At 46.3% G+C, this 144,179-nt stretch overlaps 1 protein-coding gene across 3 annotated transcripts; it reads right to left on the bottom strand.

The window, feature by feature from the left end:
* Positions 1 to 62,148: 62,148 nt before the first annotated feature.
* LOC143817495 (uncharacterized) lies at positions 62,149 to 124,798 on the bottom strand. 3 transcript variants are annotated; one of them, XM_077298999.1, is made up of 5 exons: positions 123,793 to 123,919; positions 103,675 to 103,773; positions 63,399 to 63,462; positions 63,254 to 63,322; positions 62,149 to 63,043 (listed from the first exon to the last, which is right to left on the bottom strand). In XM_077298999.1, exons 2-5 carry the CDS (start codon positions 103,710 to 103,712, stop codon positions 62,819 to 62,821), a joined length of 396 nt encoding a protein of 131 aa, XP_077155114.1. In that variant the 5' UTR covers positions 103,713 to 103,773; positions 123,793 to 123,919; the 3' UTR covers positions 62,149 to 62,818. The 3 variants fall into 3 exon arrangements, 2 of the variants coding, with proteins under 2 accessions (XP_077155114.1, XP_077155178.1); XR_013224177.1 differs by lacking the exon at positions 103,675 to 103,773 and having other exon boundaries at positions 63,250 to 63,322; positions 123,793 to 124,798; XM_077299063.1 differs by lacking the exon at positions 103,675 to 103,773 and having other exon boundaries at positions 123,793 to 124,798.
* Positions 124,799 to 144,179: the final 19,381 nt, after the last annotated feature.

Genomic DNA, 144,179 nt, shown 5'->3' with positions numbered 1-144,179 from the left:
ACCCAGAAGTTAAATGGGGCAGACCCATCTGTTAGTATGAGGAGACAAGTGGACATGTACTGTTCCACTATGTTGTTGAAATGCTGCTTCCTCCTAATACAAACCGTATCAGATGGTGGTTCTGGATATTGTGGAGTGCTGAGGAAGGTTTTCCTCATTTTGGCCATTGTAACTCTCCCTTTCGAAGTGGTACCGGTGCCCCAGTTGTGTTTGCGATGCCTTTCTCCTTCTCGTCTGTCTTGTTCTTCTTCTGAGCCCCTGTTGTATGGTGTGAATGCTCAGTAGTGTGTCTAAAAGCATGCGCTTGTATTCCGGCATTTTTCGATCCCGTTCCAATGGCAGAAGTAAGGATGGTTCCTTGTCCTTGTTGCATGGATCCAGCATGGTGGCCACTCAGTAACCAGCACTGGTAACAATCTGGGCAACTCGGTGTTCATTCCGCAGGTACAGCAGCACGTATTCGCTCATGTGTGCCAGGCTGCCTAGAGGCAAAGACAAGGAAGGTGTACAATCTGTGTCCCCTGTAAACCCCCAGCCACGCTCTAGTGATTCCTGTGAGATGCTTTGAGTGCCACCCTGCTGTGAAGACCATTCCTCCTCCTCCTCATCCTCCAAAACTGTCCCCTGGCTGGATTGTCATGTCCAGATGGCTGTTGGTACAGTAACCCACCCTTCGAGTCGTGTGTGAAAGGTCACTGTTCCTCCTCCTCTGCCTCCTGTGCCACCACTCCATCCATCATCACCTAAAGCATTTTTTCAAGCAGGCATAGAAGTGATATAGTAATGCTGATGATGGCGTCATCAGCTTTAACCATGTTGGTGGCGTACTCGAAGCAGTGCAAGATGACATACACGTCCCGCATGGAAGACAACTCATTGTATGTGAAGTGGTGTTGCTCCACAGAGTGACTCACTATTGCCTGCTGCTGTTCACACAGTCGTCTTTTCAGCATTTGGAAGGTCGAGTTCCACCTTGTGGGTAAGTTGCATATGAGGCAGGGAGCGGGAAAGCAGAAGTGACGCTGCAGCGCAGACAAGTGAGCAGCAGCAGGGTGAAAAAGCGTACACCCATTATTGCACAACACTAGGCAGGGCTTGAGGTTCACTGGTACCAACCACTCATCGGTCTGTTGTTTTATCGCCAGTCAAAAGCTGCTGTGTCCATGGGAGGGTGCAGTCAAATCCTCTCTTTGTGGTGAGCCAGGTGGCCTATTGCTTAGGAGTGAGAAGGAGAGACCAAGACCGCAGCAGAAAAGGGAGCAGGAGGAACCTCAGATCTTTCCTGGTTTTACAGGTCTGTACCACACTGAAGCTCGTGCTTTGAATTCAGATGTTCCTCATGCAGGTGGTGCTCAGTTTCAGAACATTTATGCCTTGCTTCAGGCTCTGCTGGCAGAGCATGAAAACCACTCATTTCTTGTGAGAGAAAGTGCAGAGCAGATTACTACACAGGCTGTTATGGCAGTCTACTCCAGGCTGTTAGGGCATGCTACACACACACAGAGGCTTTATGGCATAGTACTCCCACAGATATGGTTGTAGAGTACACACACAGCCCTTTTGGCAGAGCACTCCCACAGAGACGCCTGCAGAGTACACACAGGCCTTTCGGCATAGTCCCCCCTAGAGACACGTGCAGAGTACAAAGAGGCTTTTTAGCACAGTAATCACACGCAGATGGGTGCAGCATACACACGCAGGTTTTTTTGTCACAGTACTCCCACATAGACACTTGCAGAGTACACACAGTCTTTCTAGAGTACACTCACGCTTTTTGGCATGGTATTCCCACAAATTACATGAGACACAATACATGTCCCTCTCTCTAGTCTTTATAAGTTGGGAGGAGAAATCTTGTATGAAAGCACCTACACGTATGACCGCTTCTGACCTTGCCAAATAATTGTTTTGTGGCTTCTTTTGGATGTAGAGGGGACCAAAAGTGTATTTTTCCATTGGAACCCCATGACTTACTCTCTTTGTTGTCCAGCTGACCAAAAAAATAATGGAAAGAAATAATTGAAAATAATTTGCAGAAGGAAGATAAGAGACCCATACGAGTGAGAATACATTGCTCAGGGACAGCATTGAGTTAGCATTTTCTGTACATAGATCTATATGTTGAATTGACAGCAGCCACATAATGACTTGTTATGACCACAGATCCATCTATGTAATTTTCAAGTCAGCCATTAAATGTCAATACAACTCAGACAAAATGCATTGCCTGGCCAGCTTTGTTAGGAAATCCCATATGGTTGATGTCTGGGACATGCTACAGATTAAACCTCTTTAAGATTAAGTTGCAAGGAACAGAGGTTACAGAAAGTGCAGATTTGTTAATGGTCTGGACGGTAACCCTATCAGCAGCATATTGTTTCTAAGAAAGATTTTTCTTGACCTTTACTTAAGATATTCTAAAATTACAGTTCATTTCAGCTGTATTTGCTCTGTAAGGGAGATCTGTCAGATCTTTCCCACTGATGACGGTATCAGCAGCCACAAAAGCCGCCTGTTCTGTAAAGTGATCATCCTAATGGGTTGCGGAGGTTACGGTGAATTCATGAAGTTGTTTTCGTTCTGTCAATGTAATCTATATATATTGAAAGACAAAGCTGTCAAATGTAGTAGAGCTGAGATTGTTGCCCATCCCCATTCGTTGTGGTATCTTAACCCCTTATTGACCAAGTCAATTTTGACCCTAATGACCAGGCCAAATTTTTTAAATCTGACTAGTTTCACTTTATGTGAAAACGACAAAAAGAGGGGAAAAAAAATCCTCCAATATTCAAGAAAAACCAAAAACAGGCAGACATGCTTATCTGTCTAACTGGGCCTCAATACAAATGCCCTAACAGGGTACAGCGGACCCAAGTAAAATGGAAACGCACAGGTGCAATAATACTAAATGGGACAGCCAGCCTTCAATTAGGGATTGGCCGTGTGGCACACAAGTGCAAAAAAAATGTAACCTGTATGTGGCAATGTTCACACAAGGAATACAGAGCATCTGGTTCTCAGCCTATTAATGACGCCCTATGGCGGGCTGCCCAGTGCTAACTATAATGCATCCTGTGTGAACAGAGGCCACAGTTTACAGAACCATTTGGGCCCAACTGCACCCCGAAAAAAATATAAAATGCACAAAAACATATCAATATATGTAAGATATCGGTTGATATTCTGGCCATAATACGTAAGCTGGCAACCCCCGTTAAGGGTCCTTACATTTGCTAGTCCTACTCTAACATAAAAACCACAAAAAGAGAAAAAGAAATCCTCCAATATTCAAGAAAAAAAAAAACAGGCAGAGATGCTTACCTGTCTAACTGGGCCTCAATACAAATGCACTAACAGGGTGCAGCGGACCCAAGTCTTTATTTGGTAATAACTCTGGAATGCTTAAACAGATCCCACTCACTCTTATTTCTAATGACATATTGTACTTCATAATAGTGGTAACATACAGTATGTTCGATATTATTTGCGTTCATTTGTGAACTAGATGGTGGCCCAATTCTAACGCATCGGGTATTCTAGAATATGTACGTAGTTTATTTATGAAGATTTCAGAATAATGCAATGAATACACAGGATTCGGCCGGCCGGGCGCGAGCAATTAGCGAAGCGTGGTTCAAATCCCGTGGCAATTCACAGCCAGACTGCACCTGTTGCTGATTGTTCGTGGCCAGCCACGTAGTATATAGCACAGCTACGTAGTATATAGCACAGCCACGTAGTATATAGCCCAGCCCATGTAGTATATAGCACAGACCACGCAGTATATAACACAGCCCGCGCAGTATATTACACAGCCCACGTAGTATAGAGCACAGTCCACATAGTATATAGCACAGACCATGCAGTATATAACACAGGCCACGTAGTACATAGCACAGCCACATAGTATATAGCACAGCCACGTAGTATATAGCACAGCCCATGTAGTATATTGCACAGCTACGTAGTATATTGCAGAGCCACGTAGTATATAGCACAGGCCACGCAATATATAACACAGGCCACATAGTATATAGCACCGCCCACATAGTATATAGCACAGCCCACGCAGTATATAACACAGCCCATGCAGTATATAAAACTGTCCATGTAGTATATAACACAGCCATGTAGTATATTGCACAGTCACGTAGGATATAGCACAGCCCACGTAGTATATAACACAGCCCATGCAGCATATAACACAGCCCACGCAGTATATAACACAGGCCATGTAGTATATAACACAGCCCACGTAGTATATAGCGATGTGGGCACCATATCCCTTTTAAAAACATAATTAAATAATTAAAATAAAAAAGTTATATACTCACTCTCTGTCGGCACCCGGATCCATCCCAGGCCTTTAGCGATGCTCGTCACGACGCTCCGTTCCCAGTAATGCCTTGCGGCAATAACCCGTGATCATGTAGCGGTCACGCGAGACCGCTACGTCATCACGGGTCGTTGCCGCAATGCATTCTTGGGACCAGAGCATCGCGAGGAGCAGGAAAGGCTGGCGCAGGCGACGGAAGGTGAGAATATAATGTTTTTTTTGTTTTTTTTATTATTTTTAACATTATATGTTTTCACTATTGATGCTGCATAGGCAGCATCAATAGTAAAACGTTGGTCACACTTACAGGGTTAATGGCACCATTAACGGACTAGGTGACACCGCGTTATGCCACGGTGTAACGCAGTCCATTGAACGGACTTCTGAAACGCTATGTGGGCGCTGAGTGGAGGGCAGTATAGACAGAGCACTAACTGGACAGGAGTATGGAGTGGGCACTGACTGGAGGGGAGTAGGGAAGGGCAAATTCGGATTTCCGTGACAGAGAAACAGACAGACAGACAAACAGAGGGAAGTGGACCTTGGACGATGATATAGATAGATTGGAAATTTGGTGTAAATTTCAAAAGTTTCGCAATTTTCACACTTTGAATTCTTATGCCCTTAAATCTGAGAGTTATGTTACACAAAATAGTTAATAAATAACATTTCCCACATGTCTACTTTACATCTACATCATTTTTTAAACATTTTGTTGTTGTTGTTAGGAAGTTAGAAGAGTTAAAAGCTGATCAGCAATTTCTCATTTTTCCATCAAAATTTGCAAAACCATTTTTTTAGGAACCATGTCACATTTGAAGTGACATGGAGGGGTCTACACATGCGGTCAAAATTGTTCATACCTCTCGTTTAATAACAGAAAAACCCACAATGATCACAGAAATAACTTGAAACTGACAAAAGTAATAATAAATAAAAGATCTATGAAAATGAACAAATGAAAGTCAGACACTGCTTTTCAACCATGCTTCCACAGAATATAAAAAAAAAATAAAACCCATGAAATAGGCCTGGACAGATATGATGGTACCCTTAACTTAATATTTTGTTGCACAACCTTTTGGGGCAATCACTGCAATCAAACAATTCTTGTAACTGTCATTGAGACTTCTGCACCTCTTGTCAGTTATATTAGCCCACTCCTCAAGAGCAAACTGCCCCAGTTGTCTCGTATTTGAAGGTTGCCTTTTCCAGACGGCATGTTTAAGCTCTTTCCAAAGATGCTTAACCCCTTAACGACCGCCGATACGCCTTTTAACGGCGGCCGCTAAGGGTACTTAAACCACAGCGCCGTTAATTAACGGCGCTGTGGAAAAAGTGAATAGCGCCCCCCAGAGTCGGATTTTCTCTGGGGTCTCGGTTGCCGAGGGTAGCCGAGACCCCAGAGAACATGATTCGGGGGGTTTTTACCGACCCCCGAGTTGCGATCGCCGGTAATTAACCGTTTACCGGCGGTCGCAACAAAAAAAAAAAAAACGCGATTTGCCGTTTAATTTCTCTGTCCTCCGATGTGATCGCACATCGGAGGACAGAGAAATGTGGTCCCCGATGGCCCCCAATAGCCCCCCAATACTTACCTACCTCCCCCGGTGCTCCTCGTGTCTCCCCATGGGCGCCGCCATCTTTTTTCCGGGAAAAAATGGCGGGCGCACACGCAGTGCGCCCGCCGCCCGGCACCCGGATGTTCTTTGGGGTCTCGGCTGCCGGGGGTAGCCGAGACCCCAAAGAACATGATCGGGGTCGATTTGCACCGACCCCTGCTTTGCGATCGCCGGTAATTAACAGTTTACCGGCGACCGCAAAAAAAAAAAAAAAAAAAAAAGCGATCAGTTATTTCTCTGTCCTCTGATGTGATCGCACATCAGAGGACAGAGAAATAGGGGGATTCGGGGACCCTAACATACTCACCCGGGGTCCCTGGGTCCTCTTCTGTCTTCTCCTGCCAGCCGGCTTTTTCATCATGGCGGGCGCATGCGCAGTGCGCCCGCCATCTGCTGCCATCTGCCGGCCGGCAGGAGAAGACAAGTTGGGGCTAAAATTAGGGTTAGGGTTAGGGTTAGGGTTAGAGTTAGGGTTAGGGTTAGGGTTAGGGTTGGGGCTAAATTTAGGGTTAGGGCTAGGGTTAGGGTTAGGCTACTTTCACACTAGCGTTTTTTGGCTTCCGTCGCAATGCGTCGTTGGAGAAAAAACGCATCCTGCAAAAGTGCTTGCAGGATGCGTTTTTTCTCCATTGGCTTGCATTAGCGACGCATTGCGACGGATTGCCACATGTCGCATCCGTCGTGCGACGGATGCGTCGTGCTTCGGCGCACCGTCGACACAAAAAAAACTACATGTAACTTTTTTGTGCAACGTGTCCCACATATTTCAGTGCCACGTGCCACGTATTTAAGTGACACGTGCCACGTATCAAAGTGCCACGTGCCACATATTTCAGTGCCACGTATCAAAGTGCCACGTGCCACGTATCAAAGTGCCATGTGCCACGTATCAAAGTGCCACGTGCCACGTATCAAAGTGCCACGTGCCACATATTTCAGTGCCACGTATCAAAGTGCCACGTGCCACGTATCAAAGTGCCACGTGCCACATCTTTCAGTGCCACGTGCCACGTATTTAAGTGACACGTGCCACGTATCAAAGTGCCACGTGCCACATATTTCAGTGCCACGTATCAAAGTGCCACGTGCCACGTGCCACGTATCAAAGTGCCACGTGCCACGTATCAAAGTGCCACGTGCCACGTATTTCAGTGCCACATATTTAAGTGACACGTATCACGTATAAGTGCCACGTGTCACGTATTTAATTGCCACATATTTAAGTGCCACGTATCAAGATTTTCCATGGAGAACAGACACATCCAGAGATATGTCTGCTCTCCACGGCTGCAGCAACACACTGACAGGAGCCATAGTTCCTGTCGGTGTGTCACTGCGCATGCGCGAGCGAGTTTACCGGCGGTCATTGACCCCGGCACTCTCGCTTAACGGCAGTGCTGCGTGGGAAAGTTCAACGCAGCTGTACTGCTGTTAACCGAGACGCCGGAGTCATTGAACTCCGGAACAGTACGCGATACACTGCTAGGAGCTTCGCTCCTGGCAGTGTATCGCCGGAGAGCAGCCGATCGGCGTGGGACACTCGTTTTATGGATTCTGCGGACAGGGAGTATGAATTTGGTTTATTATTTTTGGATTTTTTCCTGGAGGATCGAGGGCTTCGCCTACAAGTGTGCTGTTGGTGAGTATATACTCTGTGTTATATGTTGTATGTACTGTGTGTCATGTATGTGTATTGTGTGTAGGTGTTTTGTGTAACTTTACAATTGTGCTAAGTCGCCGGACACAGGGACAACTCTCCCATCCTAATACCGGATGGGAGTAGTAGTCCCATACGGCGACTTAGCACAATGGTGGCACTAGCGTCGCATGGGGACACACACACGCACACACACGCACACACACGCACACACACACACACAGAAGGACTCCATGCTGCTTCACTGGGGGGCGGGGGCTTCCCTCTTCCTGTCCGACGTCACGTCCGGTCCTGGGTGTCAACCCCTCCGTACAAAGACGCCGACACCCAGGACAAAGGCGCTGTGTGTGGAAGGTAATATGGGGCCCTAGGGGGATACGCAGACACGCCGCTGCGTAAAGAATTGACATGTCAATTCTTTTTACGCCGGCGTGTTTGCAGACAAAAGCGCCGCGTTTTTTTGCGGTGTGTCTGAACGGCAAAGTGAATTTCTCATTCACTTTGCCGGCAGACGAAAATGACATTGCGCATTTTTGAAAAGCGCCCGCAAAATAGCGCTCAAAAATGCGCTATGTCTGAAAGTAGCCTAAGGCTTCTTTCACACTTGCGTCGGTACGGGGCGGTCGCAATGCGTCGGCCCGATGTACCGACGCACGTTGTGAAAATTGTGCACAACGTGGGCAGCGGATGCAGTTTTTCAACGCATCCGCTGCCCAGTCTATGTCCTGGGGAGGAGGGGGCAGAGTTACGGCCACGCATCCGCGGAAATGGCGGACGCGACGTACAAAAAAAAGGTTACATTGAACTTTTTTTGTGACGACGGGGGCTAAAGTTATGGTTAGGGTTGGGGCTAAAGTTAGGGTTGGGGCTAAAGTTAGGGTTAGAGTTGGGATTAGGGTTAGGGTTTGGATTAGGGTTGGGATTAGTGTTACGTTTGGGATTAGGGTTGGGATTAGGGTTAGGATTAGGGTTAGGGGTGTGTTGGATTTAGGGTTTTGATTAGGGTTATGGTTAGGGTTGAGATTAGGGCTGTTTTGGGGTTAGGGTTGTGATTATCATTAGGGTTGTGATTAGGATTATGGATCGGGTTGAGATTAGGGTTAGGGCTGTGTTGGGGTTAGGGTTGGAGTTAGAATTGGGGGGTTTCCACTGTTTAGGTACATCAGGGGGTCTCCAAACACGACAGCCAATTTTGCGCTAAAAAAGTCAAATGGTACTCCCTCCCTTCTGAGCTCTGCCGTGCGCCCAAACAGTGGTTTACCCCCACATATGGGGCATCAGCGTACTCGGGATAAATTGGACAACAACTTTTGGGGTCCAATTTCTCCTGTTACCCTTGTGAAAATAAAAACTTGGGGGCTAAAAATCTTTTTTGTTGGAAAAAAATATATTTTTTTATTTTCACTACTCTGCATTATAAATTTCTGTGAAGCACTTGAGCTTTCAAAGTTCTCACCACATATCTAGATAAGTTCCTTAGGGGGTCTAGTTTCCAAAATTTGGTCACTTGTGGGGGTTTCTACTGTTTAGGTACATTAGGGGTCTGCAAACGCAACATAACGCCCGCAGACAATTCTATCAAAGTCTGCATTGCAAAATGGCGCTCCTTCCCTTCCGAGCTCTGCCGTGCGCCCAAACAGTGGTTTACCCCCACATATGGGGTACCAGCATACTCAGGACAAATTGGACAACAACTTTTGGGGTCCAATTTCTCTTGTTACCCTTGTGAAAATAAAAATTTGGGGGCTAAAAAAATCTTTTTTGTGGGAAAAAAAATATTTTTTATTTTCACTACTCTGCATTATAAACTTCTGTGAAGCACTTGGGCATTCAAAGTTCTCACCACATATCTAGATAAGTTCCTTGGGGGGTCTATTTTCCAAAATGGGGTCACTTGTTGGGGGTTTCTACTGTTTAGGTACATTAGGGGTCTGCAAAGGCAACATAACGCCCGCAGACAATTCTATCAAAGTCTGCATTCCAAAATGGCACTCCTTCCCTTCCGAGCTCTGCCATGCGCCCAAACAGTGGTTTACCCCCACATATGGGGTACCAGCATACTCAGGACAAATTGGACAACAACTTTTGGGGTCCAATTTCTCTTGTTACCCTTGTGAAAATAAAAACTTGGGGGCTAAAAAATCTTTATTGTTAAAAAATATATATTTTTTATTTTCACGACTCTGCATTATAAACTTCTGTGATGCACTTGGGCATTCAAAGTTCTCACTACACATCTAGATAAGTTCCATGGGGGGTCTAGTTTCCAAAATGGGGTCACTTTTGGGGGGTTTCTGCTGTTTAGGCACATCAGGGGCTCTCCAAACGCGACATGGCGTCCGATCTCAATTCCAGTCAATTTTGCATTGAAAAGTCAAATGGCGCTCCTTTGCTTCCGAGCTCAGCCATGCGCCCAAACAGTGGTTTACCCCCACATATGGGGTGTCGGCGTACTCAAGACAAATTGTACAACAGCTTCTGGGGTCCATTTTCTCCTGTTACCCTTGGTAAAATAAAAATTTGGAGGCAAAAAGATCATTTTTGTAGAAAAAATGCGATTTTTTTATTTTCACGGCTCTACGTTATAAACTTCTGTGAAGCACCTGGGGGTTTAAAGTGCTCACCACACATCTAGATAAGTTCCTTAAGGGGTCTAGTTTCCAAAATGGTGTCATATGTGGGGGGTCTCTACTGTTTAGGCACATCAGCGGCTCTCCAAACGTGACATGGCGTCCGATCTCAATTCCAGCCAATTCTACATTGAAAAAGTAAAACGACACTCCTTCTCTTCCAAGCTCTGCGGTGCGCCCAAACAGTGGTTTACCCCCATATATGGGGTATCGACGTACTCAGGAGAAATTGCACAACAACTTTTGTGGTCTAATTTCTCCTGTTACCCTTGTGAAAATAAAAATTTGGGGGCAAAAAGATCATTTTTGTAGAAAAAATGAGATTTTTTATTTTCACGGCTCTACGTTATAAACTTCTGTGAAGCACTTGGGGGTTCAAAGTGCTCACCACACATCTAGATAAGTTCCTTGGGGGGTCTAGTTTCCAAAATGGTATCACTTGTGGGGGGTTTCCACTGTTTAGGCACATCAGGGACTCTCCAAACGCGACATGGCATCCGATCTCAATTCCAGCCAATTCTGCATTGAAAAAGTCAAACGGTGCTCCTTCACTTCCAAGCTCTGCGGTGCGCCCAAACAGTGGTTTACCTCCACATATGGGGTATCGACGTACTCAGGAGAAATTGCACAACAACTTTTGTGGTCTAATTTCTCCTGTTACCCTTGTGAAAATAAAAATTTGGGGGCAAAAAGATCATTTTTGTAGAAAAAATGAGATTTTTTATTTTCACGGCTCTACGTTATAAACTTCTGTGAAGCACTTGGGGGTTCAAAGTGCTCACCACACATCTAGATAAGTTCCTTGGGGGGTCTAGTTTCCAAAATGGTGTCACTTGTGGGGGGTTTCCACTGTTTAGGCACATCAGGGACTCTCCAAACGCGACATGGCATCCGATCTCAATTCCAGCCAATTCTGCATTGAAAAAGTCAAACGGTGCTCCTTCACTTCCAAGCTCTGCGGTGCGCCCAAACAGTGGTTTACCTCCACATATGGGGTATCGACGTACTCAGGAGAAATTGCACAACAACTTTTGTGGTCTAATTTCTCCTGTTACCCTTGTGAAAATAAGAATTTGTGGGCGAAAAAATCATTTTTGTGAAAACAAATGCGATTTTTTATTTTCACGGCTCTACGTTATAAACTTCTGTGAAGCACTTGGGGGTTCAAAGTGCTCACCACACATCTAGATAAGTTCCTTGGGGGGTCTAGTTTCCAAAATGGTGTCACTTGTGGGGGGTTTCCACTGTTTAGGCACATTAGGGGCTCTCCAAACGCGACATGGCGTCCGATCTCAATTCCAGCCAATTCTGCATTGAAACAGTCAAACGGTGCTCCTTCACTTCCAAGCTCTGCGGTGCGCCCAAACAGTGGTTTACCTCCACATATGGGGTATCGGCGTACTCAGGAAAAATTGCACAACAAAATTTGTGGTTAAATTTCTGTTTTTACACTTGTGAAAATTAAAAAAAATGGTTCTGAAGTAAAATGTTTGCAAAAAAAAGTAAAATGTTAATTTTTTTCTTCCACATTGTTTTAGTTCCTGTGAAGTACGTAAAGGGTTAATAAACTTCTTGAATGTGGTTTTGAGCAGCTTGAGGGGTGCAGTTTTTAGAATGGTGTCACACTTGGTTATTTTCTATCATATAGACCCCTCAAAATCACTTCAAAGGTGATGTGGTCCCTAAAAAAAACATGGTGTTGTAAAAATGAGAAATTGCTGGTCAACTTTTAACCCTTATAACTCCCTAACAAAAAAAAAAATTGTTTCCAAAATTGTGCTGATGTAAAGTAGACATGTGAGAAATGTTATTTATTAACTATTTTTTGTGACATATCTCTCTGATTTAAGGGCATAAAAATACAAAGTTTGAAAATTGCAAAATTTTAAAAATTTTCGCCATATTTCCATTTTTTTCATAAATAATCGCAAGTAATATCGAAGAAATGTTACCACTAACTTGAAGTACAACATGTCACGAAAAAACTATCTCAGAATCAGCGGGATCCGATAAAGCGTTCCAGAGTTATAACCTCATAAAGTGACACTGGTCAGAATTGTAAAAATTGGCTCGGTCATTAAATACCAAATTGGCTCTGTCACTAAGGGGTTAATAGGATTTAGATAAGGCTCATAGAAGGCCACTTCAGAAAAGTCCAATGTTTTCCTCTTAGTCATTCTTGGGTGTATTAAGCTGTGTGTTTTACCCAATACTAGTGTTGAGCGATACCGTCCGATACTTGAAAGTATCGGTATCGGAAAGTATCGGCCGATACCGGCAAAGTATCGGATCTAATCCGATACCGATACCCGATACCAATACAAGTCAATGGGACTCAAGTATCGGACGGTATTCCTGATGGTTCCCAGGGTCTGAAGGAGAGGAAACTCTCCTTCAGGCCCTGGGATCTATATTAATGTGTAAAATAAAGAATTAAAATAAAAAATATTGCTATACTCACCTCTCCGACGCAGCCTGGACCTCACCGAGGGAACCGGCAGCGTTCTTTGCTTAAAATGCGCGCTTTTACTTCCTTCCGTGACGTCACGGCTTGTGATTGGTCGCGTGCCGCCCATGTGGCCGCGACGCGACCAATCACAGCAAGCCGTGATGTAATTTTCAGGTCCTCAATGCCTAATTCTAGGCATTCAGGAATTTAAAATTACGTTCCGGCTTGTGATTGGTCGCGTCGCGGTCACATGGGCGACGCGACCAATCACAAGCCGTGACGTCACGGGAGGCAGGAGACGCGCGCATTTTTAAAATTACGTCACGGCTTGTGATTGGTTGCGTGCCGCCCATGTGACCGCGACGCGACCAATCACAGCAAGCCGTGACGTAATTTCAGGTCCTGATGCCTATTTCTGCATTGAGGACCTGAAAAAGCGCGCATTTTAAGCAAAGAACGCTGCCGGTTCCCTCGGTGAGGTCCAGGCTGCGTCGGAGAGGTGAGTATAGCAATATTTTTTATTTTAATTCTTAATTTTACATATTAATGTTGTTTCGATATTGATACCCGATACCACAAAAGTATCGGATCTCGGTATCGGAATTCCGATACCCGCAAGTATCGGCCGATACCCGATACTTGCGGTATCGGAATGCTCAACACTACCCAATACCCAAAAGTGGCATCTTTCTAAAAACTGCACCCCTCAAAGTACTTTTAAGGGATACGCGGAGGCCTGTTTAATGCCCTGCACTCCTTGCATACGTCCCTGGTATATTTCATATGTCATGTAATGTTTATATATTGTGTATTGCATTGTACTTATGTTTATGTGTTGCAAAGATATACGGATAGTGTAGGACTTAGACCAGTAGGGAGAGCAAAGTAGGACAGAATAGGGATTAGTTAGACCAATAGGATTTTGTCTTGTCTAGGAGGGGCTAGGAAAAGAATAGTTGTGGAGCTTCCTGGAGTTAGAGAGTGTGAGCCGGGAGTAGGGACAGGACAGTGCTGTCCAGGGGAATGTTCAAGCACAAGAGCCCAGCGGTCCAGGGCCTAAGAGCTGACAGTCGCATGGTAGCAGAGGAATATCAGGGCAGCATAAAGATGGTAGCAGCTAACTTCGTGGGAACAACCCTTAGACCTCTGAGACCTACGGTCTAGTAAGGAATGGATAAGCCATTCTTCAACTTCATCTTTGGAGAGGGAAGTGGATGGGGAACTCCTGAAGCGGGTTAGTCTGACCAGTCAGGAAGCTGTGGCACTTGTGGATAATCCTGTGGATATTCCTGGAGGAGTGAGGAACAGTACAGGGAATGGAATGGTAATATTCTGCAAATAATCTTGTGCTGTTTCTGTGACTAAACTGGACGAGCTGAGTAAAATTATTGTGTTGAAGATGACACTGGACTCTGACTGTCATTTTGTGGTGTTGAAAGAAAAGGAACCCTGGCAGTGTCGAATGGACCCTGACTTACAAGTGAGTGGACTGCAATGTGTTAATGTGATGGAGGGCCAGGGTGTGCCAGTGCTGCCACCCTCAGCCACAACTACTCCCCGGCCTCCGTTTCACTTGGTGAAGTAGACAGGATCCGGGTACCTCGCATTCAGAAGGCGAAGGTACCCTTACTATGGTGCAGAGACTGAGGACAGCTCTAGCTCCGCCCCTTGTGGGTGTCCTAACTTGAAAATGGCGTGAAACTCCATATGGCAGAGATAGTGGCCCGGGTCTGCGGTGCATCCCCTGGTGAGCCGTGACGACAAAAGAAAAGGAAGCCTCGCCCCTTGCAGCAGATTCCCCAGGGATATGCAGACTCCAATGCTGAATGGGTGGAGCAGCCGGAGGCAGCTCCACTCTGGAATGGGTGTGGTCTGGAAGAGAACCTTGTGTGCAGCTGCATGGTGCCATTGAGAGGCACGGCACCTGCACCGATGGCCCACTCCTGCACCCATTGTTGCGGCCGTGTTGTCTGCATAGAGTGGAAGTGGCAGCAGGTGGAGGAAAGGACCCGGCCCGGAAGGCTATGGGGAGCATCTGATGTCGGGGATGAATGGCTCAACATGTTCCCACTCTAAGCTGGAGAGCAGTACTGGCAATTGCTGGACCCGGAATGTCATCACATACATGAGGAGGTCGGTGATCTGGAAGAAGCTGCCCCAGAGTAACCTGACCTGGAAGAGCCATAGCCTAAGGGTGCGGTAGCTGTGTCGGTGGAGTCTGAAGGTCACGAAGCGATCGCAGCCGGGATGCCGGAACAGCGGGAGCGGGACAATGAGCAGGCGGTGAGTGGAACTCGGTCCCACTCCCCAGAGCACAGGCCCATCTTCATAGACATTCTATTCCTGGGTCCATCAGACCGATACCAGGAAGGAGAGGGTCCCTTCCCATCCCCCCGAGCAGGCAGCATGGATAGCGGGGGTAATCGAAGGAATGAAGGAGAGAGAGAGGGAGATCTGGGCAGTGCTGTGCTGACCAGGAGAGGGTGCAATGGCCGGATGGCAGACCATCAGGGTGTTGGTGCACACTAACTCGTCTCATGGGTATGGCTTTGTCCACAAGGTCTACACCGATGACAAGGTGCATGTGAAAACCAGCTCCGTCAGCAGTCCCTGAGGGAAGGAGATCGGGTCACCTTCTTCAAAGAGGATGGACTCCTGGGGTATTTTGTCATGGCAGTCCCCCTGTCACTCCCGGAGGACTACGGAGAACGGCATGAGGGCCAGGAATGGGTGCAGTCATCCTCACATTCCCTGCCTAGTGCATGGGCACGGAGCCTGATGTGGGACAGAGCGGCACAAGACATGTGCCACCGTTACAGTGACTGATGAGGAGTACTTGAGAAAAGAGAGTTGTGCTTGTTGCACCCGCTGAAAAAAATGGAGAATGGGACTGTTCCGCTTCCTGTGGGCAGAGGAGCCCTGTAGCACCAGAGCCTGGTGCAGAGTTGAGGAACGGTGTGGCTGGCCCGGCCACGGGTGAATGTTGATGAGGAACATTGTTTTTCTTTTCCCCTCCCCAAGTTCTGTTGCGCCTCCCATACTGGATTGCATTGTCCCGACCCTGAGGGTTTACGTGCCCTTGGATTAAAAACGGACGATACCTGGCTGCTGCAAGGGACTGTGTTTTAATTTGCTATGTGTAACCTGAACTTTATCCCTAGGGAAAGAGCAGCACATGTGCATTAGAGGGCCATACTCCATGCAAAGGAGGGAGGGGGAAGAACTCAAACAGGAGGACCTGATGAACGAGCCGGGTCAACATAATGTTAACTATATCTGCTAGGACTGTGGTGAGTCCTAATGTGAACTGTGCACGTGCTCTGGTCATGGAGGACTGTAACCCAGTGCCTGCCCAAAGCACATTGCTGGCCAAAAGGTCAGAGGTGTACAGTTTTTAAAAAAAAGAAGAGATAAAAACAGACTCTTTTATATAGCAAAGTGACTTTTATTACAGTTAAGATAAGTTTTCAAGAAAAGAAATGCATGTCTTGTATTAAAGTGGTGTTGTTCCAGCACTGGTCGAGGACGACCATATTTTAAGAGTGAGGAGTGTAAGGGGTGTGGGGGGGTGAGTTTAATGCCCTGCACTCCTTGCATATGTCCCTGGTATATTTCATATGTCATGTAATGTTTACATATTGTGTATTGCATTGTGCTTATGTTCATGTGCTGTAAAGATATTGTGAAGTCCGAGTAAGACGGACAGAGAGTGGACCCTCTGGGTCACGGTACTGACGCACCCAGGGGAGAGTGAACCTGGGGAGCAACCCATATACAGGGATTGTTGGGAGCAGGCCAGAGGGGGTCAAGTACCGCAACAGCTGATGCCAAGAGGGGCGGCTCTTAGGAAAGGCAGGGCGGCAGAAGACAAACGGAAAAGAGGGAAGGAAGCAGAGAACAGGAGGCAGGGCTAGACAATGGAAGGAGACAATGGGTAAATAAGGAAATAAGCCTGCGAGGGCAGACCAGACAGGTACGGCAAGGAGACCGAACCAGAAGGGTCCTGTACAGAGCACAAAGTGCACAATAATAATCAGGCGCCTCCATTATGGAGGAGACGCCTGATATAGCCAAAGGAAGCACCGGATTGGAGGACACGGGGGCGAGGAAGACGCGGAAGGGGTTAAGAGGAAGAAGGAGCGCGCGCCCGCGTCCTAAGGCGCATGTGCGGGGCAGGCACAGGACGGAGGAAGGAGGAAGCGCGGACACCACGCCGGAATCTGTGGGCGATTACAGCGAGAGGAGCCGGCAGGAGCAGGGACCGCAGAGACAGGGAAGGCGGGTATGACAGATATAGGGATAGTGTAGGACTTAGACCAGTAGGGAGAGCACAGTAGAATAGAAAAGAATAGGGATTAGTTAGACCAATAGGATTTTGTCTGATTAGGAGGGGCTAGGAAAAGAGTAGTTGGGGAGCTTCCTGGAGTTAGAGAGTGTGAGCTGGGACAGGACAGTCGTGTCCAGGGGAACGTTCAAGCAGAAGAGCCCAGGGCTCCAGGGCATAAGAGATGACAGTCTCATGGTAGCAGAAGAATATCAGGGCAGTATAAAGATGGTAGCAGATAACTTATTGGAAACAACCCTTAACGTCCGAGACCTATGGCCCAGTAATGGAAGAGCCATTCTTCGACTTCACCTTTGGAGAGGGAAGCGGGCGGGGAACTCCTGAAGCGGGTTAGTCTGACCAGTCAGGAAGTTGCGGATCAGGTGGATATTCCTGGAGGAGTGAGGGACAGTACAGGGAATGGAATGGTGATATTCTGCAAAGAATCTTGTGCTGTTTCTGTGACTAAACTGGACGAGCTGAGTAAAATTGTTGTGTTGAAGATGATGCAGCACCCCAGAGTCCTGGTTGTTGCAGTACTGTGGCTCCGCCACTATGGGGAGCTATGGTACGTCTGATTGCACTAAGGAGTTTCTCTGACCAGGTACACTGACACCACACTTCACACTCCGGCCACCAGGGGGGGTGGTCCTATCTAGTAGGCCACTCCTCACAACTCTGGTAAAACTGGGGGTTGGACAGGAAGACAGGGAGAAGTAGCTGGGAAGAGCTAGTGAGATGACCTGTCAGGGATGGGATCCTGGCAGACTCCTCAGAACAGAACTAACCAGTGCACAACGGGAATACAGTAAAGAAGTATTGGGACCAGAAGGAGTCGTGCTGTTAGACCGAGGCAACATCCTTCTGAGGCGCAAACAGTCGGTGGCCGGAACGCCGAGCAAGTAAGAGACTTTAAGTACACTGCAAACCACGGCCGGACAGCTAATTATAGGTTGGCTGTCTCACTTAACACCTAAGCAGACAACGGAGGCAGTTGTGGGAGAGGGGCGACTCTAGGGTCCCGGAAGAACTCCAGGCCTACCCCGTCATACGGGTGCGTCCTACCATATCATCTGGGGGACGGAGAGAACGAACATCAGAGACAGACAGAAACAGTTGTGAGGACTATCCCGGGAGCTCAGCAGGGAAGAACTACAACACCCAGCGCTAGCAGGTAGACACTGATTCCCACCTGTAAAGAGAACTCCTGATGTGCATTTGGACCGGCCGGTCTCTGACAACCCAGTTAACAGCGCTCTGGACTGAGGTCTCCAAAACCTTCAGTAAAGAGGTAAAGAGACTGCAACCTGGTGTCTTCGTTATTTACCGCGACTTGCACCATCATCATCACTTATTGCACCGGACGTCCCCCACTGACAGACAGGGCCACGGACCGGGTCTAGCCACCGTGACAACCCCAGGACTGAGACCCAGAGGCCCGGCTCCGGGTACCCCTCGGCCCTGCGGCGGTGTGGGGGCGCTCTAACTTGGCGTCACGAACAGGATTTACTTAAGCCTGAAGAATCAGGTCATGTGTGCCTTGGAACTGTGATTTATTGTGCTTGGACTGTACTTTATTGAAAAGACTGTGTGCTGTGCCATTTACCGCCAAAATTCGCCATTGCCGCGCACGGAGGGAGGAGCCCTAGCTACGTGGGCGGAACCAGCCAAAAGAAGCGCGGAACGGAAAGCGCGGTAAGGCGCCAATCCCGGAAGAGGAACCCCGACCTCCAACAGGTTAGTGGGAGGAAGGGACAGCCATGTCTGAATCGGGAGGAGAGGAGGTGGCGGTTGCAGCCGCGGACGTAGGGGCAGCTCCGGTCCACGCAGCAGGCGAAGCCGCGGCCCTAATACCACCACCGGTTGCCGCAGAACCCGCTGTTCCCCTCAGCCAGCCGGACACTGCCGCTAACACAAAAGCCATAATGCCCTTTTCTATGCCGTACCTGCCCGGAGCGGCCTGGCTCCCACGATACTCTGGGGAGTCGCATACATTCACTGACTTTAAGGAAGGGCTCTGCAGCCTGCTCGAGTTCTATCCCCTGACAGAGCCCCAGAAGGTTCATATGCTAGTTCCGGCGCCGTGGCCACTCGGACATGCGCCGCTACATTGCCTCTTGATTTACATCAGGTGCGGTGACCCTATATAAAAATCACCCAGTGACACACGCTGGACAGCCCCCCGAAGAAGCCTACGCGAAACGCGCGTAGGGGCTGGCGGTTCCACAGGTTCATACCACGTCTAACATGGGTGAGGTCCGGTTTCTTACTAACTGTTAACCCCTTATTTCAAATGTATTGTGGGTGGGATCTGTAAGTTGGTATTGCCACTTACGCATTGTGTTTACCCGGACTCTCAAGGCGTACATTTTAGGTACGACCTGTGGATTTTGTCTACCTGTTTCCTTTATTCACAATATTATCATGTTTTGATTTTGTATGTACATTTTACTATTAGCATTTCCTATATGTATGGGTGTTAAATAAATATGTTAATTTTTTGTACCTTTAAAGACAACTCTATGACTCCTTTTTTCGGATTATATATATACCTAGCCCGGACGGTGCAGTCCCTACAGGAGGCCCCCAAGAAAAAGATCCAGCTAGCCTCCGGACCAGAGGATGTTCCCTGGATGCGACAGAAGAGGACCCCACCGACCAGAGGCCGGGACAGCGATCGTTTCCATCAGGACGGACGACCCATCTGCCGCTGATGTCACCAGGTGGGCCATCTTGCAAGGTACTGTCCTTTAAACGAGCAACCCCTGGGGCAAAGGGCCAACCCCCAGGAGTAGGACGGTCAGGCCCGCAGCATTGGAGAACCAAGTATATTGGAGGACGACCAGTTCTCCCTGTAGTGATTGATGGAATCCCCTTGAATGCTTTGCTGGACACCGGTTCTCAGGTGACGACTATACCTTACGTGCTCTACAAACGGTATTGGGAGGACGCTGATATTACTCGTGGCCCTGACGATGATTTCACCATAATCGCCAGTAATGGTCAGCCGTTGCCACAAGTGGGGTATAAGGAGGTCACCAGTGGCGTAACTACAAAGTTATGGGCCCCGGTGCGAACTTCCAAATGGGGCCCCCCCCCTACCCCCCCCTACCCCCCCACCTTCCCCCGCCCCCGCAACCCCCCCACCTTCCCCCGCCCCGCTTCCCCTAGATACGCCTCGGACTGTTGCAGGAATCTCCTGCACTGCAACATGGTGTTGGGTGCCAGCACAGCCCGCACAGTGGTATATCCAGCACAGCCCGCACAGTGGTATATCCAGCACAGACCGCACAGTGGTATATCCAGCACAGACCGCACAGTGGTATATCCAGCACAGACCGCACAGTGGTATATCCAGCACAGACCGCACAGTGGTATATCCAGCACAGCCCTCACAGTGGTATATCCAGCACAGACCGCACAGTGGTATATACAGCACAGCCCGCACAGGGGTATATACAGCACAGCCCGCACAGTGGTATATCCAGCAGAGCCCGCACAGTGGTATATAGAGCACAGCCCGCACAGTGTTATATACAGCAGAGCCCGCACAGTGGTATATACAGCAGAGCCCGCACAGGGATATATACAGCAGAGCCCGCACAGGGATATATACAGCACAGCCCCCACAGGGGTATATACAGCAGAGCCCGCACAGGGATATATACAGCACAGCCCCACAGGGGTATATACAGCACAGCCCGCACAGGGGTATATAGAGCACAGCCCACATCTCATCTCATCCCCCCCGATAATGGCCCCACAGTCCGGTTAAAAAGAAAAAAAAAAAAAAAACTCTCCTCACCCTTCCTTTTGCCCGCGCTGCTCCTGGCGGCTGCAGTCTGCCCAGGACACTGCAGGTGCGCGATGATATGACGTCATCGCGCACCCGCAGTGTACTGTCAGAGGCAGAGCGGGGAATGATGGGAGAGGAAGCGTCAGGTGACGCTCTCTCCTCCCATCATTGCATTGAACTATACCGGTGTCATAGACGCCGGTATAGTTAAATGCGGCGGCGGCGGCGGCACTGGGGGGGTTCCGGGGGAGGAACAGTGCAGCGGCCCACTACTGGCATCGGCTCTTCTGGCATTTGCCAGAAGTGCCCGATGGCCAGCCTGGCCCTGCTCAGACCTGCCGGCCCGGGGCCCCTGACCTGCGGGGCCCGGTCGCAATGGCGACCGCTGCGACCGCGGTAGTTACGCCCCTGGAGGTCACCATCAAAGTGGGGCGGGTGGAATTGAAAGCCCAAGGGATTGTGATTGTTGATATTGATCGTCGAGAATGTAATCCCATGATGACTCTTGGTACTAATGTTATAGAAAATTGTCTTGCAGAAGTGATTGTTTTGTTGCAACAGGTGGCAGAAACCGCTGGCCACAGTGAGCAACGTGCCCTGCAGAAGGAAATCAGAGCTCTGATGCAGAGACAGCAGGTAGAGCTGACTGGTGGTGAGATTGGTCGTGTCACTGTGAGTGATTCAAACCCCATCGCGATACCCCCCAAGAGTGAAATGTTAATATGGTGTCGAGCAGCCATAGGCCTCAGGGGTAAGGACTACCAGGCCTTGGTAGAACCCGTATATTCAGACAATAGGCCTACTGTTCTGACAGCCCGGGGGGTGGTCGACGTCCGTCAGGGGAGAGTGCCCGTACGTGTCCTCAATTGTGGGGAGGAAGAGGTTCACCTCACCAAGTATACCACGCTCGCCAAATTGTTCACTGTCAATAATAACGTGATACAGACACCTGAACCCTTGGTCCCGTCAAACTTGGCGGAGAACAAAGGTTCTGCAGAGCCCTCGAAGGACTGGTGTCGGGAATTGCATGTGGGCACTGACTCTACCCCATCCCATCAAAAACAGGGGGCCTACAGGGTGGTACACGAGTACGAGCAGATATTCAGCAAACACCCCTCAGATTTTGGGCAGGTGAAAGGGATCCAACATCACATCCCCACGGGAGATCACCGACCCATAAAAGAGAGATATCGCCCTGTACCCCCAGCTCATTACCAGTGTGCCAAGGACATGTTGCGGGAAATGAAGGAGGCTGGGGTGGTGAGAGACAGCTGTAGCCCCTGGGCAGCTCCGTTAGTCCTTGTTAAAAAGAAAGATGGTACAATGAGGATGTGTGTTGATTACAGGCAGTTGAATCGCATTACACATAAGGACGCATACCCACTGCCTAGGATAGAGGAGTCTCTGGCTGCCTTAAAATCTGCTAACTACTTCTCTACCTTAGATCTCACCAGTGGGTACTGGCAAGTTCCTGTAGCGGAGGCGGACAAAGAGAAGACGGCCTTCACGACGCCAATGGGTCTCTGTGAGTTCAACTACATGCCCTTCGGATTGTGCAATGCTCCCGGAACATTCCAGAGGATGATGGAGTGCTGCCTGGGACACCTGAACTTTGAAACCGTGCTGCTATATTTGGATGATGTCATTGTCTTCTCTAAGACCTACGAAGACCACCTGAAGCACCTGGCCGAGGTGTTTGAAGCCCTATCCAACTTTGGCTTAAAGGTGAAACCGTCCAAGTGTCATCTGCTGAAACCTAAAGTGCAGTACCTGGGCCATGTGGTGAGCGCTGAAGGAGTGGCCCCAGACCCCGACAAGGTCACAGTGATTAAGGACTGGCCAAAGCCCAGTGACCTCCACGAAGTCCGGCAGTTCCTCGGGCTGGTAGGCTATTACCGGAGGTTCATTAAGGACTTCACCAAGAAGGCCGCACCCTTGCAAAACCTGTTGGTGGGCCAACCAAAGAAGACCAAGGGGAGGAACACCCCCTTTGATTGGAATGAAGAGCTGGAGGACTCCTTCACCTGTTTGAAGTCGGCACTGACGGGAGAAGAGGTACTGGCTTACCCCGAATACGACCAACCGTTTGTGCTGTACACAGATGCCAGTAATGTGGGACTAGGAGCCGTGCTGTCTCAAGTCCAGAAAGGCAAGGAAAGAGTGATCGCTTACGCCAGCAGGAAACTCCGTCCCACGGAAAGGAACCCTGACAACTACAGTTCCTTCAAACTGGAATTCCTTGCCCTTGTCTGGGCAGTGACAGAGAGGTTTAAGCACTACCTGGCCTCCGCGAAATTCACCGTCTTTACGGACAACAATCCGCTAACGCATCTGGGTACTGCCAAACTCGGGGCTTTGGAACAGCGGTGGATGGCCCGGCTGTACAACTATGATTTCACCATCAAATATCGGGCAGGACACCAGAATGCCAATGCCGATGCTCTGTCCCGAATGCCCAATTTACCAGAAGTGGGAGAAGACCCGGAGGCACTTGAAGAGGTGGAGCTGCCTGCATTCCATCACCCCAAAGCCACCCAAAACTCTCATCAGGTGAAGAATAGGCACAAGAACCAACCGGATGCCACGCTCAATCCCCTGCCCCACCACGGATGGGCAGAGACCCAGGATAGTGACCCCGCAGTCCGTCAGGTGAAGGAGCTCTTGACGCAGGCTGGGTTGCACCCTGGCCCAGATGATCCACAAGAAACCCAACAGCTGTGGAAGGGGAGAAGCAAACTGTTTATCCATGATGGCAAGTTGTGCAGGAGGAGCATCGACCCACGTACTCATGAATTGGTGTGGCAGATAGTGGTGCCAAGGCGAGATGCGCCCATGGTTCTGGGAGCCTACCATGATGGAGCCGGACACTTCGGATGGAGGAAGCTAGAGAAGCTGCTCCGAGGGAGGTTCTATTGGATTGGCATGAAGAGAACCATTGAGAAGTGGTGTCGGGAGTGTGGTCCATGTAGTCTGCGCAGGAAGGACCGTGACAGTCAACGGGCTCCCCTGCGGCCTATCATCACCAAACGGCCGCTCGAATTGGTCGCGCTGGATCATGTGAAGCTGACACCTAGCCGGTCGGGCTATATCTACGCCCTTACCATCGTGGACCACTACTCCAGGTTTTTGGTGGTTGTGCCTGTCAAGGATCTAACGGCTAGGACTGCCGCCAGGGCCTTCCAGCAGCACTTTTGTAGGCCCCATGGCTACCCAGAGAAAGTACTGACCGATCAGGGGCCTGCATTCGAAGCGGAAGTGTTCCAAGAATTCTGCCAGCTGTACGGGTGTAAGAAGATCAGAACCACCCCGTACCACCCTCAAACCAACGGGATGTGCGAGAAGATGAACCAGGTAGTAATCGACTTATTGAAGACCTTGCCTGTGGAGGAACGGAACCTGTGGCCGACAAAATTGCCTGACCTGGTGGATATGTACAACCACATCCCAGTAAGTTCCACCAACTGTACTCCAGCGTACCTGATGTGAGGAAGGTCTAGTCGGTTACCCGTTGATCTGGACATGGGGGTCCTAGTACCCGAAGATACCTCGCCGGAGGCAGATTGGGATACAGAAAGGCAGCGAAGATACCGCGAAGTACAGGAGTGTGTAGAGAGAAGTCTCGCCCAGGCTAGGCAGAAACAAGAAAGGGACTACAATCAACACACTCCTGCGATTCCCCTGTCACCTGGTGAGCAAGTGCTTAAACGAAAAAGGAGGTTACACAAGCTCGATGACCAATGGGAAGCGGAACCGTATACCATCTTGCCATCCGACTTCGACAACACTAAGGTCTGTCTCATCAGCAAGGACAGAGGGGAGACCTCGACAGCGGTATCCAGGGATCACCTTAAGGTCTGCCCCGATAAGTTGAAAGAGAGGGGCACGGCCCCAGAAATCTCCCCGCCGGTGGAAAAGGAGAAAATGTTCCATACTGTCCTTGGTGACTTTCCCCAGTCCTGGACTCAGATAAACCAAGCCGTTGTGGTACCTGTCGTAATGTTTCAACAGCCGGACCCGCCAGAAACAATGGTGGTACCAGATCATCTGGCTCCACTACCTCAACAAGCCTTACCTGATGAAGCCCTGCCAATCGTTGAACCGGCAGGTCCTCCCTCTGCTATCAGTGAATCTGCTGTACCCACTGTTGATAACCGCAGCTCTGAGAGCCCCAACCTGCCAGTGCTACCCAGACTCACTAGAAGTGTAGTTAGAAGGCAGCGCACTACACCAGCGGTAGCAAGCATAGCGGGCCCTGTTAGGCCAATAGCAACCCCTGCGCTGCGAAGGTCCACACGCAGCACTCAAAACCAAACTCCCCTCCGCTACAAAACTTGGAGGTATTAATAAGGGCTGCTATTTAATTGTAAATGGTTGTATATATATCTTTTTGTTACAGGTTTTTAAATGGACACTAGAGTAATGGACGGTGAATTGCTCAAAAACTTTCATAAGGGGGACCCCTTTGTTTACCCGGGGTCCCCGCTGTTTCAACCACTGAACTGAGAGTCATAAACTGTGCATGACCTAACTTTTGCAACGTTCAAGAATCCTCACCTCCCATAAAGGGAAGCTTTGTTATGTTCAATTGTTATGCTATTTCAAAAATTTGTGTGTCTTCTGTTAACATGTATTATTGTTCTTGTTTTCCCAGTCCCGGAGTACTGGATTTAACCGGGGGGGAGTGCAGCACCCCAGAGTCCTGGTTGTTGCAGTACTGTGGCTCCGCCACTATGGGGAGCTATGGTACGTCTGATTGCACTAAGGAGTTTCTCTGACCAGGTACACTGACACCACACTTCACACTCCGGCCACCAGGGGGGGTGGTCCTATCTAGTAGGCCACTCCTCACAACTCTGGTAAAACTGGGGGTTGGACAGGAAGACAGGGAGAAGTAGCTGGGAAGAGCTAGTGAGAGGACCTGTCAGGGATGGGATCCTGGCAGACTCCTCAGAACAGAACTAACCAGTGCACAACGGGAATACAGTAAAGAAGTATTGGGACCAGAAGGAGTCGTGCTGTTAGACCGAGGCAACATCCTTCTGAGGCGCAAACAGTCGGTGGCCGGAACGCCGAGCAAGTAAGAGACTTTAAGTACACTGCAAACCACGGCCGGACAGCTAATTATAGGTTGGCTGTCTCACTTAACACCTAAGCAGACAACGGAGGCAGTTGTGGGAGAGGGGCGACTCTAGGGTCCCAGAAGAACTCCAGGCCTACCCCGTCATACGGGTGCGTCCTACCATATCATCTGGGGGACGGAGAGAACGAACATCAGAGACAGACAGAAACAGTTGTGAGGACTATCCCGGGAGCTCAGCAGGGAAGAACTACAACACCCAGCGACAGCAGGTAGACACTGATTCCCACCTGTAAAGAGAACTCCTGATGTGCCTTTGGACCGGCCGGTCTCTGACAACCCAGTTAACAGCGCTCTGGACTGAGGTCTCCAAAACCTTCAGTAAAGAGGTAAAGAGACTGCAACCTGGTGTCTTCGTTATTTACCGCGACTTGCACCATCATCATCACTTATTGCACCGGACGTCCCCCACTGACAGACAGGGCCACGGACCGGGTCTAGCCACCATGACAACCCCAGGACTGAGACCCAGAGGCCCGGCTCCGGGTACCCCTCGGCCCTGCGGCGGTGTGGGGGCGCTCTAATGACACTGGACTCTGACTGCAATTGTGTGGTGTTGAAAGAAAAGGATCCCCGGCAGTGTGGAATGGACCCTGACTTACAAGTGAGTGGACCGCAATATGTTAGGCCCCTTTCACACATCAGTTTTTTGCAGTCAGCTACAATCCGTCAGATTGTGAAAAACTGATGCGACGGATTCATTTTTTTGACGTATCCGACAAGTGGATCTGGCTATTTGGATCGGAGCATGCTCAATTAAAAAAAACAGAATCCGTCGCCGGATTCTGTCATTTGATGGATCTGGCACCATAGGCTTCCATTCTAGCAAACGACAGACAGCGACGGATCCGTCACTGTCTGTTTTTTCGACGTACGTGAAAAACGTTACTTTGTCCGTTGTCTCCGGCTGCCGGACAAACAATTTTCGACGGATCCAGCAAATGACGGATGAAACGTGAGGCCATCTGTCGCAATCCGTCACTAATACAAGTCTATGAGAAAAAAATGGATCCAGCGGCATCAGTCGCCGGATCCATTTTTTTTTCAAAATTTGACAGATTGCGACTGATGGCAAAAAACTGATGTGTGAAAGGGGCCTTAATGGGATGGAGGGCCAAGGTGTGCCAGCACTGCCACGCTCAGACACAACATCTGCCCTGGCCTCCGTTTCATACGCAAAACCACATTCAAGAAGTGTATTAACCTTTCCAGTGCTTCACAAGCACTAAAGCAATGTGGAAGGAAAAAATGAACATTTATTTTTTTTCGCAAAAATCTTTTAGCTCCAAATTTTTTATTTTCACAATGGTAACAGGAGAAAATGGACCCTCAAATTTGTTTTGAAATTTTTCCTGAGTTTGACTTGTTTAATACAAAAATGGCTGGAATCGACAGCAGACGCCATGTCGCGTTTGGAAAGCCCCTAATGTACCTAAACAGTGGGACCCCCACAAGTGACCCTATTTTGGAAACTATTCTCATTAAGGAATGCATCTGGATGTGTGGTGAGCACCTTGAACCCCCAGGTAGCTCACAGAAGTTTATAACGTAGAGCTGCAAAAAAATTTTAAAAAATCACATTTTACCTACAAAAATGTATTTTTAGCCCCAATTTTCTTTATTTTCACAATAGTAACCGGATAGTATTTGTAGTGCAATGTCTCCTAAGTATCAAGATACCACATATGTGGAGGACAACTACTGTTTGGGTGCATGGCAGGGCTTGGAAAAGAAGGTGTGACATTTTGGAATGCAGACTTTGATGGAATGATCTGCGGGCGTCATGTCGAATTTGGAGAGCCTCTGATATGCCTAAACAGTGAAAAAAAAACCACAAGGTACACCATTTTGGGATCTACACCAATCAAGGATTTTATCCAGGGGTATAATGAGCATTTTGAACCTACAGGTTCTACACAGAATTTAATAATATTAGGTTGTCATATTGAAAATTTTCATTTTTTAACTAAAATGCTTTTTTTTTGTCCCAAATTAGTAATTTTCACAGGCGAAAAGGGACCACTTAATTTGTTGTACAATTGGTCCCAAACACGAATATACCCCATATGCGGTCAAAAACTTCTGCTTGGGCACATGGCAGTGCTAGGAAAGAGCGCTATTTGCCTGGGTTGGATTGTGAATGCCATGTCACATTTGAAGAGTCCTGACATGTGAAAACAGCAGAACCCCCCACAACTGACCCCATTTTGGAAACTAAACCCCTCAAAGAATTCATCTATGGGTGTAGTGAGTATTTAGAACCCATAAGTGCCTCACGGAATTTTTTAACATAGAGATTTGAAATATGACATTTTAGTGGTAAAAATGTAATTTTTGTATTTGCTGCAAATTTGTCAGGTACACAAGGGTTAATAGGTGAAATAAGACCCTACAATTTCTTGCACAATTTTTCCTAAACGTGGTGCTGTCCCATATGTTGTCAGAAATTACTTTTAGACCACACGTAATGTCTAAGAAGGAAGGAGCGCTGTTTGGCTTTGGGAACACAGATTTTACTAGAATAGTTCATGGGCGACATTTGCAGAGCCCCTAAGGTGCTAGAACAGCAAAGAAAAAATGTGATCCCCATTGTAGAAACTGTACCTCTCAATGAACTCATCTACAACTGTAGTGATCATTATGTAACAGCTAAGCCAGACTTTTTTTTCTGGAGAATTGCAAATCTGCTTGTCTAAAATCCATATATTGTGCCCCCATACAGTGTACATCTCCTATGTATTGTAGCGGCCCCATACATTGTGCCCAGCTTGTGCTTCTGGCGATATGCACCCGTAAATTAAGTGTCTTCTCTCCATTACAATAATGCCAAACATTTGGCCACTTACCATGGTTTAGGCACAGCGAGACTCAGAAGGAAGGGGTATTTGGATTTGGGAGCACAGAATTCACTGGATTTTATTTGAGGAGGTGGGAGCCATGACACTTTTCCAGAGTCTTTGTTCTACCAGTAACATGGGAACACCCTATAGTTCCAGTGACAGATGATGAGCCTGAGTGTGGGCTGGTTTTATGTGGGATAAATTATGGTTTTGGTAACATTACATTTTTGATGGCTTCCAGTATAAGGCTGGTTATTGGTTAACATTCTTGTGTTCTATGCTGAGCACTTAAGTCGGGGTCTCCGTGTAAATCCCACAACAATTCAGGTGAAACCAATAATGGATCCCCCCACCATGAGGCAGTTGGAAACATTTCATATTTCTTTTGGCATCTGTTCCAGTAATGTCAATCATTTTAGGAGTGCACAGATCTGTGGTCGCCCACACTTGTGTGCTAAAAAGATGCCTAAAATGATGGGACACATCTGGAACAAAGACCAATTGTAATTAATTCCATTTGCCTCATAAGTGAGGGGTTCCTTCCGAGGTTTTGTCTGAATCGTGGTTTGGGGGAATTTACACAGAAACCCCCGATATAAGCGCTCAGCGGAGTGTGCAGGATAAATGGAAGCCTAGCCTAATTATGATATTTTGAGAGGCAGTGTAATGCTAGTCACTACTCACGGACAGACCGTGAGGCCGAAGAGTCAGACGTTCCGGGGTCAATAAAAAGAGAGTATGTAGATAGCCAAGGGAAAAGATGAAGACGTAAGTCAGGTCACAGTCCAGGTCAATAACAAGAGATGATAGGGGATCAAAAGCCAAAGGACCAGTGACCAAGTGACATTTTTAGCATGTTTTTTATTATTTTTTAACAGCGTTCGCCAACTGGAATAAATTACATGCCACTTTTATAAAGCGGGTTGTTCCGGATACCAAATATGTGAACTATTTGTTTATTTTTGTTTTATTACAAATGGTGCGTCTTGAGTGGCAAAATGGATTTTAGTGATTTGTGTGCAATTTTGTGTTTTTTTTACTTTTAGATATATTTTAATTTAGTTGTTTTCACTTTTTTTTTACTTAATCCCACTGTAGGATATGTATAATTTTTGTTTTGTACTGTACTCTGTACTTTTACTGTACTCATGTCAGTATCTCACTGCTTATTGCTGGATCTCACAGGCCACCTTACCCTGGGGTCATCACATGACCTCAGGGTACTATGGTAACCATGGGGACCTGCTATTCTCATCGCGGGGGTCCAATGGTTACTAACAGGGTCTTGTGACCCCTTTGCAACAACTTAAATACTGCTGTCACGATTGACAGAGGTATTTCAGGGGTTTATAGACTCTGATTGGCATAAAAGCGGTCGGCGCTGATATTGCAGAGTTTCATCTGATATGTACGGCTGACCCCCGGGGGAGCCACCGCTGGGGGGCGGCTCTATTCCTTTATTCCCCATCGCAGTTTTAATGCATACAGGCTGTCATTAAGGAGTTAAAGGGAATCTGTCAGCAGGATTTCACTTTCCAAACTATTTATTTGTGCATGTAGCTCTTTCAAAGACAAATACAGCAATACTTTTACATAGCCAGTCTGTTTCTCCTGTTACTGAGAAATCAGCAGTTGATTTGATATGCAAATAAGGCTGGAGAGCTATGGTAGATCTGAAGCCTCTGTCATTCCAGCTCTATTCTCTACATATGGCTGCCACCTCCTATTTGACTGATGACTCCTTTGCCTGAAGACACACAGCATAGATCTTGTCAGTCATGCAGGAGAAGGCACTGCTGGGCAGGGAGTAAAGCTGGAATAACAGAGGCTTCAGATCTAACTTCTATCGTCAGCCTCATTTGCATACCAATTCAAATGATGATTTTTCTGTAACGGAGGAATAGATTGGCCATTTAAAGCTACTGCTGGACTTATCCAGCACTAGGACTTACCATTCAGTTTATTCACAGCAACGTCATCTGAGGGTTTACTTATCTCAGTATTCATTAGTGAATAATGCTTTTCAAAATCCTATGTTGGGGCATATTACATCCCAGGTAGGAGCCCCCCTGCTAGTGTTTCCCCTCTATTAACCAGAATGGTACTCAAAGGAAAGAGCAGCTCCCTCTTTAGTACCTTATATTATGCATACCTCCCAACTTTTGAAGATGGGAAACATGGGACGAAGTTTGCGGCAAATTTTAGGCCTCTGACCACACCCATTCATAATTAGTCACACCCATATCCACTTCCCAACCACACCCATTTAGCACTGCTGATCACACTGTTTCATATACAATAATTAAACAAAAAAATATGGCCACACAGTGCTCCATACCATATAATGGCCACACATGATGCTCCATACTGTATAATGACCACACATGATGCTCCATACTGTATAATGACCGCACATGATGCTCCATACTGTATAATGACCGCACATGATGCTCCATACTGTATAATGACCCCACATGATGCTCCATACTGTATAATGACCGCACATGATGCTCCATACTGTATAATGACCGAACATGATGCTCCATACTGTATAATGGCCACATATGATGCTCCATACTGTATAATGACCCCACATGATGCTCCATACTGTATAATGACCGCACATGATGCTCCATACTGTATATTGGCCGCACATGATGCTCCATACTGTATATTGGCCGCACATGATACTTTGTACCGCATAATGGCCACACATAGCTACTCCTACACACGCGGCTGCGCTCCGTACACTTTGCACACACGGCTCCGCTCCATACACACGCGCTCCGCTCCATACACCTCGTACACACACGGCTCCGCACCGTACACCTCGTACACACACAGCTCCGCTCCGTAAACCTCGTACACACACGGCTCCACTCCATACACCTCGTACACACACGGCTCCGCTCCATACATCTCGCACACACACGGCTCTGCTACATCCACACTGTAAACACCTCCTGGCCCCACACACAGCAGCTTACCTCATCCAGCAGCACCATCGCAAGTTGGCAACCAGCACAGCCGTCCTGCAATCCACGGAGGTCCCGGTCATGTGACCCCTGACTCCTCCCCCTGTGACCTCATCACAGGTCCTCCTCTCCTGTGAGCAGGGAGCAGCCAATATGTGGTGTGCTGTGCTCAGGCAGCTCTGTGGGTGCGGGGATGAGGCTGACCGGCTTATATTGCACGCACACCTCCCAACCACTGCGGGACAACTAATGTCCCGCCCGGGATCGCGGGGCTGACTGTCAAAATCGGGACAGTCCCGCTGGATCCGGGATGGTTGGGAGGTATGTATTATGTAGTTGCCTATTTATTGATGATCGCTAGGGATGGGCGAACCCAAATGTTAATGTTCGGGATCCATACCAAACACCTACTGTCTGTGCACGGACCCTGAACACAGACCTCTCCCTGAAGTCCGTGTTACTGTTCAGGTTCAGCAGCCCAAACATCGGGTGTTTCCCATGCTGTCATCTGTGTACTATTCTAATCATCATATGCTCAGTCTCACTGATAGCAGCTTGAGCAGGCATACGATGATGAGAGTATTCAACAGCTGGGACCTGTGCAATAAATAAATTAATTAAATTAAAAAAATGCATGGGTTCTCCTCTATTTTTGCTATCCAGCTGCAGCCCTCAGCTGTCACCATTATTTTGGCCGGTTATCAAAAATAGAGAAGTTCCTATGCATTTTTTTTATTTAAACAAATAATTTAAAAAAACAACATGGGGTCCACCACATTTTTGACACACAGTAATGCTAAAGCAGACAGCTGGGGCTGGTATGCTCAGACTGAGAAGGAGCCATGGATATTGCCCCACCCCAGCCTAAAAATAGCAGCCCACAGCCACCACAGAAAAGGCACATCTATTAAATGCACCAATTCTGATGCTTTGCCCCACTCTTCCCACTTACCCTGGTGTGTTGGCAAATGGGGTAATAATTGTAGGGTTGATGTCAGCTTTAGAATGTCAGCTGACATCAAGCCCACATGTTAGTAACACAAGTTAGTAATGGAGAGACTCCTCCATTACTAACCCCATAGTCAAATGTAATAAAAACACAGACACAGAGAAAAGTCCTTTATTTGAAATAAAAACACAGAGTCTGGCTCACAAGCTGTCATCTGTGTGACAGCGTGAGAACCACAGTGCTCTGACCGGCGGTAACGAACACAGATTACTGCGATGAAAACCAGATGTTCAGGCCCTAAATTTATTTGAATGGGGTCTGGGTTTGGGTTTGAGTTCGGGTACTGTTCTGGTACCCGAACCAAACTTTTTTTAAAATGTGCAGCCAAACTCGCCAGACCCAAACATCCACGGGTTTGCCATTACTAATGGTACCCACTGCACAATTACTCTGGAAATGTAACAACTACAGCTACATTGGTGAGCCTAATTTGACAACTTTTTAGACCTAATGAATTATCCCAATGTACAAACAATTCCAAGTTAAATTGTTTCAATAGGAGTTGAGCTGTAGTACCCAAGAATGACCACTGCATAGTGTACAGAGCTGTGCTGTTCCAGCTGTAATACTGTACATCCAGCCGCCACGGGAGCCACTTGTTGGGGGTCAATTTCTATCAGCAACATTTTTTTCAATGACAATTGCCACTGCACATTTACCTCATTGACCCCAGCTGACACGATCTCACTAACCTATGAGAGCCAAATCAGCCTGGGGGTCTACTGAAGGCTGCCATAACTGCAATGTTAGTCCTCCTAGTCTCATAGGACAGCGTCGATTTCTCTGTACACTATACTATAATATTGTTGTACTGCAGTAAATAGTGTAATAAATGATTGCGCGTTCAAGTTTCCAAGTAGGTGGACTAAAAAATAAGTGAAAATTTTAAATATATGTTTCATAGTAAAAAAGAGTTTAACCCCTTAACGACCGCCAATATGTTTTTTAATGGCGGCAGTTAAGTGTACTTAAACCACAGCGCCGTTAATCAACGGCGCTGTGGAAAAAGTGTATAGCGCCCCCCAGAGTCGGAATTTCTCTGGGGTCTCGGTTGCCGGGGGTAGCCGAGACCCCAGAGAACATGATTCGGGTCGGTTTTTACTGACCCCCAGGTTGCGATCGCCGGTAAATATCCGTTTACCGGCGGCCGCAAAAAAAACCACGCGATTTCCGATTTAATTTCTCTGTCCTCCGATATGATCGCACATCAGGGGACAGAGAAATGGGGTCTCCGATAGCCCCCCGATACTCCTCGTGGCTCCCGATGGGCACTGCCATCTTTTTCCAGGAAAAATGCGCAGTGCACCCGCCGGCCATCACCCGGAAGATCTTTGGGGTCTGTTTTGTGATCGCCGGTAAATAACCGTTTACCGGTGACCACAAAAAGAAAAAAAAAAAGCGGCGGGTCATTCTCTGTCCTCTGATGTCATCGCACATCGGAGGACAGAGAAATAGGGGGATTCGGGGACCCTGTCATACTTACCGGTGTCCCTGGGTCCTCCTGCGTCCCCTCCTGGCTGCCGGCTTCTTCCTCCAGGAATGGCGCCATGATGTGCCGGCCGGGAGAGGAAGATTCTTCCTCTTGTTTTATTTTGGTCACTGTGAGATCCTATCACAGTGATCAAAATAAAAAAATTGTAAATAACCCCCCTCTTTATCAACCCCTTAGTTAGGAAAAAATGATAAAATAAAAAAGTATTCTATTCTATTTTCTAATTAGGGTTAGGGTTAGGGCTAGGGTTAGGCTTAGGGCTAGGGTTAGGGTTAGGGCTACGGTTAGGGCTAGGGTTGGGGTTAGGGCTAGGGTTAGGGCTAGGGTTTGGGCTAGGGTTAGGGCTAGAGTTGGGGCTAAAGTTAGGGTTAGTGTTGGAGCTAAAGTTAGGGTTAGGGTTGGTGCTAAAGTTTGGGTTAGGGTTGGGGCTAAATTTAGGGTTAGGGCTAGGGTTAGTGTTGGGGCTAAAGATAGGGTTAGGGTTGGGGCTAAAGTGAGGGTTAGGGTTGGGGCTAAAGTTAGGGCTAGGGTTAGGTTGGGGCTAAATTTAGGGTTAGGGCTAAAGTTAGGGTTAGGGTTGGTGCTAAAGTTAGGGTTAGGGCTAGGGTTGGAGCTAAAGTTAGGGTTGGGGCTAAAGTTAGGGTTAGAGTTGGGATTAGGGTTAGGGTTGGGATTAGGGTTTGGATTAGAGTTAGGGTTGGTATTAGGGTTAAGGTTGTCATTAGGCTTATGTTTGGGATTAGGATTAGGTTTGGGATTAGGGTTAAGGTTAGGGTTGGGGTTAGGTTTGAGGTTAGGGTTGAGATTATGATTAGGGGTGTGTTGGGCTTAGGGATTTGAATAGAGTTAGGGTTGGGATTAGGGTTAGGCATGTTTTGGCATTAGGGTTGTGATAAAGGGTTATGGATTGGGTTGGGATTAGCATTAGGGGTGTGTTGGGGTTACTGTTGGAGTTAGAATTGGGGGTTTCCACTGTTTAGGTGCATCAGGGGGTCGCCAAACACGACAGCCAATTTTGCGTTCAAAAAGTCAATTGCTGCTCCCTCCCTTCTGAGCTCTGCCGTGTGCCCAAACAGTGGTTTACCCCCACATATGGGGTATCAGCGCACTGAGGACTGATTGGACAACAACTTTTGGGGTCCAGTTTCTCCTGTTACCCTTGCAAAAATAAAAAAAATTGGGGGCTAAAAAATCATTTTTGTGGGGAAAAAAATGATTTTTTATTTTCATGGCTCTGCGTCAAACTTCTGTGAAGCACTTGGGTTTTCAAAATGCTCACCACATATATAGATAAGGACCTTGGGGTGTCTAGTTTCCAAAATGGGGTCACTTGTGCAGGGTTTCCACTGTTTAGGTACATCAGGGTCTCTGCAAATGCAACATAATGCCCGCAGACCATTCTATCAAAGTCTGCATTCCAAAACGGTGCGCCTTCCCTTCCGAGCTCTGCCATGCGCCCCAACAGTGGTCCCCTCTCACATATGGGGTATCAGCGTACTCAGCATAAATTGCACAATACATTTTGGGGTCCAATTTCTCCTGTTACCCTTGTGAAAGTAAAAATCTGGGGTTGAAAAGATCATTTTTTGTGGAAAAAATATGATTTTTTATTTTCATTGTTCTACATTATAAACTTCTGTGAAGCAGTTGGGGGTTCATAGTGCTCACCACACATCTAGATAAGCTCTTTGGGGGTCTAGTTTCCAAAATGGGGTCACTTGTGGGGGGTTTCTACTGTTTAGGTACATCAGGAGCTCTGCAAATGCAACATGACACCCGCAGGCCATTCCATCAAAGTCTGCATTTTAAAATGTCACTACTTCCCTTCCGTGCCCCGATATGTGCCCAAACAGTGGTCCCCCCACATATGGGATATCAGCATACTCAGGACAAACTGCACAACAAATTTTGGGGTCAAATTTCTCCTGTTACCCTTGAGAAAATAACAAATTGCGAGCTAAAAAATAATTTTTGAGGGAAAAAAAAGGATTTTTTATTTTCACGGCTCTCCGTTATACATTTCTGTGAAGCACTTGGGGGTTCAAAGTGCTCACCACACATCTAGATAAGTTCCTTAAGGGGTTTAGTTTCCAAAATGGTGTCACTTGTGGGGGGTTTCAATGTTTAGGCACATCAGGGGCTCTCCAAACGCGACATGGCGTCCGATATCAATTCCAGTTCCATTTCTGCATTGAAAAAGTCGAACAGCGCTCCTCTTCCAAGCCCTGCCGTGCACCCAAACAGTAGTTTACCCCCACATATGGGTTATCAGCATATTAAGGAGAAATTGCACAACAAATTTTGTCGTTCATTTTCTCTTTTTACACTTGTTAAAATAAAAAAAATTGGTTCTGAAGTAAAATGTTTGCAAAAAAAGTTAAATGTCCATTTTTTCCTTCCACATTTTTTCAGTTGCTGTGAAGCATGCCAAAGGTTAATAAACTTCTTGAATGTGGTTTTGAGCACCGTGAGGGGTGTCGTTTTTTAGAATGGTGTCAAGTTTGGGTATTTTCTGTCGTGTACACCCCACAAAGTGACTTGTGAGATGGTCCCTAAAAAATGGTTTTCTAAATTGTGTTGTAAAAATGAGAAATCACTGGTCAACTTTTAACCCTTATAACTTCCTAACAAAAAAAAAAAAAAATTCTAAAATTGTGCTGATGTAAAGTAGACATGTGGGAAATGTTATTTTTTACTATTTTGTGTGACATATCTCTCTGATTTAAGGGCATAAAAATTCAAAGTTTGAAAATTGCAAAATTTTAAAAATTTTCGCCATATTTCCGTTTTTTTCATAAATAATCACAAGTAATATTGAAGATATGTTACCACTAACATAAAGTACAATTTGTCCCGAAAAATCAGTCTCAAAATCAGCAGCATCCGTTAAAGTGTTCCAGAGTTATAACCTCATAAAGTGACAGTGGTCAGAATTGTAAAAAAAAAATTGGCTCGGTCATTAAGTAACAAATTGGCTCTGTCACTAAGGGGTTAAAGAGAACCTGTAATTTGATTCAGGCTGCTGAAACCATAGGCAGCATGAATTAGAGCCTGTCTACATGATTTCTGCCAGATATGTTTTTTTCTGAAACATTCTGGGGTTTCAAATAAAACATAGTTTGAAAAGCCAACCGGGGACTATAGGAATAGATGAGACTAGTTTGGTGCCGCATCTCCTCCAACCACTCCAGTTGATTGACAGGTTTCTGCCCTAGCATATGAAAATTGGTTGGGCACCAAAGAAATAGACTAGACTAGTCTGGTGGCCTCACTTCCCAAAAAAATGAGACAAAGAGCAATCAAAGTGTCATAAGTAAAAAAAATGGAATCAAATCAATAAAAACATCATCTCAGGGCACAAAACACAAGTTTTCACATAGCTCCATCAACGGAAAAATAAAGTAGTAATTTTTTTCTACAAATTAAACCTTTTTTTTGCTGCTAAAATAATAAAGAAAAACTGGACAAGTTCAGTATTTCCATACTCGAACTGACCTGGAGAATCATATTACCAAGTATTTTTTAACACAGTGAAAGACATAAAAACAAAACTCCAAAAAACAAAAGAAATTGCATCTTTTTCACCATTCTGGGAATTTTTGTCCTCAATGTTCAGTACAACAAAACAAAATTTCATAAGGCTATGTCAACTAAAAATACAAAAAATATGTTAGGGCTGTTAGAACAAGGGGACAAAAAATAAGCTCAAAAATGAAAAAAAAAAGAAAAATGGTGAACATTAAAGAGCTTCAAGCTTTGGCCATGCTTATTTTTTTGGTGACACCATTTCTTGTTAGGGGTGCATTTGTAAGCATTACTACTTGATATGGGGACACTTAATGAGCATTATTTCTTTAGAAGGGGGCACTTACGAAATTATAAATTTATGAGGGGCCGAAAGTGGGGTACTATAACTTTAGGGGACTGTAATACTACATATAATATGCCTCCCATATACAGTATATAGGGCTGCCACCAAGCCCCTTTGTTACGGTACCACCCCTCAGGGTGTCTGGGATGCAGTTACTGACAGCTCGGCCATCCAACCTGGTATAGGGGTGTGCTCAAGCTGTCAGTACTGTGATTGACAGCTTGGCCATCCAATCTGGTATAGGGGTGTGCTCAAGCTGTCAGTACTGTGATTGACAGCTTGGCCATCCAATCTGGTATAGGGGTGTGCTCAAGCTGTCAGTACTGTGATTGACAGCTTGGCCATCCAATCTGGTACAGGGGCCTGCTGAGCTGTCGGTGTGCTGATTGACAGCTCAACTATCAAATCTGAGACTGTGAGGCATCAGCTGTCTCATGTGTTCATTATTCCTCTTAATGGTCATGCTTCTTAACTGAGCTCAGTATCCCAGAACACTGCCAGACGTACATTGATCTTGTGAGGTTTGTGCTGCGCTCTCTGTGCCTTGAGTTCTATATGTTTGATCTGTTGCCTGACCTTGGACTTTGTTCTGACTACCCATCTTTTTAACCCCTTCAGCTCTAATCCATTATCCTCCTGGAACTCTGACCTCAAAATGTTACCTGATTATGCTTTTGTCTCTTCATTCTGTTTATGACGTACTCTCCTGGCTTCTGACCTTGGACTCCTTGACCACTCTGATTCACGGCTTGGCCGTCTTGTGATACGTCCCACCTCCTGGCCTCATGTGTCTCATTCCTGGCCCCTTGTGTCCCATTCCTGGCACCTTGTCTCATTCCTGGCCCCATATGTACCCCCATCCTTGACCCATATATCTCCATCCTGCCCCCTTATGTTCTCCCATCCTGGCCCCATGTGTCTCTATCTTGCCCCATATGATCTCCAATCCTGGCCCCACATGTCTCCATCCTGCCCCATGTCTCCATCCTGCCCCAATAGGTGCTTCCATACTGGACCCATGTATCTGTGTCACGCTGGGTGAGGGAGCAGCTAGGTGCACAACAATGGGAAGAGGGTGGAGAAGCTCAAACACTAGGGAAGGGGTGTGTAGAGGCCCCTAGGCAGATCTGACAACACCCGACTCACCTAACATCCCTAAATAAGTTCCGCACCTGTTGCCAAGTAGGAGCCTAATCCCTTACTACCCCTTGCGATAGGCCCTGCATAGGAGGGGCAGGGTGAGCGCTAGTCAGCCCCGACTATAACTGAAGACAAACCAGGTAAACAAACAAGGGTATACACTTAGCTTAAGAAGACACACGGTAGATCACACCAACAATCCTCCAAGAGTACCCTAAGAAGAAACTAGTTGACTACTAGCACTTCCAACCTGAACAGAGGAAAATAGAGCTATCACCGGCACCTTACTGAAGAAACTAAAGGTATTTAAACATCCAGTAAGAGTGTGTCAATCAGCAGCAGAAGGTGGAGGTCACCGCTAGGTCCTAGAGGCAGAGGGATATTACTCCATAACAGAGATGCAAAGGTCAAGAAGGTGCTTGCAGAACCAAGTGCAATGACCTTCTACAGCCGGATCTGGAATGACTGTCTGTCACAACTGACACACCTGTGACAGTACTTCCCCCCCCTCCCCCATCTTCGAGTGGCCTCTGGACACTCGGGACCTGATTTCTCAGAATGATAGGCTTGGAGCGAATGAACCAGCTTAGGGGCATTCACCTCTGATGCTGAAACACACATCCTTTCTTCTGGACCATAACCCTTCCAGTGCGCCAAGTACTGCAGGGAACAACGCTGAAGACGAGAATCAGCAATCTTGGAAATCTGGAGCTCCAAATTACCATAAACAATAATTGGGGTGGCGGTGTAAGGGGCTGGACAAGGGCAGTAGTCATGGCCGAACACTCCGGTGTATCTGTGCCCTGGCCGCCCATTACATGAAAACATTGTCCATCAATTTGTGTACCTGTAATTCCATTCTCTGCACCGTCAGGGTCACCTCTGTTTCGCTGTGGGCTCCCATCAGTCGGTGTAATAAAGATTGAAACACTGTTCTGTTCAACTTTCAAATAAACAACCCCGAGGAAGCATTATAGCGAAATGCGTGTTGGGGTCTATCTTCCACGTCCTTCATTGAGGTTGGTTCACTATTGGGGCTTTTGTCTTTACCACTTTCATCATGACTATCTGCAGGTTATCTCCTGATGTGTATTTTACTATGATCTGATTTGACTTAGCCGCTTTGTTTTTGAACATAGGAATGGTTTGGCTTTTTTCTACATGATTGTTTTCATCTGGATGCCTTAATGCACTATGCACTTGCCACTTTATTTTGGAAAATGAGGCCTTTATGAACTTTCATTGCTAGCATTCTAGTAGCTGTTACCATTTGTACTCTTTTCTGTGTAGCCATCAACTTAGCTGCCTACAATGTGAATTATTAGTGCATATTTATATGCATGTGGTGCAATTATGCCTTTTTTACTTTACCAATAGTGTTGAGCATTCCGATACCGCAAGTATCGGGTATCGGCCGATATTTGCGGCATCGGAATTCCGATACCGAGATCCGATACTTTTGTTGTATCGGGAATCGGTATCGGGATCGATATAATGTGTAAAATAAAGAATTAAAATAAAAAATATTGATATACTCACCTCTCCGTCGCAGCCTGCACTTTACCGAGGGAACCGGCAGCCTTCTTTGCTTAAAATGCGCGCGTTTACTGCCTTCCGTGACCTCACGGCTTCTGATTGGTCGCGTGCCGCCCATGTGACCACGACGCGACCAATCACACAAGCCGTGACGTAATTTTCAGGTCCTGAATGCCTAATTCTAGGCATTCAGGACCTGAAAATTACGTCACGGCTTCTGATTGGTCGCGTGCCGCCCATGTGACCGCGACGCGACCAATCACACAAGCCGTGACGTAATTTTCAGGTCCTGAATGCCTAATTCTAGGCATTCAGGACCTGAAAATTATGTCACGGCTTGTGTGATTGGTCGCGTCGCGGTCACATGGGCGGCACGCGACCAATCAGAAGCCGTGACGTCACGGAAGGCAGTAAACGCGCGCATTTTAAGCAAAGAAGGCTGCCGGTTCCCTCGGTAAGGTGCAGGCTGCGTCCGAGGGTGAGTATATCAATATTTTTTATTTTAATTCTTTATTTTACACATTAATATGGATCCCAGGGCCTGAAGGAGAGTTTCCTCTCCTTCAGACCCTGGGAACCATCAGGGATACCGTCCGATACTTGAGTCCCATTGACTTGTATTGGTATCGGGTATCGGTATCGGATTAGATCCGATACTTTGCCGGTATCGGCCGATACTTTCCGATACCGATACTTTCAAGTATCGGACGGTATCGCTCAACACTATTTACCAACTGTTTTTGGAAGTGGCACTAATGGTGTTACCAAACCCTCTCTTTCCCCTTTTTTATTCTATGTATTTATTTATTCATTTTTTTATGATAAAACTAGTTTTGATGTAATTTTCAATAAAAATTCTATTTTAAATTATTGCTCTGTGATCCATTTTTTCTGTTTTTGGATCCGCTCTTCCATAAAGGCCAGATTTGTGCATTACACGACTGATTGTTGTCCTATGGACAGACTGTCCCAAATCAGCTGTAGATCTCTGCAGCTCATCCAGAGTGATCATGGGCCTCTTGGCTGCATCTCTGATCAGTCTTCTCCTTGTTTGAGATGAAAGTTTAGAGGGACGGCCGGGTCTTGGTAGATTTGCAGTGGTATGACACTCCTTACATTTCAATATGATCACTTGCACAGTGCTCCTTGGGAAGTTTAAAGTTTTGGAAATCCTTTTGTATCCAAATCCGGCTTTAAACTTCTCCACAACAGTATCACGGACCTGCCTGTTGTGTTCCTTGGTCTTCATGATGCTCTCTGTGCTTCAAACAGAACCCTGAGACTATCACAGAGCAGGTGCATTTATACGGAGACTTGATTACACACAGTTGGATTATATTTATCATCATTAGGCATTTAGGACAACATTGGATCATTCAGAGATCCAGCCACCAATGACAGTTGATTGATGGGAGTGGCAGGTGTTGCACCCCTGATCAGACATTGATGACCTATCCTAAGGATAGGTCATCCCCTTAGGACAGGGGCTGTCCTAAGTTTAGGTCATCAATGTTAAAGTAGTGGCCTCTTTAAACAATCTTATAATTTATTTCACTCAATGGATGAACAATTTGCTCGTGCATTGTGTGATTGACCGTCTATTCTGTGTAAATGCATTCAGTGGCTCTGTTGGGCTTAGATCTGAACCTCCACAAAACAGCATTCAGTGATATGCGCTGATGGGTCAGCGCGTGCTCTGTCGTGCATCATTTTTTGCAGTAGTTCAGGCAGGTGGCAAGGATGCATCTGGCTCCAAATTTTGCAGCAGGACAAGGAGCCCAAACATATAGCAAATACCATTAAAGGGACAAACCAGACTTAGAAAAAGAGTCTGTATTCACACTATTATGATTCCCGGATACAAGAAAGCAATCCCGTGACCTTATGCATGTGATTTGCATACATGGCGTCACATGCCAATTTTATGTATTCGGCTTCTCTCAATAAAAGTGAATTGATTGCATTTGTTTCTTAGTGATAAACTTGAATAAAAACGTGACCTTCCAAGGGTTTTGTATTGGCTGGAAGTGAGCGCCTCTTCAGTGAAACACACCGGGAGAAAAAACTTTAAGCAACCTGGATGACCACTGAGAAAGAAATAATTCTGCTTCTCTCAGATTGTAACACACGGATGTGTTAATCTAGGATCAGATTGTCGGCCGAGCACATTGATATCTGCAGGTTTGGCTGACCTTAGTCTAATGTGTGTGGGTACATTAACTACTATTTAATGGTAATGGGCACTTTTCGGCATCTGTCACTCGTCTGTGTTTAAACACGTACGTGTAAATTGGTTCCTGTGTCATCAGTGTACGGTCCGTGCGATATCAGTGTACGGTCTGTGCGTCTTCAGTGTAAGGTCTGTGCGTCATCAGTGTATGGTCTGTGCGTCATCAGTGTATGGTCCGTGCGTCATCAGTGTACGGTCCATATGTCATCAGTGTATGGTCCGTGCGTCATCAGTGTACGGTCCATATGTCATCAGTGTATGGTCTGTGTGTCATCAGTGTACGGTCTGTGCATCATCAGTGTACGGTCTGTGCGTCATCAGTATACAGTCTGCATCATCAGTGTATGGTCCGTGCGTCATCAGTGTACGGTCCATATGTCATCAGCGTATGTTTCGTGCGTCATCAGTGTATGGTCCGTGCGACATCAGTGTACGGTCTGTGCGTCATCAGTGTACGCTCTGTGCGTCATCAGTGTATGGTCCGTGCGTCATCAGTGTACAGTCCATATGTCATCAGTGTACGGTCCGTGCGTCATCAGTGTATGGTCCGTGCGTCATCAGTGTACGGTCCGTGTGACATCAGTGTACGGTCCGTGTGTTATCAATGTTCAGTCCGTGCGCTATCAGTTTATGGTTCATGTGTCATCAGTACACAGTCTGCGTGTCATCAGTGTACTGTCTGTGTGCCCATTTTTACCATCAGTTATAATTGGTGGTTTTCACAGATGGATAAATATATGACGACGAAGCCTCTGCAATACTTTGCAATGTTAATCAGAGGCACCGCTGCCAATGCTGCTGAACCTCAGATCGAAGGTCAGTCGCTTCCAGTGACAACCTCTGCAGCTGCTCTGCCAGCACAGAAACAGGATCAATGAACCCAGAAAAAGAAAAAAAAGAAACCCACACTAAAAAGAAAGAAAGAAGAAACACACACACACACAAACAAAGTGTCAGTTTTTTTTTCTTTTTTTCTCTATAAATGTGTATTGCTGGTGTTAATGTCATGCTGGGTGAGGGAGCAGCTAGGTGCACAACAATGGGAAGAGGGTGGGGAAGCCCAAACACTAAGGAAGGGGGGAGTGGAGGTCCTTGGGCAGATCTGACAACACCCTGACTCCCCTAATGTCCCTAAATAGGTTCTGCACCTATCGCCGGAGACTAATCCCTAACGGCCCCTAGCAATAGGCTCTGGATAGGTAGTGGGATGAGGTTAGCACTAGTTAGCCCTCACTACAACTAAAGAGACAATGGGTAAACAAACGAGGGTATACACTTAGCTTGAGAATACACAAGAGAGATCACACAAACAATCCTCCAAGTGAACTCCAAGAAGACATTAGTCGACTACTATCACTTCCAACCTGACAGAGGAAAATAGAGCTATCACCGGTGCCTTACTGAAGGTATTTAAATACCTAAAACTAAACGGTATTTAAATATCCAGCAAGGGTGTGTCAATCAGCAGCAGAAGGTGGAGGTCACCGCTAGGTCCTAGAGGGAGAGGGATATCACTCCACAACAGAGATACAAAGATCAATAAGGTCCTTGCAGAACCAAGCGCAATGACCTTCTACAGCCGGATCCATAATGACTGTCACACCTGACACACCCGTGACAGTCTCCATCCTGCCCCAATATGTTCTCCCATCCTGGCGTTATATGTCTCCATCCTGCCCCGTGTGTTGTCCCATCCTGTTCCCATATTGCGGCTTTCAGTACACTCATTTGAGGGGCAGACGTGCCAGTGCATGGCAATGACGCCATACCCTGGTAATGTGCGCACTGACGTCAGCCACCGGCCTCTGATTGGCTGGTGGCTTTTAACTATTGCTGGTGGCTTCCTGCATGGCGATAGATTATAACTGAATGTACAGTCCGGTCAATTCTCCCCCTCCCTGCTTCTGCTCACCAGGCCCCATACCCCAGGGAGGGCAGTAATGCCCTGATGGCGGCCCTGCATATACTGCATATTAACTATCTTCAGCATAAAAACTCAAAAAACACAAGGAGTCCTGGAAGTGATACTAGAGCCTTACATCCAGAGAAGATCTGTGATTAGTTCTCAAGATGTTTGGAACATACTCCTGCCAAGATCCTTCAAATATTATGTGCAAGTACAAGAGTTGATGCCATTCTGAAGGCAAATGGTTGTCGCACCACATATTGATGTGATTTAGATTTCTTTTTTGTTCATTCACTTAGCATTTTGTTAATTGATGAAAAAAATCTATTGACATTTTTCTTTTGGAAGTTTCTTACTTTACAGTATTTTTTCAACACCCGTCTAAAACTTTTGCACAGTATTATATATATAGATACAGTATATATTGGATCTCAGTATAGTCACTTGTCAGGCTGCTTAGCAATAAACAGATTCTCCATGCTGCACTAATTAGAGAGTAATGGCCGCATACAGAAATTCTCCTAGGGAAATGGCACCGATAGGGTTCAGAGTTGGGTTTAATTTAGCAGTACTGAGGGGCTACATCTGTTTCCATAGGCATTGCAGGATTATAATTGTTTTTAGCTGACAGCGGGTCACAAGAGTATTCGCTTTTTAATTACGACAGAAATTTATTTTCAACCTTGAGATCAAATTTCATTTCAATATTTTTGTGTTCTTGTTTGCCAAAAAACCCCACATTCTCGCCTCACCAAGCATTTCAATGAGACGGGGGAAATGATGTTCCGTTCACACAAATCTGTCTTTGTTTTCAGTATTGGAAATGTGTTTTTCATAAAAGCAAAATTAAACTTTATTGCGACACCTCAGGGTGCATCTGATGGAACCATTTCTGCTCCACCTTGTTCTGTACACCCGCTGTTTCTGTCACACTCATCTACGCTATGGTCTGTTGCAGTTGAAGACACACTGAGTTCTCTAAAACATTTCACGGCATAAAAAAAAATGTCATCAGTGAACCCAACTTTTATCAATTACTGTTGTCATGAAAATTTAATGATTACGTTAATATGACTGAATTAATCAAAATCTAATATGCCTTTTTCTATGATCATATCAACAATGCTAATGTGGCAAATTTACAAGAAGACTCAGGGCCAGTGTAAGGATGTGACAGACTGTGGGGTACCTGCCCCCGAAGACAGCAAGTTGTGTTATGTGAATATTGACATGCCTTTTTTTGCGTAATGTGAAATGTGTAAAGTGTAATGTAATAAGGAATACTGTAGGAGAAAGGAGCACAAATAGGGTCTTATCCGATGGATAGGAAATAGTATAAAATCAGATTGCACTCACCTGATATATCTTTACACTGGCGCATGGAAACTCATCAGAGTTGACAGCTGCTGCAGCTCCACTGGTCAAACCGGTGACCAATATATAATAAATAACTTGGCACTCAACTTGTATGTGATGATGATTAAAGGAAAATAGATATTTATTACTTGAATGGCAGTCCAGCAAAAAACGTTTCGGTCAAAATCATAAGACCTTCCTCAGTAAACTGCATTACAAACATATAACAAAACAATAATGGGTATACAAAATGACAAAGGGTAGATTAACAAAAAGATAAATCTCACAATAATGGTGTGACATGTGACAAAATAGAAGGGAGGGAAGATGGGAATAGGACAAGGTAATAATTTTAACATACCCGACTGCTTATATGAAGTAGGATATCACTGGACATAGATTGGGTCCTATACAATGGTTGTGATGGACCTTCCAGGAAAGAGAAAAGGAGGAGAGAATGTTTCCCTATAGTAATGATGGAATAAATGGTAGGCGAGTGAGGTAGTGGTAAGTTACTAACCAAGTGAGCTGGGCAAGTATGCCTAGCGTTCCACGCATCCAGTGGAGTAGAATTTGGTAAGTATATGAACTGTAAGACAAAATATGAATATATAATAGAAGCTGATGTCATAGAGTGAATAAATATCACCAGGAAAATGTGAGGATTCTTACCTAGCACAGTAATGCTGGAGTATATGCGTCCGTTATATCAGGGAATAGGACGTATTGGATATATTGGCATGGCACAGGCTATTCCTCAGTGGAGGGAGACCGAATCTCATAAATAGACAATCAGTTGTCAGTGTATTAGCATAAGACCTAAACAATACATGATATGGCGTTATATGTATTAGTTAATTGCTGTACCCGGTTGCAAAGTGAGAAAATGACTCACCCATTAGTATAGGGCTCATCTATGAGTTATCCTGGAATAGGAATGCCTATGTCTGTGGCTCCTATAATACAGTGAAGTGTAAGTTATAGTCTATACAGGCTGTGGGAGAAAACGAAAGTGAAGAGTAACTCACCAGGGTAAGGCAGGTACAGGATGCACGCCGCTAGTTGAATGTACAGGGGCCAAAAAACCATGCTAAAGTAGTGGTGGGTCGGGATCATGTTGCCGCCAAACCGGAAGTGCGTCACGTATTTGGACATACTGTGTCAATCTCTAGAGGTCCGCCTATTGCTTAGGGACCTAACCGCTAGTGCGGTCGCTTGTTCGTCACTCCTGGGGGCTTGTGGGAGATGTAGTTTAGTGAAGCACACTGACCGGAAGTGCGTCATCCTGTCAGACGCTTACTTCCTGTTTGAGAGACGCTGAAGCTATGGTCATGGTAACAGTAGTGCGGTCACATGATGTCTAAATGTGGCGATATTAGAAGGCATAAAACTGTGTTTTTATAAAATAAAGAAGGTGTGGATACAGTATATGAGTAAATAGAGCAGCGTAGTCATTGGAAATAGGGAAAAGGACAAAATGCAGTCGGGCAGGGGACAGGAGGGTAGGAGAGTCCAAGGGTGGGGAGGGATCAAGAAGTGACTTGCGTGTCGATTATCAATAAAGGCGGCTCTGTAGAGAGATAAGTCAATTAGTACAAATGGCCACAAAACATAGAATAAACAGTGGTTATAAGATAATAGCGTTACAATAGGATATATTTCTAAAGGTACCTTCACACGAAACGATATCGCTAGCGATCCGTGATGTTGCAGCGTCCTGACTAGCGATATCGTTTCGTTTGACACGCAGCAGCGATCAGGATCCTGCTGTGATGTCGCTGGTTGCTGAATAAAGTCCAGAACTTTATTTGGTCGTCCGATCGCCGTGTATCGTTGTGTTTGAAAGCAAAAGCAACGATACCAGCGATATTTTACACTGGTAACCAGGGTAAACATCGGGTTGCTAAGCGCAGGGCCGCGCTTAGTAACCCGATGTTTACCCTGGTTACCAGCGTAAAAGTAAAAAAAACAAACAGTACATGCTCACCTGCGTGTCCCCCAGCGTCTGCTTCCTGACATTACTGAGCACCGGCCCTAAAGTGAAAGTGAAAGCACAGCGGTGACGTCACCTCTGTGCTGTTAGGGCCGGAGCTCAGTCAGTGTCAGGAAGCAGACGCTGGGGGACGCGCAGGTGAGCATGTACTGTTTGTTTTTTTTACTTTTACGCTGGTAACCAGGGTAAACATCGGGTTACTAAGCGCGGCCCTGCGCTTAGCAACCCGATGTTTACCCTGGTTACCCGGGGACCTCGGCATCGTTGGTCGCTGGAGAGCGGTCTGTGTGACAGCTCCCCAGCGATCAAACAGCGACGCTGCAGCGATCGGCATCGTTGTCGCTATCGCTGCAGCGTCGCTTCGTGTGAAGGTACCTTAAGTGAAGGCTAAGGGGTCATAATCTCTATTTAGGCCCCTTGGAGTGAGGGTCTGTAACTCATGAATCCAATAGGCCTCCCTCTTTTTGAGGAGGGGGATTCTATCGCCCCCCCCGTCTGGGTACTAGGATATGTTCCAGGACTTGGAACCTTAATTGTGATATTGTGTGACCTTTGGCAATGAAATGACTTGGAAGTGGTAGTAGTAGATTCTGACACCGAATGGTGGATTTATGCTTAGAAATACGAGATTTAATTGGTTGAGTTGTTTCTCCGATGTATAATAAACCACATGGGCATTTTATAGCATAGATCACAAACGAAGAATCACATGTCGAGTAGCCTTTTATCTTATACCTTTTGCCTGAGTGGGGATGATAGAAACAGTCACCCCGGATGACATTATTGCACTGGTTACAGTTTAGGCACGGGAATGTGCCATTTTTTGGTTGGCTGAGAAAGCGTTGTATCTTGTCCTTATTGACCCCAAAGTCAGCTTTGACTAGAGAATCTCGGATGTTTGAGGGGCGTTTGAAACATGGTAGAAAATGCTCCTTAAATTTGGGGATAGACGGATGGGCAGTGCGTAGTATGTTCCAGTGTCGTCTGATGGTATGATGTAGAATGTGTACGTATGGGTGATACACATGGACGAAATGGAACCGGTGACCAAGTCATAATGTTAAGCTGGAGAAAATTCATGGATGATATCTGCGCTGGTGTTAAAAATTCGGTCATACAATTTTGAAATAGAGATGATGGTTTATTTTACCAAATGCTTTTCAAAGTTGCTAGGACTTCTTCTTCAGGAGACCTATACCTTATAGGCTGTGTGGGTACTGCAAGGCAACGACTGAGGTAACTCTGATACACTCAGCTCAGCAGTAGGGAGAGTAAAGAATATAGGCTGGTACATAGGTAGAGATAGATCGGAACATTAGGATCGATAAGGCAGTGGTGGGCCTTGTACTAACTGTACAGTACTGTAATAGGACCGGTGTAGGATACAGTTATATGTTTGGGTCCATCCCATGATGGGGGTGTCGTATCAAGTAAAAAGCGGAATCACTTCGTGATTTAGTTAGAGAGAGATAGAAAAAGTATGAGGTTCGTTTCAAGTGGACGTTTAGGCTGCAGTGAGCTGTCGGTACGTGGAGTACATATTGTTCTGGCAGCATGAGGTCGTACCAAATTTCCTGCAAAAACTCCTGTAACATCCGGGGCTTACTAGGCACTGGGAAGTGTGCCTTAATCAGTTCCTTAAAGAGGAAGCCTGACGGGGAAATGCAAGTGAGAAATGTAAAGGATCCCAGGAGTGCTGTGGTGCCAGATGGGAAATCCCTTAGGCTGACAGAAAGATCAAGCGTTGGGATAGTCCGATCTGAAAGTAAGCAAGAGTTTGAAATGTACTGTGTTGATGGAGCTGCTGTGCCCGATTCTGTGTGTTAAAGACTGATGAACTTGAACTGTAGGCCTCTGGCCTACAAGTGAGTTCAAAGCAAACTTCACAGCACAACACATATGGACACTGTTTATTTGTGGGGTGCCAGGGCGTGGAGAAGCAGCTGCAGCTTGCCTACAGCTACTGCCCTGTGCACCTTACACTAGCTCATGGTGGAAACCCTTTGGCAGCAAAGTCATGGTTGGGCATTTTCTCTCATGTTCTGCTTCCATGAGGTAAAGAAGTTTTATCCAGATCCCCATGGGCCCTCCAAGCTAAGGGCCCATTTTGATCTGAGTTTCTGGTTTGCCAAATTCAAAATTCAAAAGGTTCCTAAACACAAAAATTCTCAAGTTTGGAAGTTACCTCCTATCTGTAAAATAAGGGAGAACTTTACAATCACTTGAAGTTCGACTAATGGAGAACTGAAATATGGGGCTTTTAAGAGCCCCGTGTAAATGAAGTGATGGTCGATCATGTGCACTACCACTTAAATCATTCTTAATAGGATGGCCAAAGTTAGCTGACCACTTCACTCTGCTAGTCTTAGGGACTCCCATAAGAATGAATAGAGTGGTAGTGCACATGGTTGACCATCACTCCATTGCATTTCTCAGAATCACTTTTAATTCCACCAGTCAGCAGCCCAACAACCCGGAAGTTATCTCGGATAGGGGCAACTTCCAAACTTGAGAACACCCCTTTAACAAAATATTTGACCAGATTACATTTCTTGAAATGAGATTCAGAAAAACAAAGTTGATTTTGTTTTTTAAAAAAACAGAATCACATATAAAAATTGCTTCTCGGTACTCAGATCGAGCAGGTCGGATGCTCGGACACACTCTACTAAAGTAACGAGTATAATGGAAGTCAATGGAAAACTCAAGCATTTTTCCGGGAGACGTTAACAGGAAGGCTGGGGGGGCAGGAAAACCACTGAAATGGATGGAAACAGCGCTCAAATGGAATGGGAACATCATGGGGAAGATGCCTGGACACATCTCCGACTCACAGGTTGCTGCTGAGAAGTAAATAAATAATTAAAAAAATGACTTAGGGTCACCCTCTATTTGATAACCAGCCAAGGTAAAGTAGAAAGCTAGGGGCTGATATTCACAGGCGCCGAGTGCTGACAACAACTCATCACAGCCGCTGGCTCTCGCTGAACGCAGCGATAACCAGCAGCTCTGATGGTCGCTGTAGTTACTACCCAATGCCCCCATACAGGGGCCCCCCATACAATTAGATGCTAGGCAAATCTGTTATGATCCTAGTGGCAAGGATCGCAGGTCGGACTAGCTAAGTAACTGAACAGACTACTAGCTCTGGGGAAGTGGTAACTAGATTGACCGCAACCTGATCCTATCCGCAAACAACTATAGGCAGCCGTGGAACGTTACCTAAAAATCCTAGACGTCTCGTCACGGCCTGAGAAACTGACTATTCCTGGAGGGAAAGTAAGTCCTCACTTGCCTCAGTGGAAGACCACAAAGATATAGAATAGCCCCCCACAAATATTAACGGTGAGTTAAGGGGAAAGCACAAACGCAGAGATGAAATCAGATTTAGCAAATGAGGCCCGCTAATACTAGATAGCAGAAAATAGGAAGGAAACTGTGCGGTCAATAAAAAACCCTATTCAAAATATCCACGCAGAGATTGCTCGAGCCCCCGCACCAACTAACGGTGCGGGGAAAGCAACTCCGTACCCCAGAGCTTACCAGCAAAAAGAAATCACATGTTAGCAAGCTGGACTAGACTCATCATACACAGAAATCATATTGCAGGCAGATGAGCAAAAAATATTCAAACAGAACTTAGCTTATCCTGAAGAGGCAGAAAACGAGATAATCAGGAGTAATCAGAATAGCACTGAATACATTGACAGCCGGCAACAAGTGGAAGTGAAGCAGGGCTAAATAGGAGCCTCCCTGGTGAATAACAAGGCAGCTGATCCAGCAGACCCGCAGGATAATAAACCAAACCACCAGGGGGAGCCAAAAAACCAAAGTCACACAATACCATCTGTGACCACAAGAGGGAGCCTGAAAACGGAGTTCACAACAGTACCCCCCCCCCTTGAGGAGGGGTCACCGAACCCTCATCAAAACCCCCAGGGCGATCAGGGTGAGCCACATGGAAGGCACGAACCAAATCGGCCGCATGAACATCAGAGGCGACAACCCAGGAATTATCCTCCTGACCATAGCCTTTCCACTTAACCAAATACTGAAGCCTCCGTCTAGAAATACGAGAATCCAAGATCTTCTCCACCACGTATTCCAATTCTCCCTCAACCAGCACAGGGGCAGGAGGCTCAACCGAAGGAACCACAGGCACCACATACCTCCGCAACAACGACCGATGGAACACATTATGAATAGCAAACGATGCCGGGAGGTCCAAACGAAATGACACAGGGTTAAGGACTTCCAAAATCTTATAAGGACCGATAAACCGAGGCTTAAACTTAGGAGAGGAGACCTTCATAGGAACAAAGCGAGAAGACAACCACACCAAATCCCCAACGCGAAGTCGGGGACCCACACAGCGACGGCGGTTGGCAAAGCGCTGAGCCTTCTCTTGTGACAGCTTCAAATTGTCCACCACATGATTCCAAATCTGATGCAACCTATCCACCACAACATCCACTCCAGGACAGTCAGAAGACTCCTCCTGACCTGAGGAAAAACGAGGATGAAACCCTGAATTACAAAAAAAAGGCGAAACCAAAGTAGCAGAACTAGCCCGATTATTAAGGGCAAACTCGGCCAATGGCAAAAAAGTCACCCAGTCGTCCTGATCAGCAGAAACAAAACGTCTTAAATAGGTTTCCAAAGTCTGATTAGTGCGCTCGGTTTGGCCATTCGTCTGAGGATGGAAGGCCGACGAAAAAGACAAATTAATGCCCATCTTAGCACAAAAGGTCCGCCAAAATCTAGACACACACTGGGATCCTCTGTCGGAAACAATATTTTCAGGGATCCCGTGCAAACGAACCACATTTTGAAAAAACAGAGGAACCAACTCGGAGGAGGAAGGCAACTTAGGCAAGGGCACCAAATGGACCATTTTAGAAAAACGATCACACACCACCCAAATGACCGACATTCTCTGAGAGACAGGGAGATCTGAAATAAAATCCATGGAAATGTGCGTCCAAGGCCTCTTCGGGACAGGCAAAGGCAACAACAAGCCACTGGCACGAGAACAGCAAGGCTTAGCCCGAGCACAAATTCCACAAGACTGCACAAAGGAACGCACATCCCGCGACAAGGAAGGCCACCAGAAGGACCTAGCCACCAAATCTCTGGTACCAAAAATCCCAGGATGGCCTGCCAACACCGAAGAATGAACCTCGGAAATAACTCTGCTGGTCCATCTATCCGGGACAAACAGTCTCTCCAGTGGACAACGGTCAGGTCTATCCGCCTGAAACTCCTGCAGCACTCGTCGCAAATCTGGGGAGATGGCAGACAAAATCACCCCTTCTCTGAGGATACCAGCTGGCTCTGAATCACCAGGAGAGTCAGGCACAAAACTCCTAGAAAGAGCATCAGCCTTCACATTCTTCGAACCAGGCAGGTATGAGACCACGAAATCAAAACGAGAAAAAAACAACGACCAACGAGCCTGTCTATGATTCAGCCGCTTGGCCGACTCGAGATAAATCAAATTCTTGTGATCAGTCAAGACCACCACACGATGCTTAGCTCCCTCGAGCCAATGTCGCCACTCCTCAAATGCCCACTTCATAGCCAACAACTCCCGATTACCAACATCATAATTCCGCTCGGCAGGCGAAAACTTTCTTGAAAAGAAAGCACATGGCTTCATCACAGAGCCATCAGAGCTTCTCTGTGACAAAACAGCCCCCGCTCCAATCTCAGAAGCATCAACCTCGACCTGGAAAGGAAGGGAGACGTCTGGCTGACATAAGACCGGAGCCGAAGAAAACCGGCGCTTCAGCTCCCGAAAGGCCTCCGCAGCCGCAGGAGACCAATTAGTAACATCAGAACCCTTCTTGGTCAAATCCGTCAATGGCTTAACAACACCAGAAAAATTAGCGATGAAGCGACGGTAAAAATTAGCAAAACCCAAGAACTTCTGAAGACTCTTAACAGATGTAGGCTGAGTCCAGTCATGAATAGCCTGAACCTTGACTGGGTCCACCTCAATAGCAGAAGGAGAAAAAATGAAACCCAAAAAAGAGACCTTCTGGACTCCAAAAAGACATTTTGAGCCCTTCACAAATAAAGCATTGGCACGCAGGACCTGAAACACCATCCTGACCTGACCTAACCATGGGACTCCCAATCATCCGAAAAAAACAGAATATCATCCAGATACACAATCATGAATTTATCCAGATATTCGTGGAAGATGTCGTGCATAAAGGACTGAAAGACAGAAGGAGCGTTAGAAAGTCCAAAAGGCATCACCAAGTACTCAAAATGGCCTTCGGGCGTATTAAATGCAGTTTTCCATTCATCACCCTGCTTAATACGCACAAGGTTATACACAGCACGAAGATCTATCTTGGTGAACCAACTAGACCCCCTAATGCGAGCAAACAGATCAGATAACAATGGCAAAGGATACTGAAATTTGACTGTGATTTTGTTTAGAAGGCGATAATCAATACAAGGTCTCAAGGAACCATCCTTCTTAGCCACAAAAAAGAACCCCGCACCAAGAGGGGAGGAGGAGGGGCGAATAAGTCCTTTCTCCAAAGACTCCTTTATATAACTCCGCATAGCAGCATGCTCCGGCACTGACAAATTGAAAAGTCGTCCCTTAGGAAACTTACTACCAGGAATCAAATTTATAGCACAATCACAATCCCTATGAGGAGGTAGAGAACTGAGTTTGGGCTCATCAAATACATCCTGGTAATCTGACAAAAACACAGGGACCTCAGAAGGAGTGGATGAAGCAATTGACACCACAGGAGCGTCGCCATGAATTCCCTGACAACCCCAACTTGACACAGACATTGCTTTCCAATCCAGGACTGGATTATGAGTCTGCAACCATGGCAGGCCCAACACGACAACATCATGCAAATTATGCAATACAAGAAAGCGAATCACCTCCTGATGAACAGGAGTCATGCACATGGTCACTTGTGTCCAGTACTGAGGTTTATTCGTAGCCAATGGTGTAGCATCAATTCCCCTTAGTGGAATAGGGAATTTTAAAGGCTGCAAAACAAAACCACAGCGCCTGGCAAATGACAAATCCATCAGACTCAGGGCAGCACCTGAATCCACAAAAGCCATAACCGGGTAAGATGACAGGGAACAAATCAGGATAACAGACAAAATAAACTTAGGCTGTAAAGTACCGATGGTGACAGATTTATCAATCTTTTTTGTGCGCTTAGAGCATGCTGAGATAACATGAGCTGAGTCACCACAGTAAAAGCACAACCCATTTTGCCGTCTATAATTTTGCCGTTCACTTCTGGTCAGAATTCTATCACATTGCATAGACTCAGGTGTCTGTTCAGAAGACACCGCCAAATGGTGCGCAGGTTTGCGCTCCCGCAAACGCCGATCAATCTGAATGGCCGGAGTCATTGACTCATTCAGACCTGCAGGCGTAGGGAACCCCACCATGACATTCTTAATGGCTTCAGAAAGACCTTTTCTGAAATTTGCAGCCAGGGCACACTCATTCCATTGAGTAAGCACCGACCATTTCCGAAATTTCTGGCAGTACACCTCTGCATCATCTTGCCCCTGAGAGAGGGCCAACAACGCTTTTTCAGCCTGGTTCTCAAGATTAGGTTCCTCATAGAGCAATCCAAGGGCCAGAAAAAACGCATCCACACTGAGCAATGCAGGATCCCCTGGAGCCAATGCGAAAGCCCAATCTTGAGGATCGCCACGCAAGAAAGAAATAATAATCTTAACTTGCTGAACAGAATCCCCAGAGGAACGAGGTTTCAAAGAAAGAAACAACTTGCAATTGTTCTTAAAATTCAGGAACCTAGATCTATCTCCAGAAAACAACTCCGGAATAGGTATTCTAGGCTCTGACATAGGACTGTGCACAACAAAATCCTGAATACTTTGTACCCTTGCAGCAAGATGATCTACACTGGAGGCTAAACTCTGGATATCCATATCAGCAGCTGAACTCAGAGCCACACCAAGATTAAGAGGAGGAGAGAAGCCAGACACACAGCAGCTAGACACACGGCAGCAAAAAAAAAAAAATATATCTCCAAGCTTCTTTTCTCCTGCTTCTGCCATGCAATTAACACTTTATAGGCCGGCTGTACTGTTATGATCCTAGTGGCAAGGATCGCAAGTCGGACTAGCTAAGTAACTGAACAGACTACTAGCTCTGGGGAAGTGGTAACTAGATTGACCGCAACCTGATCCTATCCGCAAACAACTATAGGCAGCCGTGGAACGTTACCTAAAAATCCTAGACGTCTCGTCACGGCCTGAGAAACTGACTATTCCTGGAGGGAAAGTAAGTCCTCACTTGCCTCAGTGGAAGACCACAAAGATATAGAATAGCCCCCCACAAATATTAACGGTGAGTTAAGGGGAAAGCACAAATGCAGAGATGAAATCAGATTTAGCAAATGAGGCCCGCTAATACTAGATAGCAGAAAATAGGAAGGAAACTGTGCGGTCAATAAAAAACCCTATTCAAAATATCCACGCAGAGATTGCTCGAGCCCCCGCACCAACTAACGGTGCGGGGAAAGCAACTCCGTACCCCAGAGCTTACCAGCAAAAAGAAATCACATGTTAGCAAGCTGGACTAGACTCATCATACACAGAAATCATATTGCAGGCAGATGAGCAAAAAATATTCAAACAGAACTTAGCTTATCCTGAAGAGGCAGAAAACGAGATAATCAGGAGTAATCAGAATAGCACTGAATACATTAACAGCCGGCAACAAGTGGAAGTGAAGCAGGGCTAAATAGGAGCCTCCCTGGTGAATAACGAGGCAGCTGATCCAGCAGACCCACAGGATAATAAACCAAACCACCTGGGGGAGCCAAAAAACCAAAGTCACACAATACCATCTGTGACCACAAGAGGGAGCATGAAAACGGAGTTCACAACACAGATCCTCACGAAATCCTGACTTTTATCTAATCAATATTGAGACCTTTAGGTTCAATCATTTCTGCATTGGTGGTTTTCTATATTAATAATGAATACAACATTTTCATTGTGACAACAGCTGGTCCTAGGACACTGCCCTAATGTCCTAGTGGTCAGCCCAGCCCTGGGAGGATACAACATTGAGATGGATTTATGAAATGGTTGTTGTTTTCCCCATAGCAACTAATCACAGCACAGCTTTCATTTTAACAAAGCACTTTTAGAAATGCATAGCTCCCAACCGTCCCTCATTGTGCGGGACTGTCCCGCATTTGATGCTTTTCCCCGCTGTCCTGCCTGGGACACTCTGCTCCCGCAAACAACACAGGAGAATTAGCCATCACACACCCCCTTGTGTTAGGCCACGCCCCTTCCCCATGTTCCTGAGTCTTACTCTTAGGGCTTCCTGTGGCATGAAGGAGGCGCTGCCAGCGCTGGGCACGGGGTCATGATCCACAGGACACGGACATGGCGAGGAGGAGGAGGAGGAGGACGAGGAGCTCAGCTGGATGTTGTGCAGGACGAGCAGGCACACTGACCCTCATGTCCCTGGTGTGTGCGGTGCCAGGTAGGTGCCAGCAGGATAATGGGCTGGAGTGGGCATGCTCAATAGCCATGTGCTGCAGCAGGCTGCTTGTTGCTCTGCTTGTAACAAAGGAAACTAGTTCTCACCGTGCAGAGAAATGTCTCCAGATTTACTGATCTGCACCTAATGAGGCTTTGTGCTGTCGCTGCCCCTCCATCACTGCCAGGGAAGCAACACATGCTCTGGTGAGGGCACCCGCAGGTGAGCACCATGCCACACTGGCACAGGGCTCACACACCCCCTTCTCTGGAGAGAAGCACGTGCCCTGGTGATGCGCTGCCTGTTATGTGTGGGGTCAGGAGGTGTTTACAGTGTGAATGTAGCAGAGCCATGTGTGTACGGAGCGGAGCCGTGTGTGTACGAGGTGTACGGAGCGGAGCCGTGTGTGTACGAGGTGTACGGAGTGGAGCCGTGTGTGTACGAGGTGTATGGAGCGGAGCCGTGTGTGTACGAGGTGCATGGAGCGGAGCTGTGTGTGTACGAGGTGCATGGAGCGGAGCCGTGTGTGTACGAGGTGTATTGAGTGGAACCGTGTGTGTACGAGGTGTATGGAGTGGAGCCGTGTGTGTATGAGGTGTATGGAGGGGAGCCGTGTGTGTACGAGGTGTATGGAGCGGAGCCGTGTGTGTACGAGGTGTATGGAGCGGAGCCGTGTGTATACGAGGTGTATGGAGCGGGGCCGTGTGTGTACGAGGTGTATGGAGCGGAGCCGTGTGTGTACGAGGTGTATGGAGCGGAGCTGAATGTGTACGAGGTGTACGGAGCGGAGCTGAATGTGTACGAGGTGTACGGAGCGGAGCTGAATGTGTACGAGGTGTACGGAGCGGAGCTGAATGTGTACGAGGTGTACGGAGCAGAGCTGAATGTGTACGGAGCGGAGCTGAGTGTGTACGAGTTGTACGGAGCGGAGCCGTGTGTGTGAGGTGTACGGAGCAGAGCCGTGTGTATGAGGTGTACGGAGCAGAGCCATGTGTATCAGGTGTACGGAGCGGAGCCGTGTGTATGAGGTGTACGGAGCGGAGTCGTGTGTGTATGAGGTGTATGGAGCGGAGCTAAATGTGTACGAGGTGTACGGAGTGGAGCCACGTGTGTACGAGGTGTATGGAGTGGAGCGTGTGTGTACGGAGCACAGCCTCGTGTGTAGGAGTAGCTATGTGTGGCCATTATACGGTGCGAAGTATCATGTGCGGCCAATATACAGTATGGAGCATCATGTGTGGTCATTATACAGTATGGAGCATCATGTGTGGCCATTATACAGTATGGAGCATCATGTGGGGCCATTATACAGTATGGAGCATCATGTTCAGCCAATATACAGTATGGAGCATCATGTGGGGCCATTGTACAGTATGGAGCATCATGTGTGGCCATTATACAGTATGGAGCATCATGTGCAGCCAATATACAGTATGGAGCATCATGTGGGGCCATTGTACAGTATGGAGCATCATATGGGGCCATTGTACAGTATGGAGCATCATGTGGGGCCATTATACAGTATGGAGCACTGTGTGGCCATTATACAGTATGGAGCATCATGTGGGGCCATTGTACAGTGTGGAGCATCATGTGGGGCCATTGTACAGTATGGAGCATCATGTGGGGCCATTATACAGTATGGAGCACTGTGTGGCCATTGTACAGTATGGAGCATCATGTGGGGCCATTGTACAGTATGGAGCATCATATGGGGCCATTATACAGTATGGAGCACTGTGTGGCCATTATACAGTATGGAGCATCATGTGGGGCCATTGTACAGTGTGGAGCATCATGTGAGGCCATTGTACAGTATGGAGCATCATGTGGGGCCAATATACAGTATGGAGCATCATGTGTGGCCATTATACAGTATGGAGCATCATGTGTGGCCATTATACAGTATGGAGCACTGTGTGGCCATATTTTTTTGTTTATGATTATTCTTTATGAAAGTGTGATCAGCAGTGCTAAATGGGTGTGGTTGGGACGTGGATATGTGTGTGGCTAGTTATGAATGGGTGTGGTCAGAGGCGTGGCCTAAAATTTGCCGTGGCGCGCCTTGCGTGCGGCAAACTTTGCCCCTCTTCAAAAGTTGGGAGGTATGGTAATGAGAGCTGTGCTGTGACTGGTTGCTATTGGCAACACAGACAGTATATCTTTTGGCCTCACAATGATGACATTTGATTAAATGTTTTAACTTGTTCACACACCCTGACGTAACTATATGCCATAGTCAGTGTGCACGTACATGGAGTAGGCTACAACTCTTCCCACAAATAAACAAGCCCTCATAGAACTATGCCAAGGGAAAAATTAAACAGTTATGGCTTTCTGAATTTAAAAAGACATATAAAGTGCAGAAACTGAAAATTATCCTTCAAAGGGTTAAAGAACATCCTATGAAAAACTAGTACACGTATTCTCCTGAAAACTCAAGGCAATCATATTTTTTATTAAATGTCTTTCTAGTATTCTGTAATTTTTCACAGTCATAAATCAATTTTTTTACAATAGATATCTATATTTCTTCAGCCCATGACATCCGGATGTGCCAAAAAGCTGAGACTTTGATTAATTAAGGCCAACGTCTCTGAGAAAAAAAGCCATCAGCGCTTCATATTATCACTTGTCGGCCTGAATTTCGTAGGCCCGAAAAAAAGCCTCATTGAATCTCCGCGAGTCTGACCTGAGGCGCTGCTATTGTCTTTCGGATTGGGATGGCGAGGTTATTAGGAGGCAGTAAGATTACTGAGCAGTGTCAATTACAGTTAATTACATTGACTGGTCAGAATACATACAGTAGTTATATTTAATTAAGTGCTGAATAACTAGGTAGGACTCCATAGTAAATCCCACAGCGGTTTAATTAACAGGAGATAACAAGCGCTTGTGAGTTTATAGGGAGATTAGAAGATGGACGGAGCCAGCATAAATCTCGGTTAACGACTGGAAATCTGATGTCACTCACATGGGGGTTTATTAAAAGAATATTGATAATATGCACCTTACTAGATTTTCAGACTATTTTATACATGGCTGTAATGTGGACACATTTTAGAATCTGTGTTACGACTACAGTGCCCAGCACCCCTACATGTCTACTGAATCAATCTCAAATTTCCCATAAACGTCAACTTTTGGCTGAATGTTTATCCAAACCACTCCACTCCACTCCACACGTTCAGTTACGTGTAAAGAATTGAAATGCAATATGTCCATGCTTACCTGCTCTCTCCCCATTCATATTAGTTGGTTACTCTTTCCTGTAGAAATCCACAGGATCAGCTGCTATAAATATATAAAGGTCCATTTAGACAAGCGAACTTTGGCCACTAAATGACCACCAATCACCTATATATATACAGGGACAGTTTTAGGCAAAGTAGGGCTCTATGCAAAAGTTTAAATATGGCCCCAAATGCTAACAAATTGCACCACCACACAGAAACATTTTGGTTGTACTTATCTTGTTTCCCAGCCTCTTTACACTGGCTGAGGAACAATGATGGGGACAAAATGATCACTAGTAGATCAATCTGTCCACATACAGTATCATCTTAGCAGCATATCTGCAGTTTTCACCGGACGATGTGCTGATGAGAACAATGATTTTTGTTCCGGCATAACCAATCCAATCACTTGATGAATAGGCTGTATTTTGCACCACCCATAGTCCTCCATATAGTATAATACACCCCCATAGTCCTCCATATAGTATAATAGACTCCCCATAATACTCCATATAGTATAATAGACTCCTCATAGACTTCCATATAGTATAATACTCTCCATATAGTCCTCTATATAGTATAATAGACTCCCCATAGTCCTCCATATAGTATAATACACTCCCTATAGTCATCCATAGAGTATTATACACTCCCCATAGTCCTCCATAAAGTATATTGCAGTCCCCATATCTAATATATAAAGTGTATGTGTGTGTGTGTATGTGTGTGTGCATCAGCCACGCTCACTCCACATAGCCCCAACCAATCACTAAGCATCTTTAATTTCACAAGAGCTATTTAAAAGAAGTTGAGCTGTGATTGGTTGCTATCAGCAACAGTTTTCCTTGTAGACAGTTGTGGTAACTGAGGTCTATTATTCTTATCATTTCTATGGTGTTATCGTCCTTCTGTAAAGCTGGAAATAACACAATTTATTACCATGCCGACACAGATCACCCTCTGACACAAACTGAAGGGGGAGCCCAGAATCAGGAACTTTTCTTTGTCTGGCATGAAGCATCCTCATTAACTTAAAACTTCAAACACGGATTAAAAAAGGAAACACAAGACAAATTTCTCCAACCCAGGTATCATTTTAATCGGTGTAACAGCGCCATCTTGACAATGTTGGCTCTGACGGGATGATGTGGGAAATTAGGGGTAGTAGTCCAGTGGCTCTGGCTGACGGGATGATGTGGAATATTAGGGGTAGTAATCCGGTGGCTCTCACGGGATAATGTGGGATATTAGTGGCAGTAGTCCGGGGGCTCTGGCTGACGGGTTGATGTGGAATATTAGGGGTAGTAATCCGGTGGCTCTCACGGGATAATGTGGGATATTAGTGGCAGTAGTCCGGGGGCTCTGGCTGATGGGATAATGTGGGATATTAGGGGTAGTAGTCCAGTGGCTCTGGCTGACGGGATGATGTGGGATATTAGGGGTAGTAATCCAGTGGCTTTGATGGCATGATGTGGGATATTAGGGGTAGTAGTCCGGTGGCTCTGGCTGATTGGGTGATTGCGATATTAGGGGTAGTAGTCTGGTGGCTCTAGCTGATTGGGTGATTGCGATATTAGGGGTAGTAGTCCGGTGGCTCTGGCTGATTGGGTGATTGCGATATTAGGGGTAGTAGTCCGGTGGCTCTGGATGATGGAATGATTTGGATATTAGGGGAAGTAGTCCGGTGGCTCTGGCTGACGGGATGATGTGGGAAATCTGTTCATCTTTGCAGCGGAAGTAAAAACCAAAAATGTTTTTAACTAAAAGGCTCTTGAATGAGTTGAAAATAAAATACTATCAATGTTTGGGTAATCATTTAGGCAAGTTTCACATTTGCGGTTGAATTCACAGCGTATATTCCATAGTCGCCGTATCATCACGTTGTCCGAGTGCTGGGGAACCCAGGTGTCCCACAACAAGACTCGTTCATGGACCAGGGAGATGAGGATATCATTATCAATGAGGTCTTCATCCCGTTTTGGAACCTAGAAAAGAAAGAAATACATTAATGCTGGAGAGATTAAAATAAGGAAAATAAAGAAAACAACAGAGACAGAAAACAGGCAAGAATAATTAAAGTCAAGAAAAAAAAGGAGTCAAGAACAAAAAGAAATAAGCAAAGTGAAGAAATGAACAGGCAAGAATAGTACAGTCAGGATACAATAAACAGAGTACAATCAGTCAGTTATACTTACACGCCGCCTTGCCACACAAACTTGTCCATGCTGCTCCTGCTCGGCCTCTGCTGCAGTTGAAGAACTGTTCTGAAAAAGAAAAAAAATTGTCCCATGTGTAGATGTGACAGACAATACTTACCAATCTGAAAAGGTGAGTACTCACTTCACTTTCGTGTCCACCGTGTTCAGGGCCAAGATGCTCCTCGGAAGAAGACGACGACGACATTCTGATGAATGCAGCAAGAAAAAAGAGACAGAAATTATTAGTACATATAAAGAGAGAAAAAAGAAAAGACAGACATTGGCTTTTATTGTCCAAAGTGGAGATTCCTCATAGGTTCTTTCCAGTGTCAGAGCTTCGTCCAGTCTGCAGAGTTGTGGACTGCAAATGCCCACTCCCTCTTTTTATCAGTTTGTATGTGGGGGGTGGCTAATTAGTGTCTAGACACGTTTTACTGTGGAAAAACGCATGCGTTCACAAATGCAAACAAACGCGTGTGCGTTTTCATAGACTGAAATGCATTTTTTCAACGCATTCCTTCCGCAAACAACCGCATACGTTTCTAGGCGACAAATTCATGCCTCAGAAATTGCAACATGTTGCGTTTACCGCACCAAGCCGCAGACAATGAAACGACGCATACGTCATCAAATGCGGCAAAAAGTATCCAATAGCATGTACCTGCGTCCATAATGTTAACGATAAGAAAACACGAGGCATGCAGAAGTATGCGGCATAATTGCTGCGGACACAACCCCAAATGTGAAACCAGCCTTAGTTAATTTGTGTTGCAAATCTGTAGTGTTGAATATATGATGTGAAATGTCACTATGTACGAGTATGTGCAATATAAACATTAGAATTTGTTATAACTTACCACAGTTTGTTACTATGCCCAGGCAACACCGGGCTCTTCAGCTAGCAGAATTTAATTCTGACCTCATATAGTGTAACGCAGCCCCCCTCATAGAATATAATGCAGTCCCCCATAGAATATAATGCAGTTCTACAGTTTTATGGCCACCATGTGCTCACTCACTCACTGATATATACTATATTCATGGGCGTGGAGAGCAGTGAATATTCATTCCCTTTATTAGCGGCACATATTATCGCCCAGCAGCAGGAAGCCTGCAGCTGTGGCTACCGTGCCCGCTATTAAAGTGAAATGAATATTCACTGCTCTCCACTCCTATAGTCCCTCTCATATCTCGGCGCCAGCTTCTTTGCATAGCGGTGGGAGGGACTATGGGCATGTGGAGCAGTGAATATTAATTTCCCTTTAGCAGCAGGCACAGGCTTTAGCCACAGCAGCCGGCTCCCACCTCCTGTCACCCGCTGCTATGCTGCTGATGCTTTGCTGGTACCAGGTGGGCCCCCCTGACTCACGGGCCCCATAGCAGCTGCATGGAATCAGCAGAGCCCGGCCATGTATATATTATATTACATTATATGTCTGGTATCTATTTCATCTGGTATCTGCTCTATTCATTGTCTGTGGAAGTGATGGAAAGAGCTGAGCGCAGCGCTCAGCAGCTGTTCAGATAATGGAGAGAGCAGCAGAGGCTGAGCAGGCACAACTCTGCTCCATCCAGGAACCCGTTCTCTGAATCTCTGGGGGGCCCAGTAATCACAGATACACCATACATACATATACCGTACATACATACACACATACACTGTACATACATATATCGTACACACATACGTACATACACACACAGATGCACATACATATACTGTATATACATATACCATGCATACATAAATACACACACATACCTTACATACGTATACACTATATACACACAGACACACATACATATACCATCATACATACACATACCGTACATACATACACACATATACCGTACATACATACACCGTACATATACACAGATACACATACATATACCGTACGTGCATACACACATATACCGCACATACATACAGATACACCTACCGTATATATATACCCACACAGATACACATACATATATCATTAATACGATTGCATAGAAAAAACATTGTTATCATAAGCACATATTCTATTTACAAAGGACAACTTGTTGCTGAGAACTGATGATTATAATGCAGGCATAAACTATCCAATCACCTGATGAACCAGCGTTTTGCTCATTTATAGGGAAATCATCAGCATGTATATACAAGCTGATGTCGATCCTACACTCTGCTGCCCGATTAATCCACCTGTCTTCCCGTTATTCCCCAGCCTCCCCTCTCTGCCAAGCTCTTCACTGGCTTCCTATTGTCCAGAGGCTCCAGTTCAAACCCTAACTATGACATACAAAGTCATCCACAACCTGTCTCCTCCATACATCTGTGACATGGTCTCCCGTTACTTACCCACACGCAACCTTCGATCCTCTCAAGATCTCCTTCTCTACTCCCCTCTTATCTCTTCTTACCACAACTGCATGCAAGACTTCTCCCGTGCTTCTCCCATACTCTGGAACTCTCTACCCCAACACATCAGACTCTCACCTACCACGGAAACCTTCAAAAAGAACCTGAAGACCCACCTCTTCCGACAAGCCTACAACCTGCAGTGATCCTTAGTCTGCTGAACCGCCGCACAACTAGCTCTACCCACTCCTAGTGTATCCTCACCCATCCCCTGTAGACTGTGAGCCCTTGCGGACAGGGTCCTCTCTCCCTCTGTACTTGTGTGTGCCTTGTTTTGTTCATGTTTGTTGTGCTTGTCTATAATTGCCCCTTCCACGTGTAAAGCACCATGGAATAAATGGCGCTATAAAAATGAATAATAATAATAATGTTTCCGATTATCTGTGTCACACCAGCGTTTTGGACGCCTTCTCAGGGCTGCCCTTCTCACTGCATTCACCACTCTGCTTCCCCAGGATCAGACCATCTCCCTGAGCTGCCTTGTGCTTACTGCCAGCACTGCTCCTAGTGAATCTATACCAAGGTATATGGAGGCCTGGCCAGATCCTGCAGTAATTGTACCCTGCAGTATCATGCAAGGTTTACTTCCCCAGCCTATCCCTAGGCAGCAGCGGATTTATTAAGCATCTCATCCCACCACTCCTTACCCATTCATTGGTTCCCATTTTCTTGTCTCTGGTTCCTGTTGATGCATGTTTGTTGTGTCTCTCCTGCTTTCAACCTGGCCCTATACTCTGATCCTGTGCTGCCTGCTCTGACCCTGGATTGTCTTACCACATCTTTGACTTTGTCCTCCTGTACCTTGTGCCTGTGTCTCTGACACTCCGGTCAGCTGCTGCAGACCCAGGGACTGCCCTGGAGTGGTATTTGATGACTCCTTGCCATTATAAGGTTCCAGTGAAAGTTAAAAACGGCTGACCAATCCGATTCATAAACCTACACATCCCACCTATCTCTACTACCCCCTCACTATGAACTGATCTTATCCCATCAATCACAATGTTTGGACCCGACCACTTCACTTTCTCCCAAAATAAGTCATGTAGGTCATCCCCTGTGCCTGGCCTAACTAGAATGACTACCCAAAATGATGGCATTGACTTATTCACCTCTTCCCATCGATAACACATGGATTCTTGTCAATTGGGAGGGATAGCTGTTGGCTGAAGCTTTTTTGGTAATCAGATATCTAAAATGTATTAGCAGATTAACCTAGGTAAGGAAAATATCTAAAAAACAAATAATCCTACTATAAAAGAGTATTAAATCGGTATTCCCATCTCCAAGATCCTATCCCAGTGTGTAGTAGAATTAATAATAATAATAATAATAATAATAACAGCAATTATCTACAATTAGAAATTTTATTACCGTTATTCTGATTTGCTGTGTTGCTTACCCCATGTGCAGTTGCTTAGGTATCCATAGTTACGACCACTAACAGCTAACTAACTATCAATATATCAGTGGTCGTAACCATGGATACATAAGCTACTACAATGTCCTGTACATGGGGTAAGCGACATAAATATAGGCATCAAAGGAAAATATTACATACAAGGGAAATCAACGTGTAACATATAAATCCCCTTTAAAAATATAATTTTAATGATTAAATATGTTAAAAATACCACTTCCCAGTGAGAACAGAAAAACAGTGTATTAAATATTTAAGGGATACAATTATAGGTGCACCTATCCTGAAGGGTATCCCTGCACTGGCCTACTGCCCCTGCCTGACAGTGGAGGTTGGCACCCTGATAGTTTATTTGGCGCCCCCACTCCGCGCCGGCTAACCCCTGCTGGCCCTATTAAATACCTTGCCAACTAAAAGGGGAGAAAACAATGAGCAATATAAAGAGATGAAGGAAGGGCAAGCAGGCAAAAAAGAACTAAAGTGCACACTATATAAATGTTGACCAACTCCCTACTTGTGGTCCCATTAGGGACAGTGTACTAAAGGCATATATCAAAAAAATAGCTCAAAGATATTAGCACAATTGTCCCTATATATGCCCTCAGAGAATATCCTCATATGCATCAATGATGAGACCTCAGTAGGAAGAGGGACATAGATACAAAAAACTTGGTTCAGTCCAGATCAAATACAGGACTGTGCATAGCTACACTGTCACCACTATACATGAGCTAGCCAGCAGTATACAAAACGTTGTTTTTTGACTAGACAATGTAGTAGCACCACTACATACAGGATCACATACAGGTGCCAATACTCATTAGTGGCCAGTAATCAGTGTTCATGCTAATGCGATATGCTAGACCAAAAGAAATATTTAGGTGCTAACATAAACAGCCAGTGGAAGGGATATTCTCCCTAAAGGAGACACTTAGCTGTAAGTATAACGCCCCGACGCGTTTCCCCGTCATACGGTTCCTCAGGGGGCAGACATGGATGTTATGTGCAAAAAGAAAAAAAAAAAAAAAAAAAAAGAAGAGCACTTGGACCAGCACTCCTCCCATTTGGCTCAGGTGATTTTAATTAGCAGGAGACTGCAAAGTAAGGGGTCTAGCCCATTTTGGCTCTCACTGAAGAGCTGGAGGAAGGTGAGTTGAAATGCTCCCTTCATTTTGGTGCTGGTGCTGTGTGGCGGCCATTGTTGCTGTGGCTTTGTGCTGGTGGGGCGGCGCGGTCTGGAGTCTTGGGGACTCAGTCTCGCAGCATGGGTGCTGTGGGGCAACAGGCCGTCCGCCCTGCTGGTGCTTGGCCGCTGCGGCGGTGGTCGCCGCACGGCTCCGCTCCGTTAGGGCGTTAGGACCCACTACGAGGTTTGCCGTGAAGGGGCAGTGGGCTTCATACAGTCTGATCAGAATGTTAAACTGAAAACCTCATGTTCAGTATTTAAATTTTTGCCTAGCGGCTTTAGATCAACGTATGATTTTGGGATGTGCGGTTCATGCTCTTTTTTTTCTTTTTGCACATAGCATGTACTTGTCTCTTTTTTTGGACCAGCACTCCTCCCATTTGGCTCAGGTGATTTTAATTAGCAGGAGACTGCAAAGTAAGGGGTCTAGCCCATTTTGGCTCTCACTGAAGAGCTGGAGGAAGGTGAGTTGAAATGCTCCCTTCATTTTGGTGCTGGTGCTGTGTGGCGGCCATTGTTGCTGTGGCTTTGTGCTGGTGGGGCGGCGCGGTCTGGAGTCTTGGGGACTCAGTCTCGCAGCATGGGTGCTGTGGGGCAACAGGCCGTCCGCCCTGCTGGTGCTTGGCCGCTGCGGCGGTGGTCGCCGCACGGCTCCGCTCCGTTAGGGCGTTAGGACCCACTACGAGGTTTGCCGTGAAGGGGCAGTGGGCTTCATACAGTCTGATCAGAATGTTAAACTGAAAACCTCATGTTCAGTATTTAAATTTTTGCCTAGCGGCTTTAGATCAACGTATGATTTTGGGATGTGCGGTTCATGCTCTTTTTTTTCTTTTTGCACATAGCATGTACTTGTCTCTTTTTTTGGACCAGCACTCCTCCCATTTGGCTCAGGTGATTTTAATTAGCAGGAGACTGCAAAGTAAGGGGTCTAGCCCATTTTGGCTCTCACTGAAGAGCTGGAGGAAGGTGAGTTGAAATGCTCCCTTCATTTTGGTGCTGGTGCTGTGTGGCGGCCATTGTTGCTGTGGCTTTGTGCTGGTGGGGCGGCGCGGTCTGGAGTCTTGGGGACTCAGTCTCGCAGCATGGGTGCTGTGGGGCAACAGGCCGTCCGCCCTGCTGGTGCTTGGCCGCTGCGGCGGTGGTCGCCGCACGGCTCCGCTCCGTTAGGGCGTTAGGACCCACTACGAGGTTTGCCGTGAAGGGGCAGTGGGCTTCATACAGTCTGATCAGAATGTTAAACTGAAAACCTCATGTTCAGTATTTAAATTTTTGCCTAGCGGCTTTAGATCAACGTATGATTTTGGGATGTGCGGTTCATGCTCTTTTTTTTCTTTTTGCACATAGCATGTACTTGTCTCTTTTTTTGGACCAGCACTCCTCCCATTTGGCTCAGGTGATTTTAATTAGCAGGAGACTGCAAAGTAAGGGGTCTAGCCCATTTTGGCTCTCACTGAAGAGCTGGAGGAAGGTGAGTTGAAATGCTCCCTTCATTTTGGTGCTGGTGCTGTGTGGCGGCCATTGTTGCTGTGGCTTTGTGCTGGTGGGGCGGCGCGGTCTGGAGTCTTGGGGACTCAGTCTCGCAGCATGGGTGCTGTGGGGCAACAGGCCGTCCGCCCTGCTGGTGCTTGGCCGCTGCGGCGGTGGTCGCCGCACGGCTCCGCTCCGTTAGGGCGTTAGGACCCACTACGAGGTTTGCCGTGAAGGGGCAGTGGGCTTCATACAGTCTGATCAGAATGTTAAACTGAAAACCTCATGTTCAGTATTTAAATTTTTGCCTAGCGGCTTTAGATCAACGTATGATTTTGGGATGTGCGGTTCATGCTCTTTTTTTTCTTTTTGCACATAGCATGTACTTGTCTCTTTTTTTGGACCAGCACTCCTCCCATTTGGCTCAGGTGATTTTAATTAGCAGGAGACTGCAAAGTAAGGGGTCTAGCCCATTTTGGCTCTCACTGAAGAGCTGGAGGAAGGTGAGTTGAAATGCTCCCTTCATTTTGGTGCTGGTGCTGTGTGGCGGCCATTGTTGCTGTGGCTTTGTGCTGGTGGGGCGGCGCGGTCTGGAGTCTTGGGGACTCAGTCTCGCAGCATGGGTGCTGTGGGGCAACAGGCCGTCCGCCCTGCTGGTGCTTGGCCGCTGCGGCGGTGGTCGCCGCACGGCTCCGCTCCGTTAGGGCGTTAGGACCCACTACGAGGTTTGCCGTGAAGGGGCAGTGGGCTTCATACAGTCTGATCAGAATGTTAAACTGAAAACCTCATGTTCAGTATTTAAATTTTTGCCTAGCGGCTTTAGATCAACGTATGATTTTGGGATGTGCGGTTCATGCTCTTTTTTTTCTTTTTGCACATAGCATGTACTTGTCTCTTTTTTTGGACCAGCACTCCTCCCATTTGGCTCAGGTGATTTTAATTAGCAGGAGACTGCAAAGTAAGGGGTCTAGCCCATTTTGGCTCTCACTGAAGAGCTGGAGGAAGGTGAGTTGAAATGCTCCCTTCATTTTGGTGCTGGTGCTGTGTGGCGGCCATTGTTGCTGTGGCTTTGTGCTGGTGGGGCGGCGCGGTCTGGAGTCTTGGGGACTCAGTCTCGCAGCATGGGTGCTGTGGGGCAACAGGCCGTCCGCCCTGCTGGTGCTTGGCCGCTGCGGCGGTGGTCGCCGCACGGCTCCGCTCCGTTAGGGCGTTAGGACCCACTACGAGGTTTGCCGTGAAGGGGCAGTGGGCTTCATACAGTCTGATCAGAATGTTAAACTGAAAACCTCATGTTCAGTATTTAAATTTTTGCCTAGCGGCTTTAGATCAACGTATGATTTTGGGATGTGCGGTTCATGCTCTTTTTTTTCTTTTTGCACATAGCATGTACTTGTCTCTTTTTTTGGACCAGCACTCCTCCCATTTGGCTCAGGTGATTTTAATTAGCAGGAGACTGCAAAGTAAGGGGTCTAGCCCATTTTGGCTCTCACTGAAGAGCTGGAGGAAGGTGAGTTGAAATGCTCCCTTCATTTTGGTGCTGGTGCTGTGTGGCGGCCATTGTTGCTGTGGCTTTGTGCTGGTGGGGCGGCGCGGTCTGGAGTCTTGGGGACTCAGTCTCGCAGCATGGGTGCTGTGGGGCAACAGGCCGTCCGCCCTGCTGGTGCTTGGCCGCTGCGGCGGTGGTCGCCGCACGGCTCCGCTCCGTTAGGGCATTAGGACCCACTACGAGGTTTGCCGTGAAGGGGCAGTGGGCTTCATACAGTCTGATCAGAATGTTAAACTGAAAACCTCATGTTCAGTATTTAAATTTTTGCCTAGCGGCTTTAGATCAACGTATGATTTTGGGATGTGCGGTTCATGCTCTTTTTTTTCTTTTTGCACATAGCAGACATGGATGTGATGAACCAAGAATCGATAATGCAGGTGCCATGATACCGGGAACAGACCTGAGGGATGGGAGGGATAGCTGTTGGCTGAAGCTTTTTTGGTAATCAGATATCTAAAATGTATTAGCAGATTAACCTAGGTAAGGAAAATATCTAAAAAACAAATAATCCTACTATAAAAGAGTATTAAATCGGTATTCCCATCTCCAAGATCCTATCCCAGTGTGTAGTAGAATTAATAATAATAATAATAATAATAACAGCAATTATCTACAATTAGAAATTTTATTACCGTTATTCTGATTTGCTGTGTTGCTTACCCCATGTGCAGTTGCTTAGGTATCCATAGTTACGACCACTAACAGCTAACTAACTATCAATATATCAGTGGTCGTAACCATGGATACATAAGCTACTACAATGTCCTGTACATGGGGTAAGCGACATAAATACGAAGAACTATACAACATTTCTAATTGTAGGTATTTGCTAATATTTTTATTATTACACCTACTACATATTGGAATAGGATCTTGGAGATGGGAATACCCCTTTAAGATTAAAAAAAGGACTTGTCACTTGCCACTTATATGATATGTGTTTTACTTGGTCTAAATGCCGCTGTTCTCCTGAATTTCTTTTGTTCCTGTGCCTCTCCTTTATGGAGATACAGTCCTTTCCTCTCTGTATATAAATCTAGTCATTTTAGCCAACTGGGGTGGCCATCAAAAAGACTCCCATAGAAAAAAAAATGATGAACATGCCAACTTGGATAAAAAGACTAGATTTACTCACAGGGAGGAAGGCGCTTACTCACAAGGAGGAAGGCGCCATATGTCTATAATGGAGAGGCACAGGAACAAAATAAACACAACACCAGACTTAGGAGAAAAGTGGCATTTACGTAAGGTAAAAAGATGATACAGATTTTCTGCAAGTGACAGACTTAAAGGTTTTCTTTAAGGTTACTGCAACCAACAGGATCAGGTAATAATATCAGGCAATATACAGTATTCATAATATTATACTCTCACTAGATGGCGCTTAAGTGCATCATACTGCATAGGCTTGAAGAACAGTAGTTTATGATCTGGGTTGTTCAAGGAATATTTTCCTGATCAGCACTCCATGTGGTTAGGCATGGAATTGCAATAAAAACCTATTAATGCTTTTCTTGTAAAACATTACTAATATTTTAAGGGTTATTATGAAGCATGACCAATGCAAGTGTTTTCAGTAAAATATGTTGTATCTAAGCACATACATTGACTGCAAAATCTTTAGTACTGAATTACCATACGAAAAATGCTTCTATGTAAATCACCAAGGTATTTGAAAGAGCCGCAATGTACAGTTCAACACTTTCTAGCCAAGCTGTGTATTGGAAAAGGCAATTCCATCAGGACTTCAGTAGCACTTTTAAAGATTCAATTGATTTCTTTTGTAGAGCTGATAAAAGCCGAGCGGGAGGCCACAGCAGCAATTCTATGACTGTGTGAATAGACCCTAATGAACGGCAGATTGCATGGCTAATTTGAATGTCTCTTGCTGACACATTAATATGTGAAATTGTTAGTGAAATTTCATCCATGGAAACTAAACAAAATTACTGCACCATATAAAATATTTTCTACCTGCATTAAAAATATTTGTAGTGGACTTGACTGATTTGCTTTGAAAGGAAGAAGTGTGGGTGTATGGCTAGAGGCAGGGGCTGATTATAATGAGGTCAATCTGGGGGGTAGCCCAGGGCCCAGTGGTGTGGGGGGGCCCTGGGCTACCGCTCAGATTGACCACCGCCATCAGGGCATTACTGCCCTGACTGGCGTATTGGCCCGGTGGGCAGAGGGGGCCCGTGTCGGGCCCCATCTCATCTGCTCATCGGGCCCCTACCGGCGCTGTGGCAATTTAACGCTATTGACATAACAGCCGCCAGCCAATCTGAGGCTGGCAGCTGACATCAGCCGCAGCGCGCATGTCGTCGGTGTCTGATGTCATTGTCAGTCGCCGGCGAGTGCGCACTTCAGCTGTGAGGAGGGAGCTTCGCCGAAGAAGCGTGGTCAGATGAGAAGAACTCTTTTTTTTAATTTTATTGAGAGCAGCAATCCGGGGTGCCCAGGGCAGAATGCTGGAAACTGGGGGCAGAGATGCTGGACCCTGGGGGCAGAGATGCTGGACACATTGGGGGCAGAGATGCTGGACACATTGGGGGCAGAGATGCTGGACACATTGGGGGCAGAGATGCTGGATACATTGGGAGCAGACATGCTGGACACATTGGGGGCAGAGATGCTGGACACATTGGGGGCAGAGATGCTGGACACATTGGGGGTAGAGATGCTGGACACATTGGGGGACAGATATGCTGGACACATTAGGGGCAGAGATACTGGACACATTGGGAGCAGAGGTACTGGACACATTGGGGGCAGAGATGCTGGACACTTTGGGGCAGAGATGCTGGACACATTGGGGCAGAGATGCTGGACACATTGGGGGCAGAGATACTGGACACATTGGGGGCAGAGATGCTGGACACATTGGGGGCAGAGATGCTGAACACATTAGGGGCAGAGATGCTGGACACACTGGGGGCAGAGATGCTGGACACACTGGGGCAGGAATGGAGACAGATGGGGCAGGATTGGAGACATGGGCAGAATGTAGATACGGGGCATGATTGGAGACACGGGGCAGAATGAAAGACATGGGGCAGGATTGGAGACAGATCGTGCAGGATCATGGGGCAGGATGGATACGATGGAGACCAATGGGGCAGGATGGGGAGATCATATGGGGCAGGATGGATACTCATGAGGGCAGGAAGCGAGAACATATGGCTGGAGCCAGGAATAAGATACACGGGGCCCGGATGGGGGATATTATTATTACCATAGGGGCTAATTACGGGATATTATTACTGCAGTGATGTATTTATTTTATTTTTTGAGTATACTGTTTTAAATGGGATGGCGGTCCTGATACTGTGAAGAGTGACACTATGTCGCCTTTTTTTCTTCATGTGGTGTAATGTAGAAGTTGGAAAAAATTAAGTAATGTGTTCTGCAAGCGGAGCTCGAGATAACTGTGTTATTTCCTGCAGAGACGAGCCCTGGCTGGATGAAGTGATGGCGGTCTGTGCTGGATGAAAGATGAAGGACTTCACCTAGAGACGTCACTGGTGAGTTAGTGTGCTACCTATACACTGACACTATACACTGTATACTATATACAGAGGTCCTGTGTATAATGTCACCAGTGATCACTGTATAACCTGTACACAGACACTGCATACTAAGTACTGATCTCCTGTGAATACTGGCACTTATGGTGATAGTATTGTGTTTTTTTTATTACTGATCAGTATTGTAGTATTCAGTCACTATGTAGTGGTATTGCAGTGCCCCAGAGTCCTGGTCGTTGCAGTGATGTCATTCTTCCACCAGGGGGAGTGATATTACGTCTGATGGCAATAAAGGAGATCTTACTACCAGGTATCACAATCCATACACCACACTTCACACTCCAGACCACCAGGGGAGCCATGCTCCTATCTACTAGGGAACTCCTCACAGAAGGCTAAAACTGGTGGGCTGGATATAAAGTTAGTGAGAAGCTGGCTGGGCTTTGCCCACGCAACACCTGTCAGGCAGACAGGGGGAAAGGAGGAACATCGGAGCTGCAGAAAGAGGGTCCCTGACATGGGTTGGGATCCTGTCAGAGGCCTAGCAAGACAGAAAGACACGGAGCTGCGCCTGCCCCATGTGCGGCAGCATCCTAAGAAAGGACACGAAGAGAATTGTGCTGTAGAGGGTGAGAAACGAAGTCATAGCACAAGGAGATAACACCAGAAGGAGTTCTGCCCTGTAAAGGCTGCCTCCTTCTAAGGCGCGTAGCCGGTGGCCGACACAGCGAGGGAGTAAACGTCTCCAAGCCTTGCTCCAGAGACCGGCAGGACAGTCAATTCCAAGTTGGCTTCCCGACCTTAATACCTAAGAAGACACGGTGGCAACTTGTGGGGGTCGGGGCATCTCTAGGGTCCCTATAAACAAGCCTCAGGCCATCAGTCATACGGGTTTGTCCTATCCACACTGTTGTGAAATTGGATTTTGGGCTCCCCCGGTGGCCACTGGTGGAATTGAACTGGTGTGCATCATCCCCTCTGTTCGCCTGTTTCCGTCAGGATGTGGGAGTCGCTGTTTGGCCTTGCTCCTCTGTCACTTCCGTGCCGGTCAGCATTGTAATCAGAAGCCTTTCTGTGCATGTTCCTGCTGCTAGACAACTCCCAGCTAAGTTGGACTTTAGTCCTCGTTTGTTTTTGCATTTTGTTCCAGTTCACAGCTGTAGTTTCGTTTCTGTGTCTGGAAAGCTCTTGTGATCTGAAATTGCCACTCTGATGTTATGAGTTAATACTAGAGTCTTAAAGTAATTTCAGGATGGTATTTTGATAGGGTTTTCAGCTGACCATGAAAGTGCCCTTTCTGTCTTCCTGCTATCTAGTAAGCGGACCTCAATTTTGCTAAACCTATTTTCATACTACGTTTGTCATTTCATCTAAAATCACCGCCAATATATGTGGGGGCCTCTGTCTGCCTATCGGGGAAATTTCTCTAGAGGTGAGCCAGGACTATATTTTCCTCTGCCAGGATTAGTTAGTCCTCCGGCCGGCGCTGGGCGTCTAGGGATAAAAAACGTAGGCAACGCTACCCGGCTACTGTTAGTTGTGCGGCAGGTTTAGTTCATGGTCAGTTTAGTTTCCATCCTTCCAAGAGCTAGTACTTATGTTTGCTGGGCTATGTTCTCTTGCCATTGAGAACCATAACAGTTTGACCGGCCAAAAAGGGTTAAATTAATTGACAGAGAAAGGAGAGAAAAGAGAAGTCTGCTGAAGATTTTTTTTTTTTTCCCTTCCCTTCAGTTCTGAGTGTGCTTGTAATTGAATCTCTTGCAAGTCTGCCTATATTGCAGCCTTTCTCTCTCTCTCTCTCCTTCTAATCCTGGAATGGCTCTGTGTTCACCTGTTTAAAATGGATATTCAGAGTTTAGCTGCAGGTTTGAATAATCTCACCACGAAAGTTCAAAATTTACAAGATTTTGTTGTTCATGTTCCTATATCTGAACCTAGAATTCCTTTGCCTGAATTTTTCTCGGGGAATAGATCTTGCTTTCAAAATTTCAAAAATAATTGCAAGTTGTTTTTGTCCCTGAAATCTCGCTCTGCTGGAGATCCTGCTCAGCAGGTCAGGATTGTGATTTCCTTGCTCCGGGGCGACCCTCAGGATTGGGCTTTTGCATTGGCTCCAGGGGATCCTGCGTTGCTCAATGTGGATGCGTTTTTTCTGGCCTTGGGGTTGCTTTATGAGGAACCTCAGTTAGAGCTTCAGGCGGAAAAGGCCTTGATGTCCCTATCTCAGGGGCAAGACGAAGCTGAAATATACTGCCAGAAATTCCGTAAATGGGCTGTGCTTACTCAGTGGAATGAGTGCGCCCTGGCGGCGAATTTCAGAGAGGGTCTCTCTGATGCCATTAAGGATGTTATGGTGGGGTTCCCTGTGCCTGCGGGTCTGAATGAGTCCATGACAATGGCTATCCAGATCGATAGGCGTCTGCGGGAGCGCAAACCTGTGCACCATTTGGCGGTGTCTACTGAGAAGACGCCAGAGAATATGCAATGTGATAGAATTCTGTCCAGAAGTGAACGGCAGAATTTAAGACGAAAAAATGGGTTGTGCTTCTATTGCGGTGATTCAACTCATGTTATATCAGCATGCTCTAAGCGTACTAAGAAGCTTGATAAGTCTGTTTCAATTGGCACTTTACAGTCTAAGTTTATTCTATCTGTGACCCTGATTTGTTCTTTATCATCTATTACCGCGGATGCCTATGTCGACTCTGGCGCCGCTTTGAGTCTTATGGATTGGTCCTTTGCCAAACGCTGTGGGTATGATTTGGAGCCTCTTGAAACTCCTATACCCCTGAACGGGATTGACTCCACCCCATTGGCTAGTAATAAACCACAATACTGGACACAAGTAACTATGCGGATTAATCCGGATCATCAGGAGATTATTCGCTTTCTTGTGCTGTATAACCTACATGATGTGTTGGTGCTTGGATTGCCATGGCTGCAATCTCATAACCCAGTCCTTGACTGGAAAGCTATGTCTGTGTTAAGCTGGGGATGTAAGGGGACGCATGGGGACGTACCTGTGGTTTCCATTTCATCATCTATTCCCTCTGAGATTCCTGAATTCTTGACTGAATATCGTGACGTTTTTGAAGAACCTAAGCTTGGTTCATTACCTCCGCACCGGGAGTGCGATTGTGCCATAGATTTGATTCCGGGTAGTAAATACCCTAAGGGTCGTTTATTTAATCTGTCTGTGCCTGAACATGCTGCTATGCGAGAATATATAAAGGAGTCCTTGGAAAAGGGACATATTCGTCCTTCGTCATCTCCCTTAGGAGCCGGTTTTTTCTTTGTGGCTAAGAAAGATGGCTCTTTAAGACCGTGTATTGATTATCGGCTTTTGAATAAAATCACGGTTAAATATCAATATCCGTTGCCACTGCTGACTGATTTGTTTGCTCGCATAAAGGGGGCCAAGTGGTTCTCTAAGATAGATCTCCGTGGGGCGTATAATTTGGTGCGAATTAAGCAGGGGGATGAGTGGAAGACCGCATTTAATACGCCCGAGGGCCACTTTGAGTATTTGGTGATGCCTTTTGGTCTTTCAAATGCCCCTTCAGTCTTTCAGTCCTTTATGCATGACATTTTCCGTGATTATTTGGATAAATTTATGATTGTGTATCTGGATGATATTTTGATTTTTTCGGATGACTGGGACTCTCATGTCCAGCAGGTCAGGAGGGTTTTTCAGGTTTTGCGGTCTAATTCCTTGTGTGTGAAGGGTTCTAAGTGCGTTTTTGGGGTTCAAAAGATTTCCTTTTTGGGATATATTTTTTCCCCCTCTTCCATCGAGATGGATCCTGTCAAGGTTCAGGCTATTTGTGATTGGACGCAACCCTCTTCTCTTAAGAGTCTTCAGAAATTTTTGGGCTTTGCTAACTTTTATCGTCGATTTATTGCTGGTTCTTCTGATGTTGTTAAACCATTGACTGATTTGACTAAGAAGGGTGCTGATGTTGCTGATTGGTCCCCTGCTGCTGTGGAGGCCTTTCGGGAGCTTAAGCGCCGCTTTTCTTCCGCCCCTGTGTTGCGTCAGCCTGATGTTGCTCTTCCTTTTCAGGTTGAGGTCGACGCTTCTGAAATCGGAGCTGGGGCAGTTTTGTCGCAGAGAAGTTCCGATTGTTCCGTGATGAGACCTTGTGCCTTTTTCTCGCGTAAATTTTCGCCCGCCGAGCGGAATTATGATGTTGGGAATCGGGAGCTTTTGGCCATGAAGTGGGCTTTTGAGGAGTGGCGTCATTGGCTTGAGGGGGCTAGACATCAGGTGGTGGTATTGACTGACCACAAAAATCTAATTTATCTTGAGTCCGCCAGACGCCTGAATCCTAGACAGGCGCGCTGGTCGTTGTTTTTCTCTCGGTTTAATTTTGTGGTGTCCTACCTGCCGGGTTCTAAGAATGTTAAGGCGGATGCCCTTTCTAGGAGTTTTGAGCCTGACTCCCCTGGTAACTCTGAACCTACAGGTATCCTTAAGGATGGAGTGATATTGTCTGCCGTTTCTCCAGACCTGCGGCGGGCCTTGCAGGAGTTTCAGGTGGATAGACCTGATCGTTGCCCACCTGGTAGACTGTTTGTTCCTGATGATTGGACCAGTAAAGTCATTTCTGAGGTTCATTCTTCTGCGTTGACAGGTCATCCTGGAATCTTTGGTACCAGGGATTTGGTGGCAAGGTCCTTCTGGTGGCCTTCCCTGTCTCGAGATGTGCGAGGCTTTGTGCAGTCTTGTGACGTTTGTGCTCGGGCCAAGCCTTGTTGTTCTCGGGCTAGTGGATTGTTGTTGCCCTTGCCTATCCCGAAGAGGCCCTGGACGCACATCTCTATGGATTTTATTTTGGATCTTCCTGTTTCTCAGAAGATGTCTGTCATCTGGGTGGTGTGTGACCGTTTCTCTAAGATGGTCCATTTGGTTCCCCTGCCTAAGTTGCCTTCTTCTTCCGAGTTGGTTCCTCTGTTTTTTCAAAATGTGGTCCGTTTGCATGGTATTCCGGAGAATATCGTTTCTGACAGAGGAACCCAATTCGTGTCTAGATTTTGGCGAGCATTCTGTGCTAGGATGGGCATAGATTTGTCTTTCTCGTCTGCTTTCCATCCTCAGACTAATGGCCAGACCGAGCGGACGAATCAGACCTTGGAGACATATTTGAGGTGTTTTGTGTCTGCAGATCAGGATGATTGGGTTGCTTTTTTGCCTTTAGCGGAGTTTGCCCTCAATAATCGGGCCAGCTCTGCCACCTTGGTGTCTCCTTTTTTCTGTAATTCGGGGTTTCATCCTCGATTTTCTTCTGGTCAGGTGGAATCTTCGGATTGTCCTGGAGTGGATGCTGTGGTGGAGAGTGTCATGATCTCTGCAGGCAGAGATCATAGCAAGCCTATAGAAGGACAAGCTCTCGGAAGATGGAACTATACTGACCATGAACTAAGCCTGCCGCGCAACTAGAAATAGCCAGGTAGCATTTCCTATTAATCGCTAGATGCCCAGCTCTGGCCTAAGACCTAAATAGCTAGCAGAGGGAAATATAAGACCTGGCTCACCTCTAGAGAAATATTCCAAAGAAGACAGTAGCCCCCCACATATAATGACGGTGAGTTCAGATGAAACAACAAACGCAGCAGGAAAATAGTCTTAGCAAATTTGAGGTCCGCTTACTAGATAGCAGAAGACAGATAGTATACTTTCATGGCCAGCAGAAAAATACTAACAAAACACCATCCAGAGATGACCTTAAACTCTGGCATTAACTCATAACGCCAGAGTAGCAATCCCTGATCGACGAGAGCTTTCCAGACACAGTAACAAAACTTCAGCTGCGAACTGGAACAAATAGGCAAAACAAAACATGGACAAAAGTCCAACTTATCAGTAGTTGTCTAGAAGCAGGAACAAGCACTGAGAGGCATCAGATAACATTGTTGACCGGCAAGAAACCACCAGAGAAATGAGCTTAAATAGCGACACCCACTACTGATGGAATCAGGTGAAACAGGAAAGAGGATGACAAGTCCAATTCCACAAGCGGCCACCGGGGGAGCCCAGAATCCAAATTCACAACAGTACCCCCCCCTCAAGGAGGGGGCACCGAACCCTCACCAGATCCACCAGGGCGACCAGGATGAGCCCTATGGAAGGCACGAACAAGATCAGAAGCATGAACATCAGATGCATTGACCCAAGAATTATCCTCCTGGCCGTAACCCTTCCAGTTGACCAGATACTGGAGTTTCCGTCTGGAAACACGAGAGTCCAAAATTTTCTCCACAACGTACTCCAACTCACCCTCAACCAACACCGGAGCAGGAGGCTCAACAGAAGGTACAACAGGTACCTCATACCTGCGCAATAACGACCGATGAAAAACGTTATGAATGGAAAAGGACGCAGGGAGGTCCAAACGGAAAGAAACAGGATTAAGAATCTCCAATATTCTATAAGGGCCGATGAACCGAGGTTTAAACTTAGGAGAAGAGACCCTCATAGGGACAAAACGAGAAGACAGCCACACCAAATCTCCAACACAAAGCCGAGAACCAACACGACGATGACGGTTGGCAAAACGCTGAGTCTTCTCCTGTGACAACTTCAAATTGTCCATAACCTGCCCCCAGATGTGATGCAATCTCTCCACCACAGCATCCACTCCAGGACAATCCGAGGATTCCACCTGACCGGAGGAAAATCGAGGGTGAAACCCCGAATTACAGAAAAACGGGGACACCAAGGTGGAAGAACTGGCCCGATTATTGAGGGCGAACTCTGCCAATGGCAAAAAAGCAACCCAATCATCCTGGTCAGCAGAGACAAAACACCTCAGATATGTCTCAAGGGTCTGATTAGTCCGCTCGGTCTGGCCATTAGTCTGAGGGTGAAAAGCAGATGAAAAAGACAAATCTATGCCCATCCTAGCACAGAATGCCCGCCAAAATCTAGACACAAATTGGGTACCTCTGTCAGAAACAATATTCTCAGGAATACCGTGCAATCGGACAACATTCTGAAAAAACAGAGGAACCAACTCAGAAGAAGAAGGCAACTTGGGCAGAGGAACCAAATGGACCATTTTAGAGAAACGGTCACAGACCACCCAGATGACAGACATCTTCTGGGAAACAGGCAGATCTGAAATAAAATCCATCGAGATGTGTGTCCAAGGCCTCTTAGGAATAGGCAAGGGCAACAGCAGTCCGCTAGCCCGAGAACTACAAGACTTGGCCCGAGCACAAACGTCACATGACTGCACAAAGACTCGCACATCTCGTGACAGAGAAGGCCACCAGAAGGATCTTGCCACCAAATCCCTGGTACCAAAAATTCCGGGATGACCTGCCAATGCAGAAGAATGTACCTCAGAGATGACTCTGCTGGTCCAATCATCCGGAACAAACAGTCTATCAGGCGGACAACGATCCGGTCTATCCGCCTGAAACTCTTGCAAGGACCGCCGCAGATCAGGAGAAACGGCCGACAAAATTACTCCCTCCCTAAGGATACCTGTGGGTTCAGAATTACCAGGAGAGTCCGGGTCAAAACTCCTAGAAAGGGCATCTGCCTTAACATTCTTAGAACCCGGTAGGTATGACACCACAAAATTAAAGCGAGAAAAAAATAAAGACCAGCGCGCCTGTCTAGGATTCAGGCGTCTGGCAGTCTCAAGATAAATCAAATTTTTGTGGTCAGTCAATACCACCACCTGATGCCTAGCCCCCTCGAGCCAATGGCGCCACTCCTCAAACGCCCACTTCATGGCCAAAAGCTCCCGATTCCCAACATCATAATTCCGCTCTGCGGGCGAAAATTTGCGAGAAAAGAAGGCACAAGGCCTAATGACGGAGCAGTCGGAACCTTTCTGCGACAACACTGCCCCAGCACCGATCTCCGAAGCGTCAACCTCAACCTGAAAAGGCAGATTCACATCAGGCTGACGCAACACAGGGGCAGAGGCAAAACGGCGCTTAAGCTCCTGAAAGGCCTCCACAGCATGAGGGGACCAATTAGCAACATCAGCGCCTTGTCTGGTCAAATCAGTCAGTGGTTTAACGACATCCGAAAAACCAACAATAAATCGGCGGTAAAAGTTGGCAAAGCCCAAAAATCTCTGAAGACCCTTAAGAGAGGAGGGCTGAGTCCAGTCACAAATAGCTTGCACCTTGACGGGATCCATCTCAATGGAAGAGGGAGAAAAAATATACCCCAAAAAGGAAATTTTCTGGACCCCAAAAACGCACTTAGACCCCTTCACACATAAAGAATTAGACCGCAGAACCTGAAAAACTCTCCTGACCTGCTGGACATGAGAGTCCCAGTCATCAGAAAAAATCAGAATATCATCCAGATATATTATCATAAATTTATCCAGAAAATCGCGGAAAATATCATGCATAAAAGACTGGAAAACTGAAGGGGCATTAGAAAGACCAAAAGGCATGACCAAATACTCAAAGTGGCCCTCGGGCGTATTAAATGCGGTCTTCCACTCATCCCCCTGCCTGATCCGCACCAAATTATACGCCCCACGAAGATCAATTTTAGAGAACCACTTAGCACCCTCTATACGAGCAAACAAATCAGTAAGCAATGGCAATGGGTATTGATACTTAACAGTGATCTTATTCAGAAGCCGATAATCAATACATGGTCTCAAAGAGCCGTCTTTTTTTGAGACAAAGAAAAACCCAGCTCCCAAGGGAGAAGAAGATGGACGAATATGTCCCTTTTCCAAAGACTCCTTTATATATTCCCGCATAGCAGCATGTTCCGGCACAGACAAATTAAACAAACGACCCTTTGGATATTTACAACCCGGTATCAAATCTATGGCACAATCGCACTCACGGTGCGGAGGTAACGACCCAAGCTTGGGTTCGTCAAAGACGTCTTGATAATCAGAGAGGAACTCAGGGACTTCAGAGGGAATGGACGACGAAATAGAAACCAAAGGTACGTCCCCATGAATACCCTTACATCCCCAGCTCAACACAGAAATAGCTCTCCAGTCCAAGACTGGGTTGTGAGACTGCAACCATGGCAATCCCAGTACCAAATCGTCATGTAAATTATACAGCACCAGGAAACGAATAATCTCCTGGTGATCCGGATTGATACGCATGGTTACTTGTGTCCAGTATTGTGGTTTATTATTAGCCAATGGGGTGGAGTCAATCCCCTTCAGAGGAATAAGAGTCTCCAAAGGCTCTAAATCAAAACCACAACGATTGGCAAAGGACCAATCCATAAGACTCAGAGCGGCGCCAGAGTCAACATAGGCGTCCGTGGCAATGGATGACAAAGAGCAAATCAGGGTTACAGACAAAATAAACTTAGACTGAATGGTGCCAATGGAAACAGACTTATCAAGCTTCTTTGTACGCCTAGAGCATGCCGATATAACATGAGTAGAATCCCCACAATAGAAACACAATCCATTCTTCCGTCTAAAATTCTGTCGCTCGCTCCTGGACAGAATTCTATCACACTGCATACTTTCTGGCGTCTTTTCCATAGACACCGCCAGATGGTGCATCGGTTTGCGCTCCCGCAGACGCCTATCAATCTGAATAGCCATTGTCATGGACTCATTCAGACCTGCAGGCAAAGGGAACCCCACCATAACATCCTTAACGGCATCAGAGAGACCTTCTCTGAAAGTTGCCGCCAAGGCGCACTCATTCCACTGAGTAAGCACAGACCATTTACGGAATTTTTGGCAGAAAACTTCAGCTTCGTCTTGCCCCTGAGATAGTGCCATCAAAGTTTTTTCTGCCTGAAGTTCCAAATGAGGTTCCTCATAAAGCAAGCCCAAGGCCAGAAAAAACGCATCCACATCGCGTAACGCAGGATCCCCTGCTGGCAATGAGAAGGCCCAATCTTGAGGGTCACCCCTGAGCAAGGAAATCACAATCCTAACCTGCTGAGCAGGGTCTCCAGCTGAACGAGACTTCAGGGACAAATAAAGCTTACAATTATTTCGGAAATTCTGGAAGCTAGCTCTATTCCCTGTGAAGAACTCCGGCAAAGGAATTCTCGGCTCCGATACCGGAGCATGTACTACAAAATCTTGTAAATTTTGTACTTTCGTGATGAGATTATTCAAACCCGCAGTTACACTCTGGAGATCCATTATTGTCAGGTGCACACAGAGCATACAGAGATTAGGAGGAGAGAGAGAAAAAAGACTGCAGCAAGGCAGACTGGAGGAAAAAAAAAAAAAAAAAAAAAAAAAAAATTCCAGCAGACTTCTTATAACTCTCCTTTCTCAACCTGGGTCTTTAACACTTTATTGGCCGGTCAAACTGTCATGATCTCTGCAGGCAGAGATCATAGCAAGCCTATAGAAGGACAAGCTCTCGGAAGATGGAACTATACTGACCATGAACTAAGCCTGCCGCGCAACTAGAAATAGCCAGGTAGCATTTCCTATTAATCGCTAGATGCCCAGCTCTGGCCTAAGACCTAAATAGCTAGCAGAGGGAAATATAAGACCTGGCTCACCTCTAGAGAAATATTCCAAAGAAGACAGTAGCCCCCCACATATAATGACGGTGAGTTCAGATGAAACAACAAACGCAGCAGGAAAATAGTCTTAGCAAATTTGAGGTCCGCTTACTAGATAGCAGAAGACAGATAGTATACTTTCATGGCCAGCAGAAAAATACTAACAAAACACCATCCAGAGATGACCTTAAACTCTGGCATTAACTCATAACGCCAGAGTAGCAATCCCTGATCGACGAGAGCTTTCCAGACACAGTAACAAAACTTCAGCTGCGAACTGGAACAAATAGGCAAAACAAAACATGGACAAAAGTCCAACTTATCAGTAGTTGTCTAGAAGCAGGAACAAGCACTGAGAGGCATCAGATAACATTGTTGACCGGCAAGAAACCACCAGAGAAATGAGCTTAAATAGCGACACCCACTACTGATGGAATCAGGTGAAACAGGAAAGAGGATGACAAGTCCAATTCCACAAGCGGCCACCGGGGGAGCCCAGAATCCAAATTCACAACAGGAGAGGTTGCATCAGATTTGGGGGCAGGTAGTGGACAATTTGAAGTTGTCCCAGGAGAAGACTCAGCTTTTTGCCAACCGCCGGCGTCAGGTTGGTCCTCGGCTTTGTGTTGGGGACTTGGTGTGGTTGTCTTCTCGTTTTGTCCCTATGAGGGTTTCTTCTCCTAAGTTTAAGCCTCGGTTCATCGGCCCGTACAAGATATTGGAGATTCTTAACCCTGTGTCCTTCCGTTTGGACCTCCCTGCATCTTTTTCTATTCATAATGTTTTTCATCGGTCATTGTTGCGCAGGTATGAGGTACCGGTTGTGCCTTCCGTTGAGCCTCCTGCTCCGGTGTTGGTTGAGGGCGAGTTGGAGTACGTTGTGGAAAAAATCTTGGACTCCCGTGTTTCCAGACGGAAACTCCAGTATCTGGTCAAATGGAAGGGATACGGTCAGGAGGATAATTCTTGGGTGACTGCCTCTGATGTTCATGCCTCCGATCTGGTCCGTGCCTTTCATAGGGCTCATCCTGATCGCCCTGGTGGTTCTGGTGAGGGTTCGGTGCCCCCTCCTTGAGGGGGGGGTACTGTTGTGAAATTGGATTTTGGGCTCCCCCGGTGGCCACTGGTGGAATTGAACTGGTGTACATCATCCCCTCTGTTCGCCTGTTTCCGTCAGGATGTGGGAGTCGCTGTTTGGCCTTGCTCCTCTGTCACTTCCGTGCCGGTCAGCATTGTAATCAGAAGCCTTTCTGTGCATGTTCCTGCTGCTAGACAACTCCCAGCTAAGTTGGACTTTAGTCCTCGTTTGTTTTTGCATTTTGTTCCAGTTCACAGCTGTAGTTTCGTTTCTGTGTCTGGAAAGCTCTTGTGATCTGAAATTGCCACTCTGATGTTATGAGTTAATACTAGAGTCTTAAAGTAATTTCAGGATGGTATTTTGATAGGGTTTTCAGCTGACCATGAAAGTGCCCTTTCTGTCTTCCTGCTATCTAGTAAGCGGACCTCAATTTTGCTAAACCTATTTTCATACTACGTTTGTCATTTCATCTAAAATCACCGCCAATATATGTGGGGGCCTCTGTCTGCCTATCGGGGAAATTTCTCTAGAGGTGAGCCAGGACTATATTTTCCTCTGCCAGGATTAGTTAGTCCTCCGGCCGGCGCTGGGCGTCTAGGGATAAAAAACGTAGGCAACGCTACCCGGCTACTGTTAGTTGTGCGGCAGGTTTAGTTCATGGTCAGTTTAGTTTCCATCCTTCCAAGAGCTAGTACTTATGTTTGCTGGGCTATGTTCTCTTGCCATTGAGAACCATAACACCACACCATCTGGGGGACAGAGAGAGAAGTAACATCTAGAACATCTACAAGAGTTGTGAGGACCTTACCGAGAAGCTCAGCAGGGAGGTACTACAACACACAGGCGCTAGAAGGAAGGCTACTGATTTCCACCTGGATAAGGGGACTCTGGATTTGCCTTCAGACCGTCCAGACTCTGCCTACCCTGTGGTCTGTACCCTGGACTGTGGATGCTGAAGTCTTCAGTAAATGGTAAAGAGACTGCAACCTTGTGTCCTCATTATTCCCTGCGCCTTACATCGTCCACCATCACCACCTACACTTCTGGGAAGCCCTGGGGATACACTTCACCTGTGGGAAGGTATACCATCTAGCTGCCATAACATCACCTGTCATGGTTCCCAATAGCAAGGGAACGTAAGAAACATATAAATAACGAACGAGCTCTCGGGTGATGGAAACTCGAGTTGACCGTGAGCTAAATCTACCACACAACTAATAGTAGCCAGGGAGCATACCTACGGCTTCCTAAATGCCACGCGCCAGCCGGAGGACTAACTAAGCCTGGTAGAGGAAGAAACAGACCTGGCTTACCTCTAGGGAAATACCCCAAAAGATGATAGCAGCCCCCCACATGTAATAACGGTGAAATAAGAGGAAAAGACATACACAGTATGAAAGTAGATTTAGCAAAGAAAGGTCCACTTACTAGATAGCAGAAGGATACAAAAGAGGACTTCACGGTCAACTGAAAACCCTTTCAAAAAAACATCCTGAAATTACTTTAAGACTCCTGTGTCAACTCATGACACAGGAGTGGCAATTTCAGCCCGCAAGAGCTTCCAGCTACAGAGAATAACAAAAACTGCAAACTGGACAAAAGATACAAAACAAAAGGACAAAGTCCACTTAGCTGATCAGCAGACTAGTAGCAGGAACATGCAACCGAAGGCTCTGGTTACAATGATGACCGGCAAGGAAATGACTGGAGAGCAAGGCTAAATAGGAAACTCCCAAACGCTGATGGAAGCAGGTGAACAGAAGCAGCAAAGTGCAAACAAGTCACCAGTACCACCAGCAACCACCAGGGGAGCCCAAAAAGCGGATACACAACAGTACCCTCCCCTTAAGGAGGGGGCACCGAACCCTCACAAGAACCGCCAGGGCGATCTGGATGAGCCCTATGAAAGGCACGAACCAAATCCGAGGCATGAACATCAGAGGCAGTTACCCAAGAATTATCTTCCTGACCATAGCCCTTCCATTTAACCAGATATTGAAGTCTCCGTCTGGAAATACGGGAGTCCAAGATCTTTTCTACCACGTACTCCAATTCACCCTCCACCAGGACAGGAGCAGGAGGTTCAGTAGAAGGAACCACCGGTACCTCATATCTCCGCAACAGCGACCGATGGAACACATTATGGATAGCGAAAGATGCCGGGAGGTCCAAACGAAAGGAGACAGGGTTAAGAATCTCCAAAATCCTATAAGGACCGATGAACCGAGGCTTAAATTTAGGAGAAGAAACCCTCATAGGGACAAAACGGGAAGACAACCACACCAAGTCCCCAACACGAAGGTGGGGGCCAACACGACGACGGCGGTTAGCAAACTGCTGAGTCCTCTCCTGGGACAATTCCAAATTATCCACCACTTGTCCCCAAATCTGATGCAACCGATCCACTACCGCATCCACTCCAGGACAATCCGAAGATTCAACCTGACCAGATGAAAAACGCGGATGAAACCCTGAATTGCAAAAGAAAGGAGAAACCAAAGTGGCAGAACTAGCCCGATTATTAAGAGCAAACTCCGCCAACGGCAGAAAGGCAACCCAATCATCCTGATCCGCAGACACAAAACACCTCAAATAAGTCTCCAAAGTTTGATTAGTTCGTTCCGTCTGGCCATTGGTCTGAGGATGGAATGCAGACGAAAAGGACAAATCAATGCCCAACCTGGCACAGACTGCCCGCCAAAATCTAGACATGAACTCGGTACCCCTGTCAGAAACGATGTTTTCTGGAATACCATGCAGGCGAACCACATTTTGAAAAAACAGAGGGACCAACTCAGATGAGGAAGGCAACTTAGGCAATGGCACCAAATGAACCATTTTAGAAAAATGGTCACACACCACCCAGATGACAGACATCTTCTGAGAAACAGGGAGGTCCGAGATAAAGTCCATAGAGATGTGCGTCCAAGGCCTCTTCGGAATAGGCAAGGGCAACAACAACCCACTAGCCCTAGAACAAAAAGTCTTGGCCCGAGCACACACATCGCAAGACTGCACAAAAACACGCACATCTCGAGACAGGGAAGGCCACCAGAAGGATCTAGCCACCAAATCTCTGGTGCCAAAAATTCCCGGATGACCTGCCAGAGTAGAAGAATGAACTTCCGAGATGACTCTAGTGGTCCACTCGTCAGGAACAAACAGTCTACCAGACGGACAACGATCAGGTCTATCCGCCTGAAATTCTTGCAAAGCACGTCGCAAATCAGGAGAGACAGCAGACAAAACCACTCCATCCTTAAGGACACCAGCAGGTTCAGAATTCCCAGGAGAGTCAGGCTCAAAACTCCTAGAAAGAGCATCTGCCTTCACATTCCTAGAACCCGGTAAGTACGAGACCACAAAATTAAACCGGGAAAAGAACAACGACCAACGTGCCTGTCTAGGATTCAGGCGCCTGGCAGACTCCAAATAAATTAAATTCTTGTGATCAGTCAAAACTACCACCTGATGTTTGGCACCCTCAAGCCAATGACGCCACTCCTCAAATGCCCACTTCATGGCCAAAAGCTCCCGATTACCAACATCATAGTTTCGCTCGGTGGCCGAAAATTTTCGTGAAAAGAACGCACAAGGTCTCATCACTGAGCAGTCGGGACTTTTCTGCGACAAAACCGCCCCCGCTCCAATCTCGGAAGCATCGACCTCAACCTGAAAGGGAAGGGAAACATCAGGCTGGCGCAACACAGGGGCAGACAAAAAGCGGCGCTTAAGCTCCCGAAAGGCCTCCACGGCAGCAGGGGACCAATTGGCAACATCAGCACCCTTTTTAGTCAAATCCGTCAGAGGTTTAGCAACGCCAGAAAAACCAGCTATAAATCGACGATAAAAATTAGCAAAGCCCAAGAATTTCTGGAGACTCTTCAGAGAAGTAGGCTGCGTCCAGTCGTAAATAGCCCGAACCTTGACAGGGTCCATCTCAATAGAAGAAGGGGAAAAAATGTACCCCAAAAAGAAAATTTTCTGAACCCCAAAAACACACTTTGAACCCTTTACACACAAAGAATTCTCCCGCAAAACCTGAAAAACCCTCCTGACCTGCTGAACATGAGACTCCCAGTCATCAGAAAAAAATCAAAATATCATCCAAGTACACTATCATAAATTTATCCAAATATTCATGGAAAATATCATGCATTAAGGACTGAAAGACAGAAGGTGCATTAGAAAGGCCGAAAGGCATTACCAAATACTCAAAATGGCCCTCAGGCATATTAAATGTGGTTTTCCACTCATCCCCCTGCTTAATTCGCACCAAATTATACGTCTCCCGAAGATCAATCTTAGAGAACCACTTAGCCCCCCTTATGCGAGCAAACAAATCAGTCAGCAAAGGCAACGGATACTGATATTTAACTGTAATTTTATTCAGGAGTCGATAATCAATACAAGGCCTCAGAGAGCCATCCTTTTTAGAGACAAAGAAAAAACCGGCTCCTAAAGGTGATGAAGAAGGACGAATATGTCCCTTTTCCAGGGACTCCTTAATATACTCACGCATAGCAGCATGTTCAGGTACAGATAGGTTAAAAAAACGACCCTTTGGAAATTTACTGCCAGGAATCAGATCTATGGCGCAATCACAATCCTTGTGAGGAGGGAGTGAACCAATCTTAGGCTCTTCAAAAATATCACGATAATCAGACAAAGATGCCGGAATCTCAGATGGAATAGATGACGAAATGGGCACCATAGGAGTGTCCCCATGAGCCCCCCGACATCCCCAGCTTAACACAGACATAGCTTTCCAGTCAAGGACTGGGTTATGAGACTGTAACCATGGTAATCCAAGCACCAAAACATCATGTAAATTGTACAACACAAGGAAGCGAATCACCTCCTGATGGTCTGGAGTCATACGCATAGTCACTTGCGTCCAGAACTGTGGTTTATTACAAGCCAAAGGTGTAGAATCAATAACCTTCAGAGGTATAGGGACTTCCAGAGGCTCTAAATCAAACCCACAGCGCCTGGCAAAGGACCAGTCCATAAGACTCAGAGCGGCGCCAGAGTCCACATAGGCATCCACGGTAATAACTGATAATGAACAAATCAAGGTTACAGACAAAATAAATTTGGACTGTAAAGTGCCAATTGAAATAGACTTGTCAACCTTCCTAGAACGTTTAGAGCATGCCGATATAACATGAGCAGAATCACCACAATAGAAGCATAACCCATTTTTACGCCTATAATTCTGCCGCTCGCTTCTGGACATAATTCTGTCACATTGCATTTTCTCTGGCGTCTCTTCAGAAGATACCGCCAAATGGTGCACGGGTTTGCGCTCCCGCAAACGCCGATCAATCTGAATTGCCATTGTCATGGACTCATTCAGACCTGTAGGCGCAGGGAACCCGACCATAACATCTTTAACGGCATCAGAAAGGCCCTCTCTGAAATTTGCCGCTAAGGCGCACTCATTCCACTGAGTAAGCACAGACCATTTACGAAATTTTTGGCAGTATATCTCAGCTTCATCTTGCCCTTGAGATAGGGCTATCAAAGCTTTTTCAGCTTGAATCTCCAAATTAGGTTCCTCATAAAGCAACCCTAAAGCCAGGAAAAACGCATCCACATTGAGCAACGCAGGATCCCCTGGTGCCAATGAAAATGCCCAATTTTGAGGGTCACCTCGCAGCAAAGAAATTACAATCTTAACCTGCTGGACAGGATCTCCTGAGGAGTGAGGTCTGAGAGAAAGGAATAATTTACAATTATATTTGAAATTCAGAAACCGAGATCTATCTCCGGAAAACTCCTCTGGTGTAGGGATTTTAGGTTCAGAAATAGGAGTATGCATAACAAAATCTTGTAAATTTTGAACCTTCGTAGCAAGATTATTTAAACCTGCAGCCAAACTCTGAGGATCCATCTTTAAACAGGTGAGCTCAGAGCCATTCAAGGATTATAAGGAGAGAAAGGCAAAGGCAGTAATTAGAGCTGAAATACAACTGATCCAACTATGGAGCAAGCATAGGGAAAAAGAAAAAAAAAAAATTTACAGACTTCCTTTTTCTCTCCTTTCTTCTGCCAATAAGTTTAACACATGGCCGGTCATACTGTCATGGTTCCCAATGGCAAGGGAACGTAAGAAACATATAAATAACGAACGAGCTCTCGGGTGATGGAAACTCGAGTTGACCGTGAGCTAAATCTACCACACAACTAATAGTAGCCAGGGAGCATACCTACGGCTTCCTAAATGCCACGCGCCAGCCGGAGGACTAACTAAGCCTGGTAGAGGAAGAAACAGACCTGGCTTACCTCTAGGGAAATACCCCAAAAGATGATAGCAGCCCCCCACATGTAATAACGGTGAAATAAGAGGAAAATACATACACAGTATGAAAGTAGATTTAGCAAAGAGAGGTCCACTTACTAGATAGCAGAAGGATACAAAAGAGGACTTCACGGTCAACTGAAAACCCTTTCAAAAAAACATCCTGAAATTACTTTAAGACTCCTGTGTCAACTCATGACACAGGAGTGGCAATTTCAGCCCGCAAGAGCTTCCAGCTACAGAGAATAACAAAAACTGCAAACTGGACAAAAGATACAAAACAAAAGGACAAAGTCCACTTAGCTGATCAGCAGACTAGTAGCAGGAACATGCAACCGAAGGCTCTGGTTACAATGATGACCGGCAAGGAAATGACTGGAGAGCAAGGCTAAATAGGAAACTCCCAAACGCTGATGGAAGCAGGTGAACAGAAGCAGCAAAGTGCAAACAAGTCACCAGTACCACCAGCAACCACCAGGGGAGCCCAAAAAGCGGATACACAACAATCACCCCAACGGACCCCTAAGCAGCGTCGGTCACCCTGACCGAATACCACAGGTGGCGTCACGAACTTCCCCTTTAAAGACCTTTCCCAAAACCATATAATCTCTTATTCTGGACACCCCTGAGGGCAACGGACCGGGTCGGGCCACCGTAACATCCCTATCGAACTGAAGGACCCGGTACCGAGTACCCTATTGCCCTTACTCTGGGGGCGATCCAGTAATATGTGGTCTGGTCGTGTTGTTGCGGTATTTGTCCCTTGTATGTGCTATTTGGTCACTTTGTGGTGGTAATATGTGGTCTGGTCATGGTGCGGTGGTATTTGTTCTTTATATGTGATATTATTCGGTCACTGGTGGTAATATGTGGTCTGGTCATGGTGTTGTATTTGTTCCTTGTATGTGATATTATTGGTCACTTTAAAAATTGAAAAATAAATAAAAATATACTTAAATTGTATTGCATATTTTAACAAATATTTACTGGGTTACAATAGAGTAGGGACCGGCCAAAAGTGTCTACCGTGTTATGGTGGCGGCTTGAAAAATCTTTTGGCCAAAACAAAAGCTGCCAGTTATATGTGTGATCTGGTGATGGGAACTGTTAATTTGTGATAGATGAGAAGTGGAGTTTCACGCAGCAACTATTTTTCTGGAATAATCTGGTTCAGGTATATGATGACCCCGTCGCATGACCCCATCACATGACTGGGGGGCCCACAGAGACTGAACAGCCCGGGGCCCTGGGACCCTTAATCCACCCTTGGCTAGAGGTCATGTAGAAACTAAGCCACATTCAGTCCACACGCAACGTCCCATCCACATGGCCCACGTTGTTAGTGCACATGGGTGGAGACACCTTTACCTCGAAAGCCATCCTGCAAAACTCACCGGCTGCGATGTCCCAGCCGCTACGAGCGACAATCAGTGCCACCACCTTCAGAGTATCATTGCACGGTAGGCACAGGCCACATCTAGCTCCGTGGTGCCTAAAATGGAGTTGCTCCTGTGAGGCATGATGTCAAGAGAAAGGGAAGAGCCTCCTGGCTTACACCGCTGTGCTCATAACAGGAAGTTGCTGTGCACGTGTCAGGGGAAGAGAGGAGTGAGGTGAAAATGAAAGGAGTGAGGTGAAAATGAGAGGAATGAGGTGAAAATGAGAGGAGTGAGGGTAAAATGAAAGGAGTAAGGGGAAAATAGTGGAGTGAGGGGGAAATGAGAGGTGTGAGGTAAAAATGAGAGGTGTGAATTGAAAATGAAGAGGTGTGAGTGGAAAATGAGAGGAGTGAGAGGAAAATAGTGGAGTGATCGGAAAATGACAGGTATGAGGTCAAAATGACAGGAGTTAGGGGGAAAATAAGAGTGAGGGGAAAATGAGAGGTGTGAGGGTGAAAATGAGAGATGTGAGGGTGAAAATGAGAGGCGTGATGGAAAAATGAGAGATGTGAGGTGCTGCAGTATGAGGCTGTGTATAGAGAAGAGTGAGGTGCTGCAGGTGGAGGCTGTGTATAAGGCCAAATCCCCACGTTCAGTATTTGGTCAGTATTTTACCTCAGTATTTATAAGCCAAAACCACGAGTGGGAGATAAATACAGAAGCGGTGACGTGTTTCTAATATACTTTGCCTCTGATTGTTTTACTCCAAGTTTTAGCTTACAAATACTGAGGTAAAAATACTGACCAAATAACGTGTAAATGAGGTCTAAAGGAGAAAACTGTGGTGCTGCCGAAGAAGTAGGCTGTGTATACAATAAGCTTTAGTGCAATTGCTCTCTGAATCAAGTGTTTCCTATTGTATATGGAAGAGGAGTGTGAGGTACTGCCAGAGGAGGCAACTATAAAGGAGAAAAGCTGTGCTGCAGAAAAATGCTGTGTATAAAGGAGGAGCGTGAGGTGCAGGATGAGGCTATGTAAAAAGAAGGTGCAGGAGGAATAAGGCCCCTTAACTGTTGCCGTTAAAAGTTGTATCAGCAGTCATTAAGGGGTTAATATAGTGTTCAAGAAAACCTTTTGCTTCAACAAAATGGCGCCGGTTGTGTTCTGTGTACCAGTGCGGGAGCATTGCTATGTTCAACAGCTACAATTTTTTTTTCTTGTGCTTGTTCCCATACTGGTCCTCGGAACACAGTGGACTGTGCATGTGCAGATTGAGAGCATTGCTTGCCGATAGACGCTATTGCGCGTGCGCCAGCACCGTTTTGTTGAAGCAAAATTTTTCTTTATTGAAGACCACAATATTAAGTCCATTAACAAGGCTCAGGGACAGTCCTTGAAAATAGTAGGGATTGATTTGCAATCTCCATTCTTTTCTCATGGTCAACTTTACGTGGCCTGTTCAAGAGTTGGAACTGCCAAAAATCTGTTCATCTTTGCATTGGAAGGAAAAACCAAAAATGTTGTTTATCAAAAGGCTCTTGAAACAGTTGAAAATAAAATACTATCAATACTTGGGTAATCATTTAGTTAATTTGTGTTGCAAATCTGTAGTGTTGAATATATGATGTGAAATGTTTTAATGTGCAATATAATAATTATAATTTGATATAACTAACCACAGTTAGTTACTATGGCCAGGCAATGCCAGGCTCTTCAGCTAGTACTGAATGTTTTCCACCAACCCTATATATAATTCTGCTCAGCTCCTCTTGCTCTACACCATGCTGTCCACAGATTGATCTGCATTCACAAAGTGACATGTTCCCTTTGAGGGTTGAGTGAGTGAATATTACAGCTCATATGATATTAGCAATGGATCAATCAAGAAGGATAAAATAAAAACTTTTTCTTCGCACATTGATTACGGTAATGTAATGTAGTCTGTTCATGGTACCAGTGTTAAAATTTCTAATAACAAGGTGTAATTTTATGTAACCAGGGATGTGCAGAGCTGTTATTTCCTGTCCTGTGTTTGCTCAATGAAAGCTCTGTAAAAAGCCCAGTTCATCGGTACATCTGCCACCACAGCTGTCCCTGCCGCACAAGCTGCTTTCATCCAGCTAGATATGACTGCTGTTACATTTCATTATGACTTTACTACAAAGAATTCATAGCCCATTGATTTTTATTGAAGGAGACTTATAGTTTACTTCTCTCTTAGTGAAAGGACAGCTGTTTTATATGTACTTGGTAGAACATCGGGCACATTAATTATGATCCGAAGGTAATATTTTAACAAGCACCTTTCCTGAAAATGCCAAATGGTTCAATTGTGATTCTGCTAATGTGAATTTTTAGAGTGAATTGGACCAAGGAAGGCAGTGAACCAGAAAGTTTCTATTTAGTCGCCCTTTATACCATGACTTCTTGTCATATGTCAAAGTATTCCAGTTTCTAAAAAGAATGGTCGCTCAAATGACATTTCAATAGTATGGTATGATACAAGGTTGCCTAAATTGTGGCCCACCATGATGTTTTGTGTGGTCACTGACTGTGGGGGGAAATAAGTCTCCCTATAACAGCTTGGAGGTTTCCTTAAGGTGTAACATTACCATTTAGACCACTGATGAAGATATCGCACGTAGTCAGCCAACAGTTTCTTACTTTGCACTCATGAGGGGCAAGAACACTGAAACAGCTGTCTGCCGATGGAGATCTTGACTTAAGGCATGTGTTTCCAAACTTTGGATGTTTTATATTAATCAGTGAATAAATAATGACACCACCATGGTGGCTTTGAAGCTATTAAGAGAAGCCAATAAGAAGACCCTTCAAAGTTTCCAGATAAGCATGAAATATCACACAGCAGGTTCCGAAGACACTACACATAATTATTACACCTCACTCTCAGCTATGTCTCCCTTCTTCCAAATATCTACTCCTGGAAACACACAGACCCATGCACAGACCCACTCACTTGTGTCTATGTGTGTAAGTGTCCCCGGTACATGTCACCACACATACTGGACACACGTGTGAAAGAGGCCTAAAGTAGATGACACGAAAATGCTAAGGCTAATGACTGGCTGCAGTGGTCACGCATTGTTAATGGTACAACTGTATATAAAGGCTGGCAGGTAACAACGGATTTGTATATAAACTGTATATTTTATTAGATCCATAAATGACACCTGATCTGACTCACACCGTATGCACATGCTCCGTGTAACACCATGTAGGCATGACATATCCATGTAAAACTAAAATGTCCTGGATGATAGTTCCTAATAATTCACAAGATATATTGCAGGATTTATTAAGAAAACTTTACCCTTCTGCCAGCTGCAGCTTTCATGAATTTGTTCTGTGCATTCACATAGTGAATCAGAGAAGCAAACACAGACAGAAAAACAATCCCTGAGCCAATCCCTTACTGCTTTGGTATTCATTAAACTTTCATAAGCAACATGTGCAACACATATGAAAGAGGAAAGGAATCTCAGCGCCCCGGCCAAAATTCCTAGCGAGCAATCAATCAATAGGAATATTATCAATAACAAATTTAGACACTATTAAAACGTGAACTGATCGTATAGACGGCGCAGCGGAGCTTATTGAGTGGAGTCGCATGGGTGGTTGATCTTTAAATAAGGCAATCGAAGATCAGATAAAGCTATGGTCCCATGATGAGTATTTGGTGAGTTTTTAATATTGCAGATTTTCTGCCCTTATTGGGTAAGTTTCTTTTTTTTTTTTTTTACAAGTGTTTTTTCACGTTTTTGACGCTGTAGTTCTTGTCTATTTGTGGTATGTCATGCTTTAAATAAAGCTGTTTTGTTTTTGATAATTCATGTATTTGGCCTTAACAGAACCCTACTGTTACAGTTATGTGCAGATAAAATCCACTTTTCCCTACAGATTTTCTGCATCTAATTCAATGCTTTCGGGAAAGTTCAAGCATAAAATTCAGTGACTAAAAAATAGTGTTATGCACATACAACACTCACACACAGGTGAGGGGAGTAAGGAAGACTTGCTATAAAGAGAAACCGCACCTTCACCCATCTGGTCCCTGTACAGACTAATCTTCATCCGCACAACTAAAAACACCACCTCAGACCTAGCTCCCTGAAAGGCCATCAAGGGGTTTCTTGTGCCTCCTGATATACCAGAGGGGAGGCTGTAACACACTGCCAACAAGGGAAAGGAAGGTGTGCAGGTAGACACGAAGATCCAGGGTGAGAAACTTAAACCACGCTCATAAAAGGGGAGAGAGGGAATAGGGCTGCAAAGTAAGTAAAACTAAAATAACCTTCCAGAAACCTAAAGTGGTAAAAGGAAAAGGTAATGGGAAGGTGGACAAACAGACTCACAGCAAGAATATAAGTGGTGTAAGTCTAGCAGGGTAATTCCCTTAGCTAAAGGGCTGGAACTCCTTAGCACAGATCCCCTTTGAAGTATAGCCAGCAAGGAAGTGCAGTGAAGACATAATATATAAAGCCCCACCCAAAACATGATATGGGAAACCAAAACGGTTAAAAGTGGAAAACACCTGGAAAGGAGCAAACCAAGAAGGGAGAATAAAATAAGTAGTAACAATCAGCATTTGGACAGGGAAGGAAAAGAGACAGAAGAACCAATCATGAAGCAACAGTTTACCAGATCAAATCCCCAAACTGAGCCATGACACATAGCATAACAAAGAACAATACTGCATTAATCTCCAATTCTTGGCTTATGATACCTCTATTCAAGTCCTACAAAAGTCAAAAGAAAATGTGAATCATATGGGCCTTTTTATCTCACAACTCTCTCAATCTCGGCTCTGAGTCTCAAAAGGCTTCTCTTCTTCTAGCTTCTGACCAAGTGTACTGAGTTAGAATTTGTCTCATAATTAAATAGATTCACTCTAACACTTCCCCTGTCTCTAGAAGCAAGTCTTTAATAAACCCCCATATAGTTCATACCTCAACCCCAACTAGATCTACTGATAACCTCTGTTGGTTTCAACAGGAGAGGATCAATGTTACTTCTCCCTCATTCCCTCCAGGCTGGCACAATCCTACAACCACAATAGAAACTCCTGCCAGAACTAATCCCAATTCGCTCAGTCTACCTTTCCGTTAGTTCAATAAGCGGCTCCCATGATGACTTGATGTTACTCATCAGAATGGTATCATTGCTCCCTTTCAGAGGTTCTCCATAACACTTAAGGTTATTTCTACTCAAAGCCTGTCACTAACAACAATTAAGTCTTTCTCTGCGCCTCAATCCACAATCACAGGATTTAAGTCTTTTGAGGCCCCAGCATACCACGCCATGGGACCAAATGACCAGAATTTCAACAATAGCTAAAATAGGCACCACTAGATATTTACAGATGCTTTCTTCTACTGGCACCAAACTTTTAATTCCATTCATCCTTCATTACTCCAGCCAGTGTAACTATGCAGCTCACTAATGTCCCTTTGTGTATCTTTCTCCTGATGGACTAAGATCTTTCTGGGTCTATCGGGCTTCCGGGACTCTTTCTATAGCTGATGGCCAAGAAAATTGTAAACTGTGCAGTCAACCACTGCATTTCACTGCAGATCATCACAACCTTATGTTCAGGCCAACCTAAAAAGCAAAAACACCACAATAAAAAAGACATGAACATGATCTGTACACACCTCCCAACTAGAGTTGAGCGAATATGTTTGACTTCCCTCAAAGCTACAGCGGGAACCCGGCCTGCAAATCAGCTGATCGGCACCGCAGCTGCATGTGTCGTGGCTGTGTGACAGTCACATCACATGCATGGAGAGCCTGTTTGTTGGGCTCTCCATGCATGTGCTGTGATTGTCACACAGCCGCGACACATGCAGCTGCGGAGCCAAACAGCTGATCAGCCGGAACGATCCAGGAAGCCGGGTTCCCTCTGCAGCTTTTTCGGTAAGCCCTATAGCTTGCTGAATAAGAGGGAACCCGAACATACTCGCTCAACTGTACTCTCGACATCACAGGATATTCTAACCGAAAAAAAGACCTCTCATAAATGTCCCTATTGGGCAAATGTGTATAAGACTGTACCTTTTTAACATACATTTCAGGAGGTATGTGTATAATGTATAGTAGGCCCTTACAACCATGTCCAAGGTTGGTCAATTGAACCCCATACAGATTAAGCATGGTACCTTTACAAGATTTCATGGACAAGGCAAAACTGTGGTGCAAGTGTCCCTATGGCTCAGCAGACCTTCTGCATGAAAACCAGGCTTCTAGGGCTCTAGAGGAGGATATCTCAGTAAAAAGTCATCCTATGGAAGATATTACGCCTCACTGATAGGAAGTTGAAGGTATACAGAGGTACGCCATGGACCAATAGACTTCTACATGTACGAACGTAACTTGAAGCTCCTGGATCTGAGTTGCCCGCCAGGGCCGTGGGGTACCTGGTACCGGGTCCAGTACTTAAGGAATATTGATTAAAGTTTATGTTCGTAACGCCACCTGTGGTATTCGGTCAGTGGGGACCGATGCTGCTTAAAGGGGTCCACTGGGGTGATGTTAAGGCAGCTGAGATGGTATAGCTTCCCACAGGTGAAGTATGTCCCCAGGACTCCCGGTGTATGGATGAGGATGGTGACTGGTGCGGTAAGAAACAGAGGACACAGGTTTGCAGTCTTTTTACCTGGTTTACTGTAGCTTCAGGCAACCTCAGTCCAGGGCACCAGATCACAGGTGCAGGCAGGGTTCGGCCGGCTTGGAAGCAAATCCCCTCTACCAGGTGGAGATGAAAGCCTTCCTCAAAGTGCGGTGGTGTTGTAGTCCCTTACTGCCTATGGCTTCTGATAAGGTCCTCACAGTTCCTCTCTGTCCCCCATATAGGTTAGGACACAAACCCGTATGACAGGTGACTCGAGCCTTTTTACAAGGTCTCTAACATGACCCGGGCCCTATATGTCACTGTGCCTCCTGGGTGTAAAGGCAGACAGGTAACTTAAAAGCCAGCTGTCCTTCCGGTTTCTGCTATGCCCTTAGAGTCCGGCACGGCCTTGGTCTTCCGGCTACCGGAATCTGTGCTAGCCACAGACCAGAATGTATTTATAGGGGAGTTCCCCTTAATCCGGGTTCAGAGCTCCCCCTTCTGGACTGGAGTGTGAACCTGTTGTGTGTATGTGATTACCTAGTGAAAGATATCCTTCATCACTTCCAAGCATGACATCACTCTCCCCGGGAGGAAAACAATGCCACGGTGACAACCAGGACCCTGGGGCATCACAGATCCCAATGCAAAGGTTAGAATGGGGCTCATTGTTAGTATTGGTTATTTCTTGGCCATAGAGACATTGGTTCCCTCTTAGCCTTCATGGCTCGGTTGCAAATTTGCCCTTATATAAAGGTGTTATGCTGTGGTTCTGTTGCTTCTATACAAAAAAAAATATGTGCCCTAAGTGCATTTAACGCAAATGACACGAGCAATGTTTGTATCTTCATTAACACCTGAAATAAAAGATAGGAGAAATCTCACCTGGAAGGATAAAGTGATTCTATATTTGGAAAGATCCTTTGTAATTAAAAATTCAGATTATGAAGTTTAAGGACGCCCCAATCTTGACATTTTATGCCTGAGAGCTGACGACATTGTAAGTCATTCTAGTTTATATGATAATAAAATGTTATAGCGCCAGACCAAGGTCACATCCCTAACATGCAGCAAATTACATAGATTATAGGTAACACCTCCCACCGGATCCCTTAGTGCTTCACTGCTCATTATTACAGAAAAAAGACTTTACAACATCACACACTAAGCTCGTGCTTATATCTCCTGCAACAAATCTCCCCAGTGTGGCATCCTGGTTACCATATCAGGGTCTTCTGCAATTCTGCACACAAGATCCAGCTCTCTTGGCTTTTCATTTGACATTCTCTTGACATTGAGATGCAAAATTTTAGGTACAATGTATGAAAGGTTTCACTAAAGCAGCAATAATAACTGATTTCTGATGCTTTTAGGCTACTGGAGTCATCAGTTAGCCACAACAGCTCAGAACTTTAGCCAGAGTCGTAGATATAGTGATGCAGTCATAGTTGGGTCTTACTGACCATGCAACATAAGAAAGCATTCGTTTTATGAAGGGCACAAGATTGGCGGGAGAGACAAAAGGACCTACATATTCACCAATATTTCAGTTGGTAAATTATAAAGTTTAAGTCATATCCCCAGGAATGACCAATCCTCATCAGAAATACCAACTTTTGGGTTAAGGTAATGAAATGCTGCCCCTTTTTGTTCCAGGACATTTGACAGTAAGTTTTCAATCTTTAAGTTATGTTTCTGATATTAGTAGTCCAAAATATAGCCGTGATACTGTCTGGCTACTCAAGGTTTGTGATAAATGAGATATTTCATAGATTTATGTGTGTGTTGGTCCATTTACCATTTCCTGCAATTCTACAACTTATACTGCTCAATCGTTTTTTAAAATGGTGGAACATTACTGACCAACAGGAGTAGATATTAGGTCCAAAAGATGACAATACAGTGTACAGAGCTGACAACATCCAGGTTCATGTTTCACCTTTTCTACTTTAGTTGTGATGGCCCTTTATTGGGTTGTGTTCATCCATTTGGCCAATATCAGCTGTTTTTGCTTCTCATATCTACTCCTTAATTGATGACCTTGCTTTTCATGACTTATAAAAAGCAGGAGAGACTAAATAATTCTAAAGACTCTCAACTCTAATTTTTTTCCCATATTACAAGATATTGTCAAGGTTTAGAGAGAACATATCACACCACATGCCTCCCTTTCCTGGGATAAACGTTGCCGATAATTTCAAGTGATCTCTTGAAAAGAACTTCAATGATGAACCAACCATCATGGTGTGCACATAGTAAACCATGAAAAAAAAAGATGGCAACGGCTTGTGATCGTATGTTTCTAAAATACCCAACTGGCTCTCTGCCTAAATGTATTTGGTCGTCATCCAAATTAACTTCAAACGATAAGCACAAGGCACAAGAGGATTTCAAGAAGTGCTCCGGCAATTACATATAAAGAAGTATTCAGGGATTTCTGGTATATTTTTATTACTTTCCCTCCCATCTCCATCCTTCTGTACAGAATTTCTAAGGTTATAAAAGAAATCATAAAAAAGATAAAGAGAAATAACAGACCTATATTAAAGGGAAGTGCAGCACGAAATGTGTCCTCCTTTAGTTCTAACTAGTTGTGCATGTAAATATTATGGCCTCCATAAATATGATATACTGACGTTCCTGTGGAGATAGCACTAACGTGAGAGGAGAGAGAAGGAAATTATCATCATGCGAGGAGCAGAGAGGGATATTTGCTTTATAGAACACGATCGTGTTGTTTAACATATGTTAGCCCCATTTACTGCAGACTTCTAACTTTTATTACCTTCTTCTTCCTATCCATATAAACAGCCATAAAAGTAGACATCCCTGTAGAACCATAGAGGGCCTTGTTTGTCTCCGAAATCCAGCTGCTATCTACATAAACCAGCAGACAATGCATGTTCTACTAGATTATTAACACGCTTTTAATTAGTCATAGGTAATCCTTATTAAAAACTATATACAGTGGATACGAAAAGTATACAGACCTGTTTAAATTTTTCACTCTTTGTTTCATTGCAGCCATTTGGTAAATTCAAAAAAGTTCATTTTTCTCTCATTAATGTACACTCTGCACCCCATCTTCACTGAAAAAAAACAGAAATGTAGAAATTTTTGTTAATTTGTTTTAAAAAATAAAAACTGAAATATAACGTAGTCATAAGTATTCAGACCCTTTGCTCAGTATTGAGTAGAAGCACCCTTTTGAGCTAGTACACTCTCTGACTTTGAACCAGTTACAGAAGAAGAAGTAAGCAGGCTCCTTGCATCTTCTCGCCCGACCACTTGCACCAGCGACCCCATTCCGTCGCATCTCCTCCAGTCCCTTTCCCCGGCTGTCACCTCTCACCTAACAAAAATATTCAACCTTTCCCTCACTTCCGGTATTTTTCCCTCCTCATTTAAGCATGCCATCATACATCCACTACTTAAAAAGCCCTCCCTCGATCAAAATTGTGCCGCTAATTATAGACCTGTCTCTAATCTTCCCTTCATCTCTAAACTCCTGGAACGCCTGGTCCACTCCCGTCTTACCCGCTATCTCTCAGATAATTCTCTTCTCGACCCTCTTCAATCTGGTTTCCGCTCTTTACACTCTACTGAAACTGCCCTCACTAAAGTCTCTAATGACCTACTAACAGCTAAATCTAATGGTCACTATTCCATGCTAATTCTCTTGGATCTCTCCGCAGCATTCGACACTGTGGATCATCAGCTCCTCCTCACTATGCTCCGCTCCATCGGCCTCAAGGACACCGTTCTCTCTTGGTTCTCCTCCTATCTCTCTGGCCGATCCTTCACTATTTGTTTTGCTGGTTCCTCCTCCTCTCACCTTCCCCTTACTGTTGGGGTTCCTCAAGGATCAGTCCTAGGCCCCCTCCTCTTCTCTTTGTATACTGCCCCTATTGGACAAACAATCAGTAGATTTGGTTTCCAGTACCATCTCTATGCTGACGACACCCAATTATATACCTCTTCTCCTGTTATCACGCCGACCTTTTTAGAAAACACCAGTGATTGTCTTACCGCTGTCTCTAACATCATGTCCTCCCTCTATCTGAAACTGAACCTGTCAAAAACTGAACTCCTCATGTTCTCTCCCTCTACAAACCTACCTTTGCCCGACATTGCCATCTCTGTGTGCGGTTCCACCATTACTCCAAAGCAACATGCCCGCTGCCTTGGAGTCATCCTTGATTCCGAGCTTTCATTCACCCCCCACATCCGATCACTGGCTCGCTCTTCTTATCTGCATCTCAAAAACATTTCCAGAATTCGCCCTTTTCTTACTTTCGACTCTGCAAAAACTCTTACTGTCTCACTTATTCATTCTCGTCTGGACTATTGTAACTCTCTACTAATTGGCCTACCTTTTACCAGACTCTCCCCGCTCCAATCTGTCCTGAATGCTGCTGCCAGGATCATATTCCTCGCCAACCGTTACACCGATGCCTCTACCTTGTGCCAGTCATTACACTGGCTACCCATCCAATCCAGAATCCAGTACAAAACTACTACCCTCATCCACAAAGCACTCCATGGCTCAGCACCACCCTACATCTCCTCTCTGGTCTCAGTCTACCAACCTACCCGTGCCCTCCGCTCTGCTAATGACCTCAGGTTAGCATCCTCAATAATCAGAACCTCCCACTCCCGTCTCCAAGACTTTACACGTGCGGCGCCGATTCTTTGGAATGCACTACCTAGGTTAATACAATTAATCCCCAATCCCCACAGTTTTAAGCGTGCACTAAAAACTCATTTGTTCAGATTGGCCTACCGCCTCAACGCATTAACCTAATTATCCCTGTGTGGCCTATTAATAAAAAACAACAACATAATCACGTTCCTCCATCATGTTCTCATACACTTTATGCAGTTAATAGCCTCTGTGTCTGTACTGTTGCATACTTAGGCAGTTAACTGGTTCATGCAGCTTTACATGAACACCCGAGCCTTACACTATGGCTGGTCCAAATAACTAAAGCAATTGTTACCATCCGCCTCTTGTGTCTCCCCTTTTCCTCATAGATTGTAAGCTTGCAAGCAGCAGGGCCCTCATTCCTCCTGGTATCTGTTTTGAACTGTGATTTCTGTTATGCTGTAATGTCTGTTGTCTGTATAAGTCCCCTCTATAAGTTGTAAAGCGCTGCGGAATATGTTGGCGCTATATAAATAAAATTATTATTATTATTATTATTAGTACAGCCATGAGTCTTCTTGGGAATAATGCAACAAGTTTTTCACACCTGGATTGTGGATCCTCTGCCATTCTTCCTTGCAGATCCTCTCCAGTTCCGTCAGGTTGGATGGTGAACGTTGGTGGACAGCTATTTTCAGGTCTCTCCAGAGATGCTCAATTGGGTTTAGGTCAGGGTTCTGGCTGGGACAGTCAAGAATGGTCACAGAGTTGTTCTGAAGCCACTCCTTTGATATGTTAACTGTGTGCTTCGGGTCATTGTCTTGTTGGAAGGTGAACCTTTGGCCAAGTCTGAGGTCCAGAGCACTCTGGAAGAGGTTTTCATCCAGGATATCTCTGTACTTGGCCGCATTCATGTTTCCTTCAATGGCAACCAGTCATCCTGTCCCTGCAGCTGAAAAACACCCCCATAGCATGATGCTGCCACCACCATGTTTCACTGTTGGAATTGTATTGGACAGGTAATGAGCAGTGCCTGGCTTTCTCCACACATACCGCTTAGAATTATCACCAAAAAGGTCTATCTTCGTTTCATCAGACCAGATAATCTTATTTCTCATAGTCTGGGAGTACTTAATGTGTTTTTTAGCAAACACTATGTGGACTTTCATCTGTCTTGCATTGAGGAGAGGCTTCCGTCAGACCACTCTGCCATAAAGGCCTGACTGGTGGAGGGCTGCAGTGATAGTTGACATTGTAGAATGTTCTACCATCACCCTACTGCATTTCGGGAGCTCAGCCACAGTGATCTAGGGGTTCTTCTTTACCTCTCTCACCAATGCTCTTCTCCCACGATTGCTCAGTTTGGCTGGATGGCCAGGTATAGGAAGACATCTGGTGGTCTCAAACTTCTTCCATTTAAGGATAATGGAGGCGACTGTGCTTTTAGGAGCTTGAGCACTGCAGACATTTTTTAATAACCTTGGCCAGATCTGTGCCTTGCCACAATTCTGTCTCTGAGCTCCTTGGCCAGTTCCTTTGACCTCATGATTCTCATTTGGTCTGACATGCACTGTGAGCTGTGAGGTCTTATATAGACAGGTGTGTGCCTTTCAAAATCAAGTCCCATCAGTAGTGTTGAGCATTCCGATACCGCAAGTATCGGGTATCGGCCGATACTTGCGGTATCGGAATTCCGATACCGGGATTCCGATACTTGCCGCGTATCGGATACCGGAATCGGAAGTTCCAAGATTCAAAATGCAGAAATTCAGCCAATGAGAATGATTCCAAGTGTGGGCACATCCTGTTTAGCATGGAGGGCATGAAACTACTGGCAAGGCTGTGATTGGCTGCTGAAATGATGTCATGATGCAGTTTAAAAGTCGCTGGCGCCATTTTGCGATCACTCTGCTGTGAATTCAGTTAGTGACAGGACGCTGTTTGCTGACTGAGGGACAGTTTAGAGATAGCGATTTGCTTCTTTGTGCTTTCCAAAGGCTAATTTAGCAACCGCTGTGTTCACCTACTATTCACCTTGCTTTTGCCTTGTAGCGCTGTTTTCACAGCGATCTGCAAGGTCTGTGTGTGTGTGTGTGTGAGTGCAGCCCACTCTCTAGTCTGAGTGCAGCCACATAGGCCATCCATAGCTGGTTGTATTCAGTTCAGGGAGGGTGGTTCATTGCCTCATACTGTTCTTTTTTTTTTTTTTTTTCAAGTAGTGTAGTCTGCTGCTAATTTATTCAAAAAAATCCTATTAGTGTCTTTCCACCCGTCTCCAGCTAATTTGTGGAAAAACACTACATAGGATAACGTAGAGGAGGGTTTTTGGGCCTTGCAGCGCCGTTTACGGCTGTCTGCACGGTCTCCGTGTGACTGCAGCTCGCCCTGTAGTCTGTGAGCAGCCATAGCCTGGTTGTCTCCAGCTCAGGGTTGTTCACTGCGTCATACCGCCAAATCAATTTTCATTTTGTTTTAAGTAGTGCAGGCTGCTGCACATTTTTTCAAAAAATTCCTATTAGTGTCTTTCCACCCGTCTCCAGCTAATTTGTGGAAAAACACTACATAGGATAACGTAGAGGAGGGTTTTTGGGCCTTGCAGCGCCGTTTACGGCTGTCTGCATGGTCTCCGTGTGACTGCAGCTCGCCCTGTAGTCTGTGAGCAGCCATAGCCTGGTTGTCTCCAGCTCAGGGTTCTTCACTGCGTCATACCGCCAAATCAATTTTCATTTTGTTTTAAGTAGTGCAGGCTGCTGCACATTTTTTCCAAAAAATCCTATTAGTGTCTTTCCACCCGTCTCCAGCTAACTTGTGGAAAAACACTACATAGGATAACGTAGAGGAGGGTTTTTGGGCCTTGCAGCACCGTTTACGTCTGTCTGCACGGTCTCCGTGTGACTGCAGCTCTATCCGTTGTCAGTTCAGCCCCCAAAAAATAAATAAATAATAAAGTTCACCAAACACACCAGTTACACCACTTTACATTTGTGTAGGCCACATTAGCTCATATTAAAGTCTAGTCCACACTTTAGAAAATTAGTGTTTCTTATACCTGTTAGGAGGAGTTGCTCAGGAATAAGCACACAAAGCCGTTAGTACTTTTCTGCTTATCTTTATCAGTCAACCAAGATGAAGAAGGCAGTGAGTAAGGCACGTGGGCGTGGGCGCGGAGCAGGGAGGGGACGTGGGGATTCTGTGCCTGCTGCGGGCACCGGTGACTCATCAGCACCCACTTTCACCAGGCAACAGTCATTCATGCGCAGCTTTGTGTCAGAGCGCCGTACACCGCTGCTGCGTGAAGAACAAATTGAAGCCGTTGTCGGATGGATGGCAGCTAATGCATCAACTTCAATTAGTGCCACATCCTCTCAGACACAGAGCACTGGAGAGCAGCCATCTGTCTCTTCACCACCTGCCAAATTGCCCAGGCAGACAGAGAGCCCAGGACAGGAGCCGTCTCTACTTCTGTTCTCTGAATCTCTTGGCTTGGAAACAGGGGGCCAGCCAAGCAGCATTGGAGAAATGGAAGAAGAGGCAGGGTGCAGTGATGCCCAACAGCTTTTTCTCTCTTCCTCTGAAGAGGCGGGTGGGCCAGTGGCTCCGGTCACCACATCGCAGGCCGCATCAGCTGATGATGACACTCAGGTGCCACTTACTGGTGCGTGCTCTGCTGCTGAGACTACCCAGGAGGAGCAGTTGGGGGCAGAGGGTAGTGTAGATGATGAGGTCCTTGACCCATCTTGGCGTGAGGGACAGGAAAGTGGTGGGAGCAGCTCTGAGGAAGAGATTCCCCGTACGGCCCAAAGAGGGAGAGGGAGGGGGAAGACTGCGGATCCTGCAGCCTCCGCTTTGGCACCCGTTAGGAGCATGTCTCTTCCAAAAGCCAAAAAGGGCGCTCCCAAGACTTGCAGTGCCTGGTCCTTTTTTGACACAGTTGCAGATGACATTTGCTATGTCAGATGCAAGGTGTGTCATCAAAAAGTCAAAAGAGGTCGAAATGTCAGCAACCTCAATACCTCCAACATGTGGAAACATGTGCGCAACAGGCACCCGGCGGAGTTAGAAAAACACACTGAAAAGCTAGGCCAACCAACAGCGGCAGCTACCACCTCTTCAGCTCGTGTTGCCTCTTCCTCTAGCTCACACGCAGCTGGTTCGGCTTCCTCCCAGGATCGCCATGGAAGAACCTCTGGCCCTGTTGTCCAGAGACCCGCTGTAATTCCACCCGCAGCACCACTTTCCCAGTCATCCACACACTTCCAGCCCAGTCTACAGCCATCGGTAGTACAGGCATGGGAGAAAAGGCGGCCTTTCTCGTCAAACCACCCACGAGCACAGGCTCTGACTGCAGGCATTGCCAAACTTCTGTCACTGGAAATGCTGTCATTCAGGCTGGTGGAGACTGACAGCTTCCGTGACTTGATGTCATTGGCAGTCCCACAGTACAATGTGCCCAGCCGCTTTTACTTCAGCAGGCAAGCCGTCCCTGCCCTGCACAAGCATGTGGAGGGACACATAAAACACGCGCTACTGAACGCCGTCAGTAGCAAGGTCCACCTCACCACCGATGCGTGGACCAGTCAACATGGACAGGGGCGATACCTTTCCCTCACTGCCCATTGGGTTAATGTCGTTGAGCCGGGTACAGACCGTGCGAGTGGCGCAGGACGTGTCCTGCCCACTCCAAGGATTGCAGGAATCCATTCTGTACGCATTGACTCCTCCTCTTACACCAGTTCCTCAGAATCATCGCTGCAGGAGCCGTCACAGTCCACCTCCACATGGACCCGTGATGAACGTGTACCTGTTACGACCGACATGAGCACAGCCGTGGCCAAACGTCAACAGGCCGTCTTGAAATTAATTTTTTTGGGGAATCGTAGCCACACAGTGCAGGAGCTCTGGAATGCCATCAAGCAGGAGAGCGATGTGTGGTTTGTGCCAGCGAATCTCCAGCCAGGCATGGTAGTGTGTGATAATGGCCGAAATCTGGTGGCAGCTCTGGGCCTCGGCAACCTCACTCACATCCCATGTCTGGCACATGTGCTCAATTTGGTCGTGCAGAGCTTTTTGAGGGACTATCCGGATCTTGATGCACTGCTGCACAAGGTCCGCCTAGAGTGTGCTCACTTGCGGCGTTCCAGCATGGCAAAAGCGCGCATTGCGGCTCTGCAGCGCCGACACCGCCTGCCGGAACATCGCATCATATGTGACCTACCTACCAGGTGGAATTCCACGTTACATATGTTGGAGCGGTTGTGTGAGCAGCAGCAAGCTGTAATGGAGTACCAGCTGCTTCAGGCGCAAAGAAGTCGCAGTCAGCGCCGTACAGACTTCACAACCACAGAGTGGGCCACTATGAATGACGTCTGCCAGGTTTTGCGTCCCTTTGATTATTCCACGCGGATGGCGAGTGCAGATGATGCACTAGTCAGCATGACTGTCCCCCTTATCTGCCTGCTTGAAAAATCACTGCAAGCGCTAAGGCTACGTTCACACTAGCGTTGTGCGCCGCTGCGTCAGCGACGCAACGCACAACGCACGCAAAAACGCGTCAAAACGCATGCAAAAACGCTGCGTTTTGCGACGCATGCGTCGGTTTTTGCCGAAAATCGGACGCAAGAAAAATGCATCTTGTTGCGTTTTCTTGGTCCGACGCTTGCGGCAAAAAAGACGCATGTGTCGCACAACGCAACAAAAAAAAACGCATGCGTCCCCCATGTTAAGTATAGGGGCGCATGACGCATGCGTCGCCGCTGCGTCGCCGACGCAAACCCGACGCACATTAGCTTAACGCTAATGTGAACGTAGCCTAAGGGATGATGTTGTGGAAGAGGTGGAGGATGAGGATTCACCATTTCCATCATCTTCTGGACAGTCAGCGCCACGTGGTTCCTCACAAACGCGTAGGCAGGGGACAGTTTGTGAGGAGGATGAGGAGGAGTCAATGGAGGAGGAAGACATCCGTCCAGAGGAGGGAGTTACACAATTGTCCAGTACTCAGTGTGTACAGCGAGGGTGGGGTGATGACGAGCGGGCAGAGATCACGCCTCCAGCAGGGGACAGCGTTTCTTGGGCAGTTGGCAGTCTGCAGCACATGGTGGATTACATGCTGCAGTGCCTGAGAAACGACCGCCGCATCGCCCACATTCTCAACATGTCTGATTATTGGGTGTTCACCCTCCTCGATCCTCGCTACCGGGACAACGTAGAAAGCCTCATCACACCGTTGAACCGGGAGCGAAAAATGCGGGAGTACCAAGACACACTGGTCAATTCCATCATCTTCTCCATTCCAACTGAGAGAAGTGCTGCTAGTGCATTCCAAAGCAGCTCAGTGCGTCCAGGCAGTGGTGGAGGCTCTGCACAAAGAGGGAGCAGAAGCAGTGCCTCTGCCCAAGGCAAGACCAGTATGGCCCAACTGTGGCACAGTTTTCTGTGCCCCCCACAAAAGTCTACACCATCACAGATGGCTCCAGTCAGCAGGAGGCAACGGTTCCGTCAGATGGTGACAGACTACATGTCTTGCCCTCTTGCTGTACTCCCAGACGGCTCTTCCCCTTTCAAGTTTTGGGTCTCAAAGCTGGATACATGGCCAGAGATAAGCCAGTATGCATTGGAGGTGCTGTCTTGCCCTGCGGCCAGTGTATTATCGGAACGTGTCTTTAGTGCTGCAGGTGGTGTACTAACTGACCGTCGCATGCGACTATCCTCCGATAACGTTGACCGGCTTACTTTCCTGAAAATGAACAAGGCCTGGATCTCGCAGGAATTTGCCACTCCTCCTCCTGATTAAATAATTAGGTCACTGTATACGTTATCCAGGTCTCCTGTTGTGTTCATCTTTCTACCACCTGAACTTAAATTCCTGGGCTCCAACACCGCCAGTTGAGGCTCAGAAGTGCCGTCTGCACAGTCAAAACATACGACCCAGTGTTATTGGGTTTCAGTAACGTCAGCTGATCCCCAGCTGTGTAGCCGGCAATGTGTCATGCGACCGCCACGCTGACACAACAACTGAAATGTAATGGAATCTGTCGTCCCCCCCCCAAGGCGTTTGTTACTGAAAGAGCCACCTTGTGCAGCAGTAATGCTGCACAAGGAAAAGGTAGCTATTTTGGTTTAGCTCCTTGCACACGCAGAACTTAACACTTATAAAATGTGTCCACTGATACCGTAAAACCGTCCCGGAGGTGGGACTTTCCTTCGTAATATGACGCAGCACAGCCGTCATTCCTCCACCCCCGGCACTGCGCCCCGGCTCCTCAGCGTTGTTTGATTCCGTCCCGGAGCCTGCGCTGTTATGTTATCCCGTGGCCAGGCACACTTAGCGCTGCCAGTCTTCTGGCATCATTTGGTGTCAGGATGGCTGCGCCTGTGCGGCCGCGCTGGCCGAGAGCCCGCCTCGCAGTGTCTTCTGATTTAATCCCACTGGGGGCCTGGGATCCATGGACATGCGCAGTGCATATCTGAACCTCCACCTCTCACTCATCTCCCTATGGCTTCTTCAGACTGTTCGGTGTCAGCTGGTCCCTAATAGCATGCCACGGCCGTGACACCGCACAGTCTTAAGAAGCCGTAGGGAGGGGAGTGAGAGGCGAGAATATGCACTGCACATGGCCATGGATCCCAGGCCCCCAGTGGGATAAAATCAGAAGACACTGCGAGGCGGGCTCTCGGCCAGCGCGGCCGCACAGGCGCAGCCAGCCTGACACCAAATGATGTCAGAAGATGGGCAGCGCTAAGTGTGCCTGGCCAAGGGATAACATAACAGCGCAGGCTCCGGGACGGAATCAAACTACGCTGAGGAGCCGGGGCGCGGCGCCGGGGGGGGTAGGAATGACGGCTGTGCTGCGTCATATTACGAAGGAAAGTCCCACCTCCGGGACGGTTTCACGGTTTCAGGGGACACATTTTATAAGTGTTTAGTTCTGTGTTTGCAAGGAGCATGATGAAAAGAGCCACCTTTTCCTTTTGCATCTTTTGTGCTGCACAAGCTGGCTCTTTCAGCTACAAACGCCTTGGGGGGGGGTTAAAGGTTCCCTTTTGACTTTCTCAGGCTTCGGCCTACATTGTGTTCCTCTGCTTTTCCACCTGTCCCTGGGCTCCAACACCGCTAGTTGCCGTCCAGAAGTGCTGTACGCACAGTCCCAACAGTCCCTCCTCTGTTATTGGGGTTCAGTAACGTCAGCTGTTCCCCTGCTGTGTGTGTGGCAATCCCTCCTACCTCCTCCTACCTCCTCCTCCTCCACCTGTCCCTGGGCTCCAACACCGCTAGTTGTTGCCTGGTAGTGCTGTACGCACAGTCCCAACAGTCCCTCCTCTGTTATTGGGGTTCAGTAACGTCAGCTGTTCCCCTGCTGTGTGTATGGCAATCCCTCCTACCTCCTCCACCTCCTCCTCCTCCACCTGTCCCTGGGCTCCAACACCGCTAGTTGTTGCCTGGTAGTGCTGTGCGCACAGTCAACAGTCCCTCCTCTGTTATTGGGGTTCAGTAACATCAGCTGTTCCCCAGCTGTGTGTGTGGCAATCCCTCCTACCTCCTCCTACCTCCTCCTCCTCCACCTGTCCCTGGGCTCCAACACCGCTAGTTGTTGCCTGGTAGTGCTGTACGCACAGTCCCAACAGTCCCTCCTCTGTTATTGGGGTTCAGTAACGTCAGCTGTTCCCCTGCTGTGTGTGTGGCAATCCCTCCTACCTCCTCCACCTCCTCCTCCTCCACCTGTCCCTGGGCTCCAACACCGCTAGTTGTTGCCTGGTAGTGCTGTGCGCACAGTCAACAGTCCCTCCTCTGTTATTGGGGTTCAGTAACGTCAGCTGTTCCCCAGCTGTGTGTGTGGCAATCCCTCCTACCTCCTCCTACCTCCTCCTCCTCCACCTGTCCCTGGGCTCCAACACCGCTAGTTGTTGCCTGGTAGTGCTGTACGCACAGTCCCAACAGTCCCTCCTCTGTTATTGGGGTTCAGTAACGTCAGCTGTTCCCCTGCTGTGTGTGTGGCAATCCCTCCTACCTCCTCCACCTCCTCCTCCTCCACCTGTCCCTGGGCTCCAACACCGCTAGTTGTTGCCTGGTAGTGCTGTGCGCACAGTCAACAGTCCCTCCTCTGTTATTGGGGTTCAGTAACGTCAGCTGTTCCCCAGCTGTGTGTGTGGCAATCCCTCCTACCTCCTCCTACCTCCTCCTCCTCCACCTGTCCCTGGGCTCCAACACCGCTAGTTGTTGCCTGGTAGTGCTGTACGCACAGTCCCAACAGTCCCTCCTCTGTTATTGGGGTTTAGTAACGTCAGCTGTTCCCCTGCTGTGTGTGTGGCAATCCCTCCTACCTCCTCCACCTCCTCCTCCTCCACCTGTCCCTGGGCTCCAACACCGCTAGTTGTTGCCTGGTAGTGCTGTACGCACAGTCCCAACAGTCCCTCCTCTGTTATTGGGGTTCAGTAACGTCAGCTGTTCCCCTGCTGTGTGTGTGGCAATCCCTCCTATTTCCTCCACCTCCACCTCCCCCTCCTGTCCCTGGGCTCCAACACCGCTAGTTGTTGCCTGGTAGTGCTGTGCGCACAGTCAACAGTCCCTCCTCTGTTATTGGGGTTCAGTAACGTCAGCTGTTCCCCAGCTGTGTGTGTGGCAATCCCTCCTACCTCCTCCTACCTCCTCCTCCTCCACCTGTCCCTGGGCTCCAACACCGCTAGTTGCCGTCCAGAAGTGCTGTCCGCACAGAGCCAAACACCTCGCCAATGTGTTAGTGGGGTTCAGCACCGCCAGCTGTTCCCCTGCTGTGCAGCCGGCAACGTGTACTGCGACCGCCACGCAGGCACAACAAGTTAAATTTAAGGGAACCTGTCCCCCCCCCCCAGGCGTTTGTTACTGAAGGAGCCACCTTGTGCAGCAGTAATGATGCAAAGGGAAAAAGTGCCTCTTTTCGTGGTGCTCCTTGCACATGCTGATCCTAACACTTATGAAAAGTGTCCCCTCCTACCGTGATACCGTCCGGTTGGTGGAACTTTCCTTTGTGATGTGACGCAGCACAGCCGTCATTCTTACCCCCTTGGCGCCGTGCGCCGCCTCCTCAGCGTTGTTTGAATCAGTCCCGGAGCCTGCGCTGTTAGGTTAGCCCTTGGCCATGCACACATTTTGCGCTGCCCGTCTTCTGACATCATTTGGTGTCAGGCTGGCTGCGCCTGTGCGGCCGCGCTGGCCGAGAGCCCGCCTCGTACTGTCTTCTGATTTAATCCCACTGGGGGCCTGAGATCCATGGACATGCGCAGTGCATATCTGAACCTCCACCTCTCACTCATCTCCCTACGGCTTCTTCAAACTGTGCGGTGTCAGCTGGTCCCTAATAGCATGCCACGGCCGTGACACCGTGTCAGAAGCAGGCTCCGGGACTGATTCAAACAACGCTGAGGAGGCGGCGCACGGCGCCAAGGGGGTAAGAATGACGGCTGTGCTGCGTCACATCACAAAGGAAAGTTCCACCTACCGGACGGTATCACGGTAGGAGGGGACACTTTTTATAAGTGTTAGGTTCAGCATGTGCAAGGACCATAATTAAAAGAGCTAAGTTTACCTTTTCCAGCATTAGTGCTGTACACGATGGCTCTTTCAGCTACAAACGCCTGGGGGGGGGGTTAAAGTTTCCCTTTCAACTTGCTCCAGTGCAGGCTTCGGCCTACACTCTGCTCCCTCTCCTCCTCCTGCTGACCCTGGGCTCTAACACCGCCAGTTGGGGCCCAGATGTGCTAGCTGCACAGAGCCAAACACCAGCCAATGTGTCAGTGGGGTTCAGCACCGCCAGCTGTTCCCCTGCTGTGTAGCCGGCAACGTGGCCTGCAACAGCCACGCAGACACAAGAACTGAAATTGAAGGAAACCTGTCCCCCCTCCCCCAGGCGTTTTTACGTTTTACAGCCACCTTGTACGACAGTAATGCTGCATGTGTGCAAGGTGGCTCAGAAACTTAATCTCCTTGCCCATGTTGAAGTGAACACGTCTAAAAATGAGTCCTCTGCGACCATTAAAACGTCCCTCAGGTGTGATTTTCCTTTGTATTGACACGCAACAAGCTCCTTGGTAGCGCTGCCCGTCTTCTGATATCATTGTTTGGCTGCCTGCGCCTCTGCGGCCGCCTTGCCCCACACAACGCCCCTCGGTGTCTTATTTATTTGGACTGCGAGGGTGTGATTGATGGGCATGAACGGTGCATTTCTTCGCCTGTCCCTCATCTCCTTCCGCCTTCCTCAGACTGTGCGGCTTCATGGCCGCGGCATGCGATAAGGGATCAGCTGACGCCGCACAGTCTGAAGCGGGTGTAAGGACCCGAGTGTGAGAGGCGAACATATGTACTGCGCCAGGCCATGAATCCCAGCCCCGCAGTGTTTTAACAATGTTAAGACACTGCGGGGCTGGGATTCATGGTCATCGCGAACCGCACCGGCCGACATTAAATGATGTCAGAAGATGGGCAGCGCTAACAGCGCTAGGCCAGGGGATAACACGACAGCGCAGACTCCTGTACAGCAAATAACAACGCTCAGGAGGCTGCACCCAGCACCAAGGTGGGATTCTTGACATCTGTGCTGCGTCTCATTACAAAGGGAACTCGCGCCTCCAACACAGTTTGACTGTATAAAGGGCTAAATGTTATACGTGTTTCATTCAGCGTGTGCAAGGAGCAAAATTAAAAGAGCAACCTTTGACTTGTGCAGCACTACTGCTGCATAAGCTGTGGCTCTTCTACTTTGTAACCCCTGAGGGGGGGTTAAAGGTTACCTTTGAAATTGGTTCAAGTAGGCTTCGGCCTACACTCTGCTCCCCCTGCAGAGCCCGGGCTCCAACACCGCCAGTTGGGGCCCGGTACTGCTAGCGGCACAGAGCCAAACACCAGCCAATGTGTCAGTGGGGTTCAGCACCGCCAGCTGTTCCCCTGCTGTGCAGCCGGCAACGTGTCCTGCAACTGCCACGCAGGCACAACAGACCCAAAGCTGCCGCCAGTGCAGGCTTCGGCCTACACTCTGCTCCATCTCCTCCTCCTGCTGACCCCGGGCTCTAACACCGCCAGTTGGGGCCCGGTACTGCTAGCTGCACAGAGAAAAACACCAGCCAATGTGTCAGTGGGGTTCAGCACCGCCAGCTGTTCCCCTGCTGTGCAGCCGGCATCGTGTCCTGCAAAAGCCACGCAGACACAAGAACTGAAATTGAAGGGAACCTGTCCCCCCTCCCCCAGGCGTTTGTACGTTTTTAAGGCCACCTTGTACAGCGGTAATGCTGCATGTGTGCAAGGTGGCTCATAAACGTATTCTCCTCGCACATGTGGAACTGAAAACACGTCTGAAATGTGTCCTCTGTGTGACCATTTAACCATCCCGGGGGTGTGACTTTCCTTTGTAATGACACGCTGCAACCCCCTTGGTAGCGCTGCCCGTCTTCTGGCATCATTGTTTGGCTGCCTGCGCCTCTGCGGCCGCCCTGACCCACACAACGCCCCTCGGTGTCTTATTTCTTGGGACTGCGAGGGTGTGTTTGATGGGCATGAGCAGTGCATCAGTTCGCCTGTCCCTCATCTCCTTCCGCCTTCTTCAGACTGTGCGGCTTCATGGCCGTGGCATGCGATAAGGGATCAGCTGACGCCGCACAGTCTGAAGCGGGTGTAAGGACCCGAGTGTGAGAGGCGAACATATGTGCTGCGCCAGGCCATGAATCCCAGCCCCGCAGTGTTTTAACAATGTTAAGACACTGCGGGGCTGGGATTCATGGTCATCGCGAACCGCACCGGCCGACATTAAATGATGTCAGAAGATGGGCAGCGCTAACAGCGCTAGGCCAGGGGATAACACGACAGCGCAGACTCCTGTACAGCAAATAACAACGCTCAGGAGGCTGCACCCAGCACCAAGGTGGGATTCTTGACATCTGTGCTGCGTCTCATTACAAAGGGAACTCGCGCCTCCAACACAGTTTGACTGTATAAAGGGCTAAATGTTATACGTGTTTCATTCAGCGTGTGCAAGGAGCAAAATTAAAAGAGCAACCTTTGACTTGTGCAGCACTACTGCTGCATAAGCTGTGGCTCTTCTACTTTGTAACCCCTGAGGGGGGGTTAAAGGTTACCTTTGAAATTGGTTCAAGTAGGCTTCGGCCTACACTCTGCTCCCCCTGCAGAGCCCGGGCTCCAACACCGCCAGTTGGGGCCCGGTACTGCTAGCTGCACAGAGCCAAACACCAGCCAATGTGTCAGTGGGGTTCAGCACCGCCAGCTGTTCCCCTGCTGTGCAGCCGGCAACGTGTCCTGCAACTGCCACGCAGGCACAACAGACCCAAAGCTGCCGCCAGTGCAGGCTTCGGCCTACACTCTGCTCCATCTCCTCCTCCTGCTGACCCCGGGCTCTAACACCGCCAGTTGGGGCCCGGTACTGCTAGCTGCACAGAGAAAAACACCAGCCAATGTGTCAGTGGGGTTCAGCACCGCCAGCTGTTCCCCTGCTGTGCAGCCGGCATCGTGTCCTGCAAAAGCCACGCAGACACAAGAACTGAAATTGAAGGGAACCTGTCCCCCCTCCCCCAGGCGTTTGTACGTTTTTAAGGCCACCTTGTACAGCGGTAATGCTGCATGTGTGCAAGGTGGCTCATAAACGTATTCTCCTCGCACATGTGGAACTGAAAACACGTCTGAAATGTGTCCTCTGTGTGACCATTTAACCGTCCCGGGGGTGTGACTTTCCTTTGTAATGACACGCTGCAACCCCCTTGGTAGCGCTGCCCGTCTTCTGGCATCATTGTTTGGCTGCCTGCGCCTCTGCGGCCGCCCTGACCCACACAACGCCCCTCGGTGTCTTATTTCTTGGGACTGCGAGGGTGTGATTGATGGGCATGAGCAGTGCATCAGTTCGCCTGTCCCTCATCTCCTTCCGCCTTCTTCAGACTGTGCGGCTACATGGCCGTGGCATGCGATAAGGGATCAGCTGACGCCGCACAGTCTGAAGCGGGTGTAAGGACCCGAGTGTGAGAGGCGAATATATGTGCTGCGCCAGGCCATGAATCCCAGCCCCGCAGTGTTTTAACAATGTTAAGACACTGCGGGGCTGGGATTCATGGTCATCGCGAACCGCACCGGCCGACATTAAATTATGTCAGAAGATGGGCAGCGCTAACAGCGCTAGGCCAGGGGATAACACGACAGCGCAGACTCCTGTACAGCAAATAACAACGCTCAGGAGGCTGCACCCAGCACCAAGGTGGGATTCTTGACATCTGTGCTGCGTCTCATTACAAAGGGAACTCGCGCCTCCAACACAGTTTGACTGTATAAAGGGCTAAATGTTATACGTGTTTCATTCAGCGTGTGCAAGGAGCAAAATTAAAAGAGCAACCTTTGACTTGTGCAGCACTACTGCTGCATAAGCTGTGGCTCTTCTACTTTGTAACCCCTGAGGGGGGGTTAAAAGTTACCTTTGAAATTGGTTCAAGTAGGCTTCGGCCTACACTCTGCTCCCCCTGCAGAGCCCGGGCTCCAACACCGCCAGTTGGGGCCCGGTACTGCTAGCGGCACAGAGCCAAACACCAGCCAATGTGTCAGTGGGGTTCAGCACCGCCAGCTGTTCCCCTGCTGTGCAGCCGGCAACGTGTCCTGCAACTGCCACGCAGGCACAACAGACCCAAAGCTGCCGCCAGTGCAGGCTTCGGCCTACACTCTGCTCCATCTCCTCCTCCTGCTGACCCCGGGCTCTAACACCGCCAGTTGGGGCCCGGTACTGCTAGCTGCACAGAGAAAAACACCAGCCAATGTGTCAGTGGGGTTCAGCACCGCCAGCTGTTCCCCTGCTGTGCAGCCGGCATCGTGTCCTGCAAAAGCCACGCAGACACTTGCTCTTGTACCTTCTGCTCCCCATCCTGGTTCCAGTACCGTCAGCTGGTTCCGGGCAGAGCCTTTGGCTTAGGTGCCTCCCTCTGGGTATCCGAGTTCCACCAACGTCAGGTGGTCCTTGGTAGTGCTTTCAGGCACGGGTACCTCCTGCTTAGTAACCGGGTTCCAGTAACGTCAGCTGGTCTTCGGTAGTTCCATTGGCTCTTGGACCTTCGGCTACCCATCCGGGTTCCAGCACCATCAGCTGGTTCTCGGCAGTGTCTTTTGCTCTTGTACCTTCTGCTCCCCATCCTGGTTCCAGTACCGTCAGCTGGTTCCGGGCAGAGCCTTTGGCTTAGGTGCCTCCCTCTGGGTATCCGAGTTCCACCAACGTCAGGTGGTCCTTGGTAGTGCTTTCAGGCACGGGTACCTCCTGCTTAGTAACCGGGTTCCAGTAACGTCAGCTGGTCCTCGGTAGTTCCATTGGCTCTTGGACCTTCGGGTAGCCATCCGAGTTCCAGTTCCATCAGCTGGTTCTCGGCATTTTCTCAGCCTTCTTGTACCTTCTGCTACATTTCCAAGTTCAAGAGACTAAACACGATGACCCTGAAGACCACCCCTAAGATGACGACGACACCAGAGACGACAACCACCGTGATGACGACGACCCTGGAGACGATGACCCTGAAGACCACCCCGATGACGACGACCCCGGAGACTACGACCCTGAAGACCACCCCGATGACGACGATCCCGGAGACGACGACCCTGGAGACGACGACGACCTGGAAGACCGAGAAGCAGAAGAACAAGAGGCTGCAGAACAAAGAGCAGAAGAACATTAAGCATAACACTAAATATCAGAGCAAAAAATATTATCTAAATTATAAGCAGAAGAAGACTAAGCAGTGTATGGGGGTGAGTCCGTTCCTCCTCGTGGTGCCCCTGGATAAAGCCTGATGCTGCAGGCCAAACTGAACGCGGACAAATGTAACTCTTTTGTGACAGGCAGAACGGAAGGTGTAATCTTCAAACTTTTATAGATAACAACTACGGGAATGCCTGTCACAAATAAGAATATGATGAAGAAGTAGAATATGATGAAGATAATAGTAAAATAAAAAGAATATGAACAATGTAACCAAAAAAATAATAGGTAGAAGATGAAGAAGAAGATGAATAAGGTGAAGAAGTTGATGTCAAAGAAGCTGATGATGAGGATAATGAAGAAGAAAGTGTGGGAGAAGTAAAAAAGAAGGTGAAGGGCGTGGAAGTAGTGAAACATCAATATCTGACAAAATAAAAAAAAAATTAACATAGTCAAAATCTTTCTACCGCCGAACGTCATAAAAAAAAACAAAATCCTGCTATTCTATTACATTGGGCTAAACCTCTGTGCCTTTAATGTCTCCGCCACATCCCCCAATACATCCTACATTATTCTTAGTTGTTTTCCTTCATGTAGAATGAACCTACAAGTTTATAAAGGGTTTATTTTAATTCCGATATTTTCGTCCCATTGACTTGCATTGGGATCGGGTATCGGTATCGGATTAGATCCGATATTTTGACGGTATCGGCCGATACTTTCCGATACCGATACTTTCCGATATCGGAAAGTATCGCTCAACACTACCCATCAGTTTAATTAAATACAGCTGGCCTCCAACGAAGGAGTAGAACCATCTCAAAAAGAATCACAAGGAAATGGACAGCATGTGACTTAAATATGAGTGTCCGAGCAAAGGGTCTGAATACTTACAGTATGACCATGTGATATTTCAGTTTTTCTTCTTTAATAAATTTGCAAAATTTCTACATTTCTGTTTTTTTCAGTCAAGATGGGGTGCAGAGTGTACATTGATGAGAAAAAAACTGAACTTTTTTGAATTTACTAAATGGTTGCAATGAAACAAAGAGTGAAAAATTAAAAGGGGTCTGAATACTTTCCGTACCCACTGTAAATATAAATATATATATATATATATATATATATATATATATATATACAGTACAGACCAAAAGTTTGGACACACCTTCTCATTTAAAGATTTTTCCGTATTTTCATGACTATGAAAATTGTACATTCACACTGAAGGCATCAAAACTATGAATTAACACATGTCTGTCACATGTTCTTAGTGTGAACCTGCTTTCATCTGTGAAGAGCACAGGGCGCCAATGGCGAATTTGCCAACCTGGTGCTCTGTGGCAAATATCAAGCATCCTGCACGGTGTTGGGCTGTGAGCACAATGCCCATCTGTGGACGTCGGTACTCAGACCATCCTCATGGAGTCGGTTTGTAACCATTTGTGCAGACACATGCACATTTGTGTCCTGCTGGAGGTCATTTTGCAGGGCTCTGGCAGTGCTCCTCCTGTTCCTCCTTGCACAAAGTCTGAGGTAGCATTTCTGCTGCTGGGTTTTGCCTTCCTACGGCCCCCTCCACATCTCCTGGTGTACTGGCCTGTCTCCTGGTAGCGCCTCCAGCCTCTGGACACTATGCTGACAGACACAGCATACCTTCTTGCCTCAGCTCTCATTGATGTGCCATCCTGGATGAGCTGCACTACCTGAGCCACTTGTGTGGGTTGTAGAGTCAGTCTCATGCTACCACGAGTGTGAAAGCACAACCAACATTCAAAAGTGACCAAAACATCAGCCAGAAAGCATTGGTACTGAGATGTGGTCTGTGGTCCCCACCTGCAGAACAACTCCTTTATTGAGGGTGTCTTGATACTTGCCAATAATTTCCATCTGCTGTCTATTCCATTTGCACAACAGCATGTGAAATTGATTGTCAAACAGTGTTGCTTCCTAAGTGGACAGTTTGATTTCACAGAAGTTTGATTTACTTGGAGTTATATTTTGTTATTTAATTATTCCCTTTATTTTTTGAGCAGTGTATATACCTCTATGCATTTGCAGTTTATCCCTTTTATTCATGCCTGATCCTTAAACATTACCTATGTTATACAACTTCTCAATGCCATATCCATGAACCTGTATTTGCTAATATTCCATTTTGCACACCTGTCTACCTAATCTGGGTGTGTGCCCCTTGTTTTTCTACTGTATTTTTTATATTTTGGTCTATTATCCTTGTCTATCACCTGATTTAAATAATAAATACTCTTTACTCTCTAATCATGTTTGTAATATTTTGTACGATACTTCTCTAAGTCTGTCACACAACCCGACCCATATTTTCCCTTGTTTCAAATTCTTACCAAAGTCACTTCTGAAATGTTACAAATAATGCAGCCAATAGCCGATATGACAGATACTTTAGATTAATTCCTATGGCATGTAGTGAATTATATTATTTTTTATTATAGCGCCATTTATTCCATGGCGCTTTACATGTGAGGAGGGGTATACATAATAAAAAACAAGTACAATAATCTTAATCAATACAAGTCATGACTGGTACAATGTCACCACCATATGAACCCCTATCGGATGCCATGGGCTGCTGGAACTTTCATTTTAGGGAAGACTTTGCAGTTAGGCATATGCATACAGTTATACAGTACATATAGTGGCCATGATTTAAAAAAAAAAAAAAAAAAACCCTGTTTTCCTTTTGTGTTTTGTACAGGTTATTGGAGAATGGAAGAAATATATACCTTCTGGTTACAGATGTTGAAGGTCCATATGGCCGTCTACGATCATGTCCAGTAGCCAATACTTTTTATTCCCCTTCTTTAATTCTTGCTATTGTTGGCTTAAGGTGACATGTTCTGCTGACGTGCATCTTCCAGGATTGTTTTCCCTTTGCTTTGCTTGGGCTTCTCCAAATCCTCTACTGGACATCTGCCACATCAACAAACGACTAAGCATGAAGTTGTCCGGTGTCATGACACTTCACCACCTAACCTCATACACTGCTTTGAGCTGATATTATCCAGTAAAGGGAAACGTAGGACTGGTTTTCGTGACCCAATTTATATAATTTTTTTTCTTACCGCTAGACAATCACATCTCACAGCCTCAGCTGAAGTCAGATGTTTCTTTGGTCATGATCCAATTCTTCGCCATGAAACATGCAGCGGATTTAACTTCTATTGCCCGATTTCCCGAACACTTACATCACTGACATTTTCTACTAAGGACTTTCAGATTTTGAGTCTGCTGACAATGGCCAGCTGCCATCTTTCCCAGACACAAAGTGTTTGACACTTCAAGCTTTTCTTTTCTGTGATTATTCCAATGAAAATCATCAAACCAAGTCAAGCTAATATAAAAGTTTAGGTGAATTCTTAGGAAATACTCAACTTCAATTAAACATTTGTCTAGGGCCAGAGGAATCGACTCGTACAAACACTTTCCTATACATACTGGCCCTTGTCCTCCATGCTCTTGGACTAGGATTACATTATGGATTTTGATAAGAATGTTAATTGAACCCATACCATTTGTATATGATTTACTATAATGCCTGTCATGGCCCATGGACAAAAGGGTCACTTTTTTTCCTCGAGAAATGTAGACTCATTTTTTTACTCCTGGACAAACATGGATATATTATTTCTTCCCATGTATTCCTGAAAGGGAATGTCTGACCTGCATTTTTTTTTAAATTAAAACCTGATAAATATTTTTTTGAATCTGATTAGGTGGTGACCATCTTGCAAAGGCTTCTGTTGTAGCAGAATTCAGATATGTGCTTTATAGCAGTTACATGGCCGTAGGAAAAAAAGATTAAATTGTTTCTACAAGAGATTGTTGTGGACATTCTCTGTGATCGGTGCAGAGTAGGGGGAGGAGGTGAGCTGTGATAACACTTAAAATGGTCTGGTGTCACGGAGTTACTGCGACAGAGAGGAGCCAGGAGACCGCAGCATCTGATGGACCCTACTCCTTAGCTGAAAAGAAGCACTTTACCTTCGTTTTAAAGGGTGTGAATTTCTTTTGACAGTACAGGAATTAGTCAACCATATTGCGAGCTCTGGGAGCTTGCGCTCTCAGCTGTGCACTGTTAGCCACTCCTATCCGCTATATAATCTGGGTCCTGACTGACACACATCGTCAGAGCGAGCTTATGCTGCATGGCCGGGAGGATAGTAGATGGTGGTTATTTGAGAAGGCCTTTGGTGGGTTTATCTGTGACTTTTGCTTGGTTTAGTAAGTGTGATAATTCCCTTTCCTTCTCCTACTTTGGTTTTACCACCTCCTCCCCATTGCATTCTTCTGTTATGTGTGAGTGAATATTTGTATGACTGGTATTTTCCGTTTCCCCTGTTTGTGTTTCCTTGTTCATCTGGTTGGTATCCTCTGGTGCACAACAACTCCCCTCTTCCCTGGGTGATGGAAGGGTACAAATGGAGGGAGGATTCAGGAGATAAGGCAAGTAATGTGGCCCCAGCATCTTCACCTTCAGAAGTAACCAGGGGAACAAGGTGAGCTATAGCACAGCCGTGACATCTGGATCCTGTGTGATTTTTATTTTAGTTGTTATCCTGTCTGTGATGATAATGAGTATGGTAAGAGCCAATTAGTCAATTTTTAAGATTACAGGATTTAAAAAAAAGAAAATATTATAGTTATATGAAAATGTTAATCATTGGTGGATGTGTTCTTAAAATATATTTGAAGCATACTAAGTTTATTTTATTATTATTTTCTATTTACTTTTAAGGCGGGGTTATTTCAACTTTTATATGTTTCTTATATTTTATTTGTATATTTATTTTATAGTATATATAAAGGTTGGGATCACCACCTTCCCCACCTCCCCACATTAAAAGTAAGGAAATAGAAAATAATAATAAAAAAAGACTTTGTATGCTTTAAATAGATTTTTTAAAATAAGTTCAATATATAATATATATTGTAATAAACAACATATATATACTAGATTTTGGCCCAATGCTATCGCATCAGGAGGGCGGTAATGTCACGATGGGGCAGGCTTTGCAGCACTGAGAATTTCTCCCCCCTTGTGCTCACCCACCTATCCACTCTCTCTTTCCCCAGGTGCTGACTTCTCCCATCTGTGCTCTCTTCTTTGACCTGTCTACCCCATGTGCTATCAACCTTGTGTGCTGTCTTTCTCCTTCCTGTGCTGTGTTCTCCCCTAATGTGCTGTCCTGGTTGATCTGTCTCCTCCTGTGCTCAGTGTGTGTGTGTGTGGTGCGTACGGCATATACAGTGTGTTTGTGTGTGTGGTGCGCATGGCATATACAGTGTGTGTGTGTGTGTGTTTGTGTGTGATGCTGTTCCGTTGGTGGTACTGCGCAAGAGGCTGGTACCACCAGCAGTTTCCATATTGAGACACCCATCACTTGGGTGTCCCAATATGGCAGTCGGTGAACTTCCGCTGCTTGGAATTCTGGGATCCGGACACATCTGGACAGAATAGGTTGTGAAGACATTGCAAGGTAAGTATATATTAAGATATATATATATATATATATATATATATATATATATATATATATATATATATATATATATACTAGATGGTGGCCCGATGCAAATGCATCGGGTATTGTAGAGTATGCATGTCCACGTAGTATATTGCCCATTTACGTAGTATATTGCCCAGCCACGTAGTATATTGCCCTGCCACGTAGTATATTGCCCTGCCACGTAGTGTATTGCCCAGCTACATAGTATACAGCACAGCGACGTAGGATATTGTGCAGCTACGTAGTATATTGCACAGAGCCACATAATATATTGCACAGCTTTGTAGTATATTGCCCAGCCTTGTAGTATACAGCAGAGCCACGTAGGATGTTGCCCAGTGACGTAGTATATTCCCGAGGCACGTATGTCACAGGTCCAAAAAAAAAAAAATAAACATACTCACCTAATGATCCAAGGGCCCCTTGTAGTGTATCATACTCACCATTCTTGTCGCTGCTCCTCTGCGTCCCGCCTCTCCTCTTCCTGGGATCCTGTGCAATTGGTAGTGCTCGGCTTCAGGAAAATGGCCGCGGGATGCCGCGCGTGCGCAGATCGAGATCGCGGCGGCCATTTTCCTGAAGCCGAGTTCCATTGCAAGTGCCAGGGCTGGTGGGAGCAGGACCTATGAAGACGTCGCGGTCACATGACCGTGACGTCACGGCAGGTCCTTGCCGCACACTAGCCCTGGGACGGGACCTCACCGCAAGCTGACGCTTGTAATGGAGTGGTCCGGGGAGTGTGGCGAGGAGCGAGAAAGGCGGCGGAGGGTAAGTATAGCAGGTTTTTTTTTTTTATTATTATTTTTAATATGCATATTTTTACTATATTGATGCTGCATAGGCAGCATCAATAGTAAATAGTTGGGGGACACACAGGGTTAATAGCAGCGGTAACGGAGCCCGTTACACCGCGGGCCGTTACCGCTGCCATTAACCCTGTGTGAGGGAGATTACGGAGCGGGCGCCGGGCAGTGAGTGCAGGGAAGTAGGGGAGGGACTAATCGGACTGTGGCCGTCGCTGATTGGTCGCGGCAGCCATGACAGGCAGCTGCCGAGACCAATCAGCGAACGAATAACGGTGAAAGAAGGACAGAAAGACGGAAGTACCCCTTAGACAATTACAGTATATAGTAGATATATACTATATATATACCATATATACACATGTATAAGCTCAGTTTTTCAGCACATTTTGTCATGCTGAAAATGCCCCCTACCTCGGCTTATACTTTAGTCATTGTCCCAGAAAGACAGCAGGGGTGGGGGAGCAGCAGGTCACAGAGGCAGGAGCCAGCGGCTGCGGCTAAAGGCTGTGCCCGCTGCTAAAGAAAAATGAATATTCACTGCGCTGGCAGTGCACAGTTATAGCTGCAGCCGCCGGCTTTCAGGACACATCCTACTTACCTTCCCTGCGCGCCCTCACTGCATCTCGTTCCGTTGCCAGCAGCTCTACTGGCCAAGCAATCATGTGTCCTCCGCTCATTAAGGTAATGAATATTCACATGTCTCCGCTCCCATAGGCTTGGACTGAATATTAACTTAATGAGCTGGGACATGTGATCGCTCGGCCAGAAGAGCTGTTGGCACTGAACGAGATGCAGCGAGGGCACACAGGGAAGGTAAGTAGTATGTGCTTTTGTTGTTTTTAATAGGAACCATGCATACAAGGACAGGGATGGGGAGCCACACATACAGGGACAGGGAGCCATGCATGTGTAAGGAGGTGGCCGGTCTTCCCAGTTGCGCCCTCTTCTTCTGTCATGTCACCCCCTGTGCATTACTTATGTACATAAGCTATGTACCTGTACTTTCTTATGTGTGTCCTATGCCCTGTGATGTATCTGCATTATAATATAATGTATTGTGTTGTTTCCCCCTTTAAATGCATTAGCGTTAGGGAAAAATGGTTAATGTGAAGGGTTGGGTCAGCAGCAGCAGAGAAAGGAAGTTGCTGTTTCTCTCCAGTTCAGACTGGATCCTGAACAGGTGCAGACGTGTCAGACAGACGGGCACTGCCAGACCCCCATATGAGAGATGTCTGTTTTCCCGGACTAAAGAAGGCCATGGACTAAAGAGGACTTTCATACAGGCTCTCTGGACTACAGAGGGTCCTCCACTGAAGGGGTCTCAGGAGCCCAGATACCAGCGGATTGGATGACTGGTTGCGACTGCAGCTTATGCCAGGGAAAGAACAGGCTCCATCGTCATCTCCGGAGGTGCCTCGCCTGCCGACTCCACCGCATTCCCTGGCCATGCCGGCACCTGCACTCTCCTAGGCCGCATCCGTCCCATCTGCTGTCTGCAGCCTATGCACAGAGTAGCCCAGTGTACCTTCAGAAGATGAGTGGATCCAGGAGCACCACATCCTTGCGGAACTGCAGCGCCCTGGTGGAGGAACCGCTGCTGGCCGATGACCTTCAGGCTTGTCCAGTACCTGGACCGACGCTGGAGCTACGGTTTCCTGCAGGAGCTGGGGACCGGGGCCAAAGTGTACCTGAATGCCGGGTCCCTCAGGTTTCATGGTCCTCTTCGGGAGGGAGACTACGCATCCTTCATCAAGGAAGAAGGACCCCAGGGGCCTTATGCAGTGGTTGTCAAACTGGCCTCTGATCAAGAGATCAGCCCACCACAGCAGTTCCTGTATGTGGAATGGCGGGCTGCCATGGCCATAGCTGCCCCGGCCGCACAGGAGCAAGCTGTGCCTCAGAGCAGTGAGGCTGCCGCAAATGCCTTAGCAGAGCCTGAGGCTCAAGGAACCACAGGACCACCACTGGAGGGAGTGTGGAGCTGGAGGAATAATGCAGACTCCTCGTCCTCCTCCAGTGGGATCTCATCTCAAGTGTATGTGGTAGTACAGAGTCCCTATGCGGCTCACTATGCCACCCAGCGGCCGTGTCCAGACTGATGCGGTCCCTTTAAGGAAGTGATGTTAATAGGTGCCAGTTGCACCCCAGCTGTTGTAAGGGACTGTTCTGCATCCCCAAGAGGGAAGTTAGCACAACATGGCGCATGAAGGACAATGGTGTCTGATGTGGCCCCATGTTAATGGCTGCAATTGTTTGCTTCCACTCCTCCCAGTTTTATTTGCACAAATTGGTGCCTCTATTACTGGATCACAGGACCAAGACCCCATGGGGGTTAATGATGGTGGACTCCAGATGTGGCTGTCGGACTGCCTGCTCCTGAACTTTGTCCCCATTCTTACCTTTGGACTGGCCCCATGTTTAAATGCAGCCCACCACTGTACCTAGAGGGGAAGACTGTACTCAGAAGAACCATGGTCACATGGACCCCTACACAGGAAAAGAACTGTTGGGTCTGAAAGCAGCCCACTTCAAAGACTGTGGCCACCAGTGTTATAGGGATGACCAGCCATTATCGGACTACGTGTGTCTTACAAACTGTTTACTTTATGTATTCTACTTAGGTTGCCATGGCCAGGGACGGCCATGCTTAAGGAAGGGGGGAGTTGCCCCCTCTCCTTCTGTCATGTCACCCCCTGTGCCCTACTTATGTACATAAGTTATGTACCTGTACTGTCTTATGTGTGTCCTATGCCCTGCAATGTATCTGTATTATAATGTATTGTGTTGTTTCCCCTTTAAATGCATTAGAGTTAGGGCAAGAAATGGTTAATGTGAGGGGTTGGGTCAGCAGCAGCAGAGAAAGGAAGTTGCTGTTTCCCTCCAGTTCTGCCTGGATTCTGACAGACAGGGCACTGCCAAACCCCCATATGGGATAGGTCTGTTGCCCTGGAGTGAAGAAGGCCACGGACTAAAGAGGACTTCCATACAGGCTCTCTGGACTACAGAGGGTCCTCTGCTGAAGAGGTCTCAGGTGCCCAGATACCAGCGGGTTGGACGACTGGGATTCTCAGCTGCTGCAGCCGTAGTGGGTGCGACTGCAGCTCATGTCAGGGAAAGAACAGGAAATCCAGTGTTTGGGATTGTCGTTAATGTCCATTCTTCACTACCTGTTTTCAATAAAAGTTATATTTTTCCTGTTGGAACCAGCCACATCTCTGGACTTTTAATCACCTGGACTGCTGTGACAAAAGTAGAGAAGGTAACTTCATTTTGGGGGAAAGCTTAATCCATCTCATATCACACGTACAAGGGGCCGGGGAGTATACAGACTGTGTTTAGTGGGTGAGTTCGGTCTGGTCTACCACCTGGTGTCCCTTGTATTACACATACAAGGACGGGGATAAGGAGCCATGCATACAGGGATGGGGAGCCATGCATACAAGGACAGGGATGGGGATCCAATAAGTTTTCCCAGTTTTTCGTGGCAAAATTAGGTGACCCGGCTTATACTCGGGTCGACTTATACACAAGTATGTACGGCATATATATATACTGTATATATACATACACACACATATATATATATATATATATATATATATATATATATACACTCACCGGCCACTTTATTAGGTACACCTGTCCAACTTCTTGTTAACACTTAATTTCTAATCAGCCAATCACATGGCGGCAACTCAGTGCATTTAGGCATGTAGACATGGTCAAGACAATCTCCTGCAGTTCAAACCGAGCATCAGTATGGGGAAGAAAGGTGATTTGAGTGCCTTTGAACGTGGCATGGTTGTTGGTGCCAGAAGGGCTGGTCTGAGTATTTCAGAAACTGCTGATCTACTGGGATTTTCACGCACAACCATCTCTAGGGTTTACAGAGAATGGTCCGAAAAAGAAAAAAAATCCAGTGAGCGGCAGTTCTGTGGGCGGAAATGCCTTGTTGATGCCAGAGGTCAGAGGAGAATGGGCAGACTGGTTCGAGCTGATAGAAAGGCAACAGTGACTCAAATCGTCACCCGTTACAACCAAGGTAGGCCTAAGAGCATCTCTGAACACACAGTGCGTCGAACTTTGAGGCAGATGGGCTACAGCAGCAGAAGACCACACCGGGTACCACTCCTTTCAGCTAAGAACAGGAAACTGAGGCTACAATTTGTACAAGCTCATCGAAATTGGACAGTAGAAGATTGGAAAAACGTTGCTTGGTCTGATGAGTCTCGATTTCTGCTGCGACATTCGGATGGTAGGGTCAGAATTTGGCGTAAACAACATGAAAGCATGGATCCATCCTGCCTTGTATGGAGCATCTTTGGGATGTGCAGCCGACAAATCTGCGGCAACTGTGTGATGCCATCATGTCAATATGGACCAAAATCTCTGAGAAATGCTTCCAGCACCTTGTTGAATCTATGTCACGAAGAATTGAGGCAGTTCTGAAGGCAAAAGGGGGTCCAACCCGTTACTAGCATGGTGTACCTAATAAAGTGGCCGGTGAGTGTATATATATATACTGTACATACATACACATATATTACAAATCAAATTATTATTTTGTTATATATTATAGCATTTTATTTTTTACTGTATTTTTTAGTATTGAAGTATTTATTAAAAATTACAGTCTGCTACAAATGTCAGCCACAGGCTGGTTTTCATGCAAGTACCATAAGGACTTTAGCAGACACCAGTATGGCACTCCACCACTTCCAGACACAGAAAGAAGATGGTCCTGTGCAAGAACACTGCTCTTAGCAATCCAATATTTCATTATAATGTGCAATTCCACCTTCTTTGGAGGCAGAAGTAGCGCCCTAACCTCTTGGGCCCTGCACTCCAATTGTATGTCCGCCCCTGCCCCCCACAATCATCCCCGGGCCTAGCACTGTAATGCTGCCATCAGAGATTGACAGTGGTATTTAGCAGGTTAACAGCATCGGACGGAGCTCAGCTCCACTTGCGGCTGCTAGAGGCAGATGATGGCTGTACAACACAGCCAGTCTCTGCTGAAAGTGATGCAGGCTCAGCTTCTGAGCCAACGTCAAAGAAAGGGACTTGAAATATGATGTAAATGTATGTCCTCGATTGAGAAGGAGTTTTAATATCTTTTAACTTTACACCCACAATCCAATATTTTGAATCCTTGACTTTTTTCCAACCATATTAGAAATGTATATTTAATAGGGCTATTTAAAAATCATTTGAGGCCAAATGCATTTTTTTTACTGTCAAAGATATATTCTTTAAATCTAAAAATAAAATATAATAAAATATATAAAAGTTATATATCATTTTTAGTTATATATTATAGTATTTTATGTTTTGTGTTTTTAGTACCAAAGTATTGAAGTATTTATTAAAAATCACAGTCTGCTAAGAACGTCAGTCACAGGCTGGTTTTCATTTATGGAGTTGTGTGAATTTAAAAAAAGATGGCTGCTTTTTTTTTTCACAAACTGCGCCACTCTTGCCAATAGGTTGTGTTTGGTATTGCAGGCAACTTTGTTTCTAGCGAAGAGAACGAAAAAAAAGGTTTTTTGGGAAGAAAAAAAAAGAAGCCATTTTTTAAGCTCACAAAACTCTTTTAAGAGTAGCCAATCCTGATCCCTTACTTCGAAAAATGCATGAGGAAGTCATCTCTCCGCTCAGACCACTTATTGTGCCGTACAAGCAGCACATTTGTTCTGATGATTATACACACATTTTTGCGGGTGAGATAATTTCATAAAGTCTTTTATAATAGTGGCGGCTTAATCTCCTCCGAGCTGATGGGAGTCGTAATTCAGCTCCCTTTGGTGGATCTTTGGTATTTGAGGCACTGAAGCATTAACGTATTTTCGAGTCGATATACTGTATGGAATACATCAATGGCTTATTATAATTATGCTACTGAAATGCGGTGTTATCTATGGAGCTGGCTGAGAATGATCCCTGGAGACACAATGGGGAAAGAGCAAAAAAACAGTCAAAGGATTGAAACTTTCTAGATTTTGAATTTTGGAGTGAAGCCTTAATTATAGCGCCACTTGGAGGGCTATTTGCATCATTCAGCGCCATTTGTTTATGTTTTGAGAAATTTAGTGCTAGGGCCTTATCAAACATCAGCGTACAAGAAAAACGAACTGATTATTTTGATCAGAGTCTGATCAGTTTGGTCTGAGTGTCAGTTTTTCTCAGACATGAAGAGAAAAAGGAAAAAAAGTTTCTCCACCATCTCCTTTCTGGCATTTTGTGAAAAGCGGACCGCACTCAGATCTCATCCGATTATTTTTCTGATCCATATACTTGCGTTGCTTATTTTGATCTGACCTTCGAATCAATATCGGACATCTCTGATATTTTCCACTGATCAGTTAGTCCCAGGAAAAAAATGGCAATGTGCACAACCCCTTAAATAACATAAGTACGAGTGCTATAGGTAAAAACGCCACATAGAACTCGTACAAGAAAATCGATTGTGTGAACGAGCTCTTAAACCAATGTGACTGAGGACACCCGTCTGTCTGTGTGCTACGTGGCCAATATGGTACATTAAAACTGATACAGCTCCAAAATCCCAGCATAGATATACAGTGCCTTGGGAAAGTATTCGGCCCCCTTCAACTTTTCAACCTTTTCCCACATATTGTCACGGGAAGCCTAGGTAGGCAAGAGCTAATAACCCAGGCCCCTGCGATTTCCCTCAACTCTGGGAAACCCTGACTGACCCTCTCCCAGAGTTTACACTGATGGTGTGCATGTCTGGGCCTCCATCCTCACCGTCTCCTATTTCAACCCTAGACTGAAACCACCACCCAGTGAAGAGACCACACACCAATACCCACAGTTAGCACAGACAAGGATAACGGAAAAATATGCACCACGCCGCAGTCACACAGGAATACACTGTAAGTACACAGGGCAAAACAAATACAAATAAAGGAAGGAGAAAATATGACAAAGGGAAATTCACCACCAGATACGATTCTCTTTCTCCTAGACCACCACTCCAGACCGAGATAACCAAGCACAAGACAGAAGCTATAATCGGCAACGCCCAATGTTCAGAAGAACTATTTAAAGGCAGTGGGTGTGACCAGCTTCCAATCCGAGCACCAGCTAAATTAACCCCGGACCAGCTAGATAAAATCTAGCCGACGCCACTGAGCGCATAGTGGACAAAAGTGGAATTACCGCTGTCTGTCGAACGCCCTAGTATGAACAGCGTCCGACATGACACATATCATGCTTCAAACATAAAGATACCAAATGTAAATTTTTGGTGAAGAATCAACAAGAAGTGGAACACAATTGTGAAGCTGAATGAAATGTATTGGTTATTTTAAATTTTTGTGGAAATTCAAAAACTGAAAAGTGGGGCGTGCAATATTATTCGGCCCCTTTACTTTCAGTGCAGCAAACTTACTCCAGAAGTTCATTGTGGATCTCTGAATGATCCAATGTTGTCCTAAATGCCTAATGATGATAAATATAATTCACCTGTGTGTAATCAAGTCTCCGTATAAATGCACCTGCTCTGTGATAGTCTCAGAGTTCTGTTTGAAGCACAGAGAGCATCATGAAGACCAAGGAACACAACAGGCAGGTCCGTGATACTGTTGTGGAGCAGTTTAAAGCCGGATTTGGGTACAAAATGATTTCAAAAACTTTAAACATCCCAAGGAGCACTGTGCAAGCGATCATATTGAAATAGTTTCTTAAGCAGGGACAGGGAAGATGGTTAAAATTGATGGGATGATGGATGGAGCCAAATACAGGACCATTCTTAAAGAAAACCTGTTGGAGTCTGCAAAAGACCTGAGACTGGGACGAAGATTTGTCTTCCAACAAGACAATGATCTTAAACATAAAGCAAAATCTACAATGGAATGGTTCACAAATAAACATATCCAGGTGTTAGAATGGCCAAGTCAAAGTCCATACCTCAATCCAATCTAGAATCTGTGGAAAGAGCTGAAAACTGCAGTTCACAAACGATCTCCTTCAAACCTCACTGAGCTCGAGCTGTTTGCCAAGGAGGAATGGGCAAGAATTTCAGTCTCTCAATGTACAAAACTGATAGAGACATACCCCTAGTGACTTGCAGCTGTAATCGCAGCAAAAGGTGGCGCAACAAAGTATTATGTAACTGTTAAAGGGGCCGAATAATATTGCACGCCCCACTTTTCAGTTTTTGAATTTCCACAAAAATTTTAAATAACCAATAAATTTTGTTCAACTTCACAATTATGTTGTTGTTGATTCTTCACCAAAAATTTACATTTGGTATCTTTATGTTTGAAGCATGATATGTGGGAAAAGGTTGAAAAGTTCATATTTTCGCAAGGCACTGTGGTGGGGAATTTATCAAAATTTATTGGCATCAAAAAGTCACCAAATTTGTAGCAAATGGTATTTATGCAAAAATTGTACAATGTTTTGTGCTTGAGCACTGACCCCAAAAATGAAGGGGGCTTTGAAAAGGGCCCATTTGTTGCATACCATAATATACCCTGGAAAACTTTCTACCAGTTTCATTTTCTGGTGCACAGAGAGTTCAAAGATGCATCAAAGTTATTGAGAGTCATGCAACTGTTAATAAATTTGGTACACCTTACTCCAGTGCGCTATGTCCAAATCCAAAATGACTTTTTGAAACCTTACACTCCCTCCTGAGCCCTTAAACACAGGCCCCACATTACCAACCTCAGCAGTGAGGATCTGGCCACTCATTTTCCAGAAAAAAAAAATCAGCCAAATCCATCTGGAACATTATGTCCAATCTCCTCAGTGCCTAGATTCCCTTCCCTGCCGCACTTGCCATCTTTGAGCCTGTTATAGAAGAAGTAGTTACCGGCTCCTCATTTCTTGTCCACCTACAACCTGCAGCATTGACCCTATTCCCTCACATCTCCTGCAGGCTCTCTCATCAGTTGTCACCACTCACCTAACTAAAATATTTAGCCTCTCCCTCTTTCTTCTGGTACCTTTCCCTCCTCTTTTAAACACGCCATCATAGTTACATAGTTACATAGTTATTAAGGTTGAAGGAAAACTGTAAGTCCATCTAGTTCAACCCATAGCCTAACCTAACATGCCCTAACATGTTGATCCAGGGGAAGGCAAAAAAAACCCATGTGGCAAAGAGTAACTCCACCATGGGGAAAAAAATTCCTTCCCGACCCCACATACGGCAATCAGACTAGTTCCCTGGATCAACGCCTTATCAAGGAATCTAGTGTATATACCCTGTAACATTATACTTTTCAAGAAAGGTATCCAGTCCCCTCTTAAATTTAATTAATGAATCACTCATTACAACATCATATGGCAGAGAGTTCCATAGTCTCACTGCTCTTACAGTAAAGAATCCGCGTCTGTTATTATGCTTAAACCTTCTTTCCTCCAGACGTAGAGGATGCCCCCTTGTCCCTGTCTCAGGTCTATGATTAAAAAGATCATCAGAAAGGTCTTTGTACTGTCCCCTCCTATATTTATACATTAAAATAAGATCACCCCTTAGTCTTCGTTTTTCCAAACTAAATAGCCCCAAGTGTAATAACCTATCTTGGTATTGCAGACCCCCCAGTCCTCTAATAACCTTGGTCGCTCTTCTCTGCACCCGCTCCAGTTCAGCTATGTCTTTCTTATACACCGGAGACCAGAACTGTGCACAGTATTCTAAGTGTGGTCGAACTAGTGACTTGTATAGAGGTAAAATTATGTTCTCCTCATGAGCATCTATGCCTCTTTTAATACATCCCATTATTTTATTTGCCTTTGTAGCAGCTGCCTGACACTGGCCACTGAATATGAGTTTGTCATCCACCCATACACCCAGGTCTTTTTCATTGACGGTTTTGCCCAGAGTTTTAGAATTAAGCACATAGTTATACATCTTATTACTTCTACCCAAGTGCATGACCTTACATTTATCCCCATTAAAGCTCATTTGCCATTTATCAGCCCAAGCTTCTAGTTTACATAAATCATCCTGTAACATAAAATTGTCCTCCCCTGTATTGATTACCCTGCAGAGTTTAGTGTCATCTGCAAATATTGAAATTCTACTCTGAATGCCCCCTACAAGGTCATTAATAAATAAGTTAAAAAGAAGAGGGCCCAATACTGACCCCTGTGGTACCCCACTGCTAACCGCAACCCAGTCCGAGTGTGCTCCATTAATAACCACCCTTTGTTTCCTATCCCTGAGCCAGCTCTCAACCCACTTACACATATTTTCCCCTATCCCCATTACTCTCATTTTATGTAACAACCTTTTGTGTGGCACCGTATCAAAAGCTTTGGAAAAGTCCATATACACTACATCCACTGGGCTCCCTTGGTCCAGTCCGGAACTTACCTCTTCATAGAAGCTGATCAAATTAGTCTGACATGAACGGTCCCTAGTAAACCCGTGCTGATACTGGGTCATAAGGCTTCCGCTCTTTACACTCTCCTGAAACTGCCCTCACTAAAGTCTCTAATGATCTACAGATAAATCTAACGGTCACTACTCTATGCTGATTCTCCTGGATCTCTCTGCAACATTTGTCACTGAATCAGCAGCTCCTTCTCACTGTGCTCCACTCTATAGGGATCAAGGACACTGGTCTCACTGGGTTCTCCTCCTACCTCTCTGACCGCTTGTCACTGTATCTTTTGCCAGCTCTTACTCCTCTCCTCTTCCCCTCACTATCAGGGTTCCCCAGGGCTCAGTCGGAGGCCCCCTCCTCTTCTCTCTATTCACAGCCATGATTGGACAAGCAATCAGGAGATTTGGGTTCCATTATAATCTCTATGCTGATGACACCCAAATATACACTTCATCCCCTGACATCACTCCCACCCTAATACAAAATACCAAGAAGTGTTTGTCCGCTGTCTCTAACATCATGTCCTCCCTCTATCTGAAACTGAATCTCTCCAAAACTTAACTTCTTGTGTTTCTCTCCTCTACTAACCTAACTCTACCTGACAATTACCTTGGAGGATTCAACCATAACTCCCAAGCAGCATGCTCGCTGTCTTGGGGTTATGTTTGACAGAACTTTCTTTTATTTCCCATACCAATCACTTACTCATGTCACCTGCATCTTAAAAACATCTCCAGGATCCAACCTTTTCTCACCTTTGAAACTACTAAAACCCTTACTGTAGCTCTAGTCTACGTTCACATTTGCGGTGTGCGCCGCAGCGTCGTCGCCGCAACGCACAACGCAACAAAAACGCAATAGAAACGCATGGTTTTTCGACGCATGCGTTCAACGCATGCGTCGAAAAACGCTGCGTTTTTTGGAAACGCAGTTGCGTTTTGACCAAAAAAACGCTGCGTTTTTCGACGCATGCGTTTTCCTACAGTGAGTCATTCTTCATCACCCAAAAAAAAAAAAAAGTGTCTACACACTAGATAAGGACCACCAATGGCTAGAAGAGGGTTGGTGTAATGTAATTGTGTATATATACCCTGGCAGAGATGAATTCCTCCCATTTTGCTGGTATTCATGATGGAGCGTCCCATGGACAGTATCTACATGGATATGGAGATGGAATTTGCCTTGGCTAATGCCTATGCTGTCGCCTGTTTTCATCAAAGGGAAAGGGAAAAACGGAGATGGAGTCGTCGCCGCTTTTGGATACACCCTATCGTGGAAGTCCGGGAGAGCCGTGGAGCCTACCATTGCTTGTTTGGCGAACTCAATGACAACCTGGAGAAATATTTTGAATATACCAGGATGTCTCAGGACAGCTTCCGCTATCTTCTGCGTCGGGTGGAAGGATCCATTAGCAGGCAGGACACGCAGCTCCAGAGAGCTATTTCCGCAGAGGAACGGCTGCTGGTGACTCTACGGTACGTAGCTGTTTGAATGACTGTGATATGTTCTTCCCTTTGTTTCTTTGTTTTTTTATTTTTATTTTTTGGGGGTTTGGTATGGTCAATGTACTTTTATAAATTGCAATGTACTTTAATGTAATTTCTTTATCTTCTTGGCAGTTTCCTGGCTACCGGAGAGACCTTGAGATCACTTCATTTTCAATTCAGGATTGGAGTCTCCACTCTTTCCGGAATTATTGCTGAGACATGCCGCGCTTTGTGGGATAATCTCTGGGAGGAATTTTTACCCGTCCCTACAAGTGAAATCTGGGAGGCCAACGCACAGAAATTTGAGCAAGTGTGTTCTTTTCCAAACTGTATTGGCGCAGTGGATGGAAAGCACATTCAGATTACCAAGCCTGCGAAAAGTGGATCCCTTTTCTACAATTATAAAAAATACTTTTCAACTGTGCTCATGGCAATTGCCGGTGCGGACTGCAGATTTCTCGCAGTGGACATTGGTGCGTTTGGCCGTGCAAATGACTCACGCACATTTAAGGAGTTGGATATGGGCCAAAAATTATATGGAAACAATTTTCATTTCCCACAGCCACGACCTCTTCCCCAGACCGAAGGCCCTGCGATGCCATTTGTTGTGGTTGGGGATGAGGCATTTCAAATGTCTGCCAACCTATTGAAACCCTACTCCAGTCGGGGCTTGGACCATACAAAAAGGGTTTTCAATTACAGACTGTCCAGGGCCAGAAGGACTGTGGAGTGCGCCTTTGGCATCCTTGTCTCCAAATGGCGTATATTAGGATCCGCCATTAATCTTAAAATTGAAACAGTGGATGAGGTGGTGAAGGCTTGTGTGGTTCTCCACAATTACATTATGGCCAAAGAGAGACTGAACGTGGAACTCGATGAACCCATAGCCAACCCATTGCCCGATTACCATGATCATCCTCTGAGGACAAGTGTGGAAATTGCGCAGATGAGGGATCGTTTTGCGGCCTATTTTGTTTCAGATGTTGGCCGTGTGTCATGGCAAGATCAAATGGTGTAGTGTTAATGTTGGACTGTATACTGGTTTTAACTACACCAATAAATACCTGTACTGTGACTGTGCTAAAAATAGAATATAATACTAAATTCATTCTCCAGTATTATGTGCAATAAATGTCATCCATTTAGGTTGGTTTTGTTAGGTCAAATTTTACATCTACCTATACTTCACAAATGTAATGTGCCTTATCTAAAAAAAAATTTTAGGCAAACTGAAGACCGCGCACACGAGGTAGATTTAGGGTGGTTTATTGAAACCTACGCGTTTCAAGAGCTATCTTGCTCTCTTCTTCAGGGCATATGCCCTGAAGAAGAGAGCAAGATAGCTCTTGAAACGTGTAGGCTTCAATAAACCACCCTAAATCTACCTCGTGTGCGCGGTCTTCAGTTCGCCTAAGACTATTACCTCCAGCATCCTTTGGGATTCTTGTGGAGACCTGCTGCTACGATTATGCCTTCTTGGGAGTTGTGACCTAGGTTCACAACTTCAATAGGTGAGCACATTCCCTACAAAGGATTGTATGTGTGTTTTTTAAACAGTGTGACACATTGGGGGCGCCTTGTCTTTTTTCTTCTTATCTAAAAAATTGGAACCCTTTTTTTTAAAAAAATGTTGTTGTTTAATAAAAAATTTTTCTAAGTTTTCTACCCTGCTTCAAAGAACATATTTCTACCATACCATATCATATTTATTTGGTTGTCAGATCGCCGTGTATCGTTGTGTTTGACAGCAAAAGCAACGATACCAGCGATGGTTTACAATGGTAATCAGGGTAAATATCGGGTTACTGAGCGCAGGGCGGTGCTTTAGTAACCTGATATTTACCCTGGTTACCGGTGTTAAATGTAAAAAAAACAACAGTACATATACTCACCTTCGCGTCCCCCGGCGTCCGCTTCCTGCACTGACTGAGCGACGGACGTAAAGTGAATGCACAGCACAGCGGTGACGTGACCGCTCTGCTGTTAGGGCCGGCACTCAGTCAGTGCAGGGAAGCGGACGCCGGGGGACGCGATTGTGAGTATATGTACTGTTGTTTTTTTTTACGTTTAACACTGGTAACCAGGGTAAACATCGGAAGTGCGTCCCTGAGCTTAGCAACCCGATGTTTACCCTGGTTACCCGGGGACCTCGGCATCGTTGGTCGCTGGAGAGCTGTCACACAGACAGCTCTCCAGCGACCAAATAGCGACGCTGCAGTGATCTGCATCATTGTCTTTTTCGCTGCAGCGTTGCTTAAGTGTGAAGGTACCTTTAGGGTATGTGTCCACATTCAGGATTGCATCAGGATTTGGTCAGGATTTTTCATCAGTATTTGTAAGCCAAAACCAGGAGTGGAACAATTAGAGGAAAAGTAGAATAGAAACATATGCTCCACTTCTGTATTTATCACCCACTCCTGGTTTTGGCTTCAGGGCCGGCGTTAGGGGCAGGCAGACTAGGCAGCTGCCTGGGGCCCCCGCTGCCCTAGGGGCCCCCAGCCAGGGGCAGACATACTGCTGATGGCACTGCTCCAGGGCCCAGAGGTGGAGGGGGGCCCCTGCAGATAGGCCCGGTATCATGCAGGATCGGGCCCCTCTCACTCTCTCCTATAATCATGGAACACCGGGTGCCGGGGAGAGAGCGGGGCGCGAAGTGCAGGAGATCAAAAAGGGGGCGTGTCATGCAGGGAGAGACGCTGGCCAATGAACGCTTTCCTTACCTCACAGTGACCAGACTGAGGAGAGCGCTCACTGGCTGCCGTCTGTCCTGCTGCATGGAGCGTCCCAATGGTGAGTGCTCACCTACAGTCAGGGGCCCCAGGGCACAGCACATAGAGACAGCAGTGGAGGAAGAGCAGGACTTACAGGGGTCTTCTGCTCCCTCCACTGTTCTGTTCAGAGCAGGCTGCAGTGTCTCCTCACAGAGAAGAGATGGGGGAGGAGGCTCACTGCACGGGACAGCACCAGGGGGCTGATATCAGTCCTGTCTGCTCTATGCCCCATCCCCCACAGTGGGGTCTGCAGCCCTCTCCAGCTGAACTATGTGACCTCATCCAGGGCTCATCTGACTACCTATACAAGATTAGTATGTGTGTATGTATATGCTTGTATATGTATGTGTGTGTGCATCTGTGTGTCTCTATGTGTATGTTTCTGTGTGTGTCTCTGTGTATGTATGTACGGTATATGTGTGTATGTATGGTATATTTGTATGGCTATGTGTGTATGCATGCACAGTATGTGTGTATCTGTGTATGTGCAATAAATTTGTATGGATATATGGTATATATGTATGTTTATGTGCATGTACATACAGTATATGTGTATGTATATGTGTGTACGGTATGTGTATATACTGTATGTGTGTATGTACGGTACGTGTATGTGTATCTGTATGTTCGGTATATGTATGCATGTACGGTATATGTATGTATGTACGGTATGTGTATGTATGTACGGTATGTGTATTTGGGTGTGTGTATTTTATATGTATGTACGGTATGTGTGTACTATATGTATATACAGTAACTGTATCTGTGTATGTACGGTATATGTGTGTGTATCTGTATGTACGGTATATGTGTGTACGGCATTTGTGTGAATGTACGGTATATGCATTTGTGTATGTACGGTATGTGTATGTATGATGGTATATGTATGTGTATCTGTGTGTATGTATAGTATATGTATGTGTTTGCATATACTGTATATGTATGTGTATCGGTACGTACGGTGTATGTATGTGTATTTGTGTGTATGTATGGTATATGTATGTACGGTATGTGTATACTATATGTGTATATAACTGTATGTGTGTATGCATGTAAGGTATATGTCTGTGTATGTATGTACGGTGTGTGTATCTGTGTGTGTACGTATGGTGTATGTATGTGTATCTGTGTGTATGTATGGTATATGTATGTATATCTATGTGTGTGAATGTACGGTATATGCATGTGTGTATGTACGGTATGTGTATGTATGACGGTATATGTATGTGTATTTGTGTGTACGTACGGTGTATGTATGTGTATTTGTGTGTATGTATGGTATATGTATGTACGGTATGTGTATACTATATGTGTATATAACTGTATGTGTGTATGTACAGTACGTGTATGTGTATCTGTATGTATGTACGGTATGTGTATCTGTGTGTATGTACGGTGTATGTATGTACAGTATATGCCGGAACAAAAATCATTGTTCTCATCAGCACATCGCCCAGTTAAAACTGCAGATATGCTGCTAAGATGATACTGTATGGGGACAGATTGATTTACTAGTGATCATTCTGTCCCCATCATTGTTCCTCAGCCAGTGTAAAGAGGCTGGAAAACAGTGGCAAATGACTTCAATATTGTTGATCACACTCGTTTAGTGGTCTGAAATCAGCGCATGTAGCTTCAACCAAAATGTTTCTGTTTGTTGGTGCAATTTGTTAGCATTTGGGGCCCCATTTTAAACTTTTGCCTAGGGCCCCACTTTGCCTAAAACCGGCCCTGTTTGGCTTACAAATACTGATGTAAAATCCTGACCAAATACTGATGCAATCCTGAACGTGGACACATACCCTTAATGTTTGTAAACACCTCATACACTTAAGGGTACCTTTACACAGTGCAATTTTGATCGCTACGACGGCACGATTCGTGACGTTGCAGCGTCGTATGATTATCGCTCCAGCGTCGTAGACTGCGGTCACACGTTGCAATACACAGCGCTGGAGCGATAATTTCATGACGTATTTGCAATGTAGAAGCCGTTGGTTACTGTGCGCACATCGTATACAACCTGTGTCACACGATGCAATCATGCCGCCACAGCGGGACACTAGACGACGAAAGAAAGTTTCAAACGATCTGCTACGACGTACGATTCTCAGCGGGGATCCGGATCGCAGTAGCGTGTCAGACACAACAATATCGTAAATGCATCGCTGGAAC

This window comes from Ranitomeya variabilis, chromosome 1 (assembly GCF_051348905.1).
Source record: "Ranitomeya variabilis isolate aRanVar5 chromosome 1, aRanVar5.hap1, whole genome shotgun sequence".
In the NCBI taxonomy this organism is placed as follows: Eukaryota; Metazoa; Chordata; class Amphibia; order Anura; family Dendrobatidae; genus Ranitomeya; species Ranitomeya variabilis.
This window is presented reverse-complemented; position numbering and strand designations above follow the sequence as displayed.

Excerpts from the sequence above, each read along its gene's own strand:
- LOC143817495 (XM_077298999.1), bottom strand. The coding sequence starts at position 103,712 with ATGGCTGCAATGAAACAAAGAGTGAAAAATTTAAACAG. Across the intron at positions 63,463-103,674 it reads AGAGTGAAAAATTTAAACAG|AATGTCGTCGTCGTCTTCTT; the intron begins GTCTGTATACTT and ends TGCATTCATCAG. Across the intron at positions 63,323-63,398 it reads ACGGTGGACACGAAAGTGAA|AACAGTTCTTCAACTGCAGC; the intron begins GTGAGTACTCAC and ends TTTCTTTTTCAG.